The sequence below is a fragment of the Impatiens glandulifera genome, chromosome 3 (genome assembly GCF_907164915.1).
Source record: "Impatiens glandulifera chromosome 3, dImpGla2.1, whole genome shotgun sequence".
NCBI lineage: Eukaryota > Viridiplantae > Streptophyta > Magnoliopsida > Ericales > Balsaminaceae > Impatiens > Impatiens glandulifera.
Window position 1 is genome coordinate 5,495,184 of NC_061864.1, and position 111,571 is coordinate 5,606,754.

At 31.8% G+C, this 111,571-nt stretch overlaps 12 protein-coding genes and 1 long non-coding RNA gene across 15 annotated transcripts; 7 read left to right on the forward strand and 6 right to left on the reverse strand.

Annotated features, from left to right (window-relative positions):
* The first annotated feature begins 4,830 nt into the window (after positions 1 to 4,830).
* On the forward strand, positions 4,831 to 9,146 carry LOC124932012 (transcription factor TGA1-like). 2 transcript variants are annotated; one of them, XM_047472607.1, is made up of 9 exons: positions 4,831 to 4,999; positions 6,089 to 6,251; positions 6,358 to 6,432; positions 7,836 to 7,895; positions 8,034 to 8,111; positions 8,179 to 8,248; positions 8,327 to 8,604; positions 8,670 to 8,897; positions 8,986 to 9,146. In XM_047472607.1, the coding sequence occupies exons 2-9, from the start codon at positions 6,096 to 6,098 to the stop codon at positions 9,133 to 9,135; spliced, it is 1,095 nt and encodes a 364-aa protein (XP_047328563.1). In that variant the 5' UTR covers positions 4,831 to 4,999; positions 6,089 to 6,095; the 3' UTR covers positions 9,136 to 9,146. The 2 variants fall into 2 exon arrangements, with proteins under 2 accessions (XP_047328563.1, XP_047328564.1); XM_047472608.1 differs by lacking the exon at positions 4,831 to 4,999 and adding an exon at positions 5,266 to 5,288.
* Positions 9,147 to 10,056: 910 nt separating this feature from the next.
* Positions 10,057 to 15,335, forward strand: LOC124932609 (protein HEAT INTOLERANT 4-like). Its single transcript, XM_047473266.1, has 14 exons — positions 10,057 to 10,448; positions 10,527 to 10,565; positions 10,679 to 10,732; positions 10,868 to 10,931; positions 11,080 to 11,138; positions 11,747 to 11,871; positions 11,999 to 12,058; positions 12,893 to 12,951; positions 13,691 to 13,770; positions 13,887 to 13,925; positions 14,428 to 14,490; positions 14,576 to 14,623; positions 14,709 to 14,837; positions 14,998 to 15,335. The coding sequence occupies exons 1-14, from the start codon at positions 10,221 to 10,223 to the stop codon at positions 15,043 to 15,045; spliced, it is 1,095 nt and encodes a 364-aa protein (XP_047329222.1). The 5' UTR covers positions 10,057 to 10,220; the 3' UTR covers positions 15,046 to 15,335.
* Positions 15,336 to 16,401: 1,066 nt separating this feature from the next.
* Positions 16,402 to 28,742, forward strand: LOC124930655 (protein ACTIVITY OF BC1 COMPLEX KINASE 8, chloroplastic-like). Of its 2 annotated transcripts, none has more exons than XM_047470987.1 (21): positions 16,402 to 16,963; positions 17,838 to 17,973; positions 18,560 to 18,726; positions 19,616 to 19,736; positions 19,829 to 19,929; positions 20,244 to 20,342; positions 21,640 to 21,750; positions 21,846 to 21,925; positions 22,047 to 22,116; positions 23,882 to 23,955; positions 24,077 to 24,146; positions 24,317 to 24,405; positions 24,573 to 24,697; positions 25,257 to 25,337; positions 25,416 to 25,476; positions 25,571 to 25,625; positions 25,718 to 25,816; positions 25,920 to 26,009; positions 27,367 to 27,426; positions 27,528 to 27,651; positions 28,296 to 28,742. In XM_047470987.1, exons 1-20 carry the CDS (start codon positions 16,511 to 16,513, stop codon positions 27,642 to 27,644), a joined length of 2,259 nt encoding a protein of 752 aa, XP_047326943.1. In that variant the 5' UTR covers positions 16,402 to 16,510; the 3' UTR covers positions 27,645 to 27,651; positions 28,296 to 28,742. The 2 variants fall into 2 exon arrangements, with proteins under 2 accessions (XP_047326943.1, XP_047326942.1); XM_047470986.1 differs by having other exon boundaries at positions 16,403 to 16,963; positions 28,323 to 28,742.
* A 1,521-nt stretch (positions 28,743 to 30,263) lies between these two features.
* LOC124931107 (probable inactive receptor kinase At5g10020) lies at positions 30,264 to 34,349 on the forward strand. Its single transcript, XM_047471497.1, has 3 exons — positions 30,264 to 31,477; positions 31,740 to 33,299; positions 33,532 to 34,349. The coding sequence occupies exons 1-3, from the start codon at positions 30,532 to 30,534 to the stop codon at positions 34,107 to 34,109; spliced, it is 3,084 nt and encodes a 1,027-aa protein (XP_047327453.1). The 5' UTR covers positions 30,264 to 30,531; the 3' UTR covers positions 34,110 to 34,349.
* Positions 34,350 to 35,918: 1,569 nt separating this feature from the next.
* Positions 35,919 to 45,177, forward strand: LOC124929277 (E3 ubiquitin-protein ligase RKP-like). The gene is made up of 10 exons (XM_047469601.1): positions 35,919 to 37,593; positions 38,255 to 39,079; positions 39,546 to 39,706; positions 40,450 to 40,588; positions 41,347 to 41,430; positions 42,327 to 42,602; positions 42,696 to 42,827; positions 43,990 to 44,189; positions 44,408 to 44,612; positions 44,721 to 45,177. Exons 1-10 carry the CDS (start codon positions 36,079 to 36,081, stop codon positions 45,009 to 45,011), a joined length of 3,828 nt encoding a protein of 1,275 aa, XP_047325557.1. The 5' UTR covers positions 35,919 to 36,078; the 3' UTR covers positions 45,012 to 45,177.
* A 104-nt stretch (positions 45,178 to 45,281) lies between these two features.
* Positions 45,282 to 46,442, reverse strand: LOC124929005. Its single transcript, XM_047469259.1, has 2 exons — positions 46,170 to 46,442; positions 45,282 to 45,557 (listed from the first exon to the last, which is right to left on the reverse strand). The coding sequence occupies exons 1-2, from the start codon at positions 46,440 to 46,442 to the stop codon at positions 45,282 to 45,284; spliced, it is 549 nt and encodes a 182-aa protein (XP_047325215.1).
* Positions 46,443 to 48,112: 1,670 nt separating this feature from the next.
* LOC124929006 (protein MIZU-KUSSEI 1-like) lies at positions 48,113 to 48,850 on the forward strand. The gene has a single exon (XM_047469260.1). It carries the CDS (start codon positions 48,113 to 48,115, stop codon positions 48,848 to 48,850), a length of 738 nt encoding a protein of 245 aa, XP_047325216.1.
* Positions 48,851 to 53,436: 4,586 nt separating this feature from the next.
* Positions 53,437 to 54,924, reverse strand: LOC124931020 (F-box/kelch-repeat protein SKIP6). Its single transcript, XM_047471404.1, has one exon. The coding sequence runs from the start codon at positions 54,879 to 54,881 to the stop codon at positions 53,775 to 53,777; it is 1,107 nt and encodes a 368-aa protein (XP_047327360.1). The 5' UTR covers positions 54,882 to 54,924; the 3' UTR covers positions 53,437 to 53,774.
* Positions 54,925 to 57,933: 3,009 nt separating this feature from the next.
* LOC124928856 lies at positions 57,934 to 58,792 on the reverse strand. The gene is made up of 2 exons (XR_007098608.1): positions 58,570 to 58,792; positions 57,934 to 58,284 (listed from the first exon to the last, which is right to left on the reverse strand). It is a non-coding gene; the product is annotated as an uncharacterized LOC124928856 (long non-coding RNA).
* Positions 58,793 to 62,296: 3,504 nt separating this feature from the next.
* On the forward strand, positions 62,297 to 65,388 carry LOC124933030 (ABC transporter F family member 5-like). The gene is made up of 9 exons (XM_047473752.1): positions 62,297 to 63,332; positions 63,405 to 63,746; positions 63,816 to 63,956; positions 64,041 to 64,220; positions 64,309 to 64,464; positions 64,544 to 64,645; positions 64,711 to 64,839; positions 64,919 to 65,023; positions 65,113 to 65,388. Exons 1-9 carry the CDS (start codon positions 62,451 to 62,453, stop codon positions 65,206 to 65,208), a joined length of 2,133 nt encoding a protein of 710 aa, XP_047329708.1. The 5' UTR covers positions 62,297 to 62,450; the 3' UTR covers positions 65,209 to 65,388.
* On the reverse strand, positions 65,315 to 66,274 carry LOC124933029 (glycine-rich protein 2-like). Its single transcript, XM_047473751.1, has one exon. It carries the CDS (start codon positions 66,190 to 66,192, stop codon positions 65,596 to 65,598), a length of 597 nt encoding a protein of 198 aa, XP_047329707.1. The 5' UTR covers positions 66,193 to 66,274; the 3' UTR covers positions 65,315 to 65,595.
* Positions 66,275 to 71,563: 5,289 nt separating this feature from the next.
* Positions 71,564 to 81,135, reverse strand: LOC124929007 (bifunctional aspartate aminotransferase and glutamate/aspartate-prephenate aminotransferase-like). Its single transcript, XM_047469261.1, has 10 exons — positions 81,008 to 81,135; positions 80,435 to 80,618; positions 80,196 to 80,379; positions 80,028 to 80,131; positions 78,582 to 78,830; positions 78,392 to 78,505; positions 78,219 to 78,302; positions 77,966 to 78,136; positions 71,855 to 71,968; positions 71,564 to 71,725 (listed from the first exon to the last, which is right to left on the reverse strand). The coding sequence occupies exons 1-10, from the start codon at positions 81,133 to 81,135 to the stop codon at positions 71,579 to 71,581; spliced, it is 1,479 nt and encodes a 492-aa protein (XP_047325217.1). The 3' UTR covers positions 71,564 to 71,578.
* A 12,025-nt stretch (positions 81,136 to 93,160) lies between these two features.
* On the reverse strand, positions 93,161 to 94,762 carry LOC124932267 (putative ETHYLENE INSENSITIVE 3-like 4 protein). The gene has a single exon (XM_047472883.1). It carries the CDS (start codon positions 94,646 to 94,648, stop codon positions 93,272 to 93,274), a length of 1,377 nt encoding a protein of 458 aa, XP_047328839.1. The 5' UTR covers positions 94,649 to 94,762; the 3' UTR covers positions 93,161 to 93,271.
* Between the last annotated feature and the right edge of the window lie 16,809 nt (positions 94,763 to 111,571).

The following is a 111,571-nucleotide window of genomic DNA, read 5'->3' on the forward strand; positions in this document are numbered from 1 at the left end:
GTTCATTCGGAAAAATATGTGAGAAGATAAATTATTTTACTAAAGTGAATAAAATATAGAATAAGAACATTCTAGTTTTTATTTTAAATATTATTCGTGATTTATTAAGAACTTTAAACATTAAATACATATTAATTATTATAGTGTTTTTTAAATTTATTTTGTTTTTATTTTTGAAAATTTTTCTTAAATTTCTTAATGTTAATGTTGTTAATAAAAATTATTATAAAAAATTTATAATATAGATCGCTGTCACATGTGAGGGAGAGAATCCAAGCATACATGTATTGGTGACGCAATTTATAGCCACCCTTAGTGGGCAGCCCTACTTTAATCTCTTAGATTATGCACTTTGAGATGATGACACCAATTAATAATATAAATAAATAAATAAATAATAAGACTTATTTAATATTATTTCAAATAAATAAATAAAAAGATACTGTATTATTATTATATGCTCGCGTCACTTATCTTTCTTTTTTCTCTTTATTCAAAACCCATAAACATGAGAGAGCATATGAAAAGGAATCCACCAACCATTTTAGAAATGTGGCTGTCCCCCACCCCACCACCAAAATATAATTTAATTAATTATAGCTATCAATTTGATTATTCTGCTAGTTTAGAAAAATCATATTATTTGCATATTAATTGGTTATCGTATGAAAATTTCATCTCATTATTTGATATGAATTTCATGAAAATATAAAAAATACAGTAATCATAGCTTCAATAAATATATAATATATATATATATATATATATATATATATATATATATATATATATATATATAATTAAAACTCGAAAATATTTTCTCTCGTAGAAAGTTCGAAACAACTATCTAAAATAAAATAAAACTGCATATTTAATTTAAATTATATAAAAATTAAGTAATAAATCAAATTATTAAACAGAGGAGGAACTAATTATTTAAGACATCACATTCTATTAATAAAATATATAATTTATAAAATTCAGTAATATATTAAAAAAAAAAATTGTATGAGATCAAAGATTTAGATTTGATTCTCATTAAAAAAAAAAAAAAAAAACATGTGTTAAGTTGAATTTAAAAATTATATAATTATATATATAATTTCAATTTGAACCCGCAAACTAAAAAAATAAAAATTAATAGAAAGCTATTTAACCAAGCACTTACTTATGGAGTCCATGATATTGGGACTTTATTCAATGACCCACAATGACCAAATTATTTATAGATTTAATATAAAAATCTCAATTTTAAATATTATCTTTTATTGTTGCAGCCTTCTTTACCTTTGATTATTTTAGCATTTTTTAACATACAATAGTTTCATTAATTCATGCACCATGGAAGTCATATTTGTAATGAAAAAGAAACCCAACATGATATATACAATTTAAATTAGAGGCATGAGAGATCATTGGTACTTATGATAGAAAGAGCTATATATTGATTCCATTATTAAGGTGATATAAATTGAGCTTCTGGTTCTGATTGGATTATATAAATCTTAAGTTATATACAAGGGTCGCCCCGAGTATTGGGCTATCCCAGCCCGGTAAAAAAAATGTCGATATTTTTTATTGTTCTAGTTCTAGTTAAAAAAAGTTAATAAAGATAAAAGTTTTTGGTGAAATTTGAACACATAACCAGATTAAAACTCTAAGTTGTTATCTTAAACTACTAAACTACATCTTTTATGTTTAATAATACAATAAATTTGAGTAAGCATCCTACTATTTGAAATAAATGGACTGACCTGAGTTAGACGGACTTACTAATAGTCGGCCCTAGTTATATACGATATGCAAAATTATGTATTAATATTTTCAAATACAAAAAAAAAAATCATCTTTTATGTCACGAAATTAGATCTCCACGAACATTTAAGACACATACTATACATTAACATATTTTTCTTATTTTGGCTCATGTTCTAATCCCAACTCCCAAGTCCCAAGGGATGTGTTTAATATAATGACGGATTTTCAGGGACCAATTTTAACTTCTAAACAGACTACATTGTCTTTTTTCAATTATAAGGATGAGATATGTTTTGATGAGAAGATGGTTGTGGGCCTTTGCATGGTACAAGGATGGATGAAATCGGGTTTAGTTGAGATTAATCAGAATGATGAAGACGTTGAAATAATGTATCGTCATTCGTCAAAACCGAAATCTATTGACTATTCAATTGATAAAGTTTTGATGGAATTAGAGGTGTCACTTGATTGTGATGAGAAATTATGTATATAGAGAGTGGCGTAATGGATTTGAACCCTATTATTAGTGAGAATTCTAAGATAGATTTTATTTATGTAATTGAGATTAATTATAAATTGTCTTATATGATGAGTTTTCAATAATAATATGTTAAATGGTATAGAGGAATGTCACATTAGAAATGGTCAATTTTAGACATCAATTCCATGAAGAATGTGGAATTTGAGTGAGAGAGAACATGATGCTAAACACCCATCAAAATTGGAGCATAGTATTGGCATAAAAGGAAAGGTTTTGCTTCCCACCTTTTCTTCTTTCTTTTTTTCCTTTAAATGAATATATACCCACAAATATATATCTTAATCTTCCTTGTGCATGCATCATTATTATTATTATTTTCCTTTCTCAAACACTCCAAGTAGGGTTAGAACTATCATTTTTTCGCTTAAAAGTTATTATAACCACTAAGTTAAACCACGTTATGACATGCATTATTACGAGCACGACTTTCACTTAAATCAATATATTTTTAATGAGAATTGAACCAATATATATTAGAATTTCCGCATTATTATGAAATAAAATAAAGAATGCGGTTTAGCTAAAAAAAAAAGTTTAATAAAGGCAACAAAAAGATTGGAGCATGTTGAAGAAATTGTTTGATGATTTGGTTTACTAAATAGCAAGAATTAATGGGTGTAAATGAAATGTGGACCAGTCTTATTATAAACTCATCCACATATATACAACACCAACAATTTAATTGTTCCTAGTGGAATATTACACTTCCCCATTGTCTATACCTAATTACTTTCTCTATATGTATAATACGATTATTTTTTTGTTGCTTGTCTAATAGTTGTTGGACACCTACCACACCTCACTTGTAACACGACATGCATATTTTTATAAATTCGTTGATGAATTAATCCGGTTCATAACTCATTATGCATGTAATTAACTATATATAATTCATTAATTTAATACAAAAGTATATGGGTTAGAGAAAAAAATAGATAAAAGTGACTTAAAAAGTTAAAATGGGTTGGATTAGTTGTGTGGTGAAGATTAAAAATAAAATAAAAAAGATTCTTTTAAAATAAATAAAAAGGTTCTCTTCCAACATTGTTGCGCACTAAAGTGGAAAAAAGAAGAAGAAGGAAGAAGTTGAGAGAAGAATGTAATTTGATGATGATTATCATCATTGACCGACTGTACGTATCTGATGTTATTTTGGCTGTCCTTTTACCAAAAATAAAAATATTTTATTTCTTCTTCCTCTATCCTTGGAATTGGAATGCTACAAATTTTACATTTTACCGTTTACTTCTTTCTAAAAAAAAAAAACAATATGTATATTAGTGCTAGATTCCTACCTCATATATGATATATCTCAATCATAGGCTATTGATATTAATAGAGGGGTTAGAAAATTTAATTCCTACAACTTCAACAAAATAAAACGACTTATTAGATTTTCATATTCTTTCGCAAGTTAAAATTATTTAAATGAATTAACATAATTGTTATAATTGGTGAAATAAAAAAAATTCTAATATTTTTTATTGTATGAATTTGTTTTAGCTCTATATATTTTTTAAAGTAATAGTTAATTTGAATTTAAATAAAAAATTAATCTATAAATAATACAAATTCAAAATAATAACAAGTTTTAAAAAAAATTAAAATTTTAACATAAAATATTTAATAATCCTATAATTTTAGAGTTTTAGTACCTATGTTTTAGAGTAATTTGTTTGAAAATAATATCTATCAAATATTTTGATTCACATTAATATTGTCTTTTTCCAGTGTTGGGATGTTCTCTCTTTATTCATGAAGTCGACATCTTCTCGACTAAGTGAATAATAAAAAAACTTTAGCTTTTCAAAAAAATAAATAAGAAAATCATATAAAATAGTATATTAGAGAACTTTCAAATAAATAATTAATTCCAATGATTTATTATTGGACAAATAAAGCAACTTCAAATTCCATAACTTATATTTCTTTATTTGTCATGAACACGATTCTTACTCTATAGCGATTTGAATTTAACGTAAGAAAAAATGGACACAATCCGTATAGGTCAAACCATGGTTTGAATAAAAAACTTATATTCTTTTTCTCCTTTCTCTTTTTAACTACATTTTGTTTATAGTGAATTTAATTAATTAATAAAAAAAATCAACTATTTTTTAAAAAATTAACTTAATTTAAAATTATTAGAGTTTCAGAAACTAGTTTTTGCTAAATTTTATTTGTTGTGATTTAAAAAAATGATGTTATAATTTTTAAGTTTAATTTTGAAACTTCAATTTCTGAAATGATTGCGGCCATGGGTGGTTACTCGATTGAAAAGGAATCTCCGGCAGGTGAATCCGTCACTCGCCGGCGGGATGGGCAGTCGCCGGCAGGATGGGCAGAGAGAGAGAGAGAGAGAAAGTGACCTGGTGCGCATATTCAAGTCATAGTTGTTCGATAGTGGAAATGTGAGGCGATCACTTTTACTTAAAAATCTCCCTCACGACACTGTAGCACACACAAACAACAATCTTATATTCTCATATATATATTATTATTATTATTTATATCTTGTATGTATGTATGTATGATTGATTGATTCTTTCTTTCTTTCTCTCTCAAGGGTTTCAACTTCATCTCCATCTTTGAGTGAAGACCGATCCATGGAATATAGGGTTCTTCTGCAAGAGCAGAGGACTCCTCCTTCTGTTCGACTACTCACAAATTGAGCGGGAATATTAGTTTTCATCTATTGGCGTACGTCCTCCAACCTTTTTCTCCATCTGTTAATTAATCATCTTTTACTTTCTCGGGAAAAAACAAACTTTACTGCTTGCTTAATCACCTGCTGCTGCACACTGTTTTCAACAAGCAATCAACCAACTTGTTTGTTTTTTTATATATGTATGAACTATATAGTCAAATTCAGGCAATTCATGTGCCACTGAGCTATACAGTTCTTTTGCCAAATTCTAACTTTTACAAAATTGGAGCAGCTTTAATTCAGGAGTTGCTTAATTCTTCTGACTTGTCTCTGCATTTTTTGGTAATTTTATTGTCTGTTCTCAATCAACTCCAAACAAGGGTTTTCTTCTTGGTTTAATTTATAGATCTCAAAAGTTGATCCATAATTATAGATAATTCAGGATTCTTCATCATGCAAAAATTGTTTAATTAGCTGTCTTGGTGGTTATGTTTTAGTTGTGCCAATTTGTGTTTACTTTTGTATGTAACCATAAATTGTCAGATTCACCTTTCTATTTTTATAGGCTGAATAATAAGATCTAATGGCTAGGTAAGATGTGAAGCAAACAGAATTGTTAAATTGACAATGAGATATTAGAGATCAGTAGCTTTAGGGCAGCTCCTTGCTTGAACACAACCATGGTTGCTTGGTCTGTGCCTGGCCCAGTCTTTTTCTAATAGCCATTTTGACTAGTATTGGGACCTCAATTTTTGAAAAGGAAGAGAAAAAAGGGCTAAAGTTCTCAGTCTCCTTACTATTCATTTTGAGATGTACAAGATCGAAGCAAAGAACTCTTTTCTTTCTTCAAGTTTAATAAATAAATAAATAAAACAGATCCAAGCTTATGTTGTTAGGTTTCTAGTACTAGTTTCGTATGATATGCAGAATAAAGGTGCCTTTAGGTGTTCTATGATAAGATTTATAAGATGTTTAGTAAGTTAGTCTTGAGAAAACTAATAAATATCCTGCAATTATTCTTTCCCCTTGGAATACTATTCTTTCACTTTTACCTTGTTTTTTCCTTAGTTTCCTAATATACAATTTCATTTTTGTCTTTCTTTTCAACTTAATCATTGACATCATTGTATGACTGTATATAGGGAGCATATGGACTCACCAACCTCTCAGTTTGTCTCCTCAAGAAGTATGGGAATATTTGAGCCCATTCACCAAATGAGTATGTGGGGAGATTTTAGGGGCAATGGCTTTCCAAGTACATCCATGGCCGAAATCATGGAAGCAGACATGAAATTAGATAATCAGGTGCATAATATGAAGCTAATTAATGTTGTAGGTATTTTACATGTTTGCTTTATATTATCATTTCTTTCTAATAGTTTAACTTTCTTTCATGTGCTGATATTTTCAGTCAGAGGATACTTCACATGAAATGCTAGAACCATCAAACAAATGTGACCAAGAAGCATCTAAACACCCTGACAAGGTGAGGACTACCAATTGTTGTTCTAAAGCAATATTTGTTTCACTTTTTCATCACATTGTTCTTTTATAATGCTAGATTCAAACCCTTAACTTCATAATAAGGTCTCTAACCACCAAATTGAGTGGTGTTTGATAACACAACTTGTTATTTAATCTTAACGATTAAGTGCTGATTTGAATTACGTTTACTATTATTTAAATCTACTTAATTATTTAGATTCACCTCAAATTAAGTTAAAAAATCTAATTTAATTTGGTAAACTAGAAACGACTTTATCAGATGATATAATAAAAGCGTTTATAAGACAATTTCAACCTATTTAATTAATTAAGTTACGTCTTTATAAGGGTAAAATTGTCTTTTAAGTACTTTTCCGACATAATTTTATCAAACCAACTTATGTACCAAATACTTAACATTAAAATATTTTCATTTGATTTATTGAACATTTATTTTCATAAACTTAACTCATATGGAACTTAAATTTAATATTGGAACACTTAATTTTTAGTTTTATCAGGCACACTTTGAGTCCAGACAAATGTTTTTGGATTTTATTTCCGCTTGAGGTTAGGTCTCTAACTAATGGACCAAACACTAGGTTCTGCTTTTATTTGTGGTAATGTAGTCTAGTTTCAAATTCCCAATTTCATTGTTCAAGTTTAACATTTTTTGGTGTGACAATTTTGCAATATTGTTGTGGACCAATTCTTAACTTAAAAGAATAAATTTTATGACTTTATACAACATGGAGCTTTTGCTAGGGTACCTACCTTGTTGGGCATGATTATGTACAAAATTTCAACTCCTATTATGCTACCTTCTTGAGCTTTATCATCATTGTTGCATCTGACATCATCTCTCCTTTCTGGTGTAACCACTAATTTGCTGCTTTTTAATTTGCTCCTTTTTCCCGCATCCTGTATGTAACTCAATTGATCTGCCACTTAATGAAGTGGGCTTACTTTTGTAGAATTACTTTTTCTTTCACCTTTACATGCAATTCTCTCCAGTTATTAGTTAGAATGTGGTACCTTTTTAAGTTGGTCTGCCACTTAATCAAAAGGCAAGATGGTATTTTTTTGTTTCATGCAATTCATTCTAGTTCACAGAAGTACATTAAATTTGTACTACATCCTATCTTTAATTAATTAATTAATAATGTTAATATTCCTCCATCATACATACAAACATTCTTGTACTTATTCAAGGAGAGAGCTTATAATTTCAAGACTTTATTAATTTCAAATTTAAAAATGTAAAATCTCTGGAGGGGATGAAAGAGAGCTAGGAGGTCATTATTTCAATCACATTTGTGCACATTGACTTTGTTTATAATAAATTTTAGGATATATATCTAGTACTGGTTAATAATGCTTGAGCTCTTCTACTATAACTTGCAGGTTCTTAGACGCCTTGCGCAGAATCGCGAAGCTGCACGCAAAAGCCGAATGAGGAAGAAGGTAGATTGGTTGACATATTTTGATAAGATGCATCTGTAGAAATTAGAATATACCTTCTGTCATTATTTTGTATTTAACTTTTAGTGCTCATCCTCCTAATACATGACATGGAACTGAGGTTTGTTCTTCATATTGTAGGCTTATGTTCAACAGTTAGAAACAAGTCGTTTGAAACTTATTCAAGTAGAACAAGAGCTTGAACGAGCTAGACAACGTGTAAGCAAATTATTTTTCTCAATGGCTTGATGATTATTGTACTAACATTGAAAATGGTTTATTGCAGGGTCAGTATGTTGGAAGTAGTACTTTAGATGCTAGTTATCTAGGGTACTCGGCAACTGTAAAAAACTCAGGTCAGTTAGATTGATTGATCAGCAAGTAGTTAATTAGTAAATTAGATTTGGGTTTGAGATGGAAAAATTAATTTCCAGGTATAAATGCATTTGAGATGGAGTATGGACACTGGGTGGATGAACAAAACAAGCAAATGATAGAATTGAGAGATACATTGAATTCTATTAATATAGATGATGAGAGAAAACTTCAAATTCTGGTTGAGGATGGCATGAAGCACTACTACAATCTGTTCCGTATGAAAGAAAAAGTTGCGAAATCGGATGTGTTCTATATCATGTCTGGCATTTGGAAGACACCTGCGGAACGGTTTTTGTTATGGATGGGTGGATTTCGGCCTTCGGAGGTTCTAAGGGTACGTTAGATGATGAAATAACTTGATTGGAAGGAGGTTGGATTTGATTAATTAGAAATTGGCAGGTTGTTATGCCCCAGCTTGAAGTATTAGACGAGCAACAACAGATGAACATATCTAGTCTTGCGCAGTCATGTCAACAAGCAGAAGATGCTCTGACTCAGGGAATGGAGAAACTGCAGGCAACTCTGGTTGAGGCTGTAGCAGCTGGTAGACTTGGAGGAGGAAGTTATCTCCCTCAGGTTTCAACAGCAGTTGAACGTTTGAAACCATTAGTTATGTTTGTGACTCAGGTAATTAATTAATTGAAGAGTAATATATAAGTTAAGTAAGTATGCATATATATGCATTATGAACTTATTTGAAAATGAATTAGCACAGGCTGATCATATTCGCCAAGAAGCCCTTCAACAAATATACCACATCTTAACTACACGTCAAGCAGCACAGGCATTGCTTGCGCTGGCGGAATACTCTCAGCGTCTTCGAGCCTTGAGTTCCCTCTGGACTACTCATTTGCGCGAATCTTGATTTTTCTTTTATCCAACAATATATTATACGGATCATTCAAATTACCTCAGCTGCAGCTGTTCCTTACTACTTAAGGTAAGTAGTAGTAGTAGTAGAGTATAATTTATTTATTTTCGTGTGGTGGTAATATATATATATATATATATATATATAGAGCATTTTATGTAAATAATCAGAATATCCTCTTATTATTGTGTATAAATGTAAAATATAGGACCTTCTTTCTGGAATATGCATCCTGTTTGTCTAGAGAAATTTGCTATATCAAAATTATTCAGCATTCCATTTTCTTGCAAAACTTGTCATATTTGAACCAACGGATAACCATGCCATAAATACTTGTATGTTTAAGAATTATTTTTTTATATTATATAATGATAATTTTAAATAATATAATTTATAACTAAAATTAAAAATATATATAATAAATGTGACCATAACATGGATTCATTCATGTGGATTGCTGGATATCCTTCAATTCATAAACAAAATCATAAAAATTCCCTTTCGAATCTACTTCCACCGCATCATCGCTCAAACGCCTCCCCTATTCCGTCCACCCGCCGACCCTAGTTCTCATCATCGACTCGGTTATTGTCATCCGAGTCAATTACCAGCGGGGACTTAAGCCTCGCTCCCTTTTACTTGTAAATTGAAAATAAATCTTAGGCTTTCTTTGATTAATGTGAATTCCTCCATGGATATCAAATATAACAAAATTATTAGATAAAGATAATAATGGCGTTTTAGAAAATAAATTATAAATATGAAAAATTATTTTAAAAATAAGTTACAAATATAGTAAAACCATAAAGAGATATCTCAATTGTATTTCAATAGTATATAATCTCGAATATTCCAAAAATTTCAAACCTTCATCAAATTCGCTCAGGATTCCTGCGGCTACTACCAATTGCCACTGCCAACCTTCCTTGTTTTGCATCGCTTGAAATTCGGGGCGCCGGCGCTTCCAATTGGAACCACCAATTCCAAACCCTATTTTATCTCCTCCTTGTCTCAAAATATCCGGACCTGTACCCTAAAGGCTGAAACATATTTGATATTTCCCCCATTTCTATTGCACAATGAAGAAGGGTGGTACTAAGAGGAAAAGGAACGAATCCAAAAAGCCCGCTGAGTTGGACGAAACAAATAATGATGCACTAGTTCAAGAAATACCTAATAAGGAGGATGAGGAAAGAAATCCTGCAGAGGGAACCGGGGCAAGTAAGAATGCACGAAAATCCCGTGGAAGAGCTAAACTTTCGATACCTGAAGCTGAACCCGAGTACTTTCTTGAAAAACGCAATTTGGTACATAAACAATCATTTCCTTATCAGTATAATAATATTGCTTATTATGGTAACACGAATGATTCTTGTGCTACCCAGGAAGACCTATGGCAACAAGCTTTCCCAGTTGGGACAGAGGTGTTTAGTTTGATTCCGTTCTCTATCTATCTATTTTAGTTACTTCTTGTAATATTCTTCTTCTCATCATCGTCCATCTTGTTGTTGACATTTCCAAATAAATCAAATGCCAGTGGGACCTGTTGGATAAAGTTTATCAGTACAAATGGGATTTCTCCAATCTTGAAGTAAGTTCACAAAACATCGTTGAAAAATATTTATTTTGCCCTTGATGGAGATAGAAATATACAAAAGTAAAACTGAGAATTGAATGCAAGAGTAATAAAAGTCTTGATAAACTGAAGTACTTATTTTCATGTCAGAAAGAATTTGAAGAAGGTGGAGAGCTGTACCAGAAGAGAGTCTATCTGTTTGGCTGTTCGGAGCGTATGTTTTTCACCTTATAAATGTGTTGTTTTAACTCTTTAATATTAATCTCTTATCATGGGAGGAATGCGGGAGACTTGTATAGATATTGGAATTACTCATTTGATGATTCCTTTCTACTTATTTCACATTTATCTCTTTGTTGCAGCTCAATTTGTCTCCTTCAAGGATGAATCTAAAGTAACATATGTACCCGCAATTGTTGTTGTAAGTTGTTAAGCTTTTCAATTTTTGAATGTTATAAGCATGGATTAGTGATTTTTTTTAGTTCTAGTCCTTGCTTCAAAACTAGATATATTCAGGAAAGCTGCATTTAGTAAATCTTTGACAATTAATTGTTTGAAATAAAGCATGTAAATCTCTTATGCTATTCTGTAATGATCAAGGTGATGGCATTGGCTGCCCATTCTTTTGTTTAGGATCAACACTTCTTCTTCTTCCCTGCTTGGTTGTACAATGGGCTGTATATTTCTGGATTCATATTTCAGTTTTTACTTATTGATTAATTTAAAAGATATCTCCTGTAAACATTTAATATATGTAATATGTGAAGGTATATTTCAATTCACGCATTTAAAATATATGAACATTTATAAGTGCAGCAAAAGTTTGATATAGCTCCACTGTAAATTGCTAAAATAAATTTGTTTTTCATTTGTATCTAACTATGTATATGACATGCTACTCTGTATTGGTTGTTTTGCCTGGATTCTTATTATGTGAGTCCTGAACTGGGAGAATATGACAGATGGTGATATTCATTGATTGACATTATTAATTGCTACCTCAATTATTGGTTTATACTTCTTGAACAGGTGATAGCTCCTTTTCAACCATCTGATAAAATTGGAATCAAATCAGTCCAAAGAGTGGATGAGGAAATAGTTCCCATGAAACACATGAAGATGGAGTGGATTCCTTACATCCCCTTAGAAGATAGGTACTGATGTTATTGTGAAAAATAATTTTGTATACTAAGCTGGTCATGACAAATCTTCCACACTGTATGTACATTAAAGTTGTGCTCCAACCCGCTGACGCTCTTTTGGTTATCTCAATGTTTCCAGAGGTTCTATGGTTGAAAGGCTAAAATCACAAATTTTTATCTTGAGTTGTGCACAGAGAAGGTAATCTCTTTCAGTCTTCATTGTTGCTTTCTTTTATTTGAAGTATGCTTATGAATTATGATGAATCTTCACCCTTTTCTATCAGTACTTGAAACTCTAAAGAAATAGCAGTTGGTTGAATTATTTTTCTTACATATGCTGATATAGTTCACTTCTAAATTTGGCTAGTGAACTAACCTCTTTTCAATATGTTTATAAACACGTGTTGATTCTACATACAAAGAAAATATGATTTGTTTCATGAGTGATGTTAGTCAAACTGTTTTTTTCTCTTTAAACAAAATGGTCATGATTGACATTGAAAAAAGTGAAGTTTGATATCTTCTCAATAATGCTAAAATATATACAAATCAGACTGAAGGGTCAAGAGCCAGTCAAAAGACAACGCGTGTAAAGGGGGAGGTGTGTGGGGCTGTATAGCAACACATCTGTAGGGCAACAAATTTATATTTTCTGATTCTTGATCTCATTGCAATAAAATCTTGTCTACTTAATTTATGTTTTGGAACCCTAAATTTTCCTTATGATGTATCACATTGTCACATAATAATTTGCATGTCTACTTGTTGAGTTTGGTGGTTTATATTTTCTTGTTGGTGCTTGTTGACACATTTCATGGCTCTGTTTACAATCCTTGTAGTATATTATTCAGATTGGTGATATAACTCACATCAATTTAATGTATCTCTTTCACAGTTTGCATAAATTATTTATGCGGTGATTGGCTTTGTAGGGCAAATACCTTATTCGATTTCAATATATATATTTCCTTTTCAGTGCGAAAAAGTTAAGGGACCTTATCTAATCAAACTAAGTTCAAAATATCTATTGCAGGTCTAGCTTAAAACATCTGAAAGAAGAACGCATTAAGAAATATGAGTATTGCCTCCCTTGTAAGTATTTGTTTTCCTGAACTATCTCATTTTTTACAAATTACAAGTTGGAACTTGTTAAGTGTTTAATGATTGAATACCATTGTTTTTTTTTTGCTAGAATGGATACTACTTCAAGTATTCTTAAAGACGTCTGTTTATCGGTTTGTTATGACTATGACGAATAGTGAAATAAATGTTATGGCTGTAAATATGATTAGGGCATTCTTCGAATGTAGTAGATGGCATAATTGTACAAATTAGACAGATAGATACATATTTAGTTGTATATTTTTAGCAATATGCTGAATTAGTTATATGTAAACCAATAAAGGTTTCTCCCTTATCTCTTTGGTTTCTTTGTTTCTGTCCTTAGAATTCTGCTAATTCTTCTTTCTATACTTATTTTTTTGTTTGGTACTTAACAAATAGGTGGAAATATTTTTCACAGTTATTCTACTGAATTACAAGATACCATGCCTGACAGGGATAGAGGTTTTGGTTTTGATGATGCAATTTCTTGATTGGCTACATTGTGTTTGATAACCAGTGTAATCTTAATTTTTCTCATATTCATGTAATGTTTAGAAACTGATTCCATTGGTTTTGAGGCCTTTTAATTTCTTCTATACTTTCTTCTAGATTAATTTGCTCATTTTGTTGAGAATTGAATCTAAGTTCATTTATCAAAATAGATGAAAACTTCCTTTTTTTTACCGGTGACTGTAAAAAAATATGCTTTAACTGTATTCTTGCACAGATCTATATAATCCATTCAAGGAAGATGAAGTTGAACAAAGCACAATTGTGGATATCATGTTTCCTGCTGAACCAAAACCCGTGAGTTTTCTTTTCTTTTCTTATTATTCATGAAACTTGTCATGCCCAAATGTTAGATATCTGCATTTTTGTAACCCAAATTGATTAAACAACCTAGAATAATTTTGACTTTGTAGGTATTCTGTGAATTTGACTGGGAGCTTGATGAACTTGAGGTATCGTTTTCTCTCCAATGTATTCTGCATCATTCAGATGATGTAAACACTGCAGTTTTAACATCTTTTTGTCTGTTTTACTGGTCTAGTCCAACTATTTTTCTACACTAAATTTTCAGTGTTATATATTAACTTATGGAATTTGTTGTCAACTAACTCTTGCTAATTTATTATTTGCAGTATTAACTGGCCTTGTCCATTTCTCCAATTTAAACTGTGCATTTGATCACCATGCTGTCTATTTTGTAACTAATTATCCTAATCTGAGAACTAATTTTCCTGTTCTGTATTAACTGGCTTTTTGGTGTTCACGTTTCAATATCAATTTTTAGTTCAAGGACACTCTCTTTTCTGTTAAAGAACTGTTTTCTTGTATTTTTGGTTGAGTGTTCTTCAATTGCATAGAATGTCCAATGAAATTAGTTCAGTTACTGAGGCATATTTTTATCTTTAGCAATGTCTATTTATTTTCATGTATTTACTGAAACTCGTACATTCACAGGAATTTACGGATAATCTTGTTGAGTCTGAAGAGTTAACTGAGGATCAAAAAGATCCCTTTAAGGTAAACCCACTATATGATCATGCAACAAAGTGAAGTCTTCTTCCACATGAAAAATTTATTTTTTTTTTCCTTTTTAATCTACTAGGAATTTGTGAAGGAGAAGGTTAGGGAAACAAAGAAGGCTAATCGTGAGGTACTTAATTTCCATTTTATTGGTACTAAATAATTTCATTGGTTGCTAATGCCTTGTATGCTCTACTTTCTTGGTATTCATCTAGGTTAGAGATGCTCGTAAAAAAGCATTGGAAGAAATGAGTGAGGAGAAAAAGACTGCATTCCAGAATATGAGGTTTCTCAAGTTTTATCCTGTAACAACTCCTGATGCCCCTGATATAAGCGGGGTTAAGGTGAGAATATGAAGATAGAATTATTATTTATATGCTTAGTGAATTGTTGAGTTGATTGTTCTATTACTAAAGAGTAAGATTTAATTTGGTTGAACATGAATTAGTTAATCAAGGATGCAATATTTTTGTGACAATTTGTTCATTGGATCTTGTTTTGCAGTCTCCGTTTATAAACAGGTACTATGGAAAAGCTCATAAAGTTCTGTGAAAAGGAACTGTGAAAAGGAACTCCGGTTATGGTGAGTCGAGCTCTCTGTATACACAGACGGTGTAATGAAACCGAATCAGGTAGTAGATAAACTTTTGTTTGTAAACTGAGGTGTAGAATAGATTTCTGGATAACCTAGCTAAAGCTAAAGAATGAAGTCAGAAAGGAATGAAGAGTTGTAATGATTATTCAATTTTAGGTATGTTTTTTGATCCTCCAATTGGATTGGATTGATTCTTCTTAGATGAAGAAGAGTTATCAGAATTTCACTACTTGTTAAGTGGCTCCAATTTCAGTATTACAATAAGATTTGGTACCCTATCCAATTTTTTAAAAAAATGTAGTTCTATATAATATATATAATATAATTTTCTTGAAAAGTTTACCCATTATTAAAAAAATATAATATAATAAGCAAACAAAAAAAATGTATACATCTTCTATAGGCTACAGTCATGCCACATTGTGTCTCTACCACCACTCCTTTCCTTTTCATCTTATTTATAGCAATTCATTTATTTTGTATATTATTTTATTATTAATATTGAAAATAAAAATCAACAATAACAACTTTAAGTCTTTAAGGCACTCTCAAGGAATAAGATACAATTGGTTGATTACATATATTGTAATTTTTAATTAATATAATTCTTAGTAAAATAAATAAATAAAAATCAATTATGAATTAAAATGTTATTTTAATATTAATGATATATATATATATATATATATATATATATATATATATATATGTTAAATTTGTTGTTATATTTTAATATTTAATTATACCTAATTATAATTATATTACCAATTCAGTCTTCTATCAAACATTCTAATATATTTGCCAAACCAACATTCTAATGGAATACATAAAATAATAATATATTTTTTTAAAGTTTGATTACATAATTTATGTATTTAATTTATTTTATTTTATTCTTTAAATTAAATTACTTAAATTAAGCTAAATAAACAAAACTATTTATTTTTGTTAAACTTTTTTACAGTATGACAAATTAAATTTTGAATGTTAAGTAATTTTTTTAAGTGCTGAATTAATATTTTAAAAAATAAATATGATATAATTTTTTTTGGTATAAATATAATAAGTTAATTTGATAAAATATATAAATAATGTTAGAATATATAACATAGCAGATTTTAAAGTTTAATTTAATTTAATTTAATTTAATTAAATTAATTATTTTAATAAATACTTAATTATTCAAATAATATCGAGCCTTAATACAATTTATTATTATAAAAAAGACATTAGAAAAAACAGCGGTAAAATGCAAAACGGCAAAACTTAAACATTACGCAATTGCGAAATCAAACTAGCCCTTAACCGCATCGATGACGCAGCAACTCCATGAACACCCCTTTCTCCTTCTCTCTCAATCTCTCTCCATTCTCTCTCTCTCTCAGTCATTGATTTGCAAGTTTTTGGTGAATGATACCGTAAATGGCTTCAGCTTCAGCTTCTCTATCTACTTATAGTTGGACTGATTTCACCTTTCTTCGGCCGGGATGCAACCGCAAGCTTAGAGTCACTCTTTCTAAGACAACTCTATGTAAATGCAGTAATCATCAATTTCGAACAAGAGCGGTTCAGAGAAAAGAGGTTACAGTTGAACAGAGAGATAAATCATTGATTGGTGAAGTAGACGGGCGTGTTGTTGTTAACGGAAGTGTTAAAGAAAGTTCTGTTAACAGAGGAAGAGTTAATGTGATTGAAAGTGAGAACAGAGCCACCAACGGCACTTTGCTCAAGTACGGGAATGGGAATGGTGTTCCGACGAAGAACTTCGAAGCAACGGTTGGATTGAATAGGGCGGAAGGATCGAGGAAGAAGACTATAGAGGAGATAGGACAGGAGGAATCGTGGTTCAAGCGAAGCGGAACACAACAGGTTGAGGTACGGAAACGCATGTTCGTGTTTATATATATACTATTAGACCGACGACTGCTTGAAGTATGTATGATTGCACAAATTTGATATATCTGTGAAAATTCTGATGTTAGCTAGGAATCATTCCACCATTTTGACTTCATCCGTCTGTTCCGAACTTTTAATTGCATATCACTATCTCTTAATCCTGAAGTTGCAGAGTGACAATGCATGTGAAGTTATTAATTTATTGTTTATACGCTGTGATGAGAAGGTTAGAGATGAATTTAGGGCACTTAATTCTGTCCTTTTGCTGATTTGAAGATAGACTAACTTGTAGGGATACAGTAAGGATCCTTTAATTTTCAGACCTCTGATATGTGCTTGATGCAAAATGAGACTCTTGTGGAATTTGAAGGATTAATACTGTAGGGGGGCTGAGTTTAAGGCCCTATATGGTTGATCATGATAAGGGCATATTTGGATATAAAGGTTTTAGGGTGTTTGGCAGTCTCAATATTAGTGTTTGATTGGTGAATAAATCCAGATTGCGGCTTGTTTAGTTTAAAGCATGCTTTAACACGTAACAAATGGTATACTCAAGACAAGGAGTCATAACAATCATCCTCTGCCTCACTTGTTGTGACTTTGTAGAAGAATACTAGGACAATATAAATTAGGAGATTTTTTTATCCTTTCCATTTTGTATTCTTGCATTAATATATGAGTAAATTAACTGAAAGTGAAATCAATGTATTAAGCATGCTCTCTAATATACACTCCCTCTTACACATAAATGCAAACAAATTATGATTGTAAATGAGTATTTAATTACCTAAGCTTATATTTGTTTTGTGAGCCAAATTATGAAACCTGATGTTCACTAGCGCTATTAGTGCAGGTCTCTGTTACCCCTGGTGGCCGCTGGAATAGATTTAAGACATACTCCACCATTCAAAGGAGTTTGGAAATATGGGGATTTGTTTTCTCTTTTATCTTCAAGGCTTGGTTGAACAATCAAAAGTTTACTTATCGAGGTTAGTTTCTTCCGTAAGACTGAAACAGTGATGCATATCAGTGCATGTCATTCGACATCGGTTGAAATCAGGATTCTTTGCAACATAGTTAATATTGCTCTCGACATATATGATGCTCCAACATGTTTAGTTTCTCAAATGCTATTGTAAATGAGAAATCCTGTAGACTCCATGTTATTTACCACTTTTCTAATGATAGAGTAATGCCTAACCTTGTATATAATTTGAGTTCAAATTTTGGGATAACTGTTTTTGCTGCTATCGTTTACATATCTGTTACTTTGCAGACTCCACAGGTTAGGACATGAAGATAACTGTTGTTGGATTGGTGATTTTCATGTTTATAACATTTGACTGTTCCCATTATATTGCCACACGATAAAACACCTATAGCTGGATTGTTCTACTAAAAAAATACTATAGATAATATTTCATCTGTGGTGTGGTGAGAAATATTGTTCCATCTCATTTGTGTTTTGCATGCACTATAAAGAAGTAGATGAGTATTTTAGGTACAAAAATCTCCCACATTATGATTAAAAAACAATTTCAATCATAATCTAACTCTGGGATATAATCATTCTAGATGGAATGACGGAGGCAAAGAAAGTTCAGAGGCGAAAAACACTTGCCAAGTGGTTAAAGGAAAGTATATTGAGATTAGGTCCTACATTCATCAAAATTGGCCAGCAGTTCTCAACAAGGGTTGATATTCTACCTCAAGAATATGTTGACCAGTTGTCAGAACTTCAGGTTAGAACATATGTTTTTGGAATATCCGTTTTATCGTCGGAAGACGTTACCAGCCTTCTTGTCTAGTATCTTCTTAACATCTGTAGGTGTAACACTATAAAGGTCGCATCTTGCTTACAAGTTAATCTGAAATCTTCTTAGGAAAGTAAAACAGTGTTGCTTCATAAATACATGTGTTTCCATGTGATTTTCCTTTAAATTCTGATTTCTTCATCTCTCCTACATGGATAAAAGAGTTACGGCATTGTCTTGCTAGGTATACCCACCTCTACAATATCTTAGGGCATTACATGTCTTTGGGATTTCAAATATTTCACGCTGTGTTCAACATTTAGATACTTCACAAGTACTATTAGACCTGCTTTTATATCACAGCTAATACATTTCTCTTGCAATTGTTCTGGATACTATGAACTTACAATAGATATTAGAGGACTTCATGAATAAACAATATCAAACAAATAAAAATCAATGTAAAACTTAGTAAAAGAGGATGGGGAGGAACAAAATCAGCCAAACAGTTCTTGGGAAGATCTATCAAAACCTTAGCAGGATGAAATATAATAGTGTAGCCTAACTTCTATTGTTTTTCTTCCAAAAAGCATCGATTGCGTCTCATTAATACAATTTTACTTTATTCTTGAAAAGAACATTTTAGACAAGGTTTCTTTCTAGTCTCCAATCTTGACTTCATAGAGCATTTGACATTATCCTACACTACAAATGAATATTAGCAAATTTGGTCCTATTGATTTGATAACATCACTTCGCTTAATCATATGTTATTTCCTATGGCATTTTTAAAGCAATTATGATAAAGCACTTTTTGCCTGGTATTTTTCTGAGAAAGAAAAGCTTCCTTTTGTCTGATTCTCTGTACTCATTACAGGATCAAGTTCCTCCCTTCCCTTCAGATACTGCCGTGTCTATAGTTGAGGAAGAACTTGGAGCCACCTTAAATAATGTCTTTGAACGGTTTGATTATGAACCTATTGCTGCTGCTAGTCTTGGTAATCCTGACTGGATTTGTGTTCTAATAGATAGCAATCTGATCACATTGAATTTAGTTTAACATTTCTTTTTGTATGTCCATTGTGCTCAGGTCAGGTACACCGTGCTAAACTTAGGGGGCAAGAAGTTGTGGTAAAAGTGCAAAGGCCCGGGCTGAAGGATCTTTTCGATATTGATCTAAAAAATCTGAGGGTTAGTTAGTTGGAATATTGAACTGCTTGGTTTTCTTTCCATTAATATACATTTGAGGGCAGTGAGATTATTCCCTTTCTTTGTATGATATTTGGATCTTGTAAGGCTTATGAAGAGTGGTACATTAAGAGGATCTATTTCTGTGTACATTTCTTTTTTCCATAAAAGATTAAAATACGTAGCATTACTACTCATATGTTGTTTCACATACTCATTCTATAAAATAAGTTTGAGTCTCTACCACAGTTATGGTTCTCTGAATCATCCTCACTATTTATCTTGCTTCACTAAATCAATTTAGTTTTTGGTTGCAGGTAATTTCTGAATATCTCCAGAAAGTTGACCCAAAGTCAGACGGTGCTAAGAGAGACTGGGTTGCAATTTATGACGAGTGTGCAAGTGTATTGTATCAGGTAATGGTTTCTTCTTTTATCCAACACCATGGAAAGAAGTTGACCTAATTCAATGGATATTTAAAGTTGATCCTCTATTCCATATTAACTGGTACTATTTGAATCAATTTCTAGAGTTATTTTTTATATACGAAACTTGAGAAAGTTATGAAGTTGGCATCATGGCATGCTTGCTGAGAAGAAACTTAATGTTAACTTGGACAATGGATATGTTGAGCCAGGCTACTTATCAAACTACTTGTTTGTGATTCTAGAGATGTGGCCTCCTTTCTGTATGGTATATAGAATTAATTATGATGCCACATAGTTAGAAGATAATTTAGTGTATGAAGAAGTTTGCTTGTGCTAGGAACATCAAATATGTTTCAACTTTTAACATAAGTTGTAGGAAGAGTCATAACAAGACCCAATCTAGTTGTTTAAATCTTGCTTCATACATGTATAAAGAAGAACTCATAACAAGTGCTTGATGATGCATGCACATCTATATGTGTAGATAATGTTCTATTAGTTAGTTATTATTCATGATAATTATCATGTTAGTAATTAGTTAATTCAAGGGATGGATATTAAACTAATATTTATTCCTACTTGTATTTATCCTGAGGCATTTAAAATTCTTATGTTATTTTCCTATTTATTGTTTTGTTTTTTCCTTCCCTTTTGTAACGTTTGAACGTATCTTGCGTTCTTTTTAATAAAAGTTACCTTTTTCAAAACAAAAAAAAAATTATCCAGAAATATTATTCCTAGTTTATAGGAGGATGAGTATCCTCAAGAGATGTAATTTGTATTTATACCCTAGATGGGAAATAAGAATAACACACCTTTTCTCAAATACTACATTCCGCAATATGTTGGTAGGAGGATGGTTATTTGATGCTACGGTTCAATGGGCACCACAACTACTGCATTTCAGCTTCAAAACAGTCTTTTTATCCACAATTGCATTGATTACAATCATATATTGGCATAATACGTTACCACATATGTGAAGCAAAATGGACAACTCTCTGTGTCTTTTATATGATTCCTTCTAGGTTGTTTTACTTGCTTATAAGATAAATTATAGATACAGTGCTTGAACACTATGATAACTTTGAAGGCTCATGAACAAATCTATACATAAAGATAACACTTCAAAGTTAGCTCTGTTGCTTAAAAATTTTCTTGAATCTGTATTTCTTATAAATATTTGCATTTGTCTACCTTAATTATTTATTCTTAGATCTCAAAGTCGACAGTTTCTGTTCATAGCTTTATCAGAATTATTTTTTACATTTTTATTAATTTTCAGGAGATTGACTATACTAAGGAAGCAGCTAATTCTGAAAGATTTGCTAATAATTTCAGAAACATGGACTATGTAAAAGTACCATCAATATACTGGGATTATACTACGCCACAGGTTCTAACTTTCAGAAGCCTTTCCTACTTGTGTCCTCAAATATTTTGATTCTCTTGTTTAGGCCTTTTTTTGAATAGTTATTAATCTGGTGGTAGGTACTTACAATGGAATATGTCCCAGGCATTAAAATAAACAGAATTCAGGCTTTGGACCAGTTGGGTGTTGATCGTAAAAGGTAATGGTGCCGTGACAGTGTAGATGGACTCCTGTCTTACATTAGCTTGATTGCTAATGAACAACATTGTCAACACTTTATGTGACCTCAATTGATGCGGTGCTATTCTTGTTTTTATAAGGTTGGGCCGCTATGCAGTAGAATCCTATCTGGAGCAGATTTTGTCTCATGGTTTCTTCCATGCTGATCCAGTGAGTCTCTTGCAACTGGTTTAAATTATTTCTAGAGAATCACTGCAAGCTATGAATTGTGTTCTTTATCCAAAAACTCATAGAGTTGGAAACCAAAGGAAAGGTCAATTTCAAAGGATATATTATATATATTGTTCGTTTCAGAACAGATGTCACCTTGAGCTTTTCTTAATGAGATAATGGTATTGATTATTTATAATATTTCCTATAAGTACTGCAGAAAAGTGCATAGCTTAAAAAGTTGATGTTACAAGTTTTATTAAGATAACTTCAGTCTTCTTTGAAATAGCATCCTAAGATTTGGAAGTAAGGAACAAACTAGTTGAGTGCTTAACACATTAGGTTTTGTAACTTCTAAGAAAGATACCAGAGTTGTAGATAGCTATCTCTTGATTCCTCATATATCACCTGTGTCCCCATGTTATTTCCTAGGTTGTCTGATAAGAGATGGGTCAGATAATTGTACTTTCACATACATTTTCTTAAATACAATGTATGTTCAATCTTTATCCAGGTGCAAATCATCTATAGTTTTTATGGTGAAGATGGTCAGAGGAAGATTCTGGTCAAAGCTATAGGATTTTTGATAATTTCTTTAATATTTCAAACTTCACGATCACTAAATGCAACTGATTTTGGGATATTAAAATGGTTCATCTTCTATGGTTTTGATTTTCATGTATCATTTAGCCCATAAGCTATAGAAACAAAAAATGAAGAATACCTTCTGCATGTGCACTTGTTTGTATGGCTTTGTGGGTTCTCAGATAGAAATGAGACATAAATAACAGTTATTATCTTCCTCATCTCTCTTATATGCCCCCCAACTTATTGCTCTTAGCTGGCCTGATAATAAATGAGTCAGATAAAATGATTTGTCATATAAGTGTTAAGATTGCCAAGGTGCACAGTCTAGAGAAGGGAAAATGAGTCGGGCTGAAGTGGAACGACATGGATGAACGTAGCATACTGATGGGCTAACATGACATGGTGAATGACTGGGGCTGGTCTAGATTTTTAGGCCAGCGGCCAGCCTGCACTCCCTATTAGGCCCACTTATCCCTTCCAAGTTCCAATTAAATTTTTTCTATCTATATTCTCATTCTATGTTAGTTATAATTTATAATCCTGTATTTGTTAATTAATTAACTTTGATACCATCCATATGGCTTCTTATGGTGAAGATTTTTAGTTAATACTGTTAGTTACTATATTGCCTGATGGTAAAATAGTGAATACTGGATTGAGTTGCACGACTGATTTCTAATTTCACAGTGTCCTAATTACACCTGATTTTGTACTGGTAAAATGGTGAATACTGGATAAACACTACGAAATTGGGTCGCGCAACTGATTTCTAGTTTTTCAGGGTCCTAATTACACCTGATTTTGGACTGGTAATCGGTGGGTCACTGATCTTGCAAGTAGCTTATTCTGGGCATTCCAAAGTTGGGTATCATGAATATGCTAAAAGTTTAGCTGCATGTATTGCTTCCTCTTACCACTTTTTTCAAAGAAAGAGAGAAGACAAAGAAGGAAACGTGTCTCTGTGTTTGAGTACGAGAGAGAAATAGAGAGATAGTGAGCTGCAAACCATTGTTGTAAATGTAAAAAAAAAAAATTGGCAAGTGCACCTTTTGTTATTTTATCTTTCGTTTTATTCAAGCTCACCATATGATAGATCCATATGGAGATTGTGATCTTACACATTTACTTAAGCCTTAAGATTACTTTTGCAACTACCAACTTCATTTTTCCTTTGCAGCATCCTGGAAATATAGCCGTTGATGATGTTAATGGTGGAAGGTTGATTTTTTATGATTTTGGAATGATGGGAAGGTTCTTACTGATTCAATGCTTCTATTATTTTCTTGCACATTCAGCAACTTCATGATTACTTTTTATGCTCTTGATTATGTTTGAGATTCTCTGTAAATAAATGCACAATTTGTTATTGCAGTATAAGTTCCAATATAAGAGAGGGTTTACTGGAGGCATTTTACGGGATATATGAGAAGGATCCAGATAAGGTGTCCTATTACTCCAAATGTGACAGCATTTTTGTCTATGATGATTTCCTGAAATGTCATTTAATGCTATTATGTGTAAATATAGGAATTTGGAGTTTCTCAATCTACTATTTTAAGAATAACACCATCAAGGGAGGTTTAAATACCTGTTTCTTTTTGTCTTAATGCAGCTTCTCCAATCAATGATACAGATGGGTGTTCTTGTACCTACTGGTGATATGACAGCTGTTAGAAGAACAGCCCAATTCTTCTTGAATAGGTAATTCTTAAGTTCTAAATATTTAAGTGTTTCTCTTGTCCACCCCTACCTCAAACACAAACAAAAAATGGATTTCTTTCTTATTATCCTTACCTAATTTTCCTCTCTTAAGCTTGCAAAGTATTGAATTTTGTTTGCCATGTGAAGTTTTTTTCTTCATTCTCCAGCTTTGAGGAGCGACTTGCTGCACAGAGAAGGGAAAGAGAGATGGCAACAACAGAACTTGGATTCAAAAAGCCTCTGAGCAAGGAGGAGAAAATAGAAAAAAAGAAGCAGCGGTTAGCAGCAATAGGTAGCATGGTCTTGTTTTAAACATTGTTGAGGTTGTGTTCTGAAGCTGATTAGTGCAAGGAACTGAATAATGGATGTCTTTTCTCTCTCCCCAAATTCTTTTCTTTACTGACTCCATTCAAATTACTTATTTTCAAGAGTACAAATCCTTTATCTTTTTCATTTGTACATCAAAATCCAATTAGAGATACAATTAACTTGAACTGTGATCTTGTTAATCACGAGTCATTTTGGAGGGATGAGGACATCTCTTTTGCTGGACAGCATATCTAATGTTATAATCTTTGCAGCTATAAAGATAGATTCTATGCCATTCCTATTGCTATCAATTTAAAGGAAACATGTTTTGTATTTTCAATTTACCTAATCTGCAAGAATCCTGGCCATTCCACATGCCAAAAGTCTCCCTTGTTCACCTTATTGACTCATCTCCTCCTTTAGCATAATATTTATTGCTTTGAGTTTGATCTTTGATCAATGGTTGGCTCTTGTTTCTGTTTCACTTAATTTTCTTTTTTCTAGAACAAATTTAGAATCAATGTTGTTTGATTCTTTTATAGGGGAAGATTTGTTATCAATTGCTGCTGATCAACCTTTCAGATTTCCTGCCACCTTCACATTTGTTGTTAGAGCATTTTCAGGTACAGTGAATCAAAGGATTAGTATATGAAGTGAGCTCTATAAATTTTGTTACTATACTGATATCTGTAGCTCTGCAGTGTTGGATGGCATTGGGAAAGGTCTCGATCCTCGTTTTGATATTACTGAAATTGCTAAGCCGTAAATGCAACTTAACCTCCAACAATATTTCAGAAAATTTTATCCAATACGTTTGATTTGTATTTGAGATTCATTGACTTCTATTCAATTGCAGTTATGCAATGGAATTATTGAGATTCCGCGAAGCAGGTGTTGAAGTTATAATAAAGGCAAGTTGTTGTATCTGTTCTTGAGTATTTGGATGTCTTAATTCTCTGATCCCATATAGCCTGCTTGACAATGACTCTTTCAAATGTTTCAGGACTTCAGAAAACGATGGGACCGCCAATCCCAAGCATTTTATAACTTGTTTAGGCAGGCTGATAGAATTGAAAAAATGGCAGAAATTATCCAGCGGCTGGTACCAGGCTCCATTTTCAAATGAATTTAATAAGTTTGAATTGCTGCACAGCCTCATTTAGTTGAGAGATAAATGATTATCTTTTATACACTTCATCCTTCAGGAACAAGGTGATTTAAAGCTTCGAGTGAGAACTTTGGAGTCTGAAAGGGCTTTCCAGCGTGTTGCAGCCACTCAGAAGACTATAGGAAGTGTAAGTTTTCTCCAGTCCATCTTGCTGATTTGATGACTCCTATATATATAAAATAATAATAATAACAAAATCTCAAAAGAAGAGTGTGTTGCTTGAGGAGAAGAAAAACATCACTTTCCACACATTGTTTCAATAGAACAAAATTGTGCAGCATTTCACTTTCCACACATGAGCCTATTAGGAAACCGGTATTTATTACAATCTTTGGTACAACCATGATCCCACTGGAATTGTCAAAGTTATAATTGAAAGTGATTTTTTTGTTTGATATAACATTGTTTTATGTATTTTTTGGGCCATGATCCAGATTATAGTATGATTTTTGGTTTCATTTGATAAAAATATTTTTTGGATCATTGTGTGATTATTGGCTTCATTTAGTATAGATAATATATTTTGGATCATGATCCGTTTTTATTTTGTAGATTGTTGTGATTTTTGGCAAACATAACAAATGTAGTTTTTTCCGGATCATGATCCTATAAAAAAATGTGATAACAACAAATAAGCTTAATGTTTCCATACTTGTAGGTTCAAATATTTGAATCAAGTGTCATTAGTAGTACATGTTTTAACATTGATAGCTATTTTAGGTTGTTTAATGCATATAATTTTCCAGCAAACATTATGATGACCAAAAAATATATATTTAGGTCATAGGTGCCTTTTTACATGTCAGAGTCAGCTGCCTTCTAGAATGGAATTAAGAGAGGTGATTTTTATATGAATATGGATGCAACAAATTGTGCTTGCTACAATCTGCAAATAGTTGAAACCTTGTCTATCCTTTGAAGATGTGAAACAACAAAATGCCATTTTTTCCAACCTGCCTCGTGGGTGTATCCTCCTTTTTTTAAGTGTTTGACTTGTGCTTGTATGCAAGTGAATAACACATGTTATACATGTATAAAGTAGAAGTAATACTCCCTTGTCCCAACAAGTAATCCTCTATATCTTTTGTAGATATCCCAAAATTGTCTATTTGAAATGTATAATTTGAACTTCCAAAGTATCTTCTTGCATGTTTTACTTTTTAAATAAGATAATTAATATGATAAAATTTAAATTTATGTTTTTTCATAAATAAATAGGATGCGGATTAGGTGGTATAGAATCTTAAACTGTTCAAAAATCTGAATGGACTATTTTGAAAGGTTATGCACTGAAGTGACTTCTCAATATTGTTATAGTTTTTATTTTATAATTGGATGAATAGATGTAGATTAGGCCGAGCCTTGTTTGGTACCAGTTAACTAGGAACCTTGATGTCCCTGATATGTTGAAGTGGATTTTGGTTTAACATTAGGTAGGAAACTTGATGCTCTCCTAAACTTCATGTTGTTTTTAAATCAAACAGGCAGTAGCTGCTGGGACTCTAGTAAATCTGGCAACAATGTTGTATATCCACTCAATTAAGGTAAAATGCTGGTTTAGTTTGTTTTACAAACTAGTTTTCTTCATGTCCTTGTGTTTTTTCTAGCTCAGGTAAACTGATTTACTCAGCTTGTCTCTTTGAAGGTTCCGTCTATTGCGGCATATCTATTCTGCGCTTTCTTCAGTTTACAAGTTCTTCTTGGCATCATCAAAGTGAAAAGATTGGATCAAAGGGAGCGGTTAATAACAGGAACTGCTTAAGTAAATGGTGAGCGACTTTACCTTGATTTTTGTAATAGATAATCATAAATTTAATACAAAAGAGGGAGATGATACATCAAAGCAAGCAGAAGTAAAGATCGGCCAGAATAAAATGCAACAAATCCATCACAGTTCAAACTCATCCAATTCAACACGCTGAATAAGAAAAACCCAAAAGATCCCACTCGATATGAAGTCCAAATAGTAGTGTAGTTTTTTGGTTTAGGATTTTGGAAACTCGATATTCATAAAATATTATTCGTGATCCAAATTATAGTGTAATTTTTTGTTTTAGGATTTTTTTTTTCTTCCGTCATGATCAAAACACTTTTTAGACAATGAACAAATTATGCCAAACATAACAAATGTAGATTTTTGGATCATGATCCACATGGGAAAATGGTATACCAAAACAGCCCAATAACAGTCTTGATTAGGAATTCAAGTTTTATAAAAGCTCAGTTAATTTGTTAATAGCTACGTGAATAAGGTTTGGTGTAAGCAGCTGAGTCTTGGAAGGTTAATCCTAATCCATGTCCTATCTGTCAAATTCCTGACTATGCATGCATATGAAGTTCAAACAATAGAGTTCTTCATATGATCTATTATTATACTTGGTGGTGAAAATGTTTATATGCTATGTTCTTGAAGGAGGCAGTTATGTTTGGAAATATGCAGGTAGGTTGTTGGAACAAATATACTTCATACGAAATTCCATGCTAAGTGAATGACCAAAAAAGAGGCGGAGGGGGGGTTAACAACATCGTTAGTGGTGCCGATGAATTATGCATTCCACTCTCCTCCTGCTTATTGATTAAAAGATATATGGGTAAAGGTTATTTGGGTAAGTCAATTATCTATAAACATTTAGATAATATTTGTGTAGTAACTCAAGGCTGGCTAATCATATATGTTGTTTACTGATCATCATCACCATAGTAGGTGATTCCAGTATGTGTTTGTGTATTTGATGGATGATAAGTTAACTGTTTATAGTAGAAAAATAAATGTGATTGTACCATACAAGTGGGTTTGTGTCTCTTTCATGTATACATGTTTGCCAACTTGATGCTGAAATATTTGGCTCAGTTTTCCATATAGGGATTAGTGTGTTCCTATTTGAGTTTCTTCAACAGATGGATGAATTATCACACTATGAACCAACTGAAAGAAATTTATCTTGTAAGTATATACATATAAGGACTAAAGTCTAAACTAAGTTATTATTTTAAGTAGCTAGAAGTGGGTGTACACCAGCTAGCTTGGTTCCCCAAAAGAGTTAAAAATAAATACCCTTCACCTCAAAAGAGTTAAAATAATAGCTTGGTTATTATTTTATTAAAGAAGGGTTTTGAGTGTTATATACAAGTTGAACAGAAGAAGAAAAATCATTTTATTATTAGTAGTAGTAGTAGTAGTAGGAAAGCTGACTATGATTTTTGTGTGTTGAATGAGAATTTGTATGGGTTATGAATTGTGAGTTTTTGTTTGTTTTGTGATCATAACTTTTTATGATTACAATGTCATAACTTATATTAAATTGTTTTTTTCTTTCTTTTTTTATAATTTTCAGTTTTCACAACAAATTCAAAAAAAATATTATTATTATTATTAAAAAGAGGTATGTGGATGTGAGTTTGGCTAAAGAAAGAGTGGGAAAGTATATTTGGGTTACATTCACCGGTTCATCTATCTTCCATTGAGATTCTTTTTCAACAAGTAGGAAAAACAAGTTTCCTTTTATGACATGTCTTTTTTACACTTTCATAAGAATTCCTTTGATTGAAATATTGATTTTTTTTTTTTTTGTAAGAAGAATGAATCTATAAGACTAGACAAAGATTATGTCAATAACATTACTTATCTGAAACAACTTCTTCCAATGTAGAATGAATCTAGACAAAGAATATGTCAAATAACATTACTTATCCGAATCAACAACTCCTCTTCCTTCCAATTCCGTGATTCATCCCTTTTTAATTTAAACTTGTCGTATTTAGACAGCGTAAGAAAATTTCTTTATCGTATTTAGAAAACGTGAGGAAATTTCTTTATCCAATGATGCAAAATTCTTTTAAAAGTATATTATATATTAAGTTGTATTTTATAAATAAATAAAAAACTTATTTGGAAATATCAAATTTTTTTATTAAAAAGAGTATAAATTAATATGATTTATTGAATCAAATTGTGTAAGTTAAAAAAGCTTAAGTGAGAAAACATAAATAAATTTAAGTTTAATATATATATATATATATATATATTTTATTTAAATTGTGATTATTTTTATTCTTAGCTTTGACTTGAGAGTTGGCTTGAGCAGGTCAATATTTTTTATCTATAAAGATTTTGAGCAGATAAAAAAGAGAAATCGGTGCGGTCTGGTCCGGTCCGTTCTTGTTTGGTTCATAATACTGGTGCTTTACAGACTGTACTTAAACTTGGTATTCTCCAATCACCTATTGCCACGTCATCAAAAATTATAATTATACTTAATTAATTAATCCTCTTCTTCGTTTGTCCTGAAATTTTAAAACCCTAAAAATTCGCTGGTTTTAAGTCTTGTTATTCATACTACTAGTATATATATATATATAAAAAGGTGTATCAATCAATCAATTCAATCAATTTGGTGTTACCATATTAAAACCCTAAAAATTCCTTCTCTTCTTCCACTTTCTCTAGTTGAATATTCTTCCCACCATTGCTGAGCTTGCACATTCTCTGTTTTGACTGTGCGTTGTTATTGTTGCGTCTTCTGGTCTGTTTTAGATAGATGCTTCCTTCTGTCGGCCTACCATAAAGTAATGGCGAGTTCATCTTCTCATTTTCATCAAATGATGTGGGATGCTTAGTCTTCTTCTTCGCCCTCACATTGTCTGCCAAAATGAGTTTCACTCTAGTAACTGCACCTCATTTACTTTCACTTCTCTTTTGCGTTGGCGGCCTACTCCTCGTCGCTGCTTCAGAAGATGAGATGCGATCTCTTTTCGAGTTCAAGAAAGGTATACAACAAGATCCGCTCAGTAAGGTGTGGAATTCCTGGACTCCATCTTCTACAGATCCCAACTCCTGTCCTGACTCCTTCTACGGTGTTTCCTGCGACGATAACGGAAATGTCACCGCCATTGAGCTCGATAGGCTTGGTTTAGTTGGTGATTTGAAGTTCGCCACCCTTATCAATCTAAAAAAGCTCACAACTCTCAGCCTCTCTGGAAATTCTCTCTCTGGACGTCTGGTACCTGCATTAGGTTTGATTACTTCTTTGCAGCATTTGGATCTGTCAGACAATCAGTTTTACGGTCCTATCCCAGATCGGATCAATGGTCTATTGGGGTTGATTTATCTCAATTTGTCGTCAAACAACTTTACTGGTGGATTTCCCAATCAAATCCACGATCTACAGCAACTGAAGGTCTTAGATTTACACTCAAATGAGTTATGGGGAGACATCCAGGGATTATTCTCTCAACTTGGGAATGTCGAGCATGTTGACTTGAGCCATAACAAGTTCTATGGGTCTCTTTCGATGAACTGGGGCAACATTTCAAACTTGCCAAATACTCTGCGCCATTTGAATTTGAGTCATAATGGATTGGCTGGTGAGTTTTTCGGCAGCAGCAGCAGCGAATCCGTTCCAATGTTCTGGAACTTGGAAGTGTTAGACTTGAGTTATAACCAGTTGACTGGGTTTCTACAAGCATTTAGGTCACTACCAAGGCTTCGCATTTTAAGACTAGGGGGCAATCAACTATTTGGTTCAATCGCGGAAGAGTTGCTTGAAAATTTTATTCCATTGGAAGAACTAGACCTCAGTAGCAATGGGTTTTCAGGTAAAGGCTGCTAAACTTGCTCAACATAATTTTCCTTTCTGATGCTTCTCTGTTTAAAGACTGTAACGATATTTAAGCTGTGATGAACTTGTAAAATTCACCTCCTTATTCATTTACACTTATATATGTTGTATTCTAGTTGCAAGTTTATATCTTAAAAGTGTATTTTTATGCTTTATTAACCTCTGTATCTGATAAGCCTAGAAATATAATTAACCTAGGTGAGTGACATCTAATTGTTTTGCTTTATTCAAATATACAGGTTCTATAAGTCTCATTAATTCAACGACATTGAGGGCCTTGAATCTTTCATCAAATTCACTATCTGGCTCTTTGCCTTCTTCTGTGGGTGGAGCTGTTGTTGTTCTGGATCTCAGCTATAACATGTTCACAGATGATATCTCCGTCATGAAAACATGGGAATCCTCTTTGGATATTCTTGACTTGAGTTCAAATAAGTTGTCTGGAGCCATTCCAAGTGTGTCATCCTCATTCCAAACCTTTACCACCCTCATTCTTAGAAATAACTCTTTAGTAGGTAACATTCCACATGTACTATGGTCCTCACCAAGGCTGTCTACACTAGATCTGAGCTTGAATAAACTCGGTGGACCTATTCCTCCCGGTTTATTGACTTCTGCAACCATGACAAATCTGAACCTCTCTGGGAATCATTTTACAGGAACTATTCCCTTTCAAGGCTCACATGCTAGCGGCTTATTATCTCTACCTTCATATCCACCATTAGAGTCCCTTGATCTTTCTGATAACTCCTTAACGGGTATCTTACCTTCAGATGTTGGAGACTTGGGCCGGCTTAACTTGCTTAATCTTGCAATGAACAGTTTATCAGGACAAATACCTGGTGAATTGAGTAAGCTTGTTGAGTTAGATTACCTCGATTTGTCTGCAAACAGTTTCAGTGGTGCAATCCCTAGTAACCTTCCGTCAAGTTTGAAGTTCTTAAATTTGTCTTACAATGCTCTTTCTGGATCTATTCCTAAAAGTTTAAGGAATTTCTCTGTTAGTTCATTTCGTCCAGGAAATGATCAGTTGATCGGGTTGGATTACAAACCAAACCAGAACAATATCCCTGGAAAAACTCATAATTCGAGCAACAAAAGAATAGCTATAATTGTTGCCTCGATTGGTGGCACTTTGCTGATTGCCTTTGCTCTACTTGCTTATTATCGAGCTCAAGTGAAGGATTTCCATGTAAGAGGTGGATTTGGTGGCCAAGCTGCTAATAGCAACACTATATTAGGAGGTTTCTCGAACGATAATTTACTAACTTCTAAATCAAGATCATTACCGTCAGGTCCTTCGCCTGAGGGAGGAGTAGCTACTACTTCATCCGCAGCTGCGATCCCCAGTATCATAGAAAGTCGGTCTGTTGTTCCAGGAAGAAAGTCCTCTTCAGGTTCTTCCCCAGTATCTTCATCACCACGTTTTATTGAACAATCTGTGAGGCTAGATGTTGATTCACCAGATCGGTTGGTTGGGGAACTCTTCTTTTTGGACACTTGGTTGGCATTCACTGCCGAGGAGTTATCACGTGCTCCAGCAGAAGTTTTGGGTAGGAGCAGTCACGGCACTTTATACAAAGCCACTCTAGATAGTGGGCATATGCTGAGTGTGAAGTGGTTGAGGGTTGGATTGGTGAAACAGAAGAAAGAATTTGCCAAGGAAGTTAAAAAGCTTGGTTCAATGAGACATCCAAATATAGTTCCACTAAGGGCGTATTATTGGGGTCCAAGAGAACAAGAAAGGCTTATTCTAGCTGATTACATCCACGGAGATAACTTGGCACTACATCTTTATGGTAAGTTCTTTTGAAATCAAAGTTTCTATACTCAAAATGCATTTTTTGGAAAGAAACCTGACTAAAAGTTGATTATTTGAGTTAAATGATTAAAATAAGTCTTTCTCTTTAATATTTTAATACATTACAATAAGAAAGTTGATGATTTGAGGGATGATTGGATAAGATTAATAAATATGATGAAATCACACTCACTAACCATGTGTATGATTATAATGATTTATGAATACAGAGACTACACCTAGAAGATACTCGGCTTTGTCTTTGATTCAGAGATTGAAAGTAGCTGTTGATGTTGCTACATGCCTAAGCTATCTTCATGTCAGAGGGCTTCCTCATGGAAATTTGAAGCCAACAAACATAATAATAATAATGGAATCTGGTTCAAATAATTTAGATGCTAGGCTTACGGATTACGGGCTTCACAAGCTAATGACACCGGCAGGCATCTCGGAACAGATATTAAACCTAGGAGCGCTAGGTTATCGTGCTCCCGAGCTAGTTAGTGCTGCGACATTGAAGGGAGATGTTTATTCATTTGGAGTTATTTTAATGGAGTTGTTGACGAGAAGGAGCGCCGGGGACATCATCTCCGGTCAGTCTGGTGCTGTTGATCTGACGGATTGGGTTCGTCTTTGTGATCAAGAAGGGCGTGGAATTGATTGCATTGATAGGGATATTGCTGGCGGCGGTGGTGGTGGAGTGGTGGATGAAATGCTGGCGATATCGCTGCGATGTATTCTTCCTGTAAATCAAAGACCTAATATGAAACAAGTCTGTGAGGGTCTCTCTTCGATTGTTACTGTTTGATGATGATCTGATGATATCTGCTGCTGCTGCTGTTGGTGTAAATGTTGATACTTGTTCTATTGGTGGTGTTCCAATTAGCCTTCATTTTTTTAATCTTATCTGGGCTAATCCTCTCATTCTTTTTTTGTCTTTTTGTAAAGTGACAGACAGAATCAACCCATTTGGTTGATCGATCGATTGATATTGGCTATTTATTATTTGTGTACCAAGTAGAAAAACTTGCAAAAGTTAGTTTTCATTTATGAGCCAAGTTCTTTTTCTTTTTCCCCCTGTAAATTGTTTAAATCACTTGTTATTGATGTTCAATTCTTACCTTTTCAACTCAACTTCTTCATTTAAGGAGTTTTATTTAAGAATTTTTAATTTATGAAATAGCTGACTTTTCTTTTCTTTCTTTTTTTTTATAAATCAATTATCTATTGTGTTATCATTTGTTTACATAGCAAATTGTCTAATATTTGCTCAGATTATTTTATTTTAAAAGAAATTTGATTTAGTTTTTAATAAAAATTTAACATAAAATTTTTGGTCTCTTCAAATAAAAATAAGTTATTTGACACTTGAATGATTCTGAATTAAGATAATTTGACAACTAGACTATATATATCTCAATCTTATAGCCACGTAAATATAACTATTTTTATTCATTTTAATATTTACAATTCATCACTGTAAGTTTATAAATAAGCACCAATTAAAATTAAGTTAAATTATTTTATTATATATTTATATTATTTAAAATTAAAAAAAAAAGGTTACATAGTCCTTATTCCATTACATACTCTGAGCATCTGAGTTGGCCTGGATACTTTTAGCAACCACCCACCCAGATATAATGAATTGAATTGAATTAAATTAAATTAATTAATAGTATTATTTTTCTGTAGATAAATATATAAATAAATAAATAAATAAATAAAAAAGATTAGCTGTTTTTTGTTTAGAAAAAATGAAGACGGGCATTAAACTCACAAAGACACAAACAGGTTATGCCCACCCACGTGCATAATATTGTGATTTCATTTATGTTCGGTTATATATTTATTATTTTAATGTATTTTTTTATAATTAAAACTTAAGAACAAAAAAAAATATTATATAAAAACTGCACATAAATGATAAAACGTCCAACAACGTGTCTTTGGTTCTTCTAGTTGGACAAAAATAAACTAGACTTGGAAAAGATACCATTTTGTTAAATCAAACCGAGCTTATCCATTGTTGTTTTGTTTTAGAAAAACACCATTTGAGATAGGCTTTCCAACCATATATGAGATCAAATCCATATTAACTATTATTTATTAAAATTATAATTTATTCTCTGAAATAATAAAAGATGATTTATTTAGTTTATGCCATTTTTAATAGAAATCAAAACTAAACTTTTGCCATTTTAAGTAAGTAAAATTATGTCAACTTTTTAACTACATATGTTAATTTCAATAGAGAATGTTTATTTATTTAAAAATCTTACACTTACTCACTTAAGTCAATTATATTTATATATTTATTATTTGAATTACAAACTTTTAAATTTAATAACTATTAGTATTAAAAATATATACATATATATGTTCTGAAGAAGTTTGATATGCAGCATATAAATTCCCTGAATTATAAAAATAAGAATAATTAATTAGGCAAAATGGCTATTATTTTGGACCGGGTTTATTTTATAGAAACGGTATGCACTCGGCGCAAGTTAGCACTTCGATCAGCACCATCTTCCGGTTCACTCAAGGTTGCAGCCGGCGGCGCGGCGCGGCGCGTTACTAGCCGGAGCTTCCTTCGTGTCCCCACCATTTCCCAGAGTTATGGCAAACGAATAGAAGAAGAAGAAGAAGACAAAACGAACCCAAATTCCATCTCTCTTACATTTCTGGCTGTCTCTTTTCTCATTTCATGCAATTAATAGCTCCCCCTCTGCAAGCCCTAACTGGAGTTCGTCGCCTTTTCGTTTTCCTTACTTATGGGTGAAAACATTCAGCCCTCTGCTGGATTTTCTTCTGGACTGGCTGTGCTTTTGAATGGTGGTGAGAATAGCAATACAACTTCTGACAAGAAGAAGAAGAAGAATAAGAACCGTCTTATTTCTTGCTGTGATGATTTTGGAGACCAGTCATTGGACCGTACTCTAGAACATATATTTGATATCCCTTGTAAAACTCTTAGTTATGTAACAAGTCCTATCGATGTTGCTACAGTAGTTTCCATTATAAGGAATCATTTCTGGAAATATCATGTAAATTTTAACAATGCTGCCGGAAATGGAGATGGAGATGGTGTTTCTATTTCCTATGATGGTTATGGATCATCTCATACTGTTGTTACCATTGAAGAATCTAGCATATGTGGTGATATTCAAGTTGTCAAGCCTCCTTCACTTTTGGAAAGCACGAAAATGTTTAGTAGTGCAAGGGCGAATGCTTGTGTGTGGAAAGGGAAATGGATGTATGAAGTAACTCTTGAAACTGCTGGTATACAACAGATTGGTTGGACAACTCTGTCCTGTAATTTTACTGATCATAAGGGTGTGGGAGATGTGGATGACTCTTATGCGTTTGATGGGAAACGAGTCAGCAAGTGGAATAAAAAGGCAGAGCCATATGGCCAGTTATGGGTGGTTGGGGATATAATTGGCTGTTGCATAGATTTGGATCATGATCAAATTGCGTTTTATCGTAATGGTGCACCACTTGGAATAGCTTTTCATGATATCCGAAAGATGGTACCTGGTCTAGGGTATTATCCTGCAATTTCACTTTCTCAAGGTGAACGCTGTGAGTTAAATTTTGGGGTTCGTCCTTTTAGATACCCTATTGAAGGTTTTCTTCCTATTCAACCTCCTCCATCTTGCAGTTATGTTGTTACTCATTTATTGAATTGCTTCTCAAGGTTGTTAGACATTGAATTTAACCATGTTGAGAAATTGAGAAGTCTGAAAAGGTTTTTCCCATTTGAAAAACTATTTGATGCTGTTGCCCGTGGAATCTGTGAAGAGCTCTTCACTGCAATTGATCTAGATGCATTTGGTATAGAGTATGTAGTGTGGGGTCCGCTATCATCATTTATTTTGAAGGCTTTTGGGCTGCATCCGCCACATGACTATAGGACTTTGGATAGGATACTCAACGTGTTTCTAGAATTTGGAGGATCAGTGGTGATGTTTGAACATCTTTTGGACGCTCTTTCATATTTCTGCAAAACTGCTTCGATGATTTTGACTGAATGCCCTTATACAGGATCATATCTCTATTTGGCATTGGCATGTCACATACTGAAAAGGAAAGAGTTGTTGGTAATTTGGTGGAAGTCAAAATATTCCGAGTTTATGCTTGAAGGTTTTCTGTCAAGGAAGAGCCCAAATAAGCAGGACCTCCATTGTTTAATGCCTTATGTCTGGTGGCCCGGTTCATCTGAAGACCTGTCCAATGAGAAGAGCATGGCACTTTCTAGTACGGCCTTGTCTGAAGCAGTTAATGTGGTATGCTTTTTTATATTTGCTGATAAACATCAAATTGCTAACTATAGAACTCTAATCATAATCTTAATTACTTCTGAAGTAGTTCATATGATGCGAAGTGTGCTATAGGTTTTTGTGCTACAGATTAGATTATTCAATATGAATAATTTCTGATCTCATATAAGCTCTCTTCTGACCATTCAAGGTCTTTCTGTTTTTTTATATTTTTTGCTTTGTTAATAATTCTACATCTGCGCACTTTCTTATTTGTAAAACCTTGGACGCATCTGTTTCTTTCCTTTCAATGTCCGTTCATATCCCATTACCGGCGAACTTGTATATAACTTGAATGTAGCTAAACATGGGATGACATAACTCTAGAGTTGAGTCATTCTGTTCTAAATGGAAGGATGACTTATCATAATGTATTCAAGATTACTTGACTAACTTCTAGATTTAGGATTGTTTCCAGTTGCAATCTTTGGATTCTGCTTGTATTAAGCTATTTGATGTATGTGAATAACTGATTGATCTTTGTATGATGGAATTGTGATTACGGATGGTTACTCGTTCATCATTTAGCTATGTATTCATTAATACTAGAATCTTCTGTCCCTTTTTATTATTTTTTCTACGCCTACTTGATTAACAACAAACAGTGACATATACATACTGTTTGCAGATTGAAGACAAACATAGGGATCTGTGTCGCTTAGTGATGCAGTTCATACCGCCTACATCTACGTCTCCTCCACAGTTACCTGGTTCCGTGTTCAGGACGCTTTTGCAAAAACTTCTACTTAAAAGTAGGGGATCTGATCGCAGCTTACCACCCCTTGGTGTTTCTAGCAACTCTGTTCTTGTGTCTTTGTTTTCTGTCATACTGCACTTTTTGTCAGAAGGCTTTGCAACAGGGGAACTGAAGGGTTGCATGAGTAATTCAAGATCAGATGTTGGGTTCCTTCATCGAGGCGGTCAACAAAGCTTTCCCATGAGCTTGTTTCTGAAGAATGATCCACAACGAATTGATATCCCCAGACTTGGAGGTTCTTATAGTCATTTAGCAAAATCCTTTCCTTCAAATGTTGATCAGGAAACAGAGATGATCCAGTGGGAAGAAGGGTGCATGGATGAAGAGGAAACTCGAGCAACACATTTAAGGATACAAAAGCCTTGTTGTTGTTCGGTATATGATGACGAATTCTCAAAAACTTTTCAAAGTCCTGTTAGATTAACTACTAAAGCTTCTCAAGACCATTGTGGTGCCATTGCAGAGAGATCTGCTCATGTTGCTGCTGAATGCAGTAACAGAAGTTTGAATGATGTGATGGGTGATAAGCCAAGCTCCAGTGATAGGCTCGAATCTGATTATATTTATTTTCCCAAGCAGCAAATGCGGATGATAACATCAGAGTGCAATGTATCTTCTGTAATGCTAAGGGAAGAGGAACTTCTTGATGCCATGCTCCTTTTATATCATTTAGGTCTTGCTTCAAACTTTAAGCAGGTGAGAAATAATGCATGGATTTCATAGACCTTTATCTTATGATGTGAATAAAAGTTTATTCCCTTGTGTTGTTTCTGTGGTTATATCTACTCTGGAGATTACTTTTAATATACCCTTCTTGCTGGAACAGTTTGCCTTTTGCAGGGCAAAATGAATTGTTTTAGGCTTGACTAAAATGTTATGGATCGTTCTTTTATGAAAATCTGAACCACTAGGGTGTTTATTCCTTTCCTGTTTACTGTTAACAGGACCTCTTTTAGATGAGTTCTAACTTTCTGGCTGTACTTTGTGATGAAATTTGTATATGTACATCAGTTTCTCATGTGTATGTGTGTCAAGTCCCGATTCTGCACTATGTATTTGTATAGTATGCTTACCTGGTTATGCCTATACATAAATAAATATATCTATTTATACGCATTTGTGGATCTATGTTCTTATCTTGAATAGCTATTTTACATCATAGGCATCATTCTACATGTCCCATCAGACTCAAGCAATCTCTCTTCTGGAGGAAACTGATAAACAAATAAGAGACCGAGCTTGTGGGGAGCAATTAAAGCGCTTGAAGGAAGCTCGTAGTTTCTATCGAGAAGAAGTTATGGATTGTGTCAGAAACAATGCATGGTTAGATCATATTCTTTAGTATGCATAGATTACTTCTCCATAATGTTAAGTGTGATATAAGATATTTGAAGACCATATTTATAACTTATGTAGCTTAATGCTTCTTGAGTAATATGATACTTTCTTATCAGTTTGCTTACTGTTTTTCAAGTGCTTTTGTTTTTCTAAAATTTGTTAGTTTCTTCTTTATACTGCATCTGACATTAACATTAAAAATTGTTGATACTTCTCTCAGTATTTATTTTTTATTACTATCACTACATTATGATTCAAATTGTCCTTTTTCATGATGCATTCTGTACATGCTGCTAACCAGTGCTTAGGACTGAGATCCTGAGCACAATGACATTTGAAAGCTTGGTGCAGTTTCTTCTACAATTACTTATTACTTTAATTTAATGGTCTCATTTTAATAGAACTCTCTAACATATGCTTCATTAGCTTATATCTGCTTGCCTAGATACTTGTAATGTAAGAGTCTAACAATATAGAGTTCTTTTACTTTCTCTTTAGCAGCTGGTAGGCATGTTCAATGCTATTGTTTATGACTTTACTGCAATTCGTCTTTTCGGCTACTAGAGGATTGTTATTATTTGCTCTTGCACATTATTATTTTCTCTTGTGCATCTTATCTCTCTTAGCATTGTTTGATTCATATGAAGAAGTCAACCTTCTTTGGGTTTTCAGTTTATATATATAAAAGGACATTTTCTTAATTTTAGATTTCGTTTTTTTTATTCTAGGTACCGTATCTCTCTGCTCTCAAGGTGGAAGCAAAGGGGGATGTATGCTGCGTGCATGTGGATTGTTCAATTGCTTCTGACTCTCAGCAATGCTGATCCTCTGTTTGCTTACATTCCAGAATTTTACTTGGAAACAATGGTAAATTATTTTCCTCTTTTTACATCTAAAGAGATTTCACAGAGCATTTTTGCATAAGTTCTGTTATCTTCATATTATATTGGTGGTAGATTACTTAGTTGATCCAAGAAATTGCCGTCAAACTCTTGGGACAAGGTCCTTGTGTGACTCATTAGTGTACTACAACATATTTCTTGATTTCCTGCTGTATTTTTTCAAAGGTTTGTGCATGCTTGTTCTCTAGTGAAGCATGTCTCTGGTGACGCCCCAATCTTTAACATGGGAATTGAAACGCCTATGGTTAGAAGTTGAACAATAATAAATTAGATTTGGAAGCGATGTTCCTTACAGTGTTGTTCTTTTTTCATGCACTAAACCTTGGAATGTGGTATGAATAGAAAATTCCTTTAGTAGTATGTGCTGATAGATCTTCTGCTGAGTAACTTTTGGAATTAAATAAATAAGGGGATTTGTGGCATTTTACAAAATGTAAACCCTTTTCGACCAAAAAAAATGTAAACCTCTAACATCACCAACAAAAATATTTTGTGTATTCCTTAGTATGAATGCAAGAAATTCTTTAGGATGAAAGGATAATCAGATTTTCTTACAATTTTAAACTAATGACATATCATAAGCTCTCTTCATTGTAGTCTGTCATCACATTTTTTTGGAAATTTTGTTGTGAAAAATAGGCTTAGGAAACTTCTCTTTCTTGTCAAATTCTTGATCATGATCTTTAAACAATTGTCCTTACTTCTGTGTGCATTTACCTACAGGTTGACTGCTTTCATGTTTTGCGCAAGAGTGACCCTCCATTTGCTCCTGCTGCTATATTCATCAATCATGGGCTTGCATCTTTTGTATGTCTTCTATTGATTGCATTGTTCTCATGTTCTACTTTTATTATTGTATGGCCTCATTGTGCTCATGTTCTACTTTTGTACGTTTTTTCCTTTTTAAAAAAAAAAAACAAGGGAGTTCACATACTAGAAAAGTAGATGAAATCCACAAAATTGGAATGACCTGATACTGTATTCACACATGAAATGTACTGATAGAAACCTATTAGATGGAGTCAGCATTTCCCTTTAGAGATTGGGAGCTTGTTATTCTTTCAGCCAAAAGTATTTGATTGTTTTTTCCTCTACTGCTCTCTTTTGCTAATTTTTCCTTAAAAAAGAATGTATGTTTGCTAGCCTTTTGAGCTATGTTACCATTCATGTCCATTCAAACACAGCTTGAAAGGATATTAATTCTTGCTGATGGGTGAAAACAAATAGAAACGACAACTCAAACTCATTGCAACAAAATATTGATTTCAATTTATTTTCTTTTGTATCCTCAACATCAACCTTCGTCTGCTTCATGTAATTCAACTCATGGGAACAACTGCCTCATTTTATGTGGTATTTTTCGTTAATTGTCACTTGTGGTTGAAATCACCCCATAGTTCATAGATACTGCATATATTTTGATTAAGTGAATTATTATTGCACTACTTTGTTGGATCTGTTATTCGTTATGTTGTTTTGATACATTTTGACATATTTCTATTCAGGTACCGGAAGAAAGTTTCCATCCATCATTTATACTCTGAAACTTTAATTGATATCATGTGTATTTTTTCATGTTTTGATTTATTGTTGTGGAACTCCAAGTTTATAGCTTTCTTCTTGTTTATCTTTAATAGTTCCTAAAGTTTGTTTATACTGAGCTACCACTTGCATCTCAACTAAACTATTGCATGATTTATTAGGTCACTTTTGTTGTTAGCCACTTTGATGATTCTCGGATATCAAGTGTAGAATTAAGGGATCTGCTTCTGCAGTCTATTTCCGCTTTGGTGCAATACAAGGAGTTTTTGGCTGCCTTTGAGAACAATGAAGCTGCTATAAAGAGGATGCCTAAATCATTGTTATCATCATTTGATAATAGATCCTGGATTCCTGTAACAACTATACTATTGCGATTGTGCATGGGTTCTGGTTCTTCGAAACATGGAGAATCCTCCACTTCATCTGCTGTGTTTCAGGTGAAACTTTTATTTGATAGATTCTTCCTCCCTTTTTTCCATCTGGAGAACAATGGAGCTTATCTTTAGTTACATACTTAAATGTGTTTCCAGAGATTGGTACAAAAGGCTTGTATGGAGGATAAAGAGTTATTCTTGATTTTCATCAACCGCCTATTTAATACCCTTAGCTGGGCAATGACTGAGTTCTCAGTTTTAATACGAGAACTGCAGGAGAAATGCAAGGTAAGGATGTCTCACTGCCTCATTTTATGTGATGTACTTCTATTCTCATACTTGTCAAGAAAGCAATTTTAGGATTGATATTGAGGAAATAAATTTGTCATTTCATAACAAAAAGTAAGTATCACAGTACTCTACCACATTAAGGGAGTTACTAATATGCAGCACTCTCACATAAATTGGATATGTTGGGAGTAATTATTAAAGAATTCTTCTTACAAATGCTTTAGATATCTCTTCTTTTTGTTTAGGAAAAGACGAGCCTTTTATTAAAGAAAACAGACAAATGACATCATCACACAACTCCACATCAGAGTTTCACAAACAGAAAAGCAAAAGAGAAAATTCAAAGTATCTTAATTATCTTTTATCTTGATCTTTCTTACAATGTCACTATTAAGTCCCCACTCTTTACAAATTGTCCAATTTGTTTGAGTATTAGGATGCTTCTTCCAGGTAACACTTTGGGTCAATCCACATTTGGTGATTCCTTTCCAAACCTCCTCTTCATCTCTTTTTTTTCCTTGAAAAATTCTTGCATTTTGTTCCATCTAAATTTCATAGATCATTGATGCAAAGTTTCATTACATGAGGCTTGAACAAAAAATTCATTATGTGGTTGTATATACTGCTTCTAATCTATTCATTTTTTTTTAAAAGGTCAACTTTTCATTAAAAAGAAAACGCAAGATACTTCCAATCTATTCATGAAATTGCTTATTAGAGAAGAAGTGAATGATGAACTCAGAACCTCACAGTGGAGTCTTTCAATATTAAATATTTTATTACTAAAATTACAAGCAAATAAAAGAGAATTAAGATCTATTTTTTAGAACAAGTTATCATTTTCCCATTCGAGTTTGTTACTATCTAGCATATAACCACGCACTAGTGACACTCCAACTGAATTTTTATCTAACTGATAAAATAGGTTGGATGAATTTGTTGTGAAACAACCAGCTTTAACTGAATAATACCCCGGAAATGTAGTTGCTGGATCAAAACCCCTTAAAACTAGGTATGGGGATTTTGAAATGTTTTTTGGCTGTCCCAGAGGTCTGATTTTATTTTGATATTATTCATATTATTTTGGAGAAAAGACATTATTCATATTGGTGATGTATTGATGAGAGATGGGAGTAATGGTTGAATTGTTGTTCTACAGGTTTTTGAGTTCCAGCAGAGGAAATGTAGTGTCATCTTTGACCACTCGTGCAATCTAGCTAGACTACTTGAGTTTTTTACTCGGGAGATCCCTCAAGTATTTCTGTCAGGAGCTGATACAAACCTTAGGAGGCTCATGGAGTTGATTATCTTTATTCTGAATTATGTGGCCTCAGAAAAAGACCCTGAAGTGTTTGAACTGTGAGTTACAGTATAACACTGAAAAAGAGTAACTTCATAGATTTACTATGATCTATGTGTATACATTAAGTTTCATTCTTAAAATCCATCTGATCTGAAATGTTAGGTACCCGATTAAATAGGATAGTCAGTAGTACATCACATTGCATCTTACAACATTAAGTCCAACTTCCATGGTTGTGATGTATCTGTTGTGGTACTTTGCTTTTTATCTGTAGGTCTGTTAGGCGACATGGTCAAACACAAGAGAAAATTAATAAAGGCATGATTCTAGCTCCTGTTGTTGGTATCATTGTCAATCTATTGGATGCCAATGTAGAGTCAGATTGTAATGAGAAGAATGACGTAGTTGGTGTTTTCGCAAGTATGGACTGCCTTGATACTCTTCTATGTGGATTCCAGTATCTCCTAGAGTACAATTGGGTCAGTAACTCTCTTATTACTTTCATTTAACTTGCTTGTTCTTGAATATTTTGTGTTCAACTTGTATCTCTGTACAAGCATGAACATATAATGTGTGCATGTTTCCAGGTCGGACCCTTAATAGGGGATGTCTGCCCTTCCAAATTAAGACAGCTTGAGCAACTGTCAGCCCTCCTCATAAATCGAGCTGCGGATTCAAGATTAAGCGAAGATGGAGAATCAGCAGTTGATGCTGCTACTACGGATTTAGTGTGTTGCATATGCTACACGTGCGATGCAGATGCAAGGTTCTTACCGTGTTCACATGTATCTTGTTATGGCTGTATTTCTAGGCATCTTCTTAACTGTAAGAGATGCTTCTTTTGCAATGCAACTGTAGTGGAGATAGTAAATAAGTAGTAATCTACATTTAACTTAAACTTAGAAAGAGCATTGATCTTCACAGTAGCCTGTCTTTTGTGCTGTCTGTTTTAGGGTTAGAAATATTTTGTAGGTGGTGGTAAAGCCGAGGGAGTTGTAATTTTGTAAATTCTTGAGATGTCAATAGGATTCAAATTTCTTGGAATGGAACTTCTGCTTTTAAGCCAAAATCTGGAATTACCTTTGAAAAAGTGAAAGAGAAACTTCCAAATAAATCTACCTAATTTACAGAGAGGACATTAAGAACGTCTATTCTTCTTTATCATGTTTCCTCCTCTTGGAAGGACTTAAGGAGTTATTATTATTATTATCTAATCCAAGACATTTGAGAAAAGCTCGTCTTGCGAAGCCGAAGAATTGGCAAGGATGATGGGATGACAAGTCTGATAAACGTGGGGATGTAGAGTCTTTTCCTGTTTCCTCGACATTGCTTTCATTTGTTCTTCCTACTCTTCTTCTGCTTGAACTTGTCCCCCCTGCATCTCCTCCTCCTCCTCCTCTAGTACTGCTTCGGTTTTCAACAGTCTACACGAATCATTTATAATCAATAAGTTATTTAATTTACAATAGCTAGCTAGCTAATACATGCAACAATGGAATGTTGTGCTTGCTAGTCTCCTTCAGAGAATAATCCCGGTCTCAAAAGAAGTCAAGACACACAAATTCTAATATCCACAATGAGCTAGGTCATAAAATATGAGAAATAAATGTCCCACACACATACATATAGGTATGCATCAAACATAGATAACTTGTATCCATCCTATCAATCTTGACTTGTACGTTAAGAATACCACATAGATTATTGAAATTAAAGTTAAACAAACACTATAAAGGCATTAAGCAATCAAGAACCCTACAAGAACTTCCTTTGTCTATTTCTAAACTAAATGACAAATCCAGACAGATGATGATTAAATTGTAAGAGAAATAGTATTTGTTGTTATATATGTTAATCATATATATATATATATATGATAACTAACAACAAGGAAGGTCATAATTTAAGATGAATTAACCAAATCTGTATTGATTTTTGATCATGAGAAACAAGAATCAGAAAAATAACCTATACATAAAAAAGGAGATGAATTTGATCAAAATCACAGATAGTAAAGTTGGAGAAAAATGTCTGACCTTTGAATCGCGTAGAGAAAGACTGATGGCGGTGGCGGCGGCGGCGGCTAGGGGAAATGAGCGATCAGGGGAAGGTCGAACCTCCTCGGAAGAAAGCAGAGAAGTAGAATTGGAAGAGGAGGAAGAGGAAGGAAGATCGAGTGTGAAGGATATAGTGGTGGTGCATAAGTTATAGAAAAGTATTATGAGTAGAAGCATAACAATCAACTGGATCCATATCAACCATGGTATTCTGTAGCTCCCAATTATCAAATCATCTCCGAAATCGAACATATTAATAATCTTCAAATCATCTACTATTTTACTATACTATTGATTGATTAAAGATGGAAGACTAGTAGGTGCTGCAGAAATGGTAGAGAGAGAAAGGTTTGTGCAGAAATGAAAATGGGGTCAAATTTATTTATTTATTGGGGTTTAAACGGTTATAAAGAGGATGGATTCGTCTTGTACTTTACACCTAACACCTTGTTTGATTTCACTTTTGTTTTTCATTTCATCTTAACAAAATAATATATTATTATTATTAAATTTAAGTAAATTTCATTGCAAAATAAAATTGGTTCGTTCTCATTCATAATATCTTAAATTAATGTTATAATAATAAATAAATAAAATTATTTTGGTTACTTGAACTTCTTGATGTGTTTCTTTTAACTAAATACATGAATTAATCAAATAATATCACCATTTATAAAAAAAAATATTATAAAATTAAAGTGAGACATTAATATAAGTTAATCCTACAATCAATTTTTTTTTTTTTTTTGAAAGAAATCATTAAAATTTAAAGTAAAGTTATCTAGTTAAATATATATTTATTTAAATAGTCATGAAGTGAAGTGAATTTGAAACTACTCAACACATCAAAAGAGGAATGGTTAAAAAATTAAGATTTATTTTAAATAGAATTTATATTTATTTTTTTCTCTTAGTTAATCCATGCTCCACCATAACAATTTTGGTAATATTAACTCACCAAGATAAGTGTATTACTTGGAAAATTAAAATTATTAACGTTAATTTTCACTTAAAAATACTTCTATACAAAAAGAAATTATAATTGTGATTTCAGACAACTCAAACTAAAAGAGAATTAAAATATCTACCCCTGAAAATAATTCAGTTATAAAAAAAATTTAAGCAACAATATGATCTTCAATTTTCATAGTTAGGATTATAAGTTGAGATATGAAATGCAATTAAGGTCTTTTAGTTGTAATTTTTAGTTTTTTAATCTCATATAATATAATGAAGAAGTGGAGATCACTTGCTATTATTTGACTATAATATCTCTCAATAAAATATTCAAGATCAACTATTGTTATTTGAGTCCATACAAATGTAGTATAAATTCAGAATAATAATAATAATAAAGGAAATATATATATAATATTTCCTTTATCTATTTATTTGACTTCTATTATTACATACATTTCATCTCTTCCCATTTTTAGACTCGTTTACACTCTTTTATTATTTTCAAATAAGTAATTCCATTCAAACTTAATCACATTGATTTTACTTTTGTAATTAGGAAAATAAAAGTATAAAAATATAATATTATAGATTTATTTTGATATTTCTGTTGATAACTAGTATATATTAAAATGAAATATTATTTAACCTGTAAAGTAATATTTTCTTTCTTTTTATACTTCATTTTTATGGCAACAGAATACAAAGGAAGAGAGTATAACTTAATTATTATAAAAAAAAATATATATTTATATACATTTTTAAAAAAATAAAACAAAATGGTAAAAATATGAGATTAAATTCTTATAATTAATTAATCAACGGCTCCTTACAAAATTTAAATGATATGATTGTAAAAATAAAACCGGAAAATGAATTACCATAATTAATAATATTTCAGGCTAACTCAAAATCCTCCCTAATTTCTTTCCCTCGTCTTCCTCCTTGAGCCATTGCAGGTTAAGATGAATCTAGTGACCGCTACAGGAATCATCGGCGGCAAATCATCATCAGCGCCGCCGCCAAATCCACCACCGCCGCCGCCGCCTCCCCCCCTGCAGCAGCCCTCAAACAAGAAGAAAAACAAGCCCACCACCACCAAAGTCTTCCGTGTATTCCGTTCAGTCTTTCGTACCTTCCCGATAATCACCCCTACTGCCTGTCAATTCCCCATCCTCGTCGGCGGCGGCGTCCTTCCCGACCATCGCGGTGGTGGTGTCTCGTCCAATCGCGTGACCGGGACTCTGTTCGGGCAACGTAAGGGCAAGGCTAGTCTCTTGATACAGGAGAATTCCAATACCCTACCGACGGCCGTCGTGGAATTGGCGATACAAACGAACCTGCTTCAGAAAGAGATGAGTGTGGGAATGGTGAGGATCGCATTGGAATGTGAGAAACGGCCGGAGAAAGAGCGGACGGAGCTGCTTGAAGAGCCGATGTGGACAATGTATAGCAACGGGAAGACGAGTGGATATGGCGTCAGGCGAGAGCCAAATGAACAAGATCTGAAGGTGATGGAGATTCTCCGGGCAGTCTCGATGGGAGCCGGCGTCCTTCCTGCTCTCGATGGAGATGGCGAGTTGGCGTATGTGAGAGCACATTATGAACGGGTTGTGGGTTCGAAGGATTCGGAGACGTTTTACATGTTGAGCCCGGACGGAAGAAACGTACCAGAGCTCAGCATCTTCTTTGTCAGGATTTAATTTCTCGACGGCGCCGGACAGATTATTTGTTTATAATGGAGAGGCTTAATTGATTGATTAATTAGATCTATATTTGAAGAATAATACAAAATAGTTGATTTAGGATGCAAAATTATTCCAAATATTTTTAGAAGGATTCATATTTCATAGTATCAATATATTACTTTTATTTTTTTTAAGATAAAAAATAAAAAATAAGACAATATATAAACTTCTACCAAGTTAAATAAAATAAGGTAACACTCTTAAAGATTTTAAATTAAAATATAATATTCTAAATGTATAAAATAAATAATATTTGATTATTTTGTTTTATAATTTTAAATGGACATTTCAAAATCATTTTAGATCAAATTTAATTATTGATCAAATTCTCCATGTTTTATTTTTTTTAAATTCAAACAATTTTTGAAAACTATAAGCAAAATATTAATAAAAACAATATATATTAGTTTTAGAATCAATTCAAGAAAACCCTATAAAGAAACCTCATAATCTTTTATTGAATATTGAAAGAATAAATTGGATCCATATGTTTGTTTATTTTCTTCTATTTTACCTCTTTATATAAATAAAAATATATACTTTTAATATAATTAAAATATATTTAATAAGATGCAAAATAGAAATATAAGTTAGTTATATAACTTCATTTATTATAAATAAATTACTTATCTAAATACAATAATGCTACACTTAAATAATTAATCGTGATATAATTGTTTGAATATATAGGCAAATGACAAAATTAATTCTAATAGATAGATTTATAATTTATATTATTTTTTTGAAAATTTGCATTTTGTTAATAAGAACATTTTGTAGTTTTTTTATCATCGTACAAAAAAAAATTACGTTCAGAAAAAAATAATAACATAACAGTCATAATTTGCATACCAAACTAAAAAAAAATTATATTCATTTTTACAATTGTAAATAATGGTGATTGAGACACTCATGAAAACACTACAACAAATATCAAATTCATATCCACAATTCTTATACTTATATTTTTTTCAACAATAAAATTTGAAACACTATTTCTTTTATTAAACATTAAAAAAGTATAAGAAATTTAAATAATTTTGAAATACTAGTAGTCTCATATGAGTAAATGTCACCTATGTCCAAAATAAATTTCTTTTTTTAAATTTTAGTAAAATTGACAAACTTATCCGAATATTACAAATTTATATTATTTTTAAAATCCATTCAACAAATGTTGTGAGGGCAAATATTGTTTAAATCTAAACATATAAATAATAAGTATTGCACGAATATTCTTTTATAATGCACAGAAGGTATCCAACATGCATTATTTGTGTCGTGTTATATTGAGCTATATTGAGGCACAAAAGTTATACGTTTATAAAAAACTTCTACATGTCACGTCGATTCAAATATTCAAACCTAAAATTACGGGAAAAAAACCCGAATTATGACAAAATCAGATGTGATCAGGTTTACAATTTTGTGATAAATAAGAATTGGTTGAAATCATTAAGATTTCTGATTGCGATGATTAAGAAAAAATATTAATATAATAAATTTGATAAATGTTTCAATTTAATATAATAAATTTGATAAATGTTTCAATTTAATATAATAAATTTGATAAATGTTTCAATTTAATAGAATGAGTTAACGATGCGCTTAATTTGATCATTTTTATTTCAAATTTATGATATATTTTATTTCAAATTATGCTTATTGTATATTGTATATGTTAAATAATTTTCAAATGACTATTCAATTCTCTCAAATATATTTTAGTCAATCATACAATCACACTAATAAAATTATTTATTAAAATACTTTTTTTTTTATTTTTACTTTTAATTTCATTTATATATTAATACAAATATTTTATTTTTTCAAAATTTAAATTTGAAATAAAATTAATTAAATAATCTTAATCCAAAAAAACATCAATATCATCTATTAAATTTTAATATGTATTAAAACAATAATTACCATAACAGAGAATAAAAGTATAATAATTAACAATAACAGACAATACTTAACCAAAAAAATAGTGGTTTATATTATTAATTTTTTTTTCAATCATAGAAAAACTTAAGCCAGTGCTTAAATTATTATAAAAAAACATTTCATGATTTGTGTAATTTTCTAATTTTATTTTATTTTTGAAATTTTGCTCTAATTATAAAATATGGATATCAGATTGCCCAACTGATTATCTTATCTAAGGTAACATCTCTGCTACTAAACTATTGTGACCAATTACTTTACTCCTCAATGTGGTGACCAATTACTTTCCTCCTCAATGTGGTGTTTAAATAAGGAATTGTTGTGCAATTCTCACTTCTAAAACCAGTAAGCCCCTCGGATTTGTAATAAAGGTAAGGTTGTCAGATCTTATTTTGTTTCAAAAATATATTATATATAAAAAATTATCATCTACTTTAAAATTATATTACAAAATAAAACAAAATAAATAAATAATATTTATTTTTTACAATTACTAATTAGACAAAATTTAGTATTCAAAACAATATATAAATAATTGACACGACATAAATGACCCAGTTTGTGCAGGAGCCCAGTTTGTGTAGGATTAAGAAGATGTCCAGTTTTATGGTTGAATTTGAATATTATTAAAATTAACATAATTTACCTGAAAAAATATATTGAGTGAAATAAAGTTGAAATTAAAAAAAAAAAAATCAAATTCAACAAGCTCATGAACTTAGAAACCTATCAAAACATTTATTACTGAAAAACCATAAAAAAAAATGGCTAAAGAGTACATATTAATAAGAGTTTGAATTATGAATTATTAAAAAGTTCACATAAATTATAGTTATTATAAAAAAAACATAAATTAAAAAATTGCAAAAACAAATTAGATTCAACTTTCTTCCTCGTTGACACATCTTTCTCGATCCAGGATCTCTTTGATCCATTTAAAACCAATCGTTTCTCTTTAATTTTTGTAAATTTGATTTTTATTATCCTCCGTAGAGCTTGTTTGATGTTTGGTTATTGGAATAAAGTCCAATTTTATCCCAAAACTCAAACATTATATCAATAATCTAATCTAATTACCGTCATTCTTACTTAAACCATATCATCTAAACTCAAAGGGTAAATTAGTCTTAAATTTATTTTTTCATAATTTTTATTAAACAAGAGTTTTTAAGAAAAAAATCCAGATAAAACCTAAAAAAAACCTTTCTTAAAACAAGCCCTTAATTAACTGAAATCTGAAGTTAAAAATGAAAGTATTAAAAATAAGTTAACTGAAATCTAAAGTTAGACATGAAATTATCAAAAAAAAAAAAAATAGAACTAAGTTTGCTGTTGACATTTTTCTCTGGAAAGAAACATCACGTTTTGCCACCAAAGAAAATATGAAATTGTCTTTGGGTGTGTTGTCATGTCCTTGAGTGTGTTTCATCAATGAAGACAATAAAGATAATATAGTTTGTGTAAGCAATAATAGAACCTTAGGGATTGGGGAATGCCTTTAGAAGAATCTTTGTCATGAGTTGTGTGAGGAATAAATGTGGAGTTTATTATTGAAAATCAATTCTTGTCATGAGTTGCGTGACGAATAATGTAGAGTTCGTTGATGAAAATTGCATGTCCACTAAGAATGAATGACTTGATACGGTTGTAAATTTAGAACAATGCATGAACATAACGAGTTTGAAGAAGATTTATGACATTTTGATAACCAAAGACTTGAAGATCTGGAAGTACTCGAGCAAATAAATTTCTTAATCATACCTGTTTTTCATATTCTAAATCATCTTATAGATCATGCTGAGCAATTAGAGAAGCTAAATATAAGAAATTTAAAACATCACATTTTCATCCTCAATCTAGTACATCAACAACCTATCATTTTGCTAAATAAGTAATCCATTAGTTTAGATCAAGCAACAACTAATAGTCATCCAATACAAAAGACTGAAGCTCAGTCCAGAGATATTACTATGGAATTTAATCCATGGGATACAACTAACATCATCCAAAATACATTGTCTAAATTATTTAGATCAAGTAAATATAAAATTCAATTTAGATTCAGTCCATGATTTTTCAAGAAAATATATGCATTTAGATACTAACCTGTGTTTTTTTAATAACTTTCTCTCAAATGCTTACTTCCATCGCTGATATTTTGAGCACTTGTTATCCTAATTTATCATCTAATAAATTATTAAGTAATTCTTTGATTCATCTACCTTTCTTTACAAATTTATTGGACTAGTGTATACAAGAAAGAGAGGAAATAATAAGAGGAAGAAAGATAAGATTGTAGAGGAAAATAGAAAAAGAAGAAGAGAAGATATGAAAGTAGAAAGAATGAAATGATTTATTAATATTATTTAATTAATTAATAAATTTGTAAGAATATGCTACATATAGCTAATTGTAAGAGGACATAATGATTTGTTTTTTAAATAAAGAAAGACCAGAAACAAATTAACATGAATTAACTAACATTGATAAAAACAAGTTTTAACAAACAATTAACCCAAATCAGGAACATATCATCCCACATTCATAGTAAAATTTTCAAGAAAAAATATAATACAATTTTAACCCCCCAAACATAAGAAAATAATAATCCTTAACTATTAATGTCAAATAAACATTGGCCAAAACATATTACATTGAAGTAAAGCAATAGCATATGGCAATCCTGTATATAGCTAAGATGACAAAAATACTTGAATTGAATAACTTACCACCCTTGCTCTCAAACTCGATTCTCATCTCGAGCATCTAGATTGAAATGAGGGATTTACATTGAATCGAGTTGTAGAGACATCTGGATTCAAATGAGGGATTAACATTGAGTCTAGTTGTGGAGACATCTGGATTCAAATGAGGGATAAGCATTGAATCTAGTTTTGCTGGTCTCAGCCAGAATAGCTAGATTAAGGAATTTTCATACTCCAACCGCCATAGAATGAACAATGGTAGACCTCTTTGGAACCGAAAGAATCACATCACACCAAGCGATAGAACCATTCAATCCCCCATTGGTATCTCTACACACATCAATCTCTGCACAAAATATATCCATCTCTTTACCATTATTCTTTCCTTCCCAAACAACACATAACCTATCTCCCATGTTCACCATTGTAGCACCACACAAGAACTTTGGCAAGCCTTTCTCCATTCCTTTCAACTCCTTCCATTTGTTTTCATCCACATCATACCCTCTAATCTTCCCCAAATAGTCATAGCAATACAAAACCCCTCCAACCACAGCAGCTCTTCCTCTCCATCCCAAATCAAGCCTCTTTGGAACATCACTCCACTGCCCAGCAGCAGCATCATACACAACGCCACCCCTATCTGCCATAGCATATATCTTGTCACGAATAACTGCATTTCCATGCATCCACTTATCCCTAATTTCTATAGGACTAGGGACAGCTGACCATGACCCAGTTGCAGGATCGAAAACCTCCGACCAATTCATCGATCGGGACCAATTATCAACAACGCAGCCACCCATCACGTATATCTTCCCGTTCACGACGCCTGCGGCGGCGAATTCTCTACCGACACGCATCTTTGGGCCCATTTCCCATCTCCGGAATCGGCAGTCGAAAATCCAAACACTGTTTGAGGGAATATCGTTGATCGAACCGCCCAGTAGATAGATCTTGGGGGCCAAGATGGTGAAGGCGGCACCGATCGGTTGGGATGGAAGAGGAGGGAGTGGAATTAGTGATCTAGGTTTGGAATGATTTGATGGGTGGTTGAGAGCGAGAAGATACCAGGTGAAGGAGGAGTTGATCCGAAGATTAAGGTAGAGGAAGTTCTGGGTGCAGTTGAGAAGCAATCGGTTGGCGAAAAGGAGGGGAGATTTGAAGGCGGCACGCCAGGATTTGGAGACGAGGGAAAGGGAGAAATGGTAAGAGTAAGGAATCCTCGCTAGGCATTGGATGGCGACGTCGTCGGGGAGATTTGGAACAAGTTGGGACGAAGACAGCTGCGCCGAGGAGGAGGAGGCGGCGGCGTCCGAGGTTTTTTCCTCCATGGCGCCTGATGGTCGGAGAGATCAAATCGTTGAAATTGGAGTCTATTATTGTCTCTCTATAAACTCTAATTATTTATTTATTTATTTATTTATTTATTTTGTTAGTATAAATTTCTAATTTAATATTAATAGACTGATATTCATTTTTTAGTTATATATTGACATTTGACATAGAATAATTAATACTAATTAGCATTTTTGTACGAATAATAATATAAAAAACAGTAAAAAAAATATTACGGTAAAAATTTTATAGGCGGGTCAACCCACAATCCGACCCAAATATCCATTTACTCTCACATATATCCAAATTAACCACATCTCTCGACCCGGCAATCCCGACACTTTAAAAATTAAGTATCATTATATATATATATATATTAGTTAAAAAGTTTAACTTATATTGTTAAAATGTCAGGTTTTTATCAAATTTTAGGTTGAATTTAAAATATAAAGTGTTATTAGTTTAGTTGGTTAAAAGGTTGTACTTGTTTTTGTTAGGTTGCAAGTTCAAATCATACCTATAGCATTTTTAATTTTATTTTTAACCGTTTTAAGTTTATGGGCGGTCAACCCACAATCCGACTCAAGTATCCATTTACTCTCACATATATTCAAATTGACCACAGCTCTCGACCCGGCAATCCGGACACTTTAAAAATTAAGTATCATTATATATATATATATATATATATATATATATATATATATATATATATATTAGTTAGTTAAAAAGTTGAACTTATATTATTAAAATGTCACGCGTTTATCAAATTTTGGGTTGAATTTAAAATATAAAGTGTTGTTAGCCTAGTTGCTTAAAAGGTTGTACTTCTTTTGTTAGGTTGCAAGTTCGAACCATACCTATAGCATTTTTAATTTTATTTTTAACCGTTTTAAGTTTATGGGCGGGTCAATCTACAATCCGACCCAAGTATCAATTTACTCTCACATATATATAAATTAACCAAAGCTCTCGACCCGGCATTCCAGACACTTTAAAAATTAAACATCATTATATATATATATATATAGATGTATACCAAATTAACTGTATAGATTTATAATATGTAATTATATTGTATAGTTCAATTATAAATAAATATCTTTTTTAGGTAGATATTCACGCATTCAATAATATTTGTTTGTTCAAACTCAATTTTACTTCAATTTTTGTTATTTTTGAACAAATATAATTATTCTAAATTGAAACATTTTATTATTACAAAATTATTGGAAAATTGTTATGGTATCATATTTTGGTAAATGATTTTTTTTTATGAAGTTTATTTTATTTAATTTAAAGTAGATGTTCAAATAAAATGATGCAAACAAATACAAAGAAAATAGAGAGGATGAACAAGAAATTAAAAAAAAAAAATTACAAGATTAATACTAGGTATCAATAAGAATCGGGCTGGCTGGATAAGCCCAGAACTTATAGGATATCATATGAGTCAAATGACAGATCCATCTAATTGGTTAATACCTATACTTTTAGGCCCACTAGACTATATTTATTTATTTATATGTTTAGAAACTTAAAAAATCAACTATTATTTATAGATAATTAAGTCATTATATATTTTAAAAAATATTTTTTTACTAGGACAACCCAAATGTGAGGGGAAATTGGACGAAATGACCCTACAAATAAGGGAAATTGCCTCCGTGGTCACCAGATAATTGAAATTGATCTGATGACCACTTATTTTTTTTTTGACGAATTTACCCTTTTCGCGTAACGCGAAGGGACTTCGCGTTTCGCGAAGTGAGACGCTGTGAAAAGTCCAGAATACCCTTAATATATAATAAAATCCGGCCATCTTTTTTTCATTTCTTTTCTTCTTCTTCTCTCTCTTCTCCCCTCTTCTCCTCCTTCTCTCTATAGGAGGCGGCTTCTGCGGCGACGATGAGCACCACGACGAGCACCACGACGAGCACGAGCATCCCACTTGGTACGTTTATTCTCTTCAAGTTTCATATCTTCATATTTTTGTTGTTCGTTTATCATCTTCACATCTGCATTTTCGAATCACTGTTTTTGTTTTTGAATCTGCATCTGCACCACGATGAGACTTAGCGTTTCGCTAAGCCTTAGCGTTTCGCTAAGCCTTAGCGTTTCGCTAAGACCTTCTCGTTTCTTTCTTAATCATCAATCACATCTATTTACCCCGATCTGCAGTTTTAGCTAAATCTTATGCTGACTTTTATGGCCAAAAGCAGAGTCTGGATTGAAATATTGTTTATTCAATTAATGTGTCAGTTGAAACCTGAGGAAGGTCCAGATTATGAAATAAATGTGGTTCCTTTAATTGTTTCTTCAACTAATACCTTACCAGTTTTTTTTCTTATGCTTTAGATGATGTCTTACTTTCCTCTTTAGAGAGATGGAAAGCTTCAAGTGGTATGTTTTATAGGGAAATCTTGTGCTTTCTTGCATGATTGAATTGTATCTTTGTTCAGATTGTTATATGTACTAAACCATTTTGAGATCTTATATGTCACTCTCTTTGTTTTCTATGGGGTCTTATATCTAGAGTTCTCTTCAAGCCTCGATAAATGGCAAATAATGAGGTGGAATCGAACGCACTTCGTGGAGTAGAATGGGAAGTTGTTTCACCTACAACATCGGCTGCTGCTGCTGCTGCTGCTCCTAGTACACATGCTAAAGACACAAATGCATTTTGGTCATTATTGGACAGCAATGGCAGAAGGAAATGTGGCAGGTTTTATCATTAAGATGGTGAAGGGACATCAATATTGCTAGTAATTTAAAGGGTGGAACTAACTATTGCACTTGTTAATATAAATTGTTGTAATTGGTTGTGAATTGTGATACAATTACTTTGATCATATGCAATGTTTCAAGTTAAAAGTTTTTTCTTTGCATACTTTCATTACAATCATAATGATGTTTTAAACCAAACTTTATTCATAGTGTTCCTAATGATGTTTTAAACCAAACTTTTAAATATATGTTATATTACTAAACAAAACTTTCAATTTTCTTGTTGCTATTTTACTAGCATCTTGTCTTGGTGTAGCATTCTGGATTGGAATTCAGTATTTTTTTCAGATTAACAAATAACAACTCTAGATATAGTCGATGTAATCTTTGTGTTTAGCATTGTTTTTATGAAAAAATCTTTTTAAAAAGAAGCATATTTGGACACCGTTGGACACAAAATTACAGAGGTTATATAACTACCTATATAAGTATATATAATGAGAACATGTTCTAAGAGTTACATCAGCCTAGTAGTAGTATTCTCATTCGTGGTTAGGAATGATCTTTATTGAGAGGTTTCAAGTTGATGGTGTGGGCAAGGCCTCTCCGGTTCTCCTCTAGTCCACATGATTATGAGATCTCCTCGTTTTCTTTCCAATGTGAACAAAGTGCCTGCATAGACAACAACAACCCATGAATTATGAGGTATCAAATGAAGTAAAAAAGGAAAAAACTATAATTTAGATCTTGATAAGAGAAAATAATTGGTAATTTTCCAATAAGATCTTGATTATGAAAGTACAAATAAGCTGAATGAGTATAACCAAATGAAGTAACCAAAACTACACTATCTGGATCATAACCAAAGGAAGAAAAATCACTTTTAATTTTATGTTTGGTAATTTTCCAACAAGATTGTGAATTTGTGAGTATGATGATAGAGATAGTGACAAATACCTAATCCATATGCAATCATTGCCCATAAGAAATATCCTGCTCTGAGATTCTTCTTTGATAACCAGTCAAACCTCTTCATATGCGCGCCTTAGCGTTACGCTAAGTGCTTAACGAAACGTTAAGTGCTTTGCGTAACGCTAAGTGCTTAACGAATCGCTAAGTGCTTAGCGAGACGGGAGACGCGAATCTTCCCTGAAACGGAACTCTAATGAGCTGCAAATATCATCATGAACAATAATGAACCAAAATATCAACCAATATGAAGAATAATGAACCAAATATCAACAAATATCAACAAATATCAACAAATACCAACAAATATCAACCAATATCAACAAATACCAACAAATATCAACCAATATCAACCAAATATAAACAAATATTAACCAATATGAATAGATTAAACGATTTAGGGTTAGAGTTTGGGTTTGAAACATGGATGTGTATGATGAAAATCGATTCAGGTTAGGTTAAGTTTACTTATCTTTCATTTGATGTTGTTTTCCGTAGGCGCCCTCGCCGTCGCTTCGCCGCCACTGTCGAAGTTTCGCCGCCGCCGACGAACAAGAACAGAGAGAGAAGAGAGAGGAGAGAGAGGAGAGAGAGAAGAGAGAGAAACGAAATGAAGAAAATGAAAAAATTTTAGTATATATATTTACACTGTTTCACTTCGCGTTTCGCGAAGTCCCTTCGCGTTACGCGAAAAGGGTAATTTCGTCTAAAAAAAATAAAGTGGTCACCAGATCAAATTTATTATTGGGTGACCACGGAGGCAAATAACCCAATTTTTAGGGTCATTTCGTCCAATTTCCCAATGTGAGGGCTGGAATGGATATGAAACCCTACCTAGCTGGTATTGAATTACTTCAATTCTAATAGAATATTAAGGTATAGGTCTTGCTTGGTTATTGTTTTTTTTTTTAAATCATGATAGAGAAAAATTAAATGATGGGCAAGGTAATGATTATTTTTGGTAAAAAAACTTAAAAGGTATTGATATATATAAATAAAATATAAAATAATAATTTAAATTAGAGGGTGTTTTAGTATTTTAATTAATGAAATTAGTGATATGATTGTTGAGAAATAATTAATTAAAAAATTAATTTAATTTAAGTTTTTAAAATAGCAACAAAGAACAATGGCCATATTATTACTATCCGTCCCAGATTCTATTTTCATTTTTAGACATCATTGTGTACTGTAGACATAATCAATACATTACTAATTCTTCTCAAATAATAAAACTTATGCTTAATTTTTCTCATAAAAATGTGTTCATTTATAATAATATATATATATTCAATACAAAAGCTTATGACTGATTTTTCTAAGACTCTCTTTTCATTTTAAATTTTAAATAAATTTAATAATATTATATTGTAGTATTAGGTTAATTAAAATATTGAGTTTAAAGTTATGTTATAAAAGTTTAGGCTAACTAAAAATATATATTTTATATAAAAAATTATTAAAACATGTATTTTAATTTTCTAACCCTCCTTTAGAAATTCAATCAAGTACTTAATTTCTATCTCCTTATCATGACTTTAAATTCAATTTAAAATACAATAACTTGCCTATCAAATACACACAAATATCAAATATATATATATATATAATGATACTTAATTTTTAAAGTGTCCGGATTGCCGGGTCGAGAACTGTGATTAATTTGGATATATATGTGAGAGTAAATGAATACTTGGGTCGGATTGTGGGTTGACCCGCCCATAAACTTAAAACGGGTAAAAATAAATTTAAAAATGTTATTTGTAGATTTCGAACTTGTAACCTAATAAAACAAGTATAACTTTTTAATCAACTAGGCTAACAACACTTTATATTTAAGATTTCAACACCAAATTTGATGAACGCGAGACGTTTTAACAATAAAAGTTCAAATTTTTAACTAACTAATCTCTATATATATAATGATGCTTAATTTTTAAAGTGTCCGGATTTCCGGGTATAGAGGTGTGGTTAATTTGGATATTTATGTGAGAGTAAATGGATACTTGAGTCGGATTGTGGGTTGACCCGCCCATAAACTTAAAACGGTTAAAAATAAATTTAAAAATATTATTTGTAGGTTTCGAACTTGCAACCTAACAAAACAAGTACAACCCTTTAACCAACTAGGCTAATAACACTTTATATATAAGATTCAACACTAAATTTGATAAATGCGAGACATTTTAACAATAAAAGTTCAAATTTTTAACTAATTAATCTATATATATATATATATATATATATATATATATATATAAAATGATGCTTAATTTTTAAAGTGTCCGGATTGTCGGGTCGAGAGTTGTGGTTAATTTGGATATTTATGTGAGAGTAAATGAATACTTGGGTCGGATTGTGGGTTGACCCGCCCATAAACTTAAAACGGTTAAAAATAAATTTAAAAATGTTATTTGTAGGTTTCGAACTTGCAACCTAACATAACAAATACAACTTTTAACCAAATGTGATTAGATGTGCTTTGTCGAGGGATAATAGACCGGTATCATTTGAAAGTGGTTAAAGAAATATGAATCAAATATTTAATTGACCAAAGTGTGAGGTCACGATGTTAATTATTAAAAAATATGAATCAAATATTTGATTGACAAAGTGAAAGTGTAAAGTCACGAAATGAGAGATTATTCGGAAAAAATATGTGATGAAATATGTGAGAAAATATGTTGTTTTATCGAAGTGAATAAAATGTGGAACGAGAGCGTTTTATTTTAATATTTTTAAACATTGAATAAACATTATTATAATTTTTTTTAATTTATTTTATTTTTATCTTTATCCGTGTATATCGTAAGAAAATTTTCTTAGTTTAGAATAACAACACTTTAAGTATACAATAACTTGCATATCAAATACATGCAAAATATCAAAATTTAGAGTAACAACCCCTTAAGTATATAATTCACATAATATTTAATATATCAACATTCTTTTTCATGAAATTAAAAGTGGTATATTCTATTCATATAAATGTAGTTTAAATTAAATTAAATACAATAAGCTTGCATGAAAATATTGTGAATTATTGTACTTGTATGTGAAAGCCTAAAATTTGAGAAATTATAAGTGACATCATTCATATTTCAGAGTTTTTTTTTCTTACCCTTGTCCAAATTAACTGGATCAAGCCTAGAACACGTAACAAAACTAAAATTAATACAATATTATTATTCGTTTTACACGTGGCGAATGTTGAATCATGCGTTTCTCACACGTGGCGCTTCGTGAATGGATCTCACGATTTTGATACTTATTATACACCACAAAACTAGTGGCCATCTGATATCTTTCTACTTTTCAATTTCTACAAGTCAAATAAATAATATTAAAACATAATAAATCAATTTATTTAGTATGCAAAAATTCATGTCCCAAAAATCTACACCACGTAAATAATCGCCTATTTGATCACAACTTGCAACTAATGAGATTACCACGTCGATCTATTAGATTTTTTATAGTCATTGAATTCACAATAATTTTATGTTATTTTATACGCAAGTTAAAAATTGAATTATTCATATAAAATATATATAGTATTTTGTTATTTTAATAATGAATTAAGAAAATAAGAATTAAATTATTATGTTAAGATAATGTCGACATATGGTTGTCATTCAAATTGAAAACATATTTCAGTAATATAAGTTACGTATAAAATTAAGAAATAATTTACAGAGAGAATTCAAAGAGCTGAATCTGAATTCAGAGAGCTGATTGAGAAAGTGAGAAAGCTTCAGTTCAGGGATTCAGGTTTCTTCTCCAATCTGATCATATTCTGATTCATCTCTTGAAACTCTTAAGCAATCCAGCTGACTTTTCTACCACTTCATCGCCGTCGCCGGACAAAAATGGATTTGGCCAACACACTTCAGCTTGTCGACCTCCGTTCAACTTTCTTCACCGGCACTGACCTCCGGAAGACCGTCATCAGGACACGTCTCCATTCTACATCCATAATCACTCAAACCAAAGCAGTTAACAACAGCGAGAATCTTCTCAGGACTCGAAAATCAGTAAGTCTTAAGATATCAGCTAAATCATCATCTGCAATTACGGTTGATACCTCGGTTGATGAGACTAGTGTGAAGGAAGATATTGAATCGTTGCTATCGGACAATTCATTAGTCGACAGCAGCGATTATAAGCGTTCGAATAAGAAGTCCAATACCGGTGCATCATCGATATCTTCTGGTGTTAGGTTAGAGAACATCAGCAAGACATATAAAGGCACGACGATCTTAAAAGATGTGAGTTGGGAGGTTAAAAAGGGCGAAAAAGTGGGATTAGTTGGTGTTAATGGTGCAGGGAAAACGACTCAGCTGAGAATTATAACAGGCCAGGAAGAACCTGATTCAGGTAACGTGATCAAGGCAAAGGAGAATATGAAAATTTCATTTCTGAGTCAGGAGTTCGAGGTTTCCATGACTAGAACGGTGAAGGAGGAGTTCCTGAGTGCGTTTAAGGAGGAGATGCAAATAGCCGAGAGACTAGAGAAGGTACAGAAGGCAATCGGGAGTTCGGTGGATGATATGGAGCTGATGGGACGGCTTTTAGATGAACTAGATTTACTTCAAAGACGAGCACAAGACCTAGATTTGGATGTGATCGATGTCAAGATTAATAAGTTGATGCCAGAGCTTGGATTTGCTCAAGAAGATTCAGACAGATTGGTTGCTTCATTTAGTGGTGGCTGGCAGATGAGAATGTCACTTGGAAAAATCTTACTTCAGGTATGAACTTATATTACTGTAACTACGGGTAATTCAGAGACATTTATTGGTTTTGATGGCATTTGAGTGCAGGAGCCAGATCTATTATTACTTGATGAACCTACAAATCATCTAGACTTAGACACCATTGAGTGGCTAGAGGGTTATCTTGCCAAACAAGATGTGCCGATGGTGATCATATCTCATGACAGGGCTTTCCTTGATCAGCTCTGCACAAAGATAGTGGAAACCGATATGGGTGTATCTAGGACATTTACTGGAAACTACTCGGACTATGTTATTTCAAAAGCAACCTGGATCGAAGCCCAGAATGCAGCATGGGAGAAACAACAAAAAGAAATTGAGCATACCAAGGACTTGATAAGCAGATTAAGTGCTGGAGCAAATTCTGGACGTGCATCCACTGCTGAGAAGGTAAGGTTAGTAAAATTTTATGTATGTTTGAATCCGAGTTAACATTTGTTTTGTTTAATCCAACTGCAGAAGCTTGAAAAGCTTCAGGAAGAGGATCAAATTGAGAAGCCTTTTATACGGAAGCAAATGAAGATTAGATTCCCAGAACGTGGAATAAGTGGGAAATCAGTTGTTACGATTAAGAATCTCGATTTTGGATACGAGGATAAGGTAAACAGATAGATATTTACAACAAACAAATATGTACCATATATAGTTGTAACTGATGGTTTGTGTCTCTACTAACATTGTTAGGTTCTGTTTAAGAAGGCTAATGCTATAATAGAAAGGGGTGAGAAAATAGCCATTATTGGTCCAAATGGTTGTGGGAAGAGTAGTTTGCTGAAGCTTATCATGGGTTTAGAAAAGCCAAATGGTGGGGAAGTTCTGCTTGGGGAGCATAATGTTTTGCCAAATTATTTTGAACAAAATCAGGTCAGAATCAGATCCATTAGCCAAACTGTTGATAATTAAGTTTTTACTTTGCTGGGATGATTGTTTTGAAACCTTTTTAAACTGTTAGGCCGAAGCTCTTGATTTAGAGAAAACAGTGCTAGAGACCGTGGCAGAAGTGGCTGAGGACTGGAGGCTTGACGATATAAAAGGGTTACTTGGGCGATGTAATTTCAAATCTGATATGCTTGATAGGAAGATCTCGCAACTTAGTGGTGGCGAAAAGGTAAAGATAAATGCTTAGAAAGTCGTAACACACAGCTTATGTTAAAATTGATTGGTATGGTTCTGTTGGTTTTGTTTAGGCTCGTCTTGCCTTTTGTAAATTCATGGTGAAACCATCAACCATGCTTGTTTTGGATGAGCCCACTAACCACTTGGATATACCATCCAAAGAGATGCTTGAGGTCTGTTTCTGATTTCTTCTACTTGCTCAAATGATGATGATGTAAACTGTATATTGTTTTATCAGGAAGCCTTAAGTGAATACAAGGGGACTGTGGTTACAGTTTCTCATGATCGATACTTCATAAAGCAGATAGTTAACAGAGTGATGGAGGTTAAGGATGGAAACCTACAGGATTATGCTGGTGATTATAATGTATGTTTGTAAGCAAGTTTTCTTCTATCATAATACCTTGAGAATAATTTACTAAAATACTAAACTTGATTCTTGACAGTATTACCTGGAGAAGAATATTGAGGCAAGGGAGAAGGAGATGGAAAGAGAAGAAGAGCTTGAGGAGAAGACATCGTCTTCAAAACCCAAATCGAAGATGTCAAAGGCAAGAATTTCTTTAACAATGTTCTTCATTGTCAGCTTATGAAGGAGAGATGAATATGAAGTTCATGTTATATTTGATTATATTACCAGGCAGAGAAAGAAGCTCGAAAGAAACAAAAGAGACAAGCTTTTCAGAATGCAAACCAGAAATCAAAGGCAGTGAAGAATTCGAAAAGATGGAACTGAATCAATCAATCAATAATACAGGTTATATATTCATTCAGATTTCAAAAACCATAAAAGAAAGATAGTTGCATTCAATGATTTGATTCATAACAGTAGAGCAGCAAACAGCATAATTGATTGTCAAGATAAGATGAATATAAGTTTAAAGATCAAATCACAATCCATAACCAAAAAGAAAGACAAAAACAAAACATCCAAAAGGACCAACTACTTACTTAAACCCTAAATAAAGAGAGAAAGAGAGAGTAGTGTTGCCTGAAAACGACGCCGCCGCCACCGCCGAGATAGACAGACAGACCAACAAACAAAAAGAAGATAAAATAAAAATGTTCTACGAAGAAATGATTTTTATTGGCGGTGTTTTCTGAAACCCTAATTCTCGTTTATTCAACGAGCAGCATTAGGGCATTCCCTTGCAAAATGACCATCACCTCCACAGTTATAGCAGCCACCACCGCCGCCTCCACCGCGTCCACCACCTCCACGGCCTCCACCGCGTCCACCACCACCACGTCCGCCACCTCCCTGGCTACAATCCCTAGCCATATGACCCTCCTCTCCACAGCTAAAACAACCATTTCCACCGCCGCCTCCACCATACCCTCCACGACTTCCATAATCTCCTCCACGACTTCCACCCCTATCGTTGTATCCATAACCACCACCGCCGCCGCCAGAGTTGTATCCATAACCACCGCCGCCTCCACGGCCGCCACCGCCTCCTCCTCCACGGGAATTACCCTTAACGGGTACTCCGTTGGGGCCTGTGACCTCAACAGCCTTGGTGCGACCATCGTCACCCAAATTGACAATAAACTCCACGGACTCGCCTTCCATGAGGCTACGGAAACCCTCGGACTGAATCGAGGATTGATGAACGAACAAATCCTCGCTTCCGTCTTCGGGAGTTATGAATCCGAACCCCTTCTGGTCATTGAACCACTTCACCACACCGGTAGCACGTTGTTGATTTTCCTCCGCCATTAGATCGCTAAAGAAAGAGGAAAATCGATTCAGTGTAGAGAAGAAGAAGAGGCAGAGAGAAAGTGAAACCGGCGCTTACAAATAAATAGAAGAGAGAGATGAATGACCTTTTCGAATCAAAGCCACTATTTGGGCCTCAAAGGCTTAGCCCAGTTTTACAAGCCCATCTCTCTTGATTCCCAGAATCCTAAAATATTTATTTTTTTTCCTTCTTTTTTATTATAATTATTATATTTTTTCATTTTAAGTAAATAATATTATTTTATTATATTTTTTTACTTTACTAGCTATTTCTTTATTAGAAAAGGCTATTACATTAATAATAAATCTGAAAAGTTATTATAATGAATTATCATAATATATAAAAAAAAATATTATATTAATATAAAATTATCCCTAACTATTTTTTAAACGGTAAATTATCACAAATATTATATAAAAGAAATAGCACACTAATAATAAATTTAAAGTAATTAATAACATTCCAACAAAAATATATTATAATAACTTTTGAGAGAAAATAAAGTAATTTATTCATATTAATCATTTTTTTATTTAAAAGAATGAAATGTATTATTTATATTAACAATTATGGATTGATATTTAATAATTTTTAATATATATATATATATATATGAGATGATTATAAGATCATATTAAATTTTCATGTATAATAAATTTAGATCGTCTTTTTTTTTTAGATTTTCATAAAAGGTAATGAATCAAAAATGATTTTTTACCTTTTAAATATTATAACAAATAAAAAAATGTTCTTTTAATATTTTAATTAATAATTTATTAAAATATTAATTAACTTATTTTAAGAGAGACTAACATGGTAACTAGTTAATTTTTTTTGGAAAAAAATAATGGATGGTTAAGAGTTGGTCAAGATGGGCGGTAAGTGTTAAGTTTGTTTTGAAATATATAAAAATTAAATAAAAATAAATGAAATATTTAAAATAAAACTTTTCTAATTGGTTTATGATATAATTTAAAATGTATTAATTTATTAAACTAAAAATATAACTTTTTTTAAGATAAGAAAAAAAAAAAAAAAAAATTGTATTGACTAAAGTTGACAGTGCCGGATAAAATTGACCAATATAAGATGAACCTAACCAGTTTAAACCGAAACATTAACTTCTCTTTGCTAATGTCTTGTTAAGACATCTCAATCAAACAAATATGTTGCATTTTGTGTAGAGAAAACGAAAAGTAATAATAAAATTAACAAGTTCAACCAAAATAATTTAAAATTTGCTTATGAATATTTTTGATCAATTCAGTTAATCACTGAACAATATAGTATCAAAATAAACAAATAATTTTTTTTTTTACATAAATCAAGGAATTAGATCAACGATATTTGGTGATTGGATACTTAATCATCATCGCAAAACACAACTGTAATTGCACATAATTCAGAAATCAAAATTTAGGTAAAATAGAGATAGTTTTTATGAGATTGTAAATACATGTAATTTATCTAATAATTATTAGTATTTTTTAATACTTTTATTTTATTATATTTATTCTATGTGGAATCAAAAAAACAATAGTTTATCTTATCTTCATCCAACAAATATTGGCATGAAGACTCATAAATTTTAATTAAATCAAATCCTTCATAATATGAACTGAAATCTTGAGCTACAAATGTATATGTTCTTGTTTATTCTCAAATCAAATGTCAAATATCTCTAATTTTATTTTAAGAAATTAATAAAAAAAAAATTTCAAAATATAGAAATACTCATAAAAATTAATATTTTTATTTATCTATAATTAAATTAAATTTTCATATATTTTATATCTGAACCTTTATGCCTACATTAAGAAAGCTCCAACATATTTATGAAGGAGACTTCAACATTGTTAATGCACATTTAGTTCAAGTAATAATAACATGTATTAAATTTATAAATTAAAAAAAAAGTATATAAAAACAAACACAAATTTACAAGAAAGTGAAGACAAACAAAAACTATTAAAATTACAACTCCATAAAAAATCTATATAACCCACTAAAAACATTATCACATCATTCTAAATTCTTGTAAAGACTTAAATAATATTAAAATGTGAAAAACAAGACCAATGTAGAAACAAGAGATTATCATCTTATCAAACAAAGTGATGAGATGACCATTAGAATTTGGCACATGGTTGTGCCGATATCCAATTCAGTTAAAATCTTGATTGAATTATTAAATTTTACCATTTAAAAAAAAAAATTAATGATTTAAAATTTTTAATCTTAAAATTTTACATGAAAAAATAATTTTATATTTAAATATATTTTTTTAGTAGATATTCAAATAAATTAACATGCGTAATTTCTTTTATAATTATAACTTATGTAGTGTCATTTTTATTATTATTGTTTTTTAAAATTATTTTATATTTAATTATATGTATAATTTTTTTTTGTAATATTTTAAGTAAATTTTACAAATTTTAATAATTTTTTTATTTTATGAATTTATTAATGCTTAACAATTTAAATAAACTATGTTTTATATCACTTAACTTTTGGTTGACTACTAAAATTTCCAATATAATTTAATAAATTGTTTATTTTTATTAAACATATTCCATTTTTTTGTTTGAGTGTCAAGATTAAATTTAAGAATTTACGAAACTATTGATATCAATCAGAATATGAATAGTTGATTAAAATGAAATATTTATTTGTAAATAAATAAAAACTTATATTAAAAAAATTTAATATATATATTTTTTCTCTTTTTATTTGCCTGTAATTATCTGATTTTCCCTTTTTTCTAAATAAATCATATTTTTCCATTTATTAATTATTATTTGTATAAATAAAGTTAGTACATTAATAATAAATTATCATAATTATTTGTGAAAAGGTCATTATCACAATACTGAGATAAAAAATATGATACATTAATAAGTTCAGATATTTTTAAATCTTATCAAAGATAATAAATTATTTTTTATAAATATTAATAATTAAAATAAAATATTTTAATATTTTAATTAATAATTTAATTATAATAAAAATGAAATAAAGTTATTTTAATATTTTAACTAACTATTTAAATAAAAAATGATAATTGTTTAACTATCAGTTAGATTATATTTTCAAATAAGATCAACTTATTTTTGCTAAAAAAAAAAAATATGTTAAAATAATTTAGAGTTGGAAATTTGGGCCTATGGAGTTTGGGCAAGACACGAGATCATAACTATGTCATTCCTTAATATCTTGACCGATACAACTGAAAGTCTGAAATCACGCTTATTTTGAAAATAAAAATAAATATATATTAAATTTGGATTTTTAAATATTAATAGTAAATTTGATTCAAAACCATATATTTCATATGAGATCATTCATAAACTTTTTAATTAAGAGATGTTGTAATCATCTTTGACCTTTCAGATATCCACCTTGTGGGTTTATTAAACACTTTTAAGTATTATATTATAAATTTATATTAAAGAAATAAGAAACAAATAAAAATAAAAATAAAAATAATAAAATTAAAAATATTACATTTTATTGTAATGGTAAAACTAGAACGGTAATAAAGTAATGCCAAAATATATAAAAAAAAATGAATAATAGGCACGACAAATACACCACACAAATGACTTTAAGTGCTTAAATCACGAAAAATGTCAACAAAAGCTAGTAGGTCGGTCACGACCACTTTATATGTATCACTGATTGAAATATCTTTTTTTCGCCAATATTTTAAATTCATATAAGTAACCATAATTTTACTATTATGAAATTTAACTTGATAAAAGGAGTCACACTTAATATATATATATATATATATATATATATATATATATATATATATATTTAAATAATAAAATAATTGGGAAGAATGTGAATTTTACATACCAAGTTGTAAGAAGGTGTCAAATTTACTTATTAAGTATCAAAATTTTATTTATATGTATGAACTTGTCAAAAAGTCTCAAATATATTTAAAATAACAGAAATGTTAAACGGTGTTAAAATTTTTGCCACATGTAATATCCACATATTTTTTATTTTTTTAAATTGACATTATTTTAATTATTTTTTATTCAAACAAAACATTAAAATATTTTCTTATTTATTTTCTCTTTCTTTACCCTCACAACTTACCATTTTCTTTAAATATTTCTCTCTTCATTTCTCCATCTATGAGTAATTTTATTATTAATAATAATATTTAGTTGATTAATTATAAAAATTGTTTTAAAAAGTAACGAGTTATTAAGACTTCGCCACAACACTGACAATTTAGGATTCAGCCAACAAAGACTTCACCACAACATTGACAATTTAGGATTCGATCAATGAATGTTTCAACCAATGATGATGATAGTGTAAGGTTTAACTGAGAAAGACTTGGATTTGGGGGTTACGTCTGGGAGCTGATAAAGTTTAACAGGGTGAGTATTATGAAAACTAAAATTAAAACAAGTCGGTTAAGGGAGATTTTACCTTGATTCGGCATTGTCCGCTAATGGCGACAATGATTTAGGGTTCGACTAATGAAGATTTTGGCCACAACGTCTATGATTTAGGAATCGACCAACAAAAACTTTCACCAACGATGATGATTATTTAAAGTTCAGTTAAGGAGCACTTGGAGGTTAGAAGAAGGTAAAAATCCAAAAGAACTTAAGTTAATCAAAGAGAGAAAAGTTAGAAAAAAAATGGAGAGTTGTGGAGGGATGAGAGAGAAAGTAAAAATAGGTTTTGTTTAAATAGAAAAATAATTAAAGTAATGTCAATTTAAAAAAATAAAAAATATGTGGATATTACATGTGGCAAAAATTTTAACACCGTTTAACATTTCTGTTATTTTAAATATATTTGACACATTTTGACAAGTTCATACATATAAATGGAATTTTGATACTTAATAAGTAAATTTGACACATTCTTACAACTTGGTGTGTAAAATTGACATTCTTCCCTAAAATAATTGTAGTTGATTTACAAATATTTCAAAGATATGATATAAATTAATTTATGGCTTGTATGAATTAAGAAAAAAAACATGATCTTAGTTTATTTAAAATTAATCTAAATAATTCAACTAGGACAACTATTATGAAACCAAATTCCACTAAAAAAAAAAAAAAACTCTTTACTAATGTCTACTTCAGGCATCTCAATTAAACAAATCTTTTACATTTTGTATAAAATAGAAAAATAATATTAACAAGTTCAACCATAATCACTTATTAGCTTATAAACATTGCTGGTCATTTCAGTTCATCACACAATCATATGGTACCAAAAGAAAAGAAAATATACACACAAATCTAGAAATTAGATCATAGTTATTGGGTGCATGATTATCATCCCAACACAACTGTAATACACATAATTCAGAAATAAAATTTAGACATTGGTAAGGGCAGTCTTTGAAAAAGATAGCAATACCTTCTTAATCCTCTCTACAGCAGCCTCTAACATCGAAAGAGAAGCAGCATACGATATCCTGATGCATGTGTCATCCCCAAACGCGTCACCTGGTACTAAAGCTACCTGCTAAAACAGGGGATCCAAATGTAATTTGACCTTATAATAATTTGTATGTTTTATCAATTTTCTTTTGTTGTATTTATTCTATTCTATGTTGAAACAAATAAACAAACAAAAACAACTGCAGTTTACCTGAGCTTGATCCAACAAATATTGGCATAAAGACTCAGAATCTTTAATTAAACCAAATCCTTCAACCTCTGTTCCATAGTATGAACTGAAATCAAGGAACAGATAGAATGCGCCCTATACGAATGTATATGTCAACAACAACATTAAGGATTTGTTAGAAATAATGTCTTGAAATAACAGAAAAATATATATACATACGATGTTACAAATAAATAAAATAAAATAAGATATACGAAGAACAATATCACCGTATTTGATGGTTGATTCGAGGCATGTGTTAGACACATTTCCCTTAAAACAGTTCCACCGTCTCCCCATGTGCTAGAGCTTATCACAGATGACTGTCTCCCAAGGTACAACGAATCTAGTAGTGATTCAGCACCGGAATCACTACACAACGAGCTTGATAAAATACCTGAACTATCACCGGGTTTCAACGGAAAATATTGAGCGAAGAACTCGAAGAACACTCACAAAACAAGAAGAAGACTTTTGGAATTCTAGAGTGAGAAAGAAAGAAAATGATGAAGTGATGTGTATTTTTTGTCCATTGGATGGTGTGGGATAGAATGACTATTTAGATTGTTGAAATAATAAACAGTTAATTAAATCATCAATTGATCCAACGGTTGGCATTATTTGCCTTTTCATTTGCTTTAATATTTCTTCTTAATGAAGGGTAATTGTTTGCCAAAATTAATGAAGACATTTATTTTGCAATACTCACGTTACATGGTTTTTTTAATATGTTAATAATAATATTAAATTATCATAACAATTAATAATAATAACAAACTCATGTAAGTCACGCTATAAATTAACAACATTTTGTTAATTGGTCATCAAGGCATTTTAATTAATTAATTTAAATTAATTAATTCAAACATTTGGATCAAATTTCACCATTTAATTCACGTTTGAATTTCATGTGAATTTGATTTAATTTTATTACCCACATTCTAATTTCCATTCATTAATGGAATTTATAGAATTAGTTTAAAAATTCCAACAATCCCCCACATTAATGGAAATTAAAAGATTAACCCGGTGAAGGTTCAACAGTTGAATTCTACATAGGATAAGTATGTGTAACCCTTTGAACCTTCCCTTGTGAAAGCATATAACTTTACTAGCTGATTAGTAGACTCGATGTCCTTGAACTATTCTGCCTTTTGTGTAAACGATTACACACTTTCACATAGAATTCTCCCTGATACATGTCAAGCTCTCATGGATGTGTCCATTTTGGCCATGGAACACGCGCCTGGTTCTGTGAGAGGGTCTAGAATTGAGCCGTGCAATTCTTTCGAAGCGGCCCCACTTCTCCCTCACATAGGTGATCTCTTTGCTCACAAAGAATCATTAAAAGCGATATGCTTATCCTCGTCAAAATATATATTGTTTCGTTATAGGATTAATCCTCAACAATAACTTTCCAAGTCAGTACAATTAGGTTGTCCCATTGAACCTAGTTCTTGGGATCTCCAGTCTGCATAGGTTGGGTTTTCCTTCATACCAACTTATAGTAGGCTAATGTCTCAAAAGACTTCAAACTATCTCTCTATTCAATAATCTGATTAGTGGATCCACAATGTTATCTTTGACTTACATAGTCAAATTTGATAACTCCATTAGAGAGTATAGTATAATGACATTATGTCTAAGACGTGTATGTCTAGACTTGTCACTGACTCTAAGCTTGTCCAATTTATAATTACTATCACAATAATTAGAAATTTATGTTGGTACAATCTTAGTTAACCTTGGAACATCTTCTAATAAGAAGCATAGTCATCCGTACATGCTTATCATTTAATTTTTTTATGGAAATATTGTTTACTTGGCTAACTAGTAGACAAAATGTCTTTGAACTATTCTGCCTTCGTGTAAACGATTATATATTTTACATAAAAATATTTTATTTTTCGACATAAGTCAAAAATATAGATTATAACGTTTAATCTATCCATCATAAGTTTCTTAGAAGATTTCCATACGTAGATTGCACTTTTAAGTGTAAACATATTCACTTTAAGACGTAAAGTCTTTCATTTAATAATATCAATATATCATTTGATAATAACATGATATTTCGTTTAGTGCAATTAATATCCTTTATGGATTTAATCATTTTTATCGTAATTTTCAACGATAAAAATATTGTACAAAAGACACGTAATGAAATAATTTTCATTGTCTTCATGATATATATAATTGTCACATACACTTTTTAATAAAAGTATGATCAAATTTTTATATCATTATTATAAAATTTGTTATAAGTCATATCAAGACTTTATAAACTTTTTTTTTCATTTATTTCATAAAATCCTTTTGAAGAAGACATTGTTTCTTCATAGTTTTATGAAAATAATGTCAAAATATGACACGTTTCTTGATTTCAAAATCCTCAAATCTAAAATATCGATTTGAACACCAACTCAGCAAATATAAACAAGACATTTTCTTGTTATTTTCTTTCTTTTTGTAAAGTTGCGCAACTTTATCTTTTATAGAGAACAGATTTCTCTAACAATAAATTATCTTTTTATTTATTATAATATACACAATTATTTTTGTGTTATAATCAATAAAATATTTGCCCCCACATTCGTGTTGGTACCCTTTTTTAAATCACACACTTATATGATTTAAATCAATGATTTTATAATCAAGAAATTGTCACACAATTCTTTTACAAATTTCTTTTGTCATACTTATCATACAATGAATAAGATAACTATATCATAAATATTTAATTGAATAAAATATAATTTCTATAAAAGAGATTAGAATGTTTATTCATATATAAATCATTCTTCACATAATCTCTACATCAAAAATTAAAATATTTAATCAATTAAAATATTTATTTCAACACTTAATTTCTATAAAAGAAATTAGAATATTTAATCAAATAAATATTCACCATATCACATGATTTCTACAAAAGAAATCATAATGTTTCAAGCATCTTTGACCGAAGTCGCTTAAACATTTATTTCCGGTTGCACGTTTGCATCCCGTAATATCGGCACGTTTGCCACATTATTCTCAAATCAAAGAAGACTTTGCTTGTAATTATTTGATTTCAAAATTATCAAATTAAATAAGTCTTAATGATGCAATTGGACAATGTATATCAAGTATCTTATATTAAACCAAAATTAATATATCTATATATATATATATGATATTATATATTATTGCTTCTTTTATTTTAGTCACCACAATGACAAAACAACTATAATATATATATTCAATAACATAGAAACGTAATCAGATAAATAATATGTCATATATATTATTAAACAAATATATATACAACTTCATTTATCATTAAAAATATCGTTTAAAAAATATATGATAATTAATTAGAATGTTGATCATTTATTTTTAATCGAATATAAAACTAACTAATTATAAAAATAAATATTCATGTCATCAATTATTCGTTTCTTAATTAATTAGATGACCTTTAACATTCTATAACAATTCTTTGTCAATCAAAGAACACATATTTGTGACAAATTTCAAAATTATCTATTAAAATAAAAATAGATAGAAAATAAATCTTAATTTATATATATATATATAAATTTTTTTTTTGGATAATCATACTTATTATGAATAACATGAATCATCATATTATTAGCTAATATGCATGATTTATATTAATAATCAATTAGCACATAATCAAATATATTTCATATATTAATCGAAGCACTTACATTGCCATGTTTTGAACAATATCGGCGTGAAGCGACTATGCATGCTCAAAATAAATCTGAGTAGATTGTTCTCACCGAGACAATTTTTGCGAAGACAATTTCGAATAACATAGTCATGTCTCTTTAAATGCATGATTAGAATAAGTTCTAAAAACAAATAACTTATTTAATCTCATTATACATATGACCTTCATTTTCTGTCATTATGAATCACATAATTTCTATAGTGTTCCATTTTATTTCATTTAATAATTTTTACACAAGAGATTATAATGATTTTCACATCAATGACTCAAGTCTGATTTCTATAAAGAAATCATTAACTACCTCATTCATCTCCAACATTAATGGATAGAGTCATTTTAACGAGTCTGATTTCTACCAAGAAATCATTGACTACACATTCAACTCATAATTTCTACACAAGAAATTGAAATGGTTTTAATATCAATGACTAGAGTCATTTTAACAAATCTGATTTCTATAAGGAAATCATTGACTGCCCCCATTCAACTCATAATTTCTACAAAAGAAATTGGAATGGTTTAAACATAAATGACTAGTGTCATTTTATAACACATCAGATTTCTATGGAAAAAAAAATCATTGGCTCCATTCATCTAATAATTTCTATACAAGAAATTTGAATGGTTCCACCATAAATGACTAGTGTCACGCACCATTGCGTCTGAACTTTGAACCACTGCACCAATGCGCCATTTCATTGTTGTACCGCTTTTATGACCTTTTGTCTTCTTTCTAGAGACAACTTTTACTTCATATTTGACTAGACTCTGTCAACCAATGAATATATACACATTTAAAACGATAACTTATTACCATAATAAAATGTAATATATAAAACAATGTATAAATAAAGATATGTATAAATAAAGATATTATCTCTCTTTATTTATTAAATCATCCTACCATATTCTTATTAATTATATTGTTTAATTAAAAAGAAGGTATATATTATAATTAATTATTTTAAAATTGAAACCATATGTTTCAATTATAATTAATTTTAACACCATAAATTTTATAAAAATTGAAAGCTAACATATTAGTTACTTTCTTATTTTCATTCATTATTATTAATAACCAAACAAATCTTTAAATAAGACTAGAACAAATTAAATTATTGTGTTCTAATTTATTTTCTATATAACATTTGTATAATGAATATACAAATTAATGTTTCTTGAGAAAATTTATATGTCAAACATATATCAGCTTATAAAATTAAGCTTTTAATAATACAAGAAAAATATTAATAATTAAAATTATACGTGTATAATAAAGACTTATCTTTATTAGTCGATTCTTCTTCTTATTAAGATGAATAATTTCAACTTGTCGAAATGAGTCATCATCTCTTTTGCAACATCGTGACTCATATTTCTGAAACATCAAAGACAAAGATTTTCAACGGCAAAAGCTACTAAATAACTTAGCATATGAAACTGTTTTAAGATTGTTAGAAATAATGTCTTGAAATAACAGAAAAATATATATACATACGATGTTACAAATAAATAAAATAAAATAAGATATACGAAGAACAATATCACCGTATTTGATGGTTGATTCGAGGCATGTGTTAGACACATTTCTCTTAAAACAGTTCCACCGTCTCCCCATGTGCTAGAGCTTATCACAGATGACTGTCTCCCAGGGTACAACGAATCTAGTAGTGATTCAGCACCGGAATCACTACACAACGAGCTTGATAAAGTACCTGAACTATCACCGGGTTTCAACGGAAAATATTGATCGAAGAACTCGAAGAACACTCACAAAACAAGAAGAAGACTTTTGGAATTCTAGAGTGAGAAAGAAAGAAAATGATGAAGTGATGTGTATTTTTTGTCCATTGGATGGTGTGGGATAGAATGACTATTTAGATTGTTGAAATAATAAACAGTTAATTAAATCATCAATTGATCCAACGGTTGGCATTGTTTGCCTTTTCATTTGCTTTAATATTTCTTCTTAATGAAGGGTAATTGTTTGCCAAAATTAATGAAGACATTTATTTTGCAATACTCACGTTACATGGTTTTTTTAATATGTTAATAATAATATTAAATTATCATAACAATTAATAATAATAACAAACTCATGTAAGTCACTCTATAAATTAACAACATTTTGTTAATTGGTCATCAAGGCATTTTAATTAATTAATTTAAATTAATTAATTCAAACATTTGGATCAAATTTCACCATTTAATTCACGTTTGAATTTTATGTGAATTTGATTTAATTTTATTACCCACATTCTAATTTCCATTCATTAATGGAATTTATAGAATTAGTTTAAAAATTCCAACAGGATTATCATATTTAAATGGATCTCATTTCAATATGTTTTTACCTGCAGTTCTGAGATTTTAACTCTATCCAATTCCCCAAAGCTTTTAATCAAATAGTCTCGCCTCTCCCTAAATGCTTTAACCATTATGGCACCAGCTTCTCCACCTGCATAGCCAAGTCCTAAAGCCGCCACACCTGCCTTTTGAGATATACTGCTTGCACCTGAGGTGAGCTGTATGATATATAATGAAGAAAATTAATCACATTATTATCAACAAGTTTGATAGAAAATAAAATTATACTTAATGTTTTACCTGACTTTGAAGTTTATTGCATGCCGAAGCAAAATGCTTTGGAGCAGCAATATATCCGAGTCTCCACCCTGTCATTGCAAAAGCCTGCAAATGAATGTTCCACAAATTATGAGATTCAACCTTTTTATTTTTATTTTCTATACTTATGACAATTGAAAAAAGATTTTAAGTACCTTAGAGAAACCATTGACAGTTAGAGTTCTTTCCCACATGCCTGGCAATGATGCAATGCTAGTATGAGTTGCTGGTGAATAAATTATGTGTTCATATATCTCATCCGAAAGAACCTGAATGAAAACCAAACCAAAGATTAATTCATTAGTGAAGATGAAATTAGAAAAGAGAGAATGATTTGCAACCCACCAGAAGTCTTGGGTGTTTCTTCACGATGACAGCAATCTCCTCAAGCAATTTTCTCGGGTAGACAGAGCCAGTTGGATTCGATGGAGAACAAAGGATCAGAAGTCGTGACTTTTCATTAAGTTTGGATTTAAGAAGTTCAGGATCTAATAGAAAATTGTCTGACATATTAGTGGGAAGAATTACAGGGTTTGCATTGGCTAGTCTTGCCATTTCAGGATAACTAACATAATATGGAGCTGGAATTATAACCTACAAGTATTGTAGCCAAAATGTCAGTTAGCTGTAAATGGAACAAGTGTTCTTAAGACAATATAATCATCTGAATAAGTGTCAAAACAGTGGTATAATTCCTATATAGAATCATTACCTCAATTGACTCTAAAAATTGAATGATTATTGAATGTCTGAACCTTTTTTTATTAGACCAGGTTTTCATTTTCCAAAAAAAGTCAAGCACAATTACCCCACTACTTCTGTATAGGTTTTTCAGTGTAAATCGAATATAAAACTCTTATTATTTGAGCTACCATATATGGCTATCTACAAAGTGTGATCATTATGTTGGTCTTGGATGATACACCCTGACAAATATTTGGATTAAATCTAGCATGGTAAACTAAAAGAAGAGTTTGGGTTATTTGGGGGAATTCAGAATCTTGTTTGGATAAAAAAAAAAGATTATGAAAATAATCTTAAACTCCATATCAATAAGGTTATTTTTGTTAGAATTATCCTAATTAGATGCTAATTTAATATGTGAGAAATTAAAATCTTAATGCGGCGGAAGCGTACCTTAATTAATCGCATGAATAGTGAATGACTCTTAATTAATCGCATGAATAGTGAATCTTCTTTTTCCTTAAACTTTGCATGGATTGAATGATTCTTTCCTTAAACTTTCCTTATATGGAATGGTTCTTCCATTTGATGAGTAAGTCAATGAATTTCTCTCTCTGTTGATGGGGACGCAAAGGAGAATTGACGTTACTTCAAATGGGGACCATTACCGTTACATATAACCAACAATAAGTTAGTTATTATGGTTTGACAATTTCTAATTTAGCCCCTTCATAAAATTAGAAATGTCACTTAGGTATCCTCACTTTATATTCATGACAAATACACCCATAAGCCATAAACTTAATTTCACATTAGATCACATTATTTTGGCTCATATTAAATATGACACATGCACAATTATTTATTATACAAGTGACCCTAAAATTCCAACAATTTTACCATTACATATTTTCCCTATTTTTATTAATTGGGGTTATCATCACTAAAACAGACCAGAATTAGAAAATTCAATGAGAAACAAAGAAATAATGAAAACAAATGTAATCTAATTCATTCTCAGTGAAGATCGAGCTCTTAAAGGATTCAGGGTTTATGGTTTTTTTACCAATTCATAATTGGTTGGTTCAAGTTGAACATCTAATTTACCTCATCTCCTGGAGAGCAAACTGCAAGTACAGCTTGTAAGCTGCTCTGTTTAGCTCCATTGCTCACCACAATTTCATCTGGTGTACAAGAGATCCCATTCTCCTCTACACAATATATAAATCATTAATTTCCATTTATAATTGTACAACCAATATGTCTTTAGAAAACCTTTCAATTTGTGACAAATTGCCAACCGAAGCTCAAGAGTCCCAGCATTTGGAGTATATCTTGTGTGTCCTTCACGAATGGCATTAATCCCAGCATATATATATTCAACACAATCATACAAACAAAAGTAATTACAAGTTGATAAATGTGTGTGTTCATAAGATAAAGAATTAGATAAGTACCTCTGCAATGGCAGATGGGGTGTCAAAATCAGGTTCACCAGCTGCCAAACGAATGACAGGAATGCCAGCTTGAACAAGAGCAGTCGACTTATCACTTATGGCCATAGTCTTTGAGGGCTTTACAGCATTTACACTAGGACTCAAGGAGATGTCAAGTTCTATTAGTTCATCAAATTGACTTGTTGGTTTCATGACTGCTTTTGCTTTGCAGGCCTCAACTTGTTTTGAGCTTTTCATAATTCTACAATGTAACAACAACAGTTATTTAACATTGCTGAGTTGCAAGATAGAGTATGGTCCATGATCTGTAAAAAAACTTTAGAATTTCTGAAATGAAAACAATTTATGTGTAAGCTTTCCAGATAAGATTAGTAACAATCAAAGCATTAAATCAAATCAGAATCAATCAAACAACACCAATCTAATCTTGTATTCATCATATCAAATCAATAAATTAAATCTGTAAAATAATATACAAGGCTAATAGAAGCTCAAGTGACAGATTTGTATGAAAATATGAATACGAGAACAACTTTCATAAATGCAAAATGTATCAAATTTATTAGAAAACTCATTCTAAAATGAATGAGAGAGATATACTGATAGAAGTGCATGCTTACTAGTTACTACCTAAGGGAGAAACGGGGAATCTGAGAGGAGAATGAGACTGGGATTGATGGTCTGGAGATTTCAGATTCAATGTAAGCATTTTTTATTGTAATGGCAGATGAGCTTTGAAGAAGATACGAATTCACCATTGATTCTCTTGAACTTGGAGTTCATATGATCAAATAAATTAAATGGTTCAACTAATTCAAATAGAGAGGAACTCACTACTTGCCTACTTGGGTGTATTTTATTTGTTTTGTTTAAAAAAAAGTGATTTTAGTTCAAACAAAAGGGTTGTTGGTTGTTGGGTTTGAGGTGGGTTGGGTTATTGGTTGAAATTTTGAGTTTTGCTTCTTAACTTGTATAAACAAAATCTTATAAGTTTTGTTTTCTTAATTAATTACTCGGATTTAATTAACTCATTGAATAACTTAAAGTTTTAAGAGGTTAGTACAATATTAAAAATTTGAGTGTTGATTTTAACTAAAAAAAACCTTAGTAAATTTTACAATCATAATTTTTTTTATGCGATTTTCGATTTGAACTGTCCTCTTGTATGATTTTTCTCCAATTTGACCGATGAGAGCAGATGATTGTATTTGTGTCATCTATTCCGACTCTTTTCGATATTTTTTTTTGTTATGTTTCGAATACAATTAAATATATATCATCTTATATATATATATATAATTATTCTTCAAATTTATAAGAGTTTTAAGTTTATTTCTCTATAATAATAATAAATATTTTTAATATATTATATAAATGTATTTTTATATATATAATTTTATTATAATTTTTTTAAATGATATAAACGGTATCCCAATCAGTTTCTCAAAACCAAATAAAACGTATGATAATAACAAAATCTACAAAAGTAAAACGGTGGGATGATAAATGTATATATCGATTCATCACATTTTCATTTTTATCGGTTGAGAAAAGATAGTTTATAAAAATGGATTTAATTATTTTTGCTATCAATTTAAGAAAATAAGAAATGAAATTTGTCTTGGGTTAAAAAATAAAAGTTCACAGATAGCCTACCATTAATGCATAGAGAAATATTGAATATTTTCTTTTGATAAAGTTCAAAAGCAAATGCAAAATCAAAATTTTCTCCTTAAACAAAATATCAAATTGTTCATTGAATTTAGATTAGTGGAGAAGTTTTTTTAAATAAGAAATAGTCAATTTTGTAGTTTTGATTATTTTCTTCTCTAGTTATTAAAAAGGGAAATTTTAGGAAATGACCCTCAAGATTGGGTTATTTGACTTAGTGGTCACTTGATAAATTTATTTGTTCTTTGGTTATTTTTATATTTTTGGACGAAATTACCCTCTTCGCGTAACGCGAAGATTTCGCGAAGTGGATTAGGGTTTTATATAAATACTTAAATTTTTAATTTCATTCATTTCTTTTCTATCTCTTCTCTCTCTGTTCTGTTCGACGGCGGCGGCTAAGGCTACAGCGACGGCTGCTACGGCTAGGGCGACATCGGAAAACATCAAAGATAAGAAAACCCTAACACCCTAACCCTAAATCGATGTTCATCATACTGTTATTATTTCTATTATCTTCATTTTAAATGATTTATGTTGTTTTTAATAAACCCTAACCCTAAATCAATTTAATATGTTCTTATTGTTTATATTGATTCATATTTTTGTTCATCTTATTGTTCATATTTGTCGATAATGATATTTACATATCATATGTGTTCCGTTTCAAGGAAGATTCACTTCGCGTTTCGCGAAGGCACATCGCGTTACGCGAAGTGGCACGGTCGGCACGCGAAGCGGCACGATCGTCACGCGAAGGCACGTCGTGTTACACGAAGCGGCATAAAGTTGTACTTAGATTTGTGTAAAACATCAAATTCGATTCCTATTGTTTTTCAGATGAATGAAGAATGATTTTCTTTGTTTTGTTTGATTAAAGAATCTGTCATATGCTCATATTCAGACATATTTGTCTGTCTTGCGTTATCAGTTAAGTTTCTAACTATGGTTGAAACTTTTGTTAATGTTTACTTAGTATTTAAGGGCTTTAATTTGAATAGGTTTAGGGTTATGCTGAATATTATGAACAAACATTGTATTCTCAACTCTATCAATCTTTTATCTACTATGTTTAGCCTCAGTCTATAGGTGTAAATCTCAATTGATTTGAGATTAATTTCAAATAAACTTATTTAAGAATCTATAACTTATAGTAATTAAGGTTATTTGAAAACAACAAGGCCTTATAAATTGCTCAAAAAATAATTGTCACGAAAAACTAAATTTAAGATAATCCAACAATTGGATAATCATCCACTATAAAACTAGAAAAAGATACAATATGTTTATTATTAATCACCTTAAATAGTTGTCTTTCTAGGCAATCTTACAACATCAAAAGATGCAAAGAACATTAAACAACTATAATAGTCAACAAAATTCGAGTTAGAAGGTAAAACAAAACGCTCAAAGGATGGCCCTTCGCTACAAGGGACAACCATTCGCGTGACCACCGTGCCGCTTCGCGTAACGCGATGTGTCTTCGCGTGCCGACTGTGCCGCTTCGCGTGCCGACCGTGCCATTTTGCGTGCCAACTGTGCCGCTTCGCGTAACGCGATGTGCCTTCGCGTAACGCGAAGTACTTAGCGAAATGCGAAGTGAATCTTCCCTGAAACGGATCCCATATGATCTGTAAATATCATTATCGACAAATATGAACAATAAGATGAACAAAAATATGAACCAATATGAACAAATTAAATTGATTTAGGGTTATGGTGTTAGGGTTTTCTTATCTTTGATGTTTTCCGACGTCGCCGTAGTCTTCGCTGCTGCCGTCGAACAAGAGCAGAGAGAGAAGAGAGAGAAAAGAAATGAAAAAAAATGAGTATTTATATAAAACCCTAATTCATTTCGCGAAAGCGAAGTTTCTTCAGGATAATTTCGTTTAAAAAAATAAAAATGACCACGAGAGTAAATAAATTTATCAAGTGACCACCAAGTCAAATAACCCTATCTTCAGGGTCATTTCGTCAAATTTCCTATTAAAAAAGTATCAAATTTTGTCTTATAGTTTATATAGTTTATAGTTTCAGTGAGATCACAATTTGATTTGGAAAATGAGGTAGTTGTTGGATCTAAAGTTTATTATAAATGAAGTCTTGCATAAAAGAATAAATAATATTAAGGTTGATGTAACATTATTTTAAAATTCATGTTAGGTTTTTTTATCTTATACTTAAACTATATATTTTTTTTATTAAATTAACCATTTAAAAAATATTATTTTAAAACATTATTATTTGATAATAAAGTATATATGTTTTTTAATCTTATAAACTTTAGATGATAATTGGAATAGTTTATATAATAAAAAAATAATAATCAAGATGTTAAGTTATACCAATAATCTCTTATCCAACTTTGAGTTTTAGTTTGATCGACTCTCCTCTATCTCTTCTGCCGTAGGATGAAATTTTGAAACCGTCAAGGTAACTGAACTAAATTGTCCCGTTTGGACCATTTTTTTCCGGTTTGATATATAGCTGATTAGGGATGGACGATGATTGTATTTGTGTCCCCGCTCCGCCCCGATCTCACACTGATTCTGTCCCGAACATTATAAACACAATTAAATATATAAAATCACGAATATATTTATTATTCATTATATTTTATAAGAGTTTTAAATTTATTTTTTTATAATAATATAAATTTTCAATATATTACAATATATATTATATTAAAAAATTCGTTTATATAATTTTTATTTTTCTAGATAATATGGTATAAACGTCATATAAATTCTACCCAATCCAACAACCAGACGTGAATGGAAGTAAAAAACCCTCCAAAATAAAAACGAAATAAAAAAATAAATGCATTCATCATTTTCAACCGCCCCCATTACCCTAGTCACACACCTACTTTATTTATTTATATATTTATTTGTTCACATACTTTTCTTTTAATAATAAAGAAATGGTTAGTTAAAAATCAAGTTTGTTTGAAATAATTTTAAAATAATGGGCATGTTTGAAAATTCTTGTAACTTCAAAATCACATATTCTTTCAGAAGAAAAAAAAGTAAAAACAAATTATAGTTTAGTTTGGAAAGTAAACTAAAAAAAATACATGGACTCTATTTTGGAAACGGATTAAGCCTGCGTAAATAGATATTTTAGGTAAGTTATGTCCGTGGGCTTTATCAATATGACTATGAGGTATTGAGGCCTAATATGTTTGGGCTTTTAAGAATAGTATGAATTAGATATATAATCTAACCCATACTCATTTAGGGCCTAAAAGCCCAAATCAATTAAGCCTACCAAACAAATCGGTCTATAGTGACACTTTGATAATAATTTGGCAAAAGAAAATATAATTTTCTATTAATTTTAATAAGTATCTATATGCATATAATTCATTTTTTTTAATCGTAGTTTACTTGCACAATTTTTTAATTCATATTTTCACATATAACATGTTTAATGAGAATAAAAAAGTATTAATATATTAACAAAATCATTTTCACTTAAGCTATTATATTGAATTATATTAGTTTTATAGAACAAAAGAGTTTTATTTTTATATTTTAAAATAGTAAGAAAAAATTAAGGAAAATGAGGCTCCAACTTTGTATGGATTTTGAATCGTATATGAAACAAGTTATTACTTATTCTGACTCAAATGCCAAATATATGTATTGTCAAAATTATTTGAATTTTTTATTTTATGAAATTAATGAATGATTCTTTTCAAAATTTAGAAACTCCCATAACAAATAATTTCTTTATCAACCGGTAGTTAGTTTCTCAAATATTCTACATCTGAATTTTTATGTCAACTTTAACTAAGCTCATAATTATATTTATAAAGGAGACTTCAAAATATTTAGCTCGAGTTAAACAAAACGACAAAAAAAAGTATATGGAAACAAACAAAATAAATTAATATAAGAGCCTAGACAAAAAATTATAATGTCATTATTTGACAAGCTAACCAAACCTAAAACCGAATAAGAAATCATAACCGACTAAAGATATCATTATTTCATTCTAAATTCTTTGAGAATATTTAACAATTGATTGAGAAGTTACATGTAGATTTGGTATGATACTAGGTTGCTAATTTGGGGGGTATACAAATAGTATTTCATAGAGGGAAAGAAATAAAGTAAATTTATATTTTTGTTTCATCAACATTAATTTATATATAGTTAAGACAATCTATTAATTATATAAAAAATACAATTTATTTAGATTTATATTCAAACAATCAATATAAAAAAAGTAATATTTTTTAACTGGCCGAGAATTTACCATAAAAAATAAAAATTGTATGTAACGATTGGAAAAAAATAATAATTATATATATATATATCTTATTCCATTGTCATCTATGTAATCTCATTTATAATTAATAGCAATGAACTGGATTCTACTCAAATTTATTTTAAGTTAACCAGTTAGAGCTTAATTTACTATTGAAGTGTATCAATTGTTTTTAATTGTAAAGTATTTTAAATCTATTTAACTCTTAAATCAGTTAAAATTTTATTCATTCACCATTTTTAAATGTTAATAAATTGTTTTAGTTATATAATTTTATAGAAATATAGTGAATTACAAGTCAATATCTATATATATATTATTGAAAGCACCCATGTGATTATACTAATATTGTTATAACTTAAAAAAATACTTACACTATCTAATTTATATTATATAATGATCTAAAAAAATAGTTTTAGATCTTGTATAAATGTTTAAAGTAGACTGTTAAGATGATGGTTAATTGATACATAAAAATGTTATAAAATCAGTGTGTTTCATTTCATTTAAATATCAATTTAACAACATTAGATGATCAAATAGTTTGGAAAGAAATAGAAATTTGACTACAATAAAAATAAAAATGAGAATTAATAAAAGGAACAAATAAATTAACACAAAAGTACTCATAACCAAAAGTGAATGAAGATGCAAATATTCTTAGAAAAATAAAATAAAAAAATTAAGATGCATAAATTTTATATATTAATTAATTCATTTAATAAATTAAAAGACTGGTTATATTTTTATTATACAAAGTTTTACAAAAATGTCATTCAATTCATCACATTTGGAATAAGAGTATCATTTTGTTGAGATCTTAGATTAAATTATCATTTAAAATGCCTAATTAAAATGAGATGTTACAACGCGTTGAGTTAGTGTTAAATATACTTAGAAATAAGCTGATATATGCATTTTTTACAACTATATTTTTTTAGAGGAAGTAAACGCTATTCCTACAGTTAGTTCCACACTTCAATCTAGACCGTTTTTAGTATAAACCAAACTTAAAATATTTATTCTCTTATGTAAAATGTTTTTCACCTAAGTTAAGGATGTATATAGTTACATAGACATTTAACTATTCTTGCTAAAAAATATATATATTAAAAAAAATATATACATTTGTTGGTTTGTCTATCACACAGAAAACTGATCAAACCGTGTTTTCTTCTTTTTCTTTTTCTTAATAATCCAGATTTGTCCAAATCCCATAATCTTCATGTTTTAACAGTTGTGGATACTTTTAATAATGCATTCAGATTGTTTTTGTTGTCACAAGGATAATCTGTAATTTAGTCAATAGAAGAAAAAGGGAAAAAAGGGGAAAAAGATATCATAATTAAAAACAAATCAGATGATGATCATCTTATCAGTTTTTATCTAAATACAAAAAGTTTGATTTCATAGAAAAATTTACTCCTGTATTTTAATTGAAGGTGCAAATAACCCTTAAACTATAAAAAATGTATAGAATAGTTCTTAACTTTATAAATACATTTAAAAATATAATTTGGTTGGTTTGGACACCATAAACCACTCAACTTTCAAACATCTCTCTTCACTCAAATAGTGTTTCCAATTAATGAAGACATTATAAACTTTTTTATTAGGAACTTATTTGTATCAACAATGAAAGTTTAGGGACATACTACTTTTGTTTTGTATTTAGATAGAGGGAAAAAATAAAAAGAAAGTGAGTTGTTATCTAATGGAAAAAAATTGTTTGAAAAGGTGTTACCGCATGCAATTAATCATATACTTTATTAGAGGATCTTTTGACTAATAAGTTCATACAACCAAATCTGGTATGTTTTAAGAAGTTAATCTCGATCCTCTTTAATGCGAACGAGTATCCACTGCATTTGGTCACATTGTAAATCACGAAACCATCGCTAGATCAAATCTTTAATAATATGAAACTGGTTAAAATGATCTACCAAGTCAATTTACTAAATGCTCTATAGATTTCTTTCTAATCCTCAATCCCTAACAGCCAAAAAGGATTTACAAAGTCGATATTTTTGACTCATCCCTTCCTTTTGAATCTACTATGGTTAAGCGACGTTGTTTTGAGTACAAAACCAGTCATTTACGTAGAAATGTGTACGCTCGATTGCATGATCTGGTTCAACCCAAGTTGGTTATAAATATCGTTGTATTGTAATACCTAATTTCATTCTTACCATCATCTTCATTCTCCACTATCTTCCTTCCACCACTAAAAGAAAAAATGGGTAGAAAGGTGGAGATGAAAAAGATAGAAGACGTAACAAAGTGTCAAGTGACATTTTCTAAGAGAAGAAGTAGCTTAATGAAGAAAGCTAACGAGATATCAGTTTGTTGTGGTGTTGATGTTGCATTCATCACATTCTCACCCTCGGGCAGAGTCAGCAAGTATTGTAACCATAAACGGTTCGTCGCGTGTTGATTAATCACAATTTAATTTTAGTTTAAGGATCTTAAAGAATTTTTTATGTTGCATTCTTCATTCTAATGTAATTTTTTACCTAAATAAAGTTATCATGTTTTTATTTTGTTCATTCGCAGAATTGAAGAGGTGCTCTATCGTTATGTTAATTTGCCAGCCGACAAGAGATATAGGTACGTCACCATAATCATTTGTTTTTGTCGATTAGACAACATAAAACAAGAAAATAGATTTCTTTTCTATTTGGCACGTCACGACAAAATATCATATCTAAATTGCAAGAGTTATGATATTCAAAACACCGATCTTTAAAATGAAATGATTTATTAATTTATTATGATCGCAAATTCATTTCAATTCAAAAAAATTGTTTAAGCAAACTAAAACATTACAAAATTGAAACAAATTAAAGGAAAGAAACACACACACACAAATCCTTGATTTCATGTGATCTATTAAGAATATTGATTAAATAGTTCAGATCTCATTTTATTTACTGTTTTATAATTAATTTTGTAATTTCTCTACTTATTTGTGTTTATTTTTTGATGGATCCATGATCAGTCACATCAAGAATGTCCAGGTATTTTCTTCAAACACTTCATGACCTGTTTATTTCAACTTTAAGTTTCTTTGGTTAAGAAAAATAAGAACAAATAGCCCCTTGAAATCATAGCTGGGTATCAAATAAGCCTTGGCCAGGCTTTATAAAAGAGGGTGAAAATTATTTAATTCATAATCTATAATTAGGTTTAAAAGACTGATAATTTCTAATTATAATGTTGAGAATACAGGAGAAACAAGATAAGTTACACCAACTTGATCACATGAAGAATGACACTAGCAAATTACAATACCTTGACAAACAGTAAGTAACCCATTTTTTTATTTATTTATTTACTTTCTAAATTACTAATAAAATATTAAAGAAATTATTAACACAATCATATCTAATTGTTTACACCTGATGCATGAATTGCGTTTGAATGATTATTTTCATGGGATTTGAATTGAAGAATTGAAGTAAGTCCATGTTTTTTTTTATCAATAAGCACACAAACATAGTAAACAAATTAATATTATTCATATTAATCTTAACTTTATTTGATTACGCGTTTACGCAGAATCTCGAGTTGCAAAACAAGAAGTGTGCACTTGAATTGCAAATTATGGAGGCCGATATGAGGTATAGATAGATACTTTATTTCTTATATATGTGTGTAAAAAAAGAACATAATTATTCTCAATTTTGTCTAGAAAATTTTAATAAATATGAGAAAATGCAGGGATTTTGAGCCATTTTCAGAACAAGAGCCTTCCCTACATCAACTTATGTGGTGCGAGAAAAACCTTAGGCAGTCTTTGGACCGAGTTATTAACCGAAAGGTATATATAATAATATATTAATATCCAGGGTTTATTTAAACCTTTTTTTTTATTAAATAATTATATTAAGATTTATTTATATTGATAATTGTTTTAACCTTAATGTAGAACGGATTGCTATCTGTCTACCCACCGTCTTCCTCTTTTCAAAAGCAACCTGTGGTTGAGGTATATTTTATTTTTATATAATTATATAGATATTAAATTAATAAGAAAAATGTGAGTTTAACACATTATTCTCAACCCTATGATATATTAGTTTCTGACCAATTATGTTACTAAAACTCAATTTAAGGGTCAGAATTTGGAATGAATTGATTCATTTTTATCTATTCTTATACAAAATAATTTTATCTAATGATGTGATTAATTACTCATGATTAAGGGTAATAATTTGGGAGAGATGGAAATAATCCAACAAAATGTTGATATCGCGACGAATCCTAATTGGGTGGGAGCTCCCACCGAAAACCCTACTATTGGGAATGGCTCGGGGCAGCTTTTGATGCAACTCGATCCATGGATTAGCCCTTTTAGGTTTCATTCTTTATAATCCCTCGTTTGCTAACCCGGTTTTAGTTACAAATTAATTTTTTTACTTGTAGATAATAATAAGGTGATTTTTGTATAGCAGTGCTAAGATTCGCGAAAGTATATTTCAAGACCTAGCTGAAGGAGAATTACCTCCTACACTTCCTAATCAATCTTTAACTCAAAACAACTTTGGTTTTACAACTGATATGGTAAGTGAAATCATTTCATTACAATTATTATTGAGGTCTAGATTTATTTTATTGATTTTTTTGGTTGTATGATAGGAAATTAACTATCAACCAGCCCCTATTGTTAACGAAGTCCTGCCGCCTTTGCCTAACGCAATTGAAACATTTGATTATCAAATGGTAAATTCAAATTCTTTTACTTGTGGATTCGAGTTTTCTAGCCTACCCGTTTGACGATTTTCCTTAAACTCGTATGACAGAATTTCCCAATGGACAATGAAATTGTCACTCCAAGTACTGTTCATCCAAACTATGACCACTTAGCCAATAGCTCATACATTTTCAACAATAACTCAAGGCCTTCTTCAAGTAATGTTACTCAGCCACCATATGATGGAGGGTAAATTTCAATTCTTATTTTTCATGTGATTAATATTATAATTAAACTTTAGAATTCTAATAAAAAGTTATTAATATGAATAAATTTATTAAACTTTATTGTCGCGTTTGCAGCAATATAACCCTCCCAATGTACGAACCGTATACTTTCACCCCGATGCCCTCTACTAATGGTTCGACATGGTCGAACCCGGCTACAACGACAAATGAAATGCCGAGCCATTTTGACATGGGATGGATCGAAACACAATTGATGGGGAATAACGAGGATTTCGGTCAGAGCATAACTAGTGAAATGGTTCCCTTAAATCAGTCGACACATGATTCAAGAGTCACAATGGATCAGGGTAGTGGATCTAAAGAGGTCATGCATATGGTAGATAACAGTACTACTGCTGCCCCTCTTGATCAGGTAATTAATTAATTAAGTACTATATATATATATATATATATATATTGAAGAAATTTAAAATTGATATTAATGGTGTTATATTAGGAGGATAATATTGCAATTGGAGGTGATTATAATGAGTGGAGTGGTGGAATTCAAGCTGCTAGCTTGTGGGAATGGGAGGACCTGCTGAGTGAAAGCTTCAATGCGGATGACTTGGCCAAACTCTTTTAATTAATCATTCTCTCATATTATTATTATTATTAATTAAACTCATAACATTTTATTGCTTTCTTTCTTTATTTTGGTATATCGTGCACATTTAAAGTATTATGTTGCTTTAGTTAAACAATGGACCACCCATTAAAAGTTGTTTCTACAAACACTTGATGATATATATGCATCATTTTTAATGTTTTAATTTTTTATGTTGTTTGAGTGTGTGTTTTTTCCCCTTGTGGCCTTGTGGGAGGTCTCCATGCATGCTACAAGTTCTTGTTTTTTTTTGTTCCTTATATTTTGCAGGTCTCCATATGATGGGTAGTGAAAAGAGGCTCAACGTCGTTTCCCAACAAGGCATCAAGAACTAAGCTCAAACCGAAGTGGAAGACTGTGGTGCTAGTATTGAAGAAAAACAATGAGTAATTCAAGTGATACAATATCAAAGAACTTGCATGTCTTGGAATTAGATTTTAGTTTCATTGTATTTTCTTAATATAGTATTGTGTTTGTAAATTCCCAGTAATTTTTATAGACTATTTTTCCATTTGTAATATTAGATGTCTATATCTTTATTTTTCTTTTAAATGATTTACATCATTTCGGATAATAAAATAAATTTTTTTAACCCATTAGAATCTCTAAAGTAACCAAATTTTATACCTTAAAATGAGTATACTAAGTTTCAAAATAATAAAAAAAATCTTATTATTTTTACTGTAATAAAATAAAATATCTTTGGTGTATCACCACTTCTTTATTTGTGTTATAAATGACTATTTCTATCATTGTGATATTTTGGTGTATCCTATTTGAGATCTTCTTCTCATTTGTGAGCATCTGTTCCCTCCCCACAATGGGAGGGGCAAATATACGATATTGTCCCTCCCATTATGAGAGGAACAGATGGAAGACGGAACACGTTCTTTTGAACACGCTTATTTGGGTGCCTTCTGCCATGGTGTATCCACTTCACTTCTCTACTTGTTTCATTTGCATTCACATTAATATTGGACAATGGATTAATTGTTTTCATTACTATTAACCAAAATAAAAAACCCTATATTAATATCAGCTTGACTCCCACAAAACTATTTCATATCTAAAGATGATGTAAACCCTAGAATGGTTGTAATTGATTATCTAGCCAAGGTGATTAAGTTTATTTTTTTAGTTGTGTTTGCTAAGGCTCTACCTAGAACAAAGTAATTATAACTTATAATTATTAATATATATATATATATTTTGAAAATAGGATAAAACCTTTATTATTATTATCATTATTTTATGGTAAGTCTATAATAGAAAGATGAGAAAACAAACAGAAACGAATAGAAGCAAAACAAGAAGTTTTAAAAGGAAGGGGCAAAATAACACATTCGATTAACTTAGAATAATCAGAAAGTGAAATCACCATATTGGTCATCGTTCCAGATTGAACTTTCTACCTCTTGATGATCTAATTCTTGTATGATAAGCTCTAATGGCTGCTGCTCCGACTGCTCATAATTTGACTGATAAACCCCTTCTTGATCATCATCATCATTTTCTTTCATTATTCCAACAAGATCTTCCACTCTTACTCCATCCCACAATTGCCCATCGCCCTTCATCCCCCATTGGGATTGTTCTACTAATGGTTGTTGCTGCTGCTGCTGCTGCACATAATTAATTGTTTGATGCTCATGATCTTGATCTTCCATTCTTACTCCATCCAACAAGTTTAAATCCTCCCACAATTCCCCATCTCCCACCCAGCTCGATTCCACATTCATATTATTATTATTGAAATCATCACCTCCCAATTGGGATTGCACGTTTTCGATTTCATCATCTACCCTTTGACCTCGGTGATCACAAACAGACTCGTGTTCTCTCCTCAAGTTCTTGTCACCGAAACTGAACCCGCCTGTGCTTAGCGAACATTCTGAGTTTGGGCATGAATAAGTGGTGGCCTCCGTTGAAACCTGGTCAAAAACACACTTCCTTTTGACACCACCCAATTGGATAACTTGTGTCGGTGAAGTAGAAGAAGAAGAAGAAGAGATGTTGAGACCCTTTATATAATTCAAAATGCTCTCTTCTTGGTTAACTACTCTTGACCAAGTGGAAGACTCTGATGCAGTCATCTTACCTTGCAAACACTTGGATTGGACAACCAAATTCCTCATTCTATTGAAACCAGGGCACATGTGCTTTATGATTGCAGCCAAAACAGACACTTTCCATGCCTTTTTCAAATCGTGTGGCTTCTTGTAAGGTGGTGGGCCTTGTTTATGGGCTATATTCCCTTGTTTGCCCCACCATATTTCAAGCCCATTAGGCCACCATGGTGGCGATAACCCCTTGTCTAAAGGAAACGTCCTCTGGGGAGGATAACAATGTTGCATTAGGGCTGAAATCAATGAACCTAACGTCGTGTCCTGCAATTCTTGAAGCAAATGGAGGCAGGAAATCGGATCTTCTGAACTGTCGATTATATCGATGATCGGTAAGAAGTCGGAAATGGCGGTGGGAGCGTTTAGGTCGAATCTTACCTTGTCCTTCCACCATTGGCGTAGGCTATCAGAGGATCCCGTCATTGGTTTCCCCTTCTCAGGCACGATTCCATAGACGAATCCTTTCCCCCTGCAGACTTCCATTATCTTCGTCATATGATTTAGGATAGTGTTTTGTGCTGCCCTACCTAACTTTTTGCGGCGAGATTTCTCTTGCCAGAGATCATTCGTCGGTATGGGGCCGTGAACACGGATCCTTTCCTGCTCATCCTCCATCTTCTGAAGCCGGCACCGGTCCCTCCGAATGCGCCGCTTGAGGTCGTCATAGTTGAGCTCATCATTATAATCATCGTCGTCATCATCCTCAGCTTCAACGATTTCATTTTCACACATGATATCTTCATTAAGGGCATCTGGAGCTTCGTCGCGAATTACTACCATGATTGAGTATAGCTGCCCCTATATTATAGATGAAGAAAGAGAAATGTGGCCTGGTGTAAAAAGATATATATGTATCTAGTCCATTTCGATACATTATTTATATGTATATAAAGCGGTGGGGATACACAAAATTTATTATTTTTTTTTTATATTAAATAACTATTATCTATGTTCTCTTAGGATAAGGAAACGGTGAAAATAAAAAATATTATTTTTAAATTTCCTTTGTTATTCTTAAATAAGTTATATTTAATTTATATATTATAATTAAGGTGTTGGTTTCTTTGTCTATAATATTCTTTTTGGGTGTTTGTCGTGATCAAGAAAAAATGTCTTGACCTTACCCTATAAATAAAGGGCTTGGTGTTAGTTTTCTCTTGAACTATTTTGAGTATCTGTAATCCGTGTTAACGATTATAGTGGAATATTTTTCAGTGGCTCTGTCCGTGGATTAGTCAGCACTTTTGCTGGATACCACGTTAAATCGGGTGTCGCTTTCATTCTGTCTTTTACTATTATTATTATTATCATTGTTCTCGCATCCATTATAACAAATTGGTATCAGAGCAGTGTTGTTCAGATCTGCTCAGGCAAGAACGATGGTTGGAGATAAAAGTTTGAAATCCGACAAGTTTACTGGGAGGAATAGTTTCAGTCTGTGGCAGATCAAGGTCCGGGCATTGTTGAAACAACACGGCCTATGGGCTCCCTTGATGAAGCCTACACCTGTCCCACCACCTGCTGCTATGGAGTCTTTGGAAGAAAAGGCACACTCAACATTGCTTTTGGCTCTGGCAGACGATATCATTACTGAGGTGGCTGAGAAGGAAACTGTTGCTGGTTTGTAGTCTAAACTGGAGACTTTATACATGAAGAAGAGCTTAACCAACAAGTTGCTTTTGAAGCAACGTCTGTTTAGTTTGCGTATGCACGAAGGTACACCTCTTAGAGACCATCTAGATCAATTAAATGCAATATTATTAGATCTGCATAATATTGATATTAAGATAGATGATGAGGATGCTGCCTTGATTCTGTTAGTTTCTTTACCAATATCATATGAAAACTTTAAGGAGTCTTTCATTAGTGGTAAAGATTCATTGGCTCTAGAAGAAGTTAGATTTGCCCTTCACAGTAGAGAATTGCGACATAGCTGCAGTGACACTGTTTCGGATAGTCAGGCTGTTGGGCTAGTTGCAAACAACCATCAGGGATATGGTAAACTGGGGAAAAAAAAGTTCCCCAAAAAACTAGTCAGTAGGTGTTCGATGTTGATAACAAGATGCCAAAATATATCTTTCTTATTATCTCAAATAGATTTTTACAACTCTTTATAGGAAAGCATAGACTCTTCATATGCTTGACTCTTCAAATTACAAAACAAAATTATTCTGCATATTAAATAGCTCCCACCCAAATCTCTTGGTTATCCCACTCACCCCTAGTTATTACTCTAGGATTATTAAACATAAAAAACTAAATACCTTATTAATTAAAGTTTATTCAACAAATTTCCCCCTTAAACTTAAATATTTTTCCCATCTCTCATTCCAATCAGCCTTTTACAACTCTCCAGCAGTGTGGTCGGTAATGGCTTGGTGAATATGTCAGCGGCTTGAGCTCGACTTTCAACATGCTCTAACTCAACATTTCCTTCTTTGACTTGTTCTCGAATGAAATGAAATCGGACGTCAATGTGCTTGCTCCTTCCATGATTAACTGGATTTTTTGCCAACTCGATCGCCGACTTGTTATCAACTCGAATCACAGTCCCTTCGTCTCGGATCACTCCCAAATGCTTTAGTAAATTTGAAAGCCATACTGCATGACACACACTCCAAGAGGCCGCCACATACTCTGCCTCGCAGGTCGATAGAGTTACAATAGGCTGCTTCTTTGACAACCATGTAAAAGCTGAATTTCCGAGTAGGAATACATAACCCGAAGTACTTTTCCGGTCATCAACATCACCACACCAATCACTATCAGAGTAACCCACTAATCGGTAGTTATCTGATTTTGAATAGAAAATACCAAGTGAAAGAGTTCCTCGAACATATCTCAGAATTCTCTTCAAAGCCTTCCAATGTGTATAGCTTGGATCCTCCATGAATCTGCTTGTTATCCCAACACTCAGCATTAGGTCGGGTCTCGTGCTTGTAAGATACCTTAGACTTCCGACTAAGCTTCGATATCTCCCAACATCAGCCCGTTCTCCTCCATCAAACTTTGAGAGTTTAGTGCCTGGTTCCATTGGAGTTGAAACTGGGTTGCAGTCCTCCATTTTAAACTTCTTTAAAATTTCAAGCGCATACCTCTCTTGGGATATAAAAATCCCTTCCTCTGACTGCTTCACTTCTAGGCCAAGAAAATATTTCATCAAACCTAAGTCTGTCATCTCGAACTCCTTCTTCATTACCTCCTTGAACTCCTCAATCAGTTTTGTGTTGCTTCCGGTGAATATGAGGTCGTCGACATAGAGAGCGACTACCATCATATCATTTTCTGATTTCTTTGTGTACAAGGCATGCTCGTACGGACATTGCTGGTACCCATTTTTCTTGAAATACTCGTCAATTCTCTCATTCCAAGCACGAGGAGCCTGCTTCAGCCCATAGAGGGCTTTTCTCAATCTCAGCACCTTCTTCTCATCACCTCTCTTCATATACCCAAGTGGTTGCTCGACGTACACCTCCTCCTTCAACACTCCATTTAGAAATGCTGATTTCACATCCATCTGTAGAATTGGCCATTGGTTTTGAGCAGCTAACGAGATCAGAAGTCGGATTGACTCCATTCTCGTGACAGGAGCAAAAACTTCATCATAATCGATTCCCTCCTTTTGTCTATAGCCCTTCACCACAAGTCGAGCCTTATAACGCTCAACCTCTCCTTCGACATTCATCTTTTTTTTGTACACCCATTTTACTCCAATGGGTCGAGTTCCTTCAGGAAGGTCAGTTAGCTCCCAGGTTTTATTGCGTTCAATTGCCCCAATTTCTTCATCCATAGCCGATCTCCATTTCTCGTCTTGTACAGCTTTCTCAAAATTCAAATCTTCTGAGTCGGCGAGAAGACATACAATGTGGACTTCATTTGTAGTGTCATATATCTCCCGTAGACTTCTCATTCTGGGCTGTAGAGGCTCAGATTCATCTTCTGAAAGCTCGGTGGTTGTTGATATCGGAGGCATAACAGCCTCTGAACTAGTTTCTTCCTCGATCGTGTTACTCCAGTTCCATGTCATTGATTCCTCCACGTGAACATCTCGACTCACCACCAATTTCTTATTAATAGGATCAAACAATTTATATGCCTTAGATTTTTCATCATACCCGATAAATATGTACTTCTTGCTTCGATCTTCTAACTTTGTCCTGTGCTGACTTGGTACTTGTCCATAGGCCACACTACCGAATACCTTGAGATGAAAGACACTCGGCTTCATACCACTCCAAATCTCTTGAGGTGTCTTCTCTCCTAGCTTGGCATGTGGACATCTATTTTGCACATAAACTGCGCACTGCACTGCCTCTGCCCAAAACTGTTTCGACATATTCTTTCCTTTCAACATAGATCGAACCATATCGAGTATAGTTCGATTCTTTCGTTCTGCTACACCGTTTTGCTGCGGAGAGTTTGGAGCAGTCAAGAAACGCTTGATTCCATGTTCTTCGTAGTATTTGTTGAACTCGTTAGAAGTGAACTCACCTCCTCTGTCAGATCGGACTGCTTTGATAACTTTGTTTGTTTCTTTCTCCACCATCACTTTAAATTTCTTGAAGTTTTCAAACACTTCTGACTTCTCCTTCAGAAAATAAACCCACGTCTTTCTCGAAAAATCATTAATTAAAGAAAAGAAGTATCTTTTACCACTAAATGATTCTGGAGTTATTGGCCCACATAAATCTGTGTGAATCAGTCCGAGTTGCTCCTTTGCTCTGTATTCAGAACTGCTTGGGAAAGAAGACCTCGCTTGTTTCCCGATCACACATTCTTCACAAAACCTCTTTTCGAATATAATGTTAGGCATTCCAAGCACCATCTCCTTTTTCACCAGCTCGTTCAACCCTCCGAAGTGAAGATGACCGAACCGATAATGCCACTTCATGGCCTCATCCTCTAGATCAAGTTGCATACATTTATCTTGAACTATTTTAAGCTCAAGTTTGTACATACGATTTTTCTTCATTTCTACCTGGGCAATGAGTCTCCCAAGTTTATCCTTCAGTTGCATTTCTCGGTCCTTCATTATAGCCGAGTACCCTTTCTCCATCAACTGTCCCATGCTCAGTATGTTGCTTTTGAGATCAGGTACGTAGTAAACATCTCTGATTTCTCCGATTCCCCCATTTTTCTGCTGATACCTGATCGTTCCTCGACCTTTGACGGCTACTTTTGAAGCATCGCCGAAAGAAATGGATCCGGACTCCACCTTTGAGAGTATTTTGAATAAGCTCTCGTCGCCGCACATGTGGTTACTTGCCCCAGTATCCAAGTACCAAAATGAGTTATCAGAACAGTTTGGTTTGATCTCAGTTTCTGGAATTTTTGTCACGAGCAACAACCCTTCATCTTCTTTCTCAGCAAAAAAGTTTGTTGGTTCCTCCTTTTTCTTCTCGGATCTACAATCTTTGGAAATATGACCCAGCTTTCTGCAATTGTAACATTTTATCGAGTAACAATCCTTGGCAACATGTCCATTCTTTCCACAGTTATAACACTCAATATTATTATTTGTGTTTGTCCAGCCACCCCGAGCTTGACCTCTGCCATGCCAGTTCTGTTGGCCGACTTGCTCACTTCCTCGTCCACCTCTTCCTCTACCACCTAGGCTTCTGCCTCTTCCTCTGCCTCTGGTACTCTGAGCATAAAGCACCTTCTCCTCTTTTATTGTCGCCTTCGCCTGGAGAGCCTGTTCAAGAGACTCCCCCTTCTTGTTTTTCCTTCTCTGCTCATGCGCTTCCAAGGACCCAGCAAGCTCTTCAATGGTGCGCGTTGATAGATCCTTAGATTCCTCTATTGCGCACACAATATTTTCGAAACTATCTGTCAATGACCTCAGAATCTTTTCAACAACTCAGTTTGATGAAAGACTCTCACCATTCCGATTTAGTTTGTTCACCACGGTCTCCACTCGAGTAATGAACTCAGATACGCTTTCAGACTCTTTCATCCTCATGTTTTCCAGATCGCCCCTTAGGGTTTGAAGTTAGACTTGCTTCACCCGTTCGTCTCCTTTGTTTGCTATTTCGAGTATATCCCATGCCACTTTGGAAGATTTTGCGTCAGCTATCTTCTCAAAACCAGATTCGTCGACAGATCGGTATAGTAGATATAGAGCCGCCATATCTTTAGCTCGAACGACCTTCAACGCGTTCAACTGGGCATTTGTATACCCATCCGTGTTCTCCGGTTCCTCATACCCAGTCTCGACCACATCCCAGTTATCTTGGGAACCTAAAAGGGCCTTCATCTGCACCTTCCAGTTGTTGTAGTTGACGCCTTTTGTCAACTTGGGTAGCGGGATGCCATTGGTTAGACCTGCCATTCCTCTCAAGTGTTTAAACTCAACACACACACCTCACAAGGCTCTCGATCGCTCTTGTTTTTCTCTCTCGACCAGCGCACACCGCGGCGTTCTCTTTTGAGACTAACAAGTTTTCTCACGCTCACCTCACACACAATAGCTCTGATACCAATTTGTTGATAACAAGATGCCAAAATATATCTTTCTTATTATCTCAAATAGATTTTTACAACTCTTTATAGGAAAGCATAGACTCTTCATATGCTTGACTCTTCAAATTACAAAACAAAATTATTCTGCATATTAAATAGCTCCCACCCAAATCTCTTGGTTATCCCACTCACCCCTAGTTATTACTCTAGGATTATTAAACATAAAAAACTAAATAGCTTATTAATTAAAGTTTATTCAACATTCGAAACCAACAGATGTGTGCAATTACTGTAAGGAAAATGGACATTGGAAGAATGAATGTCCAAAGAAGAGACAAAGTCAACATGAGAAGACACCAGGTACTGTTGCAGTTGCTGAAGATGGTACAAACTCCGAAAAGGATATTGCCTTAGTTGCTGATGTGTGGGTTCTGGATTCTGGAGCATCTTACCATATTTGTCCTAGTAGTGAATGGTTTTCAACCTATGAGCAGGTGGATGGTGAAAATATTTCTATGGCCAATAGCTCTACCTGCAAGGTGGTTGGGATGGGCTCGATCAATTTTAGGACTCATGATGGAAAATTCCGTACACTGAACGAAGTTAGACATGTTCCACAAATGACGAAGAATTTGATATCTCTAAGTCTTTTGGACAAGAAGGGGTTTAGCTTCAAATGTGAAAGTGGAGTCTTACATGTTTACAAAGGTTCAAGTGTGATTCTGAAAGGTGTGAAGCGGGGCACTTTGTATTTTCTACAAGGTACTATGATATCTGATTCTGCTGCTGTTGCTTCCTCCGAGATTGACCAAGGAGACATGACGAAGTTGTGGCACATGAGGCTTGGTCATATGAGTGAGAGGGGGATGCAAATTCTGGCTAAAAATGATCTTCTGTGTGGGCATAAGATAAAGGATTTTGGGTTTTGTGAACATTGTGTTTTTGGGAAACTACATCGCAATAAGTTCCCCAAAGCGATTCATAGAACAAAAGGCACACTTGATTACATCCACTCTGATTGTTGGGGGCCGTCACGTGTAGAGTCTTTGGGGGTCATAGGTATTTTCTGTCATTGATTGATGATTATTTAAGGATGACCTGGATAATCATAATGAAACATAAGAGTGATGCTTTCAAGAACTTCAAGCAGTGGAAGGCATTAGTGGAGAATCAAACTGGGAAGAAGGTCAAGAGGTTATGAACTGATAATGGTTTAGAATTTTGTTGGTCTGAGTTTAATGAGTTTTACAAGACTGTGGGGATTGTCAAACATCATACGGTTAGGAATACACCTCAGCAGAATGATGTAGCAGAACGTATGAATCAGACACGACTGAAGAGAGCTCGGTGTATGCTCTCAAATGCTGGGTTAACAAGAATCAGACATACTTCCATCAGGGTGCTACTTGTTATAGTTGCACATTAGGACCTAGAACTCGAACAACTAGACGTGAAGACAACTTTCTTACATGGAGAGTTGGAAGAAAAGATATACATGACTCAGCCAAATGGTTTTCAGGAACCTGGAAAAGAGGAATATGTTTGCAAGTTGAAAAAATTTCTTATATGGACTGAAACAGTCTCCGAGGCAGTGGTATAAGTGGTTCGATAGCTACATGTTTAAGATTGGCTATTCAAGGAGTCCGTATGACAATTGTGTCTACTACAATAAGCTCAAAGATGGTTCCTTCATCTATTTGGTATTGTATGTAGATGATATGTTGCTAGCTGCTGAGAAGAAGTCTGACATTCAAAAGTTAAAGGGACTACTTAGTATAGAATTTCGAAATGAAGGATTTAAGTGCTGCTAAGAAAATTCTGAGAATGGAGATCTACAGAGATAGAAGTCATAAGAAGCTATTTTTGTCACAGAAGGGATATATTCAGAAAGTTCTATCGAGGTTTGGAATGGCTACTGTTAAGCCCATTGATACTCCTAGTACTTCAAATGCACATTTGTCTGTAGTAGTTGCACCTAAATCATCTCAGGAGAAGGAATACATGTCACATGTTCCTTATGCTAGTGTAGTGGAAAGCTTGATGTATGCTATGGTCTGCACTAGATCGAATCTTGCACATGCTGTTAGTGTTGTTAGTAGGTTCATGGGAGACCCTGGTAAGGAACACTAGTAAGAAGTAAAGAGGATTTTCCGCTATCTCAGGGGTACATCTGATATTGGTCTCAGTTATGGTGGTGATAGTCAGTGTCTAGTATTTAGTTACTCAGATTCTGACTATACTGGAGATGTAGACAGTAGAAGATCGATGACTGGTTATGTATTCACGCTTGGTGGTTCTGTTGTGAGTTGAAGGCTACTTTGCAGCCGACAGTAACTTTGTCTACTACATAGGCAGAATATATGGCTTTGACAGAAGCTGCTAAGGAGGGAATCTGGTTGAAAGGATTGGTTAGTGACTTGGGTCTACACCACGATCAGGCTTCAGTGTACTGCGACAGTTTGAGTGCAATATGCTTAACCAAGGATCAAGTTCACCATGAAAGAACAAAACACATTGAAGTGAGGTACCATTTTCTAAGAAGTGAGAAGAGGATCAAGGTAAACAAAGTGGTGACTGCAGACAATCCAGCTGATATGTTTACCAAGCCGGTTCCGCAGAGCAAGTTTCAACACTGTTTGAACTTGCTCAATGTTAGAAGCTGTTGATTGCCCTTGAAGGGGCAAAGCCTGAGGCAGAGCATGTCACATATGTGCATTCAGTGTAATGCATCTGTTTTGTTTATCTGGGCATTCAGTATAATGCATCTGGCACATCTGGTATTTAATGTGCATTTGGTGCATCTGGCTATCTCAAGTCAAGGTGGAGATTTGTTGGTTTCTTTGCCTAGAATATTCTTTTTGGGTATTTGTCCCACATAGAAGTGAGGTACCATTTTCTAAGAAGTGAGAAGAGGATCAAGGTAAAAAAAGTGGTGACTGCAGACAATTCAGCTGATATGTTTACCAAGCTGGTTCCGCAGAGCAAGTTTCAATACTGTTTGAACTTGCTCAATGTTAGAAGCTGTTGATTGCCCTTGAAGGGGCAAAGCCTGAGGCAGAGCATGTCACATCTGTGCATTCAGTGTAATGCATCTGTTTTGTTTATCTGGGCATTCAGTATAATGCATCTGGCACATCTGGTATTTAATGTGCATTTGGTGCATCTGGCTATCTCAAGTCAAGGTGGAGATTTGTTGGTTTCTTTGCCTAGAATATTCTTTTGGGGTGTTTGTCCCACATAGGAAGTGAGCAAGAAAAAATGGCTTGACTTGGCCCTATAAATAAAGGGCTTGAGTGTTAGTTTTCTCTTGAACTATTTTGAGTATCTGTAATCCATGTTAACGATTATGGTGGAATATTTTTCAGTGGTTCTGCCCGTGGATTAGTCAGCACTTTTGCTGGATACCACGTTAAATTGAGTGACGATTTCATTCTGTCTTTTATTACTATTATTATTATCATTGTTCTCGCATCCGTTATAATCTAAGGTGTATAATTTGTACTTGAAAGGACATAGTTTCAATTATTAAGCACACATGATTTTATTGTTTATGGATAATTTGATTCATTTTATTCTTAGTTTATTCACTTCAAATTTATTAAGCATATTTGTATATACCTTGGACGTTACTACAGAAAGTTTGATCCAGTTTATATACGTTTAAATTATTTATGATATTATATATATATAATTTAAATATTAATAAATAAATTAAATTAAAAATTAATATAAATATATTATTTTTATTAATATATATAAAACAGTGTATAATATAATTTATTTAGGACGGCTTTCTTTGCCCAGCTTGGCAATTTAATATATAAGGCAAAATTATATAATAAAAATATTTTTATTATAATTTATTAATTTTTAGTGAGGGAATGAGATATGAATTGTTAATTTAAAAAAGAAAATTATAAAAAATATCAAACTTTTGAAAACAGTGCTTACATTACAAGAGCTTAATATCAAACGAGTTTCAACACTCATCAGTGAATTATCTGCATAAAGAGTTTTTGCGAATGATTTAAAAACTAATAATAATATTATATAAAAAAATAATATTATTTATATCTATTATCAAAGTGTTCATAATATAAATTTTATAATTCTCACCTGCATAAAATAATTAAAAATATATGAAAGAATTGAAAGAAAATGAATGATATAGAAAAATATTTAAAATTGATAAGTTAGAAAAACGTTAAAATTATAAATTTAAACGTTAAGTAAAGAGGTAAAAAACAAATTAAGTTTAAACACAAAATATATTTAATTATAATTTATTGCGTAAATTTATTACACAAATCATTACACAAATACTAGAACTAACGTTTAAAAGACAAATCATTTGTGCCCTAATTAATTTTGGATTTGTAATTCTTATAATTTAATAAATAAAAAAATCTCATGAAGAATGACAAATGATTATCATGATTATTAAGCACATGAGATTGGCGCCTAATTTATTATAAATTTATTTTTTTAAGTTAAAAAAGTATTTAACATCTTTATAACTAAATATTTAACTGAATATACAGTTATTATTATTATTTTTTTTAAATGATTTAATACTATTTAATTAAAAAGCCTAAAAAGTGAGAAGGTTAATAATTAAAATTAGACAAATCCTAATTTTAATTATAAGATGACAAATAAATGACAATAGCAACTCTAGAATTCCTGAATGGTAGCAATCAAACAACAGTACAAATAAATATTATAATTAATGTTCTCAATCTTTCATATTATTTCCATATTCACCTCGTATGTTATTTTGTTTTCTTCCACGTTCCTCGTTCATACTTAACGAAAAGTGATTGAATTGTAGCATATGATGATGTCTGTCTATTCTCATTGATAAGCCTACTACTGTAATAACATATAATGATTTCATAAAAAAAAATCTTTTTCAGAATTTTTGAGTTTTTTTCAATTTTTTTTTTTGCTTCAGTTTTGCGGGTTTAATGATCGACAACTCTAATTTCCTCCTCACTCTTCTCCTCGGTTATTTCTTTGCTCTTTTTTTTTGCTTGTTCCTCTTCATTGTCTTCAGATTGAATTTCTTCAACATTCTCTATTTTTTTCAATTTCATTACTTTATTCATTCTCTGATTATTTCTTGCTTTTTTTCTCTGTATTTTCCTCATTTTTGTCTTTTTATCACTGTCTTTGACTTTCACAATATTCTATTCTATTCTTGATTCTTCTGTTGCATCTTCCTATTTTTCCGCTTCCTAGGCTTTCAGGATTTTCGGTTCTTCCTCATTACTTTTGCACATTTAGTACTAACATGTTGGAAAGTATTATAGAAAACACACTTGTTTGACCTCCATTTATATGAGATTTCCATGATTGTAAGTTTTTCCTTTCTATCAACACTTGTCATGTTTTTTGGCAGTGTATTTTGATGATGCACTTCAATGCTTATTTTGACAAAAGTAAGGTGCTCTCCTCCCTCTATAATTGAGTCCATATATAATGGTTTTTCTAATATAGACTAGCAAATTGACTTAGAGCTTCTGCATTATAGATGTGTGATTGGATATTCTTAAGCTTGAATTATATTTGGGTTATTTCCTTTGGCTTGCTTAAAAGGCTCAATTCTTCATACCATCTTTCAAGCTTTATATAGTTGGATTCAATATAAGTATGCCCAATTTTTAGAATATCATCCAAGTTTGTTCCTTTTTTGAATTGCAGAAAATAGAGGTCATGGATGTTTACAGAAATCTTCTCTAGTCACTTCTACTCTCATAGTTTCATTAGTGATTCCTTGATGACTGCAAAAGATACCCGGTTATTTCTTATGTAGTTTCCAACAACTACATTTTCTCATTCTTTAACGCATTTTTCCTCCTCTTCAGTGGACAATTTTAATTCAAAATGAGAGTTGAGAATCTCTACTTTTGTTTTAAACTCACCAAAGTAGATTTGACCTTTGTATGCATGATTCTCTACTTTCCTTTCTGCATTCTTTTTCCAGACTTAATTTACACTCCATCTAGAATTGCTAATAATAGTATAGGTCTTTGATGTTAGGGATTTTATTAGCTCTCTCATTGTTTACACTAACTAGTTTACTATATTTCTTTCTTTTTTCTTTTTTTAGTAGGTTACAATCTTGAGGATAATGTATATTTAATTGAACAACTGTATTTTTTTTTTTGTTGAACACAATTTACTTTTCTGTGAATGTATCAATAGTTTTAAGATTTTGATTTTTATGTCCGAATATATTTGTTTTTTTATTATACTTTTCATATTCTTTTTTATATATTTTTTTTGCTACATTTTGTTTAGAATCTTTATTAACAGTTACTTACCTTTGCTGCATTCACTAGTGAAAAAATAGGTTTCTGTAACGATGCTTAGTAACGGCGGTCGAATGTTGTTACTGGAGATTTTTATCAGTAACGGCTATTAAAGACCGTTACTGTTATAAACATATCAGTAACGACTTTTAAAAACCGTTACTAATAGAAGGAAACAGTAACGGACATAAGAAAAAACCGTTACAGATAATAACAAGTTAATTTTATTTTTCAAAATAAAGATATCAGTAACGGTTTTAGTATAACCGTTACTGATACTGGCTCATGATAAGATTTGTGAAAATCTTATCAGTAACGGTTTTAGACAGATACCATTACTGATAAGAATCTGTAACGGTTTTAATATAACCGTTACTGTCTTATGATAAGATTTGTGAGAATCTTAACAGTAACGGTTTTGGACAGATACCGTTACTAATAAGAATCTGTAACGGTTTTAGTATAACCGTTACTGATACTATATCATGATAAGATTTGTGAGAATCTTATTAGTAACGGTTTTGGACAGATACCGTTACTGATAAGAATCTGTAACGGTTTACTTATAACCGTTACTAATACGTTAACGAACGTTTTCTTCAAGGTTATTAGTAACGGTTTTTAATATAACCATTACTAATACTGTCTCATGATAAGATTTGTGGGATTCTTATCAGTAACGGTTTTAGACAGATACCGTTACTGATAAGAATCTGTAACGGTTTATTTAAAGTCCTTACTAATACTCTAATTTTACCCCGTTACGTCGTTCTCTTTCTTTTTTCTTTTTTCTTCTTTCTTTCTTCTCTCCCCTCCTTCGTTTTCTTCCTCTGCCGCCACCGTCGATCTGCAAACAAGAAAGAGTATGTAATTCGTCGCCGTCGATCTGCAAACAGGTAAGTTCTTCTTCTTCTCCGCTCTATCTTCTTCTCTGGTTCGCCGCGGGTTCTTCTTCCTCTTCTCCGCTCTGTCTTCTTCTTCTCCGGTTCCGCTACGGGTTCTTCTTCCTCTTCCGCCACTAGTTCAAACAAAATTCTTCCGCCGTCGTTAGTTCTTCTACATTCAGGTAAGTAAACACTTCTTCATTTGTTTATCTTAGGGTTTCACTTCTTCTGCATTCTGATATTTATTTGTTTCCCTTGGCTTATTTATTATATTGCTTTCTTCATTGAACAAGATAGATGAAAGTCTGTTTAGTTTATTTTTCTTAGAGTTTATCCTTATCTTGATTTATTGCCGGTTTTTTTGATACATAATTTAAGTTGAATCATAAACTTGGAACTTGATTTTAGGTGTTTTTGGAATCATAGTTTAGCTTGAAATTATCCAAGATGAAATCATCACAGAGTGTATTTGAAGCTGAATGAGATTATTGATAAATTTTCACACTAGTACTTAAACTGGCCATTAGTTGTGGCTTTTTATTTTATTTTAAGCTGCCTAAATTTTGAATTCTGTAAACAATAAACCAAATTTATTTGATTTTGTTTTGATTTGGCAACAAAACGATTTGAACAGCAAAACGATTTGGCAACAAAAACCATTTGGCAACAAAACCATTTGGCAGATTTGGCAAACAATAAACGTTAGGTAAGTTTTTTCTTTCAATATTTGACAAAATTTGTTTCTTTTTGAATGTATTTCATAAATCCAGGTTAGTTGATTCGATTTCTATTTCTCTATTTGGCAGATTTTTTTAAGTTTTGCCCTGTTTGAAATTGTCTCTTCTGTTGAGTGTTTAACGCTGCTTCTCTTTCAAATCCAGGTTAGTTCTTTAAAATGAATGTTTGATAGTTAGATTTTATAGCATTGTTAGATTATTTGTATGTTAGGATGCTAGATGATTGAATGTTGGTTTAGTTGATGTTAGATTAAGTGAAATTATTTGAATTTTAGATTATTGGATTGTTAGATTAAGTTAGATTATTTGAATGTTATATTATTGGATTGCTGGATTAAGTTAGATTATTCGATTGTTAGATTAAGTTGAATTATTCGATTGTTAGATGAAGTTAGATTATTTGAATGTTAGATTAATGGATTATGTTAGATTATGTTATATTATGGGATTATTAAATTATTGAATTATACATGCTGATTAGGTTATGATAATTTATTAAATTATATGTTAAATATTGAACATTACATTCAATATTTGCAGCATGACACTTAAAAGAATACAAGGTAAGGGTTTTAGTAGCGCACTAAACGACCTTGTACAGAGGACCGAGGAGCATTCAGAAGATCCTTTGCAATTACTTAACTCTATCGAGGACCTTGATTTAGACCTCGATGATGATGATGATGAGACACAACCCCCGTCTAAAGAGCAAGATGGAGGTACTGGTGTTTGATTAAGTATTTTGTTATGATCCTATATAATTCTGTATTTAATTTTAGGATCAAGATAGTATTTGAAATGTATGTGTTATTTGAATTACATTAATTAATGGTTTTTGTGGATTTAAGATATGATTGTAGTTTGTGGATGATTGTTGTTTTGAAATGATGATTCTGGTTTTTGGTTATTGATGATTATGGTTTTGGTTATTGATGATTGTGGTTTATATTTAAATATATAAAAAAAACGATTATTGTTTAGTAACGATTTTATACATTAAAAAATCGTTACTATAATTTTGCTCTATGACGGTTTAACAAAATAAAGACCGTGACTGAAACTTCTCAAGCATCAGTAACGGTTTTCGAAAACCATTACTGATAGTCATTGGACAATAGTAACAGTTTTAACTCGGCTAGTACCGTTACTGTTGTCCAATAACTATCGGTAATGGTTTTCGAAAACCGTTACTGATATTTAATACATTCAGTAACGGTTTTATCTTGGCTAATACCGTTACTGTTATCCAATGACTATCAGTAACGGCTTTCGAAGATCGTTACTGATGCTTGAGAAGTTTCTGTGACGAGCGTGTCTGTAACGAATTGTAATGGATTTATTTGCCGTTACAGATACTTATTAATAACGGCTTTTGATACTTTTAGTAACGATTTTCGCCCTTACGATACCTATTTTTCTACTAGTGATTCATGTTTTTATTATTACAGCCTATATCTAAATTTAATACTATGTAACAAATCTTTAAAATGTAAAATATTTATAAATGAAAACGTCAGATCTAGTTACATTTTTTTTAATTGTATAATAGGAGGCTTAACGAATTCCAAAGCAGTGAGATGGGACACAAATAATTATTACGTCTGTTATTTTCTTTCTATTCTTAGAAATATTAATTATGAGCTGTGTCATTTATTTGCGAGTCCAGTTAGAAAGAAAGTTAAATGAGGACATCACTTATAATTTTTTATTTAAAAAAATTCAGCTTTTCTATGAAATTATCATGTCAATAATAAATAAACTATCAATTAGCAAAAGAATATAGTTATAGTAAAAAAACATTTTCAATTTTATAGTATAGTGTCTTGAAAATATAAATTCAACATAATACAATTATCGGCTCAAAATCACCTCGAAGAAAGAAAACGACCTCGACCACGACAATTCACCTCCCATTTTATTAGAATAAAAAATGTTATTGACACCAAAAATATTATATAGTTTATGAATTTCCATCTATAGAGATTACAAATATAGTCTATCTCTTCGTAGCGATTTTTTCCTGACTTAGAAAGATTCGGAACTGTGTTGTAATCCCGATTCCGAATACTAAAAAATACAATTAAATATACATAATTAATATATTTATTTATTTTTCATATATTATAGAAATTTAAAATTATTTTGTTTATAATAATATGATTTTCAATACATTGATATATATATATATATATATATATATATATATATATATATATATATATATTATTAAAAATAAAAATAAAATAACATGATATATAGAGAGTTGCCCATGAATATTCCTTAAAATCGAAATAGACAGGGATATGCAAAATAGAATGGGCTGAGAATAATCCGCTCCCATTATTATCCTCTAGATTAAAATTGAAACATCAATTAATTAATAAAGCAAAATACTGTAATAATACTGCCCATACCCATATTATTATTGTTATAATATTCATATATAACAAGTGTCTGTACAGTTGTCTCTACAGACTACAGCTGGTTTTAAAAAAACAATGGGCTAGTTTTGAGTGGGGTTTTGGCCATTGTTGCGGTTTGAGTTATTTAACCCTAGCTTGAAGGTGATAATTGCATGGACGAAGAAGAAGAAGAAGAATTAGAAGGTGGCCCAGGTTTAAATTTCATTTTTCTTTACAAAACTTTATAATGTGAGAAATACAAAATATTACAAACATAAGTTCTTGAACAAGAATAAATGACATACATTTTAAACCTAATTAATTCTTCTTCGAAAGATCTCGAAAACCCTAGAAAACTCGGGGAAGGGACTTCTTCAATTCGGCATTTTCCTAGTAATTTCAGCCATTGCTGCCTGCTACTTTTGATGGTCGAGCTAGCTCAACAAACTTCATCGATTTGTAATCGTCTTTTGTTTGTCTTCTTCAAACACTCAAAATCTCAGGCATGCGCACTATTATTTTACTTTAAAAAAAAAAAAAATTACAACGTGGCAGCCACGTAGGAGTCGCTCCCCCCCGCTCCCTCTACCGTTTCTTATAAAATTAAATGTTATTTGGTCTATTTATTATCAATCCCCACTTCTGTTATGTGTCGTTAATGACTATTTCTGTCCTCATTTATTCAAGATGATACTTTCTCATTTATCCCGCTTCATTTCTCCTCTACTTGTGTCATTTG

What these genes read in the sequence shown, in the direction of transcription:
- LOC124932012 (XM_047472607.1), top strand. Translation starts at nt 6,096, where the DNA reads ATGGACTCACCAACCTCTCAGTTTGTCTCCTCAAGAAGTATGGGAATA. An exon ending in GGCCTTCGGAGGTTCTAAGG is followed by an intron (nt 8,605 to 8,669) that starts GTACGTTAGATG and finishes AGAAATTGGCAG; the next exon opens with GTTGTTATGCCCCAGCTTGA. An exon ending in TAGTTATGTTTGTGACTCAG is followed by an intron (nt 8,898 to 8,985) that starts GTAATTAATTAA and finishes GAATTAGCACAG; the next exon opens with GCTGATCATATTCGCCAAGA.
- LOC124932609 (XM_047473266.1), top strand. Translation starts at nt 10,221, where the DNA reads ATGAAGAAGGGTGGTACTAAGAGGAAAAGGAACGAATCCAAAAAGCCC. An exon ending in TACATCCCCTTAGAAGATAG is followed by an intron (nt 11,872 to 11,998) that starts GTACTGATGTTA and finishes CAATGTTTCCAG; the next exon opens with AGGTTCTATGGTTGAAAGGC. An exon ending in CAAAGAAGGCTAATCGTGAG is followed by an intron (nt 14,624 to 14,708) that starts GTACTTAATTTC and finishes GTATTCATCTAG; the next exon opens with GTTAGAGATGCTCGTAAAAA.
- LOC124930655 (XM_047470987.1), top strand. Translation starts at nt 16,511, where the DNA reads ATGGCTTCAGCTTCAGCTTCTCTATCTACTTATAGTTGGACTGATTTC. An exon ending in TGTTGTTAGAGCATTTTCAG is followed by an intron (nt 25,338 to 25,415) that starts GTACAGTGAATC and finishes GTAGCTCTGCAG; the next exon opens with TGTTGGATGGCATTGGGAAA. An exon ending in CTCAGAAGACTATAGGAAGT is followed by an intron (nt 26,010 to 27,366) that starts GTAAGTTTTCTC and finishes TAAATCAAACAG; the next exon opens with GCAGTAGCTGCTGGGACTCT.
- LOC124931107 (XM_047471497.1), top strand. Translation starts at nt 30,532, where the DNA reads ATGAGTTTCACTCTAGTAACTGCACCTCATTTACTTTCACTTCTCTTT. An exon ending in CAGTAGCAATGGGTTTTCAG is followed by an intron (nt 31,478 to 31,739) that starts GTAAAGGCTGCT and finishes TCAAATATACAG; the next exon opens with GTTCTATAAGTCTCATTAAT. An exon ending in CTTGGCACTACATCTTTATG is followed by an intron (nt 33,300 to 33,531) that starts GTAAGTTCTTTT and finishes TTATGAATACAG; the next exon opens with AGACTACACCTAGAAGATAC.
- LOC124929277 (XM_047469601.1), top strand. Translation starts at nt 36,079, where the DNA reads ATGGGTGAAAACATTCAGCCCTCTGCTGGATTTTCTTCTGGACTGGCT. An exon ending in TTGCTTCAAACTTTAAGCAG is followed by an intron (nt 39,080 to 39,545) that starts GTGAGAAATAAT and finishes TTTACATCATAG; the next exon opens with GCATCATTCTACATGTCCCA. An exon ending in AATTTTACTTGGAAACAATG is followed by an intron (nt 40,589 to 41,346) that starts GTAAATTATTTT and finishes ATTTACCTACAG; the next exon opens with GTTGACTGCTTTCATGTTTT.
- LOC124929005 (XM_047469259.1), bottom strand. Translation starts at nt 46,442, where the DNA reads ATGTTCGATTTCGGAGATGATTTGATAATTGGGAGCTACAGAATACCA. An exon ending in TTTCTCTACGCGATTCAAAG is followed by an intron (nt 45,558 to 46,169) that starts GTCAGACATTTT and finishes TGATTCGTGTAG; the next exon opens with ACTGTTGAAAACCGAAGCAG.
- LOC124929006 (XM_047469260.1), top strand. Translation starts at nt 48,113, where the DNA reads ATGAATCTAGTGACCGCTACAGGAATCATCGGCGGCAAATCATCATCA.
- LOC124931020 (XM_047471404.1), bottom strand. Translation starts at nt 54,881, where the DNA reads ATGGAGGAAAAAACCTCGGACGCCGCCGCCTCCTCCTCCTCGGCGCAG.
- LOC124933030 (XM_047473752.1), top strand. Translation starts at nt 62,451, where the DNA reads ATGGATTTGGCCAACACACTTCAGCTTGTCGACCTCCGTTCAACTTTC. An exon ending in CATCCAAAGAGATGCTTGAG is followed by an intron (nt 64,646 to 64,710) that starts GTCTGTTTCTGA and finishes TTGTTTTATCAG; the next exon opens with GAAGCCTTAAGTGAATACAA. An exon ending in CCAAATCGAAGATGTCAAAG is followed by an intron (nt 65,024 to 65,112) that starts GCAAGAATTTCT and finishes TTATATTACCAG; the next exon opens with GCAGAGAAAGAAGCTCGAAA.
- LOC124933029 (XM_047473751.1), bottom strand. Translation starts at nt 66,192, where the DNA reads ATGGCGGAGGAAAATCAACAACGTGCTACCGGTGTGGTGAAGTGGTTC.
- LOC124929007 (XM_047469261.1), bottom strand. Translation starts at nt 81,135, where the DNA reads ATGGTGAATTCGTATCTTCTTCAAAGCTCATCTGCCATTACAATAAAA. An exon ending in ATTCCCCGTTTCTCCCTTAG is followed by an intron (nt 80,619 to 81,007) that starts GTAGTAACTAGT and finishes GTTACATTGTAG; the next exon opens with AATTATGAAAAGCTCAAAAC. An exon ending in TTAAAATCTCAGAACTGCAG is followed by an intron (nt 71,969 to 77,965) that starts GTAAAAACATAT and finishes ACATTCGTATAG; the next exon opens with GGCGCATTCTATCTGTTCCT.
- LOC124932267 (XM_047472883.1), bottom strand. Translation starts at nt 94,648, where the DNA reads ATGGAGGATGAGCAGGAAAGGATCCGTGTTCACGGCCCCATACCGACG.